The sequence below is a fragment of the Micromys minutus genome (genome assembly GCF_963924665.1).
Source record: "Micromys minutus genome assembly, chromosome: 19".
Classification (NCBI taxonomy): Eukaryota; Metazoa; Chordata; class Mammalia; order Rodentia; family Muridae; genus Micromys; species Micromys minutus.
In genome coordinates, this window is record NC_137954.1 from 18,134,144 (window position 1) to 18,278,322 (window position 144,179).

Consider the following 144,179-nt stretch of genomic DNA (forward strand, 5'->3'; position numbering starts at 1 on the left):
CATGTATATGTGCATGTGTGGTGTGTGTAGTGTGTAGGTATGCATGTGTATATGTGTGTGGCATGTGGTATGCATATGTGTGTATGTGGTGTATATGTATATGTGTGTGTTTACTTTTTCATATGCTTGAATAAGACATCTACCTCCATCACTTAACCTGGATGTGTGACAGTCATGAGGTAAGTCTCGCCTTGACATGGTCTCCAGAGGTTAGATTTTGACCACACAACACAGGGAAGGGTTACCATATGGTAGAGGAGTTCAGCCTTTCTTGCCTTTGGGGTGGAAGAGGGAAACACTTTTCTAGGGAGTAGGTGCCATGAATGACTATTTAGCAGCCAGTATCCATGGTGGCTTGGAGATAAGTTCATTGGCTCAGTAAAGAGATGGAAGTGCTTCTCCTCAGTGTCACTTGTTAAAGGCCTCACTGCTTCCTAACATTGCCCTTCCAAGGACAAGCTCAAAAGATGTCTGGCCTTAGCACCATAATTCACTTATATTTGTTAATACCCATGGGAGATGGGAAAGCATGCCTAAGTGTTTCCCCTGATTATAGTAAAGGTCATTCAACCTACTGATTGAATAAATTAAATGAATGGATTAATGAATGGAAGATGAGAATGAATGAGTCAGACAAACACAATAAGGAATAAAAAATATTTATTGTCACTGATTATTCCTTATCAAGTGCATGAAAGAGTTCAGCATAGATTGTAGGAGTTGAGATGTTGTTGACTTGGTCTTTCTCGGGACAGGTGAAGCACTGACCTCTCATGTGCCAGATGTTATGTTCAATTCTTAAAATACTGGTGTTTCTTTGTTGTTTTCTCCTTAGAGCACAGAGTGTGATAGACATTATCTCCTCAGCAAATGTACAACTGCCATTTTCATGTCATTGATTTGTTCAGCCTTTAGAAAGCTAGGCTCTATGCTGACTAGTTGACTTGGCTAAGAGTAGATTGAAGGTACGAGAGAGTCAGCGGTAGAGCTAAATTCTAGTTTTTGACGAGTAAAATATGTTTGCTTACTTACTATTAGGCAAAAAAAAAAAAAAAAGCATCTATGGACCGACTTTATAGTAGACTTGTGACACCGGTAACTCCCTTCTGAAATGTGCAACCATAGCTGTTCCTTCTTTACAAATTCAGATGTGGTAAGATCACTGTGAGGCCATAGATCTCAGTTTTCTATCTGTCACCTATCGGTCTTCATCACAGTCATCATTATCAATCTATGTTAAACAACTCAAGTTAAATAACTGCAAGGGAATGAATTTCCCCAAAAGCTCAGGTTTAAGATGGACAGTTGTCTTATATAAGTACATGGTTATACTTTTAATGCTCACTTTAAACATTTACTATTAAAAAACTCCCAGCTTTACTGATCCTTAAGACTTAAAGATATCAAAGGAGATGAATAGAAACCAGGATGCCTTGCTTCCTGTAAAAGACACATTTATGCAACATTTTATTTCACTATGTATCTCTTACATTTGTAAGTGTTACTTAAAACAGTTTTAGGACCATAAATTATTTTCGACAGTGTTTAATTAGAATTCTTGTATCAGTGTGAGAATGTAGATATTCCTTAAGGTGAACATTTTTATCAGGTTTGAGATAAAGTTGCATGTTGCAGCATATTTCTGCTGGTGAAATCATCCTGAAACCCAATGTGCAATCCAATCATTGTCCCTTAATAGTGACATTCTGTAAGATAACTGACCACGTTTACTAATTCAAAATGCTAATTTTGGATTTTTAAACAATGAAGTGTTTGGTGTATTCCTTCTTATAGTAATTCTAAGTCAGGTGACCCAACAAGGCCTCTGATACTATTGGCAGTGTTGTATGTTGTCTCCTGGACTTTGAAGCCATTTTCTTTCTCCAGAGGAGATAAAGAAAGGTGTCTTATCTTAGGTCTGGGAGAAACACGAAGTCCAGTATCAATGTAGTGGAGTAGTTATTTTCCTAGACATAGCACAGAGTTTTCAAGTCTGAAGAAAAGATTAGTCTGCTTAAAAAAAAAAAAAAAAAAGGCTGTCCTGTCCTGACTTGGGCCTGACATGGCAGTCTTGTTTCTAGTCGTTCCAAGTCTAAGCTTGAATGGTCAAAACGTTGCTGCTTTGATTTTGATGTGGCCTGTCTTTGCTTAGCTGCACACAATCAAGATTTGGAAAAGAAGAAACAGTGGTGAGCAGAGTATTCATTGAATTCTGATGAGGAGTTCTTGAGAAAAATTGATTGAAAATCCTTATAACTTTAATATAACTTGGTATGAACCTTTCCTTTACTTTCTGTCAATTAGTAATTGTACTGAGGTATATTTGTTGTGTGGGATAAGAGTTAATGATTTGTTGTTTAATGAGTATTTGGGGTTTTAATATAAGATTTGTTGATTTACAAAATAATGTTTTTGACTCATGTTTCTACCATTGACTATTAATGTAAACCCATGCTGAAGTACACTTGAATATGGACGTTTCTTTCATATCTTTTTAGAAAACATGTTTTCAAAAATTACTCGTGTGTTTTCATTTTATAATAATTTAGGTTTTAGTGCTGCATATGCTAAAAGTTTAGTTAATTTGTTCAGTTATAATACTTCAACTTCCAGCCACAATTGTCTGCTTAAAAAAATCTGATTCTTTTTGTTTTCTGACAAGTTGTAGGATCTGAGGGTCTTCCTAGAGTGGGGGTCAGCCCCTTTGGGATATGACATCTGAATGGGGACTTTGTATTTTGTGAAGTGTTCAGACATGCGCTCACACTTCATCGTTGTGTGGCTGCTGGAGAGGAGTATTGATTTGCTCTGTTGGACTTGGGTCTTGGGGTCTTGAACTTAGGTTTAGAGTTCCCTTTGTCTTTCTTTATTGTTTAGTCTTGAGACAAGAAAAGATGTGTTTCTTTCTAAGAATAAACTGTAAAGGCTCTTTGAGAATGAGTTTGGAGAGAGAGAGAGAGAGAGAGAGAGAGAGAGAGAGAGAGAGAGAGAGAGAGAGAGAGAGAGGGAGGGAGGGAGGGAGGGAGAGAGACAGAGAGACAGAGTGTCTTTTGTGCTTTTTTATTTTCAGAACTTTTAGCAGCACCCCTGGGAGGTAAAAAAGTCAGCATTGAAGGAAGGAGGGATTAAAATTACCACTCATGGCTCCTAAGAAGTAATGCTTGCTCCTAATTCCTATTTGTTGATGCTAAACAGAGGCAAGGAAGAGATTAATTTAGGATCATATGGCCAAAATGTGGAAAAAAATGGGAGTAAAGCCTTGGAACTGAAAGCATCTCATTGTTTAGATTTGCACTGTAGTTAGAAAGCAGCATGGAGATTTGAAACAGCTTTATTCAGGACAGGAGCCTTAGTGTAGGAAACAATGTTGCAGTGTGGTGGCTGATCCCAACAAAATGCTTATAAAGAATTATAAAGAATCTGTCTCATCTCAGAAAAAAGAACAGGTTTCTGTAGGAATTCAAAGATTTCCTAGAATATAGGCAGACAGAGAAAGCTCACTGTCATTCAGCTTCCGATGTCTGACATCGGAAAAGGCAAAGCACTGCGTTAATTTATGTTGGCTGAGCGAGTCACGGTCTGCTCTGTTTAATTTTCCTCTGTCAACTCCATTTTGTACAAAGAGGACTTCAGTAAACAAGAGGCGGGTGGTTTTTGACACAGGGAATGCCAAGCCACTGTGAAGAATCAGTTATGTATTTTAGTTGTATTATTTTGCAATCATGTGCTTTTTTTTCTTCAGATTTTACTTTTTCTGCGTTGCCTCTGCTCTGTCACGTACTAAGTATTCTCTCTAATAAAATTTGTATGGCTAGAGGAGAAAAATATCTGGGATTTTGAGTGTTGGAACAGGCTGGAGTCCAGCCAATCACCCTAGTAAGGCAGGTTAAAGAATTGACAGAACCGGACCTTCCCCTCACCTAGCCTCTGCCAGAAATCTGTCTCAACTGTAATGTTGGAGAGCCATTTTGGTCACTCACCATTCCTGCCCACACCTAGAATATGGTCTCAATATTTTACTTACAAACTTTGAGGGCTGAAAAATAAATATGTAAGTGAAGCAATGATGGTAAATTAATATATTTTCTACGTTTGTGTTATAGAAGCATTTACTTCAATGTAAACCTGATTTAGGAAAGCGCTTTCTCTTTACCGCTCTCATGGAACTTTTTCTGATGTCAGAATGAAGTAGCTACAAAGGTAGCTGGTGCACGCAGACAACTCAGAACTTCATTTTGAAACATTAAAACCTCTTATTCCCATATTTGCATTCTTAGTCCTCAGGTCACTATAATATTTTAATTTTCTATTATCAAGATAAGTTGGGCTGTAATTCACAATAAATACATTTATTTCTCCTACCTTGTCTACCAAAAAGGGAACAGAAATGGAAGGTTCTTTTTCCTCCAACATAATGGACAATGATTTTTTTTTTTTCTTTTTTTAATGTTGCTTCTTTATATAGCAAATACAACCAATCCCAGGAAGTTTGAATCTTAAAAATTATCATATAATAACAAAAAATCACTTGATAAATGGTAATTTAGAGCCAGAACAGAGAGATCTAAGGAAGTAAGACAAGGAAGAAACCAGAAGGAATGAGTTCATAGAGGTGAGGACAAACAGATCAAACCCTTGTGCATTGAGGCTAGGTTGATGGACAAGTCTTTTGTGCTGCGTTCAAAGAGCAACCAAGCTGTTGTGATTTGCTTGTGAATAAAAATTACCATCCTGAAAAGTGTCTGGGTGAAGGCTTGGAGCTTTCATTATGGCCAAGTGTTCCAGTCTCATTCTCTGGAGAGGAAAAGAAGAAAATGACAAAGTGCCAACCAAAGTCTTTATTTAAAGTATTTTTGTCTTTTATTTGAAGTTTTGTCTTGTGAATCAATATATTTGTAGGATGTGCAGTTGCAGGTGTTTGAGATTTGGAGATGAGCTGGATCTACTTCTTAGAGAGTCCTCAGTTTCTATGAGAGTATTAACATTTTATACCTGGGACTTTGCATTCTTAGGTCACAAGCCTTTTTTCTAGGAGTCCTTCATTTACCTTTGATTTGAAGATAGATGGACTGTTATGTGTGCTGATGAGTCAATCAGCCGCAAACAAACTGATTAGACAATAGTAGAAAACCACACATGGCCCAGTGACTTTTTTGAGTTAGAATATTTAATAATTTGAAGAATGCATTCACTATTCTTAGCATTATCCACATTTTAAAAAGCCATTCTTTTTTCAAGCAACACATTCATCTACCATCTAGACTAACACAGAACTATGTCATTTTGCCTTCTTGTTAACCATGTGTAATCATTCTTTTTGTCAGACTCTAAACACTACTTCAGACCCAGCTTCTCACCACAGCCGACTGCATTTATTTTTTTGATTTTGAAGTAAGGTTTAATAGCACAGGCTAGCTTTAAATTTCCTATGTACCAGAGAGTGGCCTTGAACTCCCGGCCTTCCCATCTCCCAAGTGCTGAGATTTTGCAGGGCCATCCCTCAATGCCCAGTTAGTCAAGTAGCTTTTAAATTCAACATTTGAAAATCTTTTCACAGCCTTTAACTTAAAAACAATTGATTCCTTTGCTTTTGAATTTCCTGAAGTTTCTAAGAACACCTTTTATTTTCTAACCCAGAATCAATTGATGGGAAGATATATTTTCTTCTTCCTGAGCTATGAATAATCTCAGTGAAGGCAAGAACAAATTAAGGATAAGTGACATCAATAAACAACACCAGAAAAAACCCTCCAATACTCAAAGCTATATCAGGAATTTGAGATCCAAGGAGGTACTTTGACTAATTGTCAGCAGTTAGTAGAGTTCAGAGATCAGTATGCTGCCTTCTCTTTCTTTCTCTTTTTGCTGTCCTCCGTCTATTTCTGTTCTCCTTTTTCCTTTTAGAGTATTGATTTTCAAAAAAAGAAAAGTCTTTATAAACAACAGTAACATCACCGCCACCACCAACTCCACCTCCACTAATACAACCACCTCAACAACAAGAACCACAACAACAGCAACAACAATAGCAACAATACCCATGCCTTGTAATAATGCCATTCTCAACCTACGACATTGGAGGGAGAAATAATTGTGCGTTCCTTTCCTGGCGAGCTGCAATAACATTTTAGGATCATGAAACTTAAAGCTTGTGAAAGCATGATTCCAGTTCCTGAGAATCTGAACCACATCTTCCTACATCAAATTCCCTTGGAAATAGGAGGCCCACAGAACGTGTCAGATTAATTATATCAAACATCCCGTTAAAGGGAGTGGATCAGAAATGTGCGTAGATGGCCTGTTTTAAAAGTCCTCAACGTCATTCTAAAGTAAATGGCTCTCTCTTGCTTCACTCGGTCGGTACCTTCAAGCCCATTACACAACACACTTCAAAACTGTGACCATCACACATGTTTAGTTTAAAAGGGTCCAGTAGTGTTCTGGCACATGACCTGAATTACCACCTCTCTTCATGGCGAAGGTTGCTCTTTAGAGTCTTGCAAAATCATTGGTGTTTACTCTTGACAGGTTGAAAAAACAAGTTCATCAGAGCAGTTTGTTCTGTTCAGCACATTATAAGATGGGAGGTTTTTGGCAATAATAATCGTTGTGCAAAGAAGGTCTACTGATGAATTTGCTGTTTTAAAAAAAAACATTTTCGTAGAAATATTTTACTAGTTAGAATGAGCACATATTTAATGATTTAGTCATTGTACTCTGTGAAATTTACACTGTAAGCAGGTTTTAGTGGAGTCTTAAAAAATGCTTTGACCAGGATTAGCTATGTTTTATCATTTGTGAAGTTATTCCTGTTTAAAATGTGTCAATTATTTGGAACTCAGGTGTTGATTGACTCATTTTTTTTTTTTCTTTTTAACGAAAAACTAAACTAAGAGCTTTTACTAAAGACTATTCAGTTCTGAATAACTCATAAATAAGGAGATGACTATGATTTACTCAGATGCCAGATTTTTATATGCATAAAACAAAGGAACCAGCAATGATTTTAAGGGTTTATTTTTCTAGCTATCTAAAACTATCTATATAATTTATACTATTTTCCGTATAAGAATGTAGATAAAGCACTTACATGTGATCTTTCTTAAAAATCATTTTTAGCTAAATCCAATACTGTTTCCTGATATATATATAGATTGATAGATATGGTCTAGCTATTTCTTAGTAAATACTTCCCGAATTGGTTATTCTATTAGTTATTCTAGATCTTATTTTCAAGCGAATACGAGAACCCAATGACACTATAGTACTTCCATCCTGTGGCTTTGAAATAAAAAATTACAAACAATAGGATATAAGATAGAAAACTGTGGGAGCATGCTTTGCTATTGTGATTAAGTCTGGCCAAGTCTCAGTCCAATTAACCTGATCTGAATTACAGAAGCAAAAGATTGCCAGTGTCGTTCTGTAAATGTAACAGCAAAAGTAACGTCGTAATTACTTCCATCCCTCGTTTTTTGACACTTACTTAAGTTGTATTGTCATTTCACACGACAGCATAAATATGAGCTCTGAAATCTGTTCTTTGCACCCCCACTCTTGGACACGCTTTCTGTCATGCTGGATCTTGCCCAGCCCACTTTCTACCTCACTCTACACCGTCACACCTGCTTTTCCTACGTGTGACTAATCTGCAGGGAGAGGATGGACATTGGCTAAGAGCTGAGTTCTGATCCTGACCTCGACTCTTTCAGTGTGGTGCTAGATGAGCTAGTTACGGTGCTGACACACACTGTCGGCTACACAACAGGAACAGCAGTTGATAACCAGGAAATGCTTCCATTCTTAACGGAGAAGGCAAGCCGGTGCCTAATGATGACAATCAATGGCAAATTGCTTAACATTATTCATGACTAGAACTATTGAAGCACGTTTACATATATTTTAATATAAATATGTAATGTGCTAAAATATTGTATCATAACCTAGTTGTCTTAGCTTCTTAGGTAAGATTTTAAAATTTATTATTGAATATTTTTCATTTTTCATCAGCCCCACATGTCATGAGTTAAAATTTTAATGGTCACTGAAGTAGTTCTTACATCTTTATTCAATATTTAACTTTATAAGAAATTTTTGGTTTATTTTCTTAATTTCTATTCCAGATCCTCTTTTCTAAATATACTTTATGTAAGGATAGTTAGCTATGACTAACTTAGGACCTCTTGCTCTTCAGTATTAACACTACATATGCCTTCTTTCTAAAAAAAAAAAAATCTAGCCCTCCACAACTTCTTTTTTTGGCAGACATTTTCCCTCCAACTTTTGTACTGACTTACATCTGACCCACTAGGGTTTCATTCCACTGTGTTTCTGTTTGGCTGTGTCTTCGTCTTTCCAAGGTCCCTTAAATTCTGAGTCGACTTTCTAAGGAATTGTCTATTTTCTTTTTGTTTCAACTGTCTTCAACATACTAATTCACGTGATACAGACTACTCCTAGCCATCCTCTGGAGATTGTATATACACACAGTGTCAGCCTAGGATACATGTCATTCTCTTGCATTAAGGTAGAGTCGCCTGCTATTTTCATTTCAACTACCAACAGTGTTTAAACACAGCAAAGAGCACAAAAATATGTACTGTTTTTAATTAAAAAACCAAACATGTTACATATACTAGTGAACTTGTTCTCTTTAAGGTGTTTTCAACCACTTGGGAGTTTATAAGTGATTGTTTTTTTACTGCCATAAGTTATAAATCACATGTACCTTGGGGTTTTATTGAGTGAAACCAATTTTACAAGGTCTCTTCTCTCTGTTCATTTTTCAGCTTCTTTTATATCACCTCAACGTTTACGTTATCAAAAGTTAGATTGATAAACACATTAATCACAAAATCATAATTGTTCCCTACTTTCTAGCCTTCAAAATGTCAGTGGGATTCTTAATGCACATGTCTTACTTGATTGAGTTTCTGAAGACACTGGTATCATAAAAACTCCTTTCTCAAACCCCTTTAGTATCTGCCCATTGCCATCATCAACATCTGACTTGTTAGCAAGTGACTAAAACATGTTGAAATCTTTATATTTAAACTTGAAGGAACTTGAAGCTATCATCCTGAGTGCGGTAACCCAGTCACAAAAGAACACTCATGATATGCACTCACTTATAAGCAGATACTAGTCCCCCACCCCCCCAAAAACACCACAAAAGGTCAGAAAACTCAAGAAACCATCCACAGAACTTATGAAGCTCAAAAAGAAGGAAGACCAGAATGTGGATGCCTCAGTCCTTTTAAGAAGGGAGAACAAAACAGGGGAGGAAATACAAGGTTAAATAGAGGAGCAGGGATTGAAGGAAAGATCTACAGAGACTGCCTCACCTGGAGAACCACCGCATATACAGCCACCAAACCCAAGCACTATTACTGATGCCAAGCAGGAACCAGACATGGATGTTTCCTCAGAGGCTCTCCCAGAGTCATATAGATATAGATGAGAATGTTTGCAGCTAAACATCAGAATGAACATGGGGACCCCAATGAAAAAGCTACAGAAAGGACTGAAATAGCTGAAAGATTTGCACCCTCATGGGAAGAACAACACCATCAACAGCCAAGGCACTGAGGTGGAGAGGGTGATTGGGAGAGGGAGCACCTTCATGGAAGCAAGTTGAGGGGGAGGAGGGAGAGGAGTGGGGGGAAGGTATAAAATTTGAAATGTAAATACAGAGAATATCCAATAAAATTGAAAAAACAAACAAACAAAAAAGAATTTTGTCATAAGAGTAAACCATTTTTTTGATGTTTTTGCTTCAAAAACACTATACAAGTGTTTACAGCTATGAAGTTTACATAGACATAGATATAGAAAAAATATACAAAACGGTTGACTGAGGTTATATTTAGGGAAAGGAAACAATTATGTTTCAAATTTATAAAATATAAAAATGAGAATAAATTCATCATACTTAGTATAATACTTAGTATAATAGTGTAATAGAATAGCAAATACCATAGTTGCAAACTTTTAAACTTAAATACATTGGAAGACTGAAAGCTATTATTTTTTTAAAAATAGATGATAAATAATTGTATTATTCAATGATTATGTACATTGTACACATATATTCATATTTATTTGTGTGTATCCCTGTGTATTAATACAGGTATATGTATTCACAGTATATGAATAGAGGACAGAAGATAATCTCATGTGTTGATCCTCATCGTCTGCCTAGTGTGAAACAGAATATCATCCCATTTTTCACCATATATGCCAAGCTAGTGGGTTCCATGAGCTTCCTAAGATTCTTGTGGCTCTGTCTCCCATCACATTATTGGAGCAATGGGCTTGTAGATGCCAGCTGTCCTGTCTACATGTAGATGGATTCTGGGGATCTGAACTTGGGTACTCGTGTGTGCATATCAAACACTTTAGCCACTGAACAATCTCCCCAGAAAGCAGAAAGAGGGCAGGGGAGGGAGGGAGGGAGGGAGGGAGGGAGAGAGAGAGAGAGAGAGAGAGAGAGAGAGAGAGAGAGAGAGAGAGAGAGAGAGGGAGAATAAATTTTCATTTCAATTTATGGAAAAGAATAAAATGATTTTTAAGCATTAAATTTAAAGGTACTAGAATGCTCCTAACTCTTGCAAATGTAACAAGTGACTTTTTAATTTAATTTAATTTTATTTCTCTATGTGGGATTACATACAAGAAAATAAAGAGGCAGCTATGGTAAGTGCATGAGTAACTAAGAGTTTCCATCATCTGTGTCTGTGATATATTCTGGACACCCTCCCTAGTTAATTGTAGGAAGCTTATGTAAGAAAAGAATAATTTAACTGTAGAATTCCAAAAACAGTATAAAGAATGTTTTTCATGAGAGTGTACTATTATTTTAAATTTTTGTTGCTTGACTTTTGTGATCCTGACCCATCACACCCTCAGCCCCGCCCCTTTGACCTGCCCAAATGTAGGCTTCCTCCTTTATGCCATGATGCTCGACAGTTTGGCTGTAGGCTCTAGTCTGTCTGAGCACTTAGTTCCAAAGGCACTCGCCATTTTCTTCATTATTTACCCGTTGTTGGGTTTTCCAATCTTGAGGTCGATTATGGAGTCCCAATGTATGAATTTTCGATCTTGAGTTTAAATTTTTAACTATTTTTTTCAAAATGGTGTGACCCCAGTAAATGTTTCTATACTAATGCATCAAGACAGATGATTTAGACTCTGCTTTGATATTTATTTATTTATAGGTTCACATTCCCCCTTCCAGCATTGATAACATATCAGTAAAATTAGCATATCTTTGTGTCTTTGCCTTCATTATGGACGTTCTAAGGAATAAGTCTCCACTGCTGACATTTCCTGGCCTTCAAGGCTATCTGGTGATGATGCCACGGGGCTTTCTTTTCTTTATACACCTTGGCTTAAGTGAGATACCCTGCAGCCAATGTGACCCTCAGACTACCTGTTTTTACTTGTGGCTAAAGGATGAACTGAGTAATTTTATTTAGCTCAAAACACAAATGCCCACATCTTAGATTATTTTAGGTGACACTTAAATTACTAAATCATTAAGATTAATATTTTTATTAAGTTGTTTCTTATTATTCTATTCACATTTTAAAGGCTTAAGAGATTTAGAGCTACATAGTAAGTCCCTTTGCTCTCTTGTGTTCTGATTGGTTGTTACCAATAGCTTTAGAATCTGGAATGTAGAATAATGTAATAAAATTATGATCTAATACTTCATTAGTGTTCTTCTTCCCAAATAATTCTGATGTTTTGTGTATGTTTATGAAGAAAGTTCCAGTTTATTTACTGGATGTATGTTCTGGCATCTTTTTCCAAGCAGAAAATGTCCAGGTTTGGTTTTTCTTGAAATCCAAATATCTCCTGAAGCAAACGAGGTGTCATTTCCAACACAACCAAGTGTTTGATCTTTTGCATTATTAGAAAGGGGCTGCCCTTTGAGTAAGGAATACACCGGAGACTGTTTACCATGCCTGGGTCATGTTATTCAGCTACACAAGCAACTCCTTTGATGCCTAGCTTGCTTGCTACAGCAGTAACCACAGGAGAAGGTGCCATTTGTTATGTTGCAATTTGTATGACATGTCCATTGGAACATCTCCGGACGTTGGCTTGGGAGGAGGGGCTAAGGAGAGGAGGAGCTCTAGACAGGTTATTTAATGGCAGAATGAATGGGGAGTCAGCCTATAGCCCCAACTGCTCCATCTCCACACAGCTTCCTTTTGCACTGGTTAGAGACAAATTGGACAACAAAAATCTCATGAGATATTTGTGATTTAATTTTAGCCACAAAATATCTACAAAATGACACGGATTTTGACAGCTTGCAAGGTAGTGAAGACACTGAAGAGTGGCTTTGGCTTTGCCAATGTGACCTCGAAGCGACAGTGGGACATCTCCAGACCTGGCATCAGGCTCCTTTCTGTGAAGGTAACATCCCTGTTTCTTGATGATAATGCATAGGACACAGTTCAGCAGTGAAGCCAACGGGGTGCTGACAGAGCAAATACAGTTTCGAACACAATTCCAAAGTGTTACTTATTAAAAAGTGCTTTACCATAGAATCCATTGATATAGCAAATGATTGTGTTTAACCTTCTCTGAGTAAACTTCAAACTGATCTTTAACCAATATGAAGAATGACTCCAGTCCCTATGAACATATAAAATATAAGTGTATGACTGGGAAAAAGAAACACTTAAAAAAGTTATCATAGTTTAGTTTATGCCTTGATCTTATTGCTAATAGTGTGATTCAAAAGAAACAAGCAGGTTCTATGTACGTAACACATGCACCCCCCACAGGGTGTTAAACATTTCTTATATAATGGCTTGACTAAAAGGTATTTTTTTAGACATTTAGGACTGTAAACATTTAGAAGGAAAATATCTATGAATTTTTAATATTGGAGGTCCCTGTACACAGAGAAAGACAGCATTTCCATGCTCTCTTAACCTTCTTATCAGAGGAAAATATTATTATCTTCATTTGTGCAGAGTCAGATTTTGAGGCACACATCAGCTGAAAAATCTGTCTGTCCAGGTTTCTCTGTAGCTGAGGAGACAACTCCACAGTGGAACAGTAAATAGTTTCCCTCCTACCCCCACCTCTGGTTATAAAGTCCATCTCAGAACCTCTATCTTTTCTTGTCACTTTATCAAGATTTTCTTACTGAAGAATTCTAAATCACATCATGGGAACTTGGTCAATGAAGCTCTTCTCCCCCACCCCTGCCTTTTTGTTTTATTATTTATTTACTTTACAAATGTTATCCCCTTTCCAGGTTTTCCCTCCACAAATCCCCTATCACCTCCTCATTTTCCTTCTGCTATGAGGGTGACCCTCCCACCTACCCACCCACTCACACCTCACCTCCCTAGCATTGCCCTACAGTGGGGCATCAAACCTTCACAGGACCAAGAGGAGCTATTCTTCACTGACTACAAAGCCTAAGAAATCATAGTAGCTTCAATATACTGTTTTTTTTTTTTTTTTTAGTGTAGAAAGCTATAAAAAAAAGTAGACAAAAATTCCTCTTCAAATGTTGTGTAAAAGAGTATCATTAGGAATTCTGCTTGTAGTTTGTGTGGGCTGACTAAAAATTGTCCAGTACTCCTTAGATTCTTTTGCTTATGATGCTTGGTCAGGATTTCAGGGGCTTTGGATTCTGGCATATGTGAGAATAGACAATTTCTATAGGCTCTTATAGTTTTCAGGGATAGGACTTGGACAGGAATAAAATAAAATGAAAGAGAAGAGAGACATAAGAAGACAGGTGGGAGAGGAGAAAGAGGGAGAAAAAAGGGAGGGGTTGGGGGAGTGAGAGGAATAGGGAGAGGGGGAGGGGCAAGGGGAGGGGGAGAGGAAGAAGGAGAGAGACATCAATGACATGGTATCAACTTGAGCCTGCCACCCTAAGGAGTTCTTACAAAGCCTAAGAAAGCCACCTTGGATTCATTTTGATTATAAGATGGAAGCCAGAAAGGAGAACGGGTATTGTAAAGCATCAACAAGGACACAGTACTTGGATATAGAGGGAGAATGATTGTGTGGCTTTTGTTAAGTGCTTCCAATGCCTTGAAGACAGCACATGTCATCTTGAAGAGAAGAAACTGTAATGACAACAGTGTCACCTACAGCTTAAGTGCTGTGTCATATTTTTGTATCGGTTCACCTGGATCAGTTTTTTTTTTTTATTCCTACAGAAGTGGTGAGCTAAGGATGAGCATGTCTCTGTTAAATACCAAAACCAGAACAATGAGCTAACTAGTTAAAATAGTAGAAGCCCCAATAATTAGAAGTCAGCTCCCCAGACTCAGCAAGCAATCTACACAGCAATTACCACACAACAACATGAGCTAATTATGTGGATCGACCCCAGGGAGAACAGTTCCAGCTCATAGTGGTAGCTCTGTTTCAAGGGTCTTCCATAGTTCATAGCTAAGAATGACAAATTTTCAGGAGGAATAAGCCATCATTCCAAGGTGTACAAGCCATTACTCACATACAGTCATTACTGGCCAGAACTTTGGAGGAATGCCAGGCATGAAAAATGGAAGTTCTTAAGCTTCATGGTAGTGAATTAAAGTCCCACAGAGTCGAAGGGGGACCTGTGTTCTTATTCGATTATTTTGAAATAGTCCTTTATGTTTGTTTTTTTATTTTTTTGTCTTTTAAAACTCAATTTTCTAAGAAATATGTGTCTAAATTAATTCTTTTTGAGGTGGGCACAGTATTTTAAGGATAGTTAAAAGTCATTAGAGTGTATTTACATAATTGTCATTGAAGGGCATGAGAGTAGATTTTAAAGGTTAGTAACAGTACAGCTAGTTAGAGATAGTAAATGGATTGTGAAAGACACCATGATCCAAAACCATTGCTCTGTAAGCCAGGTTGCAATTCCAATGTCATAAGAGGTCACTTTTTTTTTTTCTCCCTGTGGTGAGAGAGGGAGGGACCAACGGTGACACACTGTGTTTTTCTGCAACACTTCCTAGCATATTTGCTTGTGGCTAATATTTACAGAGTGTGTGTTGCCAGTGGACACAATTGTGTTTCAGTCACGGGGAAGAAGAAAGAACTTCAAGGTGTTCCTTGTTTTAAAAGAAGTTGGTTCCAAGGGTATACATGATCAACAACCAGAACATATGAGACTTCTAGAGACTATAATCTTTTTTCTATTAGTATTGAAAATGCCCAGTGTGCATTGTTATACCCAGCCAGTCGGAACAGCTCTGCTGAAGACACTGAGGCTGAGAAATAAAATAAAATATAGATTCTAGCCTCGGTTATACACTTTATATTATTCTGACCTTGGCAACTCACATAGTCTCTGGACTTAGACTTTGTCATAAGTACTGTAGAGGGAGAATGCACAATCACTACACAATACTGAAGCTTAGAAGACAATTTAAAATGAAAAATGAACACTTAAATAATTACGTTCCATTCACTTCAGTAGAAAGACTTTGTAACAGGGTTAGTTGGGGTCCTTATGTTTTTTATAAAGTACAAATTATTTCAATGACAAGAGACCCGATAAGAACTCTTACACATTTATGATGATTATTCTACTCTGCTTAAATATTTTAATTAAATAAGATGTCTTTTATAACAAATATGACTCAGGAACCAAACTGAATCATACTTGGAATAAGGATTGGGATGGGGGTAAGCTTAATGCACATATTAAAGGTCTCAGTTATTAGTATAAGTAATGCAATAGTAAAAGACAGGTTGTATATCAAAACATTCAATTTTATTCATCAACATATTCAGTTACTCATTACTGGACAGATCAGCACATTGTGAGAGAACATAGAGGAAGAAGGGAAACTAGGTGGTAATGTATGTATAGTCTCTGACTTCGATAAGATTGAAGGTTTATGAATTATGAATTCACAAGTCTTAAAGACAGAAAGACTGAATAGTTTTCCTTGTACTAACAAATTTAAAAATCAAAGGTATCCAACTGAAAAGGTTGGGTTCTCCATGAATTGGAAAAAGGTCCAATAACTACTCCTTCTAATATTAATCTAGAAACCTTTGTTCAATTAAACCAGGCCCCTAACATCCAACTATTCTCTCTGGCAATTTGGATGTGGCCAGATGTGGCAGAGTCCTTTGAAAAGTTTTATTTTGTAAGACTTTCTGATTCCAATAAAGCAGCATCTTTAGCTCAATCTAGAGGAGCAATCATTACTTTAGTAGGAATTGATGGCTACAACAAATTCTATAAAAAGAATTCTTTAGCTGTAGCCTTAGGAAACATTTGTGAAAAATAAACGTTATTAGTGTATTGGAGTCTTTCTGTACACTTCTTGGCGGTAAGAATTGGGATAGGAGTTAACTTATTATACATAGTCAAAGTTTGCTCTTTTGTTAGACTCTTACTACATACATGTTAGGGGTGGATTTCATCCATGGAAGTGCGAATATTTCAATAAATATTATGTTCAAGTCCCAAGTAGTTATTGTCTACTTGGTTCAGAGAAGAGGTACATTTCTGTGGTTCTGATGCAGTTTTCCTGCAGTCGGGAGGTTGGCCTCTCTTTGTATGGCTATGTATGTTATCCATACCTTGTCTCTTTTCTTGAAGCACATATCCTTTAGCTTACCACAAACAGTGCTCTGACCATCTGCACATGGTTTCACTTACACAAAACAAAACTTTATGACTTTAAGTTTCTTTTTTACTATATTATTTACATAATAAATATCTGAAAAAAATTGTCTTTAGCTCTTACTTTCCATAGCTTGGTGCATATATATACTTTAAGAGGCTGAGTACCAAAGTGAACTAATAGCTATGAAACATCAGGTAAGCCAGAAATCAAATATATCACACGGCCTGAGGCTGCGGTGGAAATGGAAATAACACACGGGGCCTCTGCTTCCTCTGATATGCAAATGGCCCACCTAGATAAATGACACTACAGCACTATAGTCCGGTTCCCAGGGTAAATCATTTTCATCTCTCCTACTGGCTTAAAGGGATTGTTCTCTCTGCAATGCTTTATGCCTAAATCTCTGTGAACTGCATTGCTGCTAGCTTAGAGCTTTACATGCAAAGCGTTTTTATTTGCAAATACTAACACGTCTGGTCAAAAGCTTCATTACTCCTCCCATTTCACAGATGTGTAAATATCCAAATTTACAAGAACACTCATTTAGAAACTGAGCGATTTATCAGGAAATGTGGTTAGTACTTTAGGCAGACCTTTATTATCAGCTATTTTTTTTTTTTTTCTCTTTTTGTTATTTCTTTTATTTTGTGGCTTATAATACAATCACACAAATTTCTCCCTTTCCTCACCCCAGATAGATTAAAAAATTATTTTCAATTTATTCTCTTATAGATTATATGCTGACCACCCCCGCCCCTGCCTTCTTTTCTTCTGGACCCACTCCCAATTTTCTCCTCCTCTGTTTCACTTCAGAAAATGGCAAGCCTCCCAGGGACTGCAACCAAACATGGCATGTCATGTTGGAATAAGACTAGCAGCTCCTCTCAGACTAAGGCTGGTTGTAGAAACCTGTAAGAGGAGAAGGATCCTCAGAGCAGCCGTAAGCGTCAGAGGTAGCATCCACACCTATTGTCAGAGTCCCGCAGGAAGACCAGCCTACACAAACTTAACATTGGTTCAGAGGGTCTAGGACAGACCCATGCAGGTTCCTGATGGTTGGTTCAGTCTTTGTGAGCCTCTATGAGCCTAATTTAGTTGATTCTGTGGGATTTCTTGCAGTATCCTTGACCCACCTGGCTCCTCCAATCCTTCCTCCCTTTCTTCTGTAGAATTCCACAGGTTCCACCTAATGTTTGACTGTGGGCCTTTGAACCAGATATTTTATAACCTGACATTTGGTTATGTGCTGGGGCTGCAGCTGCTGCGGTGGCACTACACGGCTGAATCAGTTTTCTTGCTGGGATTTCCTTGTCTGTGCTGGAGCCCCCATCTTCCTGAATTTTGTCTCAATGACTCACACATTGTGCTTTTCTCTCTTTTATTTTGTTGCACTTTCAGAAGAGGCTCAGATTAAAGAGTCAACAAGGATTCCTTCTCTATGTGGGTGAAGGAGAGTATACAGATAAGTGTGAATGCTGTTTAGATACTTTCCTCCCTCTTCAGCGAAATCATTGTTTTGTGGGTGTAACAATGTGTTGCTTTTCAGTTTTTACCCTGTCTGGTGTGCTCCTGTATAAAAAGCCGGAGTCTATTTTCAGATACAAGCAAAGACTCATCTTACCTGTTTCCTGTGTCTTGAAATAAAGCATTAAAAACAGCAACAGACACACAAAATCCCTGATTCAAAGCAAAGGAACAATATCCTCAAAGTCAGTGGGATGACATTGGGAGGCGGAACCTTGAGCGAGCATCAATGGATGATTATAAACAACAGTATAATGAATGCAAAGAAATGCCCAGCAGTAATGAACATGAAGCTGATTTGAAATTTTATAGGCTAATTATAAAATCTGTTTTAATTTTGACTATGCTTCCTAGGACTATGCTTTCTAAGTCAGCTTAGTGTAACCTCAGGGACACTTCTGAAGAACATCTTGAGGGGGAATTTAGCTGTGTGACTTCCATTATTAGCTGTCACATTGTTCTTATTTTGGAAAATTCTTTGAAACATTGACTCTTTTAAATGTGATCTCAAACTGAGAGCCTTAAAAAGTAACAAATTCGAGTTATTTGTAGCCCTCTGAAGATATCCAGCCACTTCATGCAAAAATGAAAAGAAACCTGTACAGGTAGTTTTAAAGTGAATTTAAATTTTCATAACAAATTAAAAGCCTTAAAGAGAGGAGTGGTTTGGAGTGATAATATTTGTATAATCTTACTTTAAGAAATGCCATTAAAAAAATAAAATACTTTGTGATACAATGAAATCACAATGCTGAGATGGCAAACCAGGAAGAATCCCAAAATGTTATTGGAGTTCAAATCAAGTATATAGACAAATCATGTGCACAAAATTGTGTCTCCATAAAAATTACTTCTCATTGGTGAAGGAATTCCAAGTTTCATAACATTAGAAGACACATTATTGGACTTAGTTTAGAATGTTCCTCCTGAAGGCAACGTAAGAATGGGCATTATATGGATTTTGAAGTAATGCAGTTTAATAGAGAGTGGTGTTACACAAAGCAGAGGGTTGAAGTGGTTTAAAGTTTTAAATACTGTGTGTGGTAAAACATCCATAACCTCACAGACATTCCTACAAAAGTTTGTTGTCCAATCTAGCAGTTAATATCATTAGTCCATAGGGAATTTTGTATTTCTTCTTTATAAAGCCTTTAGATCTATACCATGTAATAACAGAATGCAGGTTTACTTCTGTGGATGTCTATTTATGGGCATTCATGTGGCCAGAGATTAACAACTAGTCTCTCTCTACTGCTTTCCACCATATTGTTTGAGACAAGTCTCTTACTCAACCTGGAACATCCTGCCTGTCCAGTGAGCCTCCAGAACTTCTCTGTTTGCACACTTATGTGCTGGAGTTTTGGATGTATACTGTCATACCTAGGAGTTGCTGAACTCCAGCCTTCATGCCTGTGCAGCCTGTGCTTTTCCTGCTGAGCCATCTCCCCAGACCCCTGAATACGCCTTTTGAGAACTTATTGACAACCTCATTGGCTAGCAGATTCATAGTATCTATAATGGTTAGACTAAAAGAGGTTAAATTAGCTTAAACAAAATTTCCCTCAGATCCATATTGGCCAAAATTTTTGTTCTCCTTTTTTCAGGTTCTGTGCATATTTTGCAAACATAATAACTGGGGTAGATTAATATAACTGTGATCTTGAGAAAGGTGAGATAATATTATTAATTAGAGGTATAATTTGAACATTGGTTTAAGGTCAATCAGGAAACTCTCTCTCTCTCTCTCTCTCTCTCTCTCTCTCTCTCTCTCTCTCTCTCTCTCTGTGTGTGTGTGTGTGTGTGTGTAGGAACTTTCCTTCAAGTTGTTACATGCTGTACTTCTGTTTAGTAATAGATGCCTACCTTTCCTCTATTCCTTCCTTTTCTTCTTTTTGTCTTAAAAGATACATCCTGTCTACATAATCCAGGCTCGAATTGAACTCATCCTTGTTATGCATCTGTCTCTCAGCGTCTATGACTTCATGTGTGTGTCACCACATCCAGCTGCACGCAGATTGTATCCAGTTGTGTGTTCACTCTCAAATATAGGCCAGTTTGGGAGTAATATTAGCCTGAGTGGGTGCTTTGGTTAAAATGCCTCTTGTCAGTTAGGTTCATTTGGAAAGGCATTGGGGTAATACCAGGGAGGCTGCTGTTGACTCGGGATTGCTTCAGTGAATATAAGTTTTTGGAAGTAGCATTGTAAGATATACTGGGAGACAAGTTTGACAAAATTGTAGTCAAGCCAATTGGAAGCAGTGATCTATCAGTTTCCCTCACTGAGCTTGTTCCTTGGTCCCTGTTCTAACTCAGTCTTCAGATGTACAAATCTTCAGGAAGGTTATGAGTTTCTGACAGCAGGAAGCAATCCCCTCTTCTGGTTTCTCACAGCAGAGCCACAAGTCCTTCCTGGAAGAAAGGCAGAATGAACAAACATCTGGTCTACCTTGGTATCTGTAGTCTTAGCTGTCTTCAGAACTTAAACATTCAGGATCTGAAATCAGTGTGATTAATTGTCAACTCTTGCTGGATTGCTGAAGATGAAGCCAATGACTAGCCACTTCACTCTGGAAATTTACAATTCATAGACAGGCAATTCTTAATTGACTCTGGTCTCCTGTTGGCTTATCCACAGGAATTTTGAACTAAAGTTTCTTATAAACAGATTATACTTCATGATATAATTACTTTTAATCTCTTCCTAAAAATCTCCTAAAACAGAAAGAAGAAAGGGATAATAAGAAAGATAGTTTGAGAAAAGAGAAAAAAAAAGAAAAAAGAAAAAACAAAACAGAAAAAAAGTCCTGACAACCACCATAAAAGACCGCTCCTCTCATTACTACTGTGAGGATCTCTGTTCCCTAGAGGCTCTGTCAGCCACCAACCTCATTATGTTCCTGTGAGGAATAGATGAGGAAATCCACCAGCTCTAGAGACACCTTGCACACTAGTGTTAACCACTACTATGTTGTCTCAGGAGGGGTCAGGGTAGAGTTTGAGGGACACAAATGATCTCAGACATTATCGTTTCAATAGAGCTTCACCACTCTTTGAATTTGTATACCTTGACCTGAACTAAAGACACCACTTTTTCTCTACTCTATAGACAACTACATTCAGCAGGTTTATGTTATTCTAGTTTTTCATTAAGGTGGTATAAAAGGTAGGCATCTACTAACAGTGATAGATCAGCTACCTTTAAAAAACATTTTTAGGAAATGCTAATCCTTCACTTTCACAGGTGTTAAGAGGCACCTTTCTAAATGGAATCCCACTAGAGATAATTTCAAGTATATGTTTTCTTCAGTAAATATTTTTAAACTTAATTATGCAAATATTTATCAGTGGTAAGGATGTATCAGCATTCTCTGTAAACCTTGACAACAATAAAGATAAAGCCAAACAGCTTCTATTTTAAATGGAATGAGAAAAATGAACCAATTATTTGGTATTTAAAAATTTGGTGTAGAAATACAATATTTCAAGTAGGAGAGCTCTTTAGTGAATTAAGACAAAGAATCATTCTCTATAGTATCTTGTCCAATCTCATGAGCCCCTTTCTTTTTTGTCTTGGCTACTACCAACTCTCCCATTACATACAAATGTTTAATAATTAGAAACTGGCAAGCATTTTATATAAAAAGTAAATAAAAGAGTTTGGGTTATATATATATATATATATATATATCAAATCTAGTTTTATTCCTTTTTGCTAATGATGAAGGATTTGATTTCTAGGTAGCATAGGTAATTATTAATATTTCTAGTGGAATCTAGTCATGGGGAAATATGAAAATAAAATTGAGACGTCTTCTAGAACTTTCTGACAGCTCTACCTACACGACCACAGGATGGTGTGTAAAGCTGGTGCTACTTGTAGCCAAGAGTTGTCACCAGCTTCAGTTTAGTTGATTCCTCTCTTTCTTTCATCCTTTAGTCTTGCCCTAGATAGCATGTGTGTTCTCATTCACGTAAGGTAAAGATGGATAAAAGTGACCAGAATCCAGTGGACATCAAAATCTCTTCACAGCATCACGTGTTAGTACTCAAACATTAAAACATGACACTCCAGCTGCTGTGCATTCCTAAGTTTGGCTGACTGCAACTTTATGTGAACCACAGCCAGCGCTTCCTGAAGGGTTACAGTGTTGGGTTAGGCTTGAGGTTTTCTGCTATAAAGGTCACTAGGAGGTAGAAAGCATACCTTAAAGAACTGTAATGCAACACACACACACACACACACACACACACACACACACACACACCATCATCTTCACCACTACCACCACCATCATATACCCACACTGGGCGAATGCCAGAACAGGATCATAAGGCAACCAGCTTTAATTGTGACTTGTTGAATTGTTGAAGGCCCAGCCTGTACGCTAGGAAAGACAACCAGGATGTAAATAGGACACAAGCAAGGTGTTTACTCACACAGAGTAAGGGCTGAGGTATTGCATATAGAATCTATATGCAAATTGACTAATTTGATAGTATCCTCCAATAAGAAAGCCTTAACTGTACTGCCTAGGATAAGAAGAAGCAGGGAAGACATTGGAGGTAGCTTGTATGATGGAACACAATAGAAAATGGAAAGGTTTTTCTTTTGGGTAGCAGCAGAATTTTATATAATATAGGGTTAAATAAAGAAACAAATAATTGAATATACAGTAGTTTTAGTCATCGTTATTATCAATTCTTGGTGCTGAGACTGAGCTATTTTTAATTGGTGTATTATTTAAGTAACTTTATTATTGAGCCTGTTGGACCAGATGTGATTCAGAAGTGGCTTCTTCTGAGATGTTATGAAAAGATGATGAAGGCAGAGATTGCAACTCTTAGAAGTTTACTATCTTTGAGTTTGAAACACTAGCAACAACAACCACTTCCGGAGAATATATAGCATTAGATTTATTCACCTTTGAAAGAGTTTATTCAAAAATTAGACAAACAAATTAAGAGTGCTAAATGCTAAAAGTGAAGACTAAGTTATCATATGAAAAATATAATATTTTCAGTAATAAAATAGATGAGCTCGGGGCACATTAGGTAATAAAACGGATGTCACACCTTGCTCATATGAAGTTTGCTTCCTAGCAGGATAGGTAAGACAGCAAAGGAGTCACTGCATGCATGAACTTTTGGAAAGTGAGAAACATTATGGCAAACGTCCTGGCCAAGGTCATGCAGGACTGAGAGGCAAGCTGTAGTGTTAAAAACAGAGACCAAAGGAGACCTACAGAAATGTGACAGTTGAGCAAAGACTTGAAGGACTTTTCAAATTTGGGACTTGATATGCAAAATTTGCTAAACATTTCTGTATTGAGATTGGTTTTAATCTTAAGCATGGGGAGAAATACATAAATTCTTTTATAAAAAATCCCTCAAAGAAAAGGATGCTATTTTTTATTAACTTGTTTATTCATTCACATTATATCCCTATCATAGTTCTCCCTTCTTCTAGTCCCACCCTTACAAGTCACTGCCCCAATTCTCCCTCCCCTTCTCCTCAGAGAAAAGGACACCTCCCTTGGGTACCACCCTTCCCTCTGACATCAAGACACAGCAGGACTAGAAAAGAATGCTATTTTAGGCAACTTTTTATTTCCAGGCATCTCAGTCACACTTCAACCCTGTGTTTCTCAAGGTTTTCTTCGTTTTACAATTCAGGAAAGTATCTAGCTCCTTTACTATATGGAGAGTCTAGGGACACTCAATAAGCATCTCTAGTGGTACAAGTACTTAGCATGTGGGAGAGGCTTGGTGAGGTTTGTGCCTAGACTGTCTTTATTGTTCTACCAGCATATGCATTTTTATTAAGCACAAAGGGACCATATCATTAAAAAGGTCCTTGATTTTTCTTAACCTTTCATGACATTCTGCAAGTATACATACTTTCCTTATTATTTTCTCCACATTTTCAGCTTCTAAGGGACTAACAGGCCCTAGCAGTGGACATATAAATTATACTTTAATAATAGAAATCTAATTCCTAGGTTATGTATTTGTTTAACAGGATGGGGGCTCCAAAAATATCTTGTGATGGTGAAAGGTGAATTCTTATGGAGTCTCTGGGAGGAAATGGCATTCGGGAGAGACTGTTATCTAGGAGAGAGGACTCTAAATAATAGCTCCTTGCTCAGAGTTCTTCATCAATTCATAGATAAGTCAATTGGTACTCATCATTTTAGTCATCGGAGGCCAGTATAGTTAAGAGGAATATAAAGTGTACTAAAGGCAATAAACAGAAGTCTTGTAACGATGTAATGAGTAGTGGGAAAGAGAATTGGAAGATCTATAAAAACTGCCAAAAAGCACAAAAAATATAATTAAGGGAGCAAAAGACATATTGAACACATTCTCTGGGACTATTTCAGACAGCAGTAAATGTCTCTTCAGATGTATCTTAGAAAAAAGGAAGCAGGCCAGGAAACTAGTTTCATGAAGAGAAGAGGGAGGAAAAAAAAATACCAAATGGAATTGTAGGAAGAGGTAATAAGAGATGAATTTTCTGATGTAAATTTTTACCTTTCTTTAAAATAGAGTCATCTAACCCAGAGATCAGACAAAAACCAGAAAGCTCTAATTGGGAGTAGGTCAGTGGAGGGAAGAAGGGAACATACACAAAGGTGGCAGTTTAGGCAGACAAGCTCAGGATAATTTATCAAGTCTGATAACTTCGAATATGGATAACAGCTGAATTTGGAGTTCACAGACAAGCTTGCCTAAGTACCATTATTTTAAGTTACATATTATTGAAGACCACACTCTCTTTCTTCTATTTTCTGGAGGCATGTCAGTTACACATGACTTCCTCACCAAGAGAAAATAACATTTCTAGTAGAAAATGTTTTGTGACAGTAAATTTTCATTACTTGGACCAAAGGGGTTCCATCTAGTGAAACATGTCCGAGTTATCTGGGGAGTTTTGCCAATAAACACACCCCTGTTGAGACCCATCTCTGTGGCCGGTCGTTGGAAATACACTGAGCATTAGGACTCAAACTTCCCAAAATCATTAACCTCTGTCTTGAATTGTAATTACACAGAAGTAACTGAAAAATCAAAATGAGTTATGGAACAAAGATGAGGTGCTATTAGATGTGACAAGCAGAGCTGATTTTCTTGTGTACAGAGAGAGATTTAGATGTGTACTGGGCCAATCCCTGACAGAAATCCCATCACCGCTGGTATCAGATGATGCCAACCACTGGGTTTTCTTGTGATGGAAAAATTTTAAATTTTTCTTAACACAGTGTCCAGAAAAACAAAGTCTTACTAATCACAGGGACCATTGAGCTTGTGATCCCCCCACTCCTCTGTAGCACACAGAATTCCACATACCAGCATTTTCCCAATGAGCACTACAGAACTTCTTTTGTCTTTCTCAGGAAACAAACGTGAAATCTGTATGTTATATTTTAAATGTAAAACAAAATAAATAAATTACCCATTTAAAAGAATGTGATTTAAATAGGAAACACTAAAATAGCCCTGTATATAAGTACACTGTATATACACATTCATACATAATTGAGATTTAGGAACATAGTGTTTGAGGAAAGACAACCAAAATACTGTCTTACACATAAGAACAACCATTCCAATGGCAAGCGATTTGAGTACGTTGGATGTAAGGGAAGCATCAGATTTCTGCAGACATTATTACTGAAAAATAACAGTCTTCTGCATTTTAACTCTTGGAAAGTTGAGAGTGCTCCCAAGCTAGAGGAATATAGAGAGCTCACTAGCATCCACTGTTAAACTGGTTTTAATTTGGTGTGTGTGTGTGTGTGTGTGTGTGTGTGTGTGTGTTAGTGGGACAGCAAGATATGGAGAGATTAGACACTATGACTCAGCCCTCAGATGCTTCAGGGACAGAAAGTAGGGAATTTGTGCATTTCTCCCTCCCATGACCTCACATAACCTCACAGAAAAGATAGTCTTTCTCCAACTACTTCAGTGTGTGGCCAAACTAGTCTCATATATAATCGTATCAATTTCTCTGATTTATAATTATTTGGGGAAAATTTCAGATCTACTACGTTATGATTTAGTATCTCAGTATATATTTATTAAAAAGATACAGAACCTTAACTGCATAACCTAATACTGTCGTTAATCTTAACAGATTATATCTCGTATAATCAAGTACCAATTTGTCATTCTGATTTTCTGAGTTGCTATGAAGTATTTTATGACCACATATTACAGTGAACTACAGTGTCTCCTAGAGATTTTTGCCCCCTGAGCTGTGGTTTAACACAATTTTTTCCCTCTCCCTTGACCTCTATGGAAATTGCGATGTAAATTGTCTCAACAATAGAATTACAGTACTTACGAGGAATGGGTAATCTTTGCATGTCTCTTAGATAGGTTTTTTTTTCTAATTGTTCCTTCCTTTAGCCAAGAATTTTATAGAAGCTAGTTCAAAGATTAAGGCGGCAAAGTAATCGAATTCAGGATGCCCACAGTCAAAACCGAGAACCAGACATGGATATAATTAACTCTAATAAAAGGAAAGACACAATACTGCTTTCAGAGTGTTCCACAGTGCTCGCTCTTGCATTAGCATTCAGAGTGGCCCAACTCCAGCTTCTCCATGTCCATAACACAGTGCAGAGAGGGCATTCCTGGGGACAACTCCAGCAAACACCAGAACTCTGTGGGGCATAATTTAATATTCAATCTCGAGGATTCCTTTTAGCTCTAAACCTTGGAGTGAACATGAGTTGCACAGTATAATTCACGATGCCTTTGCAAGCTCACGGACTTCCCCGAAAGGTATACTTGAGCAAGTCTGGGGAATATTAAGAAGGGAAAGTTACCAACGGTAGCTTTGCAGCTACCTTGAAGTATTTCTGGCTTGTCAACAACTCTACAGGTAGTCTGAGAATAGGTAGCACGTTGACTTGCTTCAGTTCCTGTTCCAAGCAAAGCGAGTCAAAACACCTACCAGTGACAGCGCCATCCACTTGGAGAAAAATCGCAGGTAACACAGACTAACTCCATGCCTGGGTGGGATGGTTTCAATAAATCTGCTGGACATTTACTGATGCTTGGGTATTTTTTTATCGTCAGTATTTTCTCTGTGTGTCTGGTGTTTCGTGCTTTGCTAAGATTCTTGCAACTATTTCTCTAGGCACAGACGGCACACATTGTTCTGGAAGATGGAACTAAGATGAGGGGTTACTCTTTTGGCCATCCATCCTCGGTTGCTGGTGAAGTGGTGTTTAACACCGGCTTAGGAGGGTGAGTATGCTCCTGTCCAAATGCTTTATTTTTCCTCTGCATACAAGGATACCTGGGTGATGTCAACTCATGGTAACAGGTTGACCTCATCACATCCTTGTATCGTATACTGTAGTCATGGGGAGCTTTGTGTAGGACCTGCTGCAGCCAGCCTGTATACCAGCCTGGACAGCTGGTGTTGATGCGTGCTTCCTGTTCCTGCAAAAGAAATACAACATGGAGGCTTAGATGGCCCCTTAAACAAAACAAAAGGGAACGAATCCTAGAAATGTATGTTGTGAAGACATCAGTTATGGGAAGTATTGATCTGATGAAGGTCAAACTTGAAGAATGGGAGAGGTGGAGCATCACAGTATAGGGCCGTTCTGTCCATGAAGTTAAGCCCCTGTTCTGCACAGCTAAGGGGAGACACTTGAGTAGTTTGTATAATTTTACCTATGAGTAAAAATATGGGGGCCATAGTACAAACTGACAGCTGGAGGCGTAAGCCTCATGTGTCCTAGAAAAAATATGACCTGATTATCTTAAAAGGTTTCCTTTAGAGAGTCAGTCAACGACCCTTCTATGAGATATTTCATGAACACTTCAGGGGAATTCGCATTAGCCTCGAAAGGAGAAAGGAACGTCAGGTTAACTGATACTGAGTATATTGATAAATCAAGCCTGTCGTGTTATTAATGCGCCTCTTCTCTAAATCCTCACCCTGGTGTGCAAAATGAAGAATCTTAGGTCGTTTAAAAACCAGCCCCAGTGGTGAGGACATTAAATTACAGTGTATAAAACCTGTTTGCAAAGTTTTGCTTTGCCAGGCAATTACTTAAGCTTCTCGACAGCACTAATTACTGGCTGTGTTAATATACCTGCCAACCAACAACTCTTTAATATACATCAGAATGAGGGTGGGCACTCGGGTTTTCTTCTCGGTGATAGATTATGGGTGATAAATCTTGTCACATCACAAAAGTCAAACAGGACCTGATGGGTTGATTTGCTTCCAACTCTGCAGGGACGCTACATTTATGAACTCACTAGAGAGTGCCATAAGCTCATGGTGAAGGGGAAGGTCAGGTCGCTTAAAGACTCAATAAGGTGGTTGATAATTAAGTCGTTTTTCTTCATCTTTGAGAAAAGCATTTATATTGTGTAGAAGCCTTGGTTAAAAAATGAGCGGTTGTTGACAGGTGAGAAGCGTCTGAGAAACAAGCTGGTAAAGGCTGAGTGCCACGTCCCCATGGGGATGGTGGAGCTGGGGGACAATGTATTCTCTTGACAAAGTTAGTTCTGGTAGGACTTAGTTTGGATGGGGCCGAGGAATTTATGCTGACTGCTCTCTGAGCTGTATTGGATTGGTTTCAAGGCCGTTGATTCCATCCTGCTCAGCATCTAAATTCACTTTCAGTCGTTATCCACAAGAAAGATTTGGTTGAACTCTGTCTGCAGGAAGGCAAAATGTAAGAGGCCAGGAAAGAAGGAATCAGTTAGAATGTCTTCAAGTGCGTGGAGTTAAGTGTTTTTAGTTCCTAGTGTTCATGGTAACATGTGCCCCTCCCCCACATCATGTTCTCCCTCTCTCTCCTGCACCCCCCCCCCTCACACACACACACACACACACACACACACAAACACCTATCCAACTTCAAAATTCTGCATTCCTTTCCATTTCTATTTTCAGGACTTCAAAATAGTTATTTGTAACCTTAATTTTTAAGACAATCATGCTGTAGGTGAGCAACACCTTTTTACACTTTATAGTAGCTTAAATGTTGCATGCCTCATTTTGTATGCTCAAACTAAACTAAATAGTTTAAGAATCAGTATCCTTGACTTATTTTTTATGTGTATTAACTATTATTGCACATAATAGTTTAATTATTTTCTGAGTTCTAATATGGATATGTACTTACGCTGTTATGACTTGGTTATTCTTTGGTGTCATAATGCATATTGAAAATTATTTTCACCTTTTTGATCGCTGGTATGTTTGTAAAACTTTCAGCCCTCCACAGTAAGTATATGCTTTAACTCAATATCTAGTATGCTAGAGAAGATTTTAAGATATTCGCAATTGTTGAACTGGTAGCAGTGTACAAAAACTAAAATATTATTTGAGAAATTTAAGTTCTTTTAAATGAAACAACAAAAAAAAAATAGGAATTACCTTTGTATTAGAATCATCTCTACTGTTCATATTAGTTATATTATGGATACAGTTTGGCATTTTCATGAAATTTCTTTAGGATTGCTGAAATCCAGAGATGGTTTCTAGGAGTTTAACCCTATCATCTTTTTATTGAAGGGTTCAGTGGCTTGGCATATATTCATAGATAATAAATCGTGCTTGGATGATAATACACTGGCCTGTCTACCCAGGTACCCAGAAGCAATTACTGATCCTGCCTACAAGGGGCAAATCCTTACCATGGCCAACCCTATCATTGGGAATGGTGGGGCCCCGGACACCACCACGCGAGACGAACTGGGGCTGAATAAGTACATGGAGTCTGATGGAATCAAGGTAGCGGCCGCCATGATGTGCTAAGAGTCTCTCTTCCTAAACATGTAACTGACCGACTTTTAAGGCTACAAGAAAGGCACAGCTTCTCTCATAACACTTTGGATTAAGTCTATGTTTTCAACCTTATTCCTAAGTACCATAGGTCAATCTTTAACATGACAAGTTAAAGTTTATTCATTAGGATAGTTTAGATTTTAATAGCTTGGAGGAAACTTATTTTAATACCCAAAATATTGTTACAAGTCCAAGTGATGAGGCAACAGAAGATGGAGAATCATCTTTTGAGATAAGTTGGATAATTGGCTGTGTGCTATTTATTGCATTTTAAGTGTTAATAAAAGATGATTTATATGATGGGTAAGAAGTAGTATCTTGAAATATGAAGCATATAAACAATTTAAAGCATACATGGCGGCTTCATTCTCTTTTTATTCTGTTTCGGAGGACCTTGAGTCTCAGGTTTAGTCCTCACAACTGAACTATTTACCACAGTTTTCTCACTCTTTTCTGTATTCGTATGAAAAAAAAAAACTTATCTCTTATCTACATCGAATAAGTAATTGTGAACAACATTATGGATAAATCAAATGTTTGAAAAGTTCAGCATGCCCGGAAGAAGCAGTTCCTCCATCTGGGGATTTGCCTGCAAGGTAAACCCACTTTCCAAAAGTAGCAGTAAGGAAACCACGATATACTTACATACAAGCATTGGCAACCTTTTGTATATCATCTTTTCGAAATTTGCATGTCTTATCAGTGGTTAGAAAAAAAAAAAGCCTAAGTGTGCAAAATTAACCTTCAAGATGAGCCGCAAGAAGTGCAGAGTGTTTGGTGAATCACCCTTCAAATGCCTGGCTTTCCTCCTAGGTGGCAGGTCTGCTGGTGCTCAACTACAGCAATGACTATAACCACTGGCTGGCCACCAAGAGTCTGGGTCAATGGCTGCAGGAGGAGAAGGTGAGATGGTGGATAGACCTGTGAGTCTATGGGTACCTGGGAGCGTATGCATTTCCAGATATCACTACCTTAGACAATTTTTTTTAAAGCAACAGCAGCAACATAAATAACAAAACTGCATCCTACTCAGTTTTTTCAGAATTCATTCCAAATACATAGACCTAGATATTTTCAGTTTATCCACTAGGTGGCGCCCACACACGAGTGGCAGCATATCTTATTTAGAAGAGGCAGTAGGGAACATATTAGAAATTTGCCTTCTCTTGAGCAGTATCACTCACCCCCCACCTTTTCATCTCCAGTTTAGCTCCATGTCTGTGTCCTAGTAAATGTCTGCTCTGAGCTCTGTGTGTAGGGCACATAATCATACCATACAATAGGGGTTTTCTCTCATCTTTAATTTTTACAATTACAGTTATATACAATTACAAGTATTTTGTGTCTTAAACACTATGACAAATTACATGGCTATAATTTCATTTGAAGTAATGTGGAAAACAGGGCAAGCCTTGGATTCTTTCCACAGTTTAAATGTCAATTTCTTATCAGAGTGTTCACCTTAAATGTTAGGAATTGCTAACATTACGAGACCTACTACATTTAGCTTCATCTTCACTGTTACTGTAGCTGCTTTTGTTCAACTGTGGCTAAACCTGTAATATAGAATACAGTCAATTACAATACTGTCAAGTGCCCAGAACATTCTGCATTTCCGAGTGTCTACCTCTTGGGTTCGATGTTAGCCCTTTGTGACAAAATACAGCTAAACACAAACTTGGTCACAGAGTCTTAGGTCCCAGTCTTCGTAAAGCACACAGGAGGTAAGAAGGCACTTCATGGTCACCACTGGTTTCTTATCAGCCATTAAAACAAGTTACATTTATCTGACAGATAGCTAGTTCCTATAATGGTTATTTAGCACCTGATGTCCCTCTCTCCGTCTCTCTATCTCTCTTTCTGTCTTTGTTTCTGTCTGTCTCCTCTTTTTTCATCTTTACTTTTTCTCTTTTCCCCATCTCTGTTTCCCTATTTTCCATCTCCCTCTATTGTCTCTCCCACACTGACATTCACACATGCACACACACACACACACACACACACACACACACACACACATACACACACATTGTGTTATTTAGTGTACCTTACTTTTTTATATTCAATAACACAAATGTGTATGTAATCTGTTTTTATTCAACTTAGTAAAAAGGGAAGAAAAGAAAACCAGTGGATGTATTGCCTCACAGATGAGTAAGACGGACGCGTATTAGGAAATCCACAATATAACACAAGCCTTCAGAAAAACATATGGGGAGTACCTACTGTGTGCCAATAATATTTGGCTCAAAGTATTTGCATATTATTTATTATGAGGTTCACTGATTGACTTTTTAGAATGCAGATGAAAAAATATGTTGTACATAATTATGTATATATATATAAAATATACATGCATGTATGCATATCTCATTATTTCAAAATGAATAGTTGTATAGAATGTGACTTAATATCTGAGGATAAGCAGCAAAGTTGGTGCAAGGGTTTCTTGTTCTTTATTCTGAGGGTGCTCTTCGCAGTGGGAGTTTTGAGCTTAAGTAGAGCAGCCGTTTCCCTGGAACTGACAACACTGTCACCCTGGGTCAGGGCAAAGGAGGAGTGTGGGAGTTATTTACTGCTCAAGAAGATAGATGAGGCTAAGCGTACGACTTGAAAACAATATGCTGCTCTAATCTCCTCTTTCTTCTCTGTCACTGCGACTTCTTTCTTACAGGTCCCTGCAATTTATGGAGTGGATACCAGAATGCTGACTAAAATAATTCGGGATAAGGTATGATCATCATGTTCAGCTGAATCCAAGTCTCTTTTCATTTCCCTCCAGAGCATGAAGGACTCACTAACACACTAAGGAAATCTGGCTCTCATTTCTTTGCTTTTCTGATGGAATTTCCAGAACTGCACACTTGATTATGATGTTTGCAACAGGGTGGGCCTGAGGTCATCTTACCTGGCAGGGACATACTAAGTGCCTACTATGTGTTGATCATGGCAACAAGACAAGGTGTTATCTCTGCTCATGTGAGAGAGGGAGATTAAGCTAGTGGAACAAGTAGACGAAGTGTTTACAAAGCATTTAACAAGTTGACCTCACAGGAACTTCTTACCAACAGGTTTTCTTACCAAATTTTAATTTTAATACATTAAAAAAGCCAACAATGCAATTTTGTAGTATAAACTGACACAGATCCTTCTAGAAAACCAGTTGTGAATTTTTTTTTGTTATAAAATAGTTAGTCTCCTATACGTTTTGCACAAACTATTGAAAAGGTGCTTGAAAAAAAAACATTTTGTTTCTCCCCAAATACAAGGCAGTAGCTCTTCACATTGTATTTGTATTATATTAACGATGGTAAGCTATCCAGATATGATTTTAAGTCAGCCATAGATGTAGGTTCGACAGACATATGATAGCATTTTATGTGAGGAATCTGAGAGTCATGGATTCTAGGGTCTTCCTGGAACAAGTATCCCAAGGATATTAGAGGCAACTGCATTGACACAGGCTGTCTGCGTATAGAGAGGAGGAATGGTATTCAACAGGAGACCATGACTGCATCTGGGGCAGGAAGGCAGTGAGATCTCATGCTGCCAGTCTTCTGCTTCCGTTAGTTATCCTGTCTATGATTTTCCTGGGAAGAGACTTTAGTGGACTCTGTTTCCTTAGCAGAGCACAGCAATGTTACACAACGCTGTAGCATCTAGGACCCTAAGGGATACAAGTGGAGAATGCAGTTCAGGCTGCAGAAGCAGCAGAAGGCGGGATAGAATGTAGCCAGGCTCGGGCTTTGCAGGTCTTCACTGCGTCTCTGTATCATGTGTCCGCCTCAGAGGAACTCTGCTTTTGTCATAGGGGCTTAGGTTGTTAAGTAAAAATCTGGCTGAATAGCATAGGCACATAGCAGCATGACCTGTTAGATCTACTTATGGCTGATGCCGGCTCATAAAAAAAATGTGTATTTTAGCTTTTGCTTCAGTTAAAGCTCAAGTCGCATCTCACACAGCATGCCTTAAGAGAAAGGAGAAAGACAAGTTTCAGAATTTGTGAACTCATAAATATAGGAGCATGTAACTTGGATTTAAAGCATAGGTAGAAACCACCACATGCTCCAGCGTGAAGCTGGAAGGTGGGTGTGTTTAATTTGCTCAGGCTTTGTTTCAGCACCCTAGTTTTAACAACTGCACGGCAACCCACCAGGCTTCCATGGTGGGCTGGCCTTTTCAACCCTCATTCACATAGTGGCTTCTCCAAGGAATCAGTTTAAAAGAGAAGTAAACCTTTTGTTTCCTTCAGTACAGTAATACTGTGGGGAAACTCCAGATAACTAGGTTTAGCATGGCAGTTTTTTCAAGACAGTTCAAAGCAGACTTCCCGACAAGCACCAGGGCTAGCTAATAAAAGAAGACAATGTTGCCACATTCAGTCTAGCAAAGCTTATTGTGAAAACTATGCAGAGCATTGAACATTTCTAACGGATCAGGCAGTTTGGGATAGACACCAGCATATTAACATGTCTACCATAGTGAAACACTTTTACTGTGACTTCTTCAAATTTCTGACATAATAAATTTCATTTTATTTACCCTTTTTGAGTCTCAAGTTTACTGTCAAGCTATATAAGTTATTTTTATTTCTTTGCAGTTTTGAGATGTCATATTTTCTTTTCAACAGATAGTTTTGTCTATTTCTTCTGGGCAATAGTTTTAGGTCCAATGAACTAAGGATATAGGTCTCTGGGTCTCTGATTTATCTACACTAGTTTGGAACCTAGTGACCTGAGTTCTGATGGCGTTTAACTTTGCTTACAAAAGACAATGGCCTTTTCTCCAAAATATCCTCCCGTGGGACTGGGGCTATAGCTCAGTTGGTAAAATGGTTTCCTGGTAAATTTGAGGAACTGAGTTTGATTCCCAGCACCCATATAAAGAATCCTAGATGTGAGGATACACACTTGCAATCACAATGCCAGAGAAACGAAGACAGGTAGATCTTATGCCTGAATAACCAGCTAGCCTGTGTTAACCAGGAGGCTCCAGGCCAATGAAAGACCCATTTCCAAGGGAGATAGCACCCAAAGAATGACACCTGAAGGTGACATCTAGCCTCCATTTGCACATGAATACATGCACATACATATGTGAACACACATGTGCCTGTCCACTACCTTCCTCCAGTCACATGATAAAGAACTAACTGTACTTCCTCGAGCATTTCCTGAAATGTAGCTGCCAGCTACTTTGCATTTCTATTTGAGAAGATGAAGACCTGGTGATGCTTATGAGTTGTTATAAAGATGCCCAAATGACAGAACAGCTGTACATAGTCTCTGTGGGTTTATCCTGTCAACAACACAACACCCTTACTTCCCATTTTATACATATCTTCATTCAATAGGGTACCATGCTTGGGAAGATTGAATTTGAAGGCCAGTCTGTGGATTTTGTGGATCCCAATAAGCAGAATTTGATTGCTGAGGTTTCAACCAAGGTGAGAAATTTCTTTCATACTTTATAGTTCTGTGTCATTTGCCCAAAGCCTACCAATTTTATAATATTAAAATCTTTATCTTCACAGAGGTCATGTTCTACCTGCATCAGAGCTAAAGGGTCAAAGTGGTTCTATGGCAGTGAATAGCTGTGCTATAAAGTCTTTGCATGCAATGTCAGTAGCCTTCTCTTCTAGACATTCTTGGAATGCTCACACTACCATTTAGAGACTTTTCCCTATAATTTTAGCTCTCTTCTCTGTTCCTCTTACATAAAAGGCCCACTGTATTACATCTGAGCTAAATAATTAATGTCCACAATGATATTTAAGTAACTTTAAAGTGAATCATGCTTAGCTTTTATGTATCAAAGCTAGAGACCATGTTTTAGATTCATGCCTCTTGGTCTTGCTTGAATGCCTTTTAAACAAAGGTATGAATGAATCTTATCTCTGACCTGAGAGACCGTAGGGGTCTGGTGAGAGAGACAGACAAGCCAGCCAGTATGTACAGAATCCTGTGTTAGAGGCTATCCTTGGAATGCTCACACACAGGTCAAGGCACGACCATGCATGTATGCAGTAGCAAAATGAGACAGGTGTATCACCGAAGCCTCAGTGGAGGTGTTCAGGTTGCCAACAGACACAAATAGCCAGCTCCTATAAATAGATAAACAGAGAAAGAGCTGTTCCTGGCAGAAATAATACCATGTGTTCAGGAGCAGCCAAGTATGTTGGATGAGTTGCACATAATTTGATACGTAGAAGCAAAGGATCCACTTATATGAATAATAAATTTGGCGGGTGTCGAGTGGATACTTATGAGATCTACAGAGTTTCATCTATCAACGTATCATCTGAAGAGTAGTACAAGGAAATATGGGAAATTCATTCAGCAAGTTTGGAGCAGATTGTAGGTGGAAAAAGAAGGAAGTAACTTGGTAATAAAATCATGGCACTTATCCAAATGCCAGAGACACTGGCTTAGAGAAATTCACTGTAAAGAATTCTGTGGTCAGTTGAAAACATTATATGACCTATTCATTTTCAGAATCCTAAGGCAAATCCACACAGCCAGGTACCTGAGATGTTTTGTATAGCGCCTGCCATTTGATATGGGAAGAACATACAAATGATCCTTTCTATACATGTAGGCTCCAGATCTATGCATCTAACTAAATATGGATCAAAATTACTGAAAAAGTTGTGCTATGCTAAACGTGTGCTTCTTTTTCTCCTTGCCATATTCTGAACAATACACTGCCGTTCAAGGACTATTTACATGATCCTTATGTCTTATCGGTTACTGTGCGTAAGCCAGACATCACTGAGAGTGAAAATATCACATGGTCTTAGAAAAGAGGCTCTCAGCATCTATGGGTTTTGGTACTCAGAGGGTCTGATACTATTTCCGGTGAGGAATGTAAGATGATTGTAAAGTCTGTTTAAGTGGACAATATAAATGAACGTTTAATTTAATTAATTCTTCTTCTTACTGTGTGTGTGTGTGTGTGTGTGTGTGTGTGTGTGTGTGATGATTGTGTGTGAAGGAGAGAAGACAGCATTTTAGATTTTGTTGTCTCCTTTCACCTTTATATAGGGTGATATTGAACCCAGATCTTTAGTTTTTTTTACAGCAAAAACTTTACTTACTGAGTCTTTTCACCAGCTCTATATTTTAATCCATGTCAAACCAAGGGGGAAATCATAGTGACAACAGCTGGTTCTGTTAATGCCTTTGTAATTGAATAATATCATTACAGCTGTGATAGAATGTGTCTTTGCACCGGGAAGTTTTATATATTTTGTGAGTTTTGTTTGATTGTATGCCTTGGAAATGTTGATCAATTACTTCATTGTCATGTCATTGCAACAGTGATGTGGTCACAAGTAGATAGTAGCATTGCTTTACTTCATAGCAGGAACCCAAGGTTAAGACTAAATTCGCACTTTTACAAATTGTCCAGTGAGAGACTTTACCTGTGGCGTAAATGGATCAGTTCAGCAATAATTCCCTAGATTCAGTGTTTTCTCTCCAGCACAGCCACAGAAGGGGAGAAGCAAATGGCCAGCATCCTTTATTTTGTCTTTTCCTCAAGCACACTTTAAGGATTATGAATGCGTGGCTTCTAGAGACTTCGTGGAGAGACATTCCAGTTAAAGTCCTTTCAAATATTCAGCTCGCATCTTTCATCTAATACCGTTGGCAAGCCATGGAGTCATTCTAAATTCAGAATATTCTAGTTAACTCTTGAAGCCAGGACTAGTGTGGCTTCAAGAGTTACCAATGCTCCAGGCTTCTTCCTCTCTCTTTTGTTCCTGTTTTCTTTTATGACTGGAGCATTGCTTCTTGGGTAGATGCCTATGAACACGGATCTGCCTCCAAGCGGTACTTAAGATGTAGATGATGATTATGACAGGCTCTGGGTTCTTTTCTTATGAAATATACCATTTAAATGCAAACGACTATGGTAATCTAAAAGGGCCAGTTGGTCTATACTAGCTGGTGAGTTCTTATGACTCTAACTGATTTTACCCATTCATTCTCCTTCCACAAGCCTAATGTACAGTGACTGAGGACTACCCAATCTTCTCAGCACCGCAATTCGATGATCAAGTGGCGTTTAAGGCATGATGTATCTATTACCTCGTCTGCCTCCGAATCAGGCAACACTACTTGAAACTTTCACTGCTAATGAGGCAAAACATAAGGACGGTAGTTAACTATGGAAGCAGCCAACTTCTTAAAGATCTTTCTTATCACTGTAATGAAGAGTTTATATAAAACAGCAAAGTGCTTTTTTTTTTTTCTCATAAAAAGGATACAGTCTGTGGTATTTGCTGTGCTTTTCTTACAAATTGATGTTTAACTGCCAGTCGCACCCTAGCAGTTAACAATCAATCTGTTGCCCATCTAAGTACCAAATACCCTCCGTGAATTTACTGTCCAGGCCTGGTGCTCATTTCTGGAGTCTCCTCTCAGTGTCTGCTTTCTTTAAATGACAGGATGTCAAGGTGTTTGGCAAAGGAAACCCCACGAAAGTGGTAGCTGTGGACTGTGGGATAAAAAACAATGTCATCCGCCTGCTAGTTAAGGTAAGCAATCTGCCCTCTGGAGAAGCTGAAGCTTGTGGTGCTGCTGATGAACTGTTTAATTCCTTTGTTTAGCAGAGAGAAGGCTTACTTGGGAATATTGGGGATCTCTTTTCTTGCTGCCCTTGATCCTCAAGACAACACGTATATATCCCTGTTCAAATAAAGGGTACAGACATGTCTTTAAAAAAAAAAAAAAACCCTAAGAACCCAAACCCCATGGAAAAGAGGAACTTTTTTTTATTAATCATTTATTTGTTATTATTTTAATTTATTTCATCCTTTTAGTTAGCAAACAAAGGACAGAGTTTTCTTAAGGCCTTTTTGTGGGTGCTCAGTTTTCCCTGCTCCCTCTTCCCTGTTCCTCTTTACTAGTTTTCTCCTTTCACTCTTACAACACACATGCTCTAGTCCCTCCGTATCCCCCCTGAAAAGCCTCCTGTTTCTTCCTCATTGGCCTCTCTCTCATTTTCTAACCTCTACTCAATCATATTCCAGAGCAAAATATACATATGCGTATATGTTTATATATACATATGTATACACATAATCCACATCATCTACATCTGCATATGTACATAACCACACACACACACACACATACACACATACACATACATATACACGAAGAGAAGGGAGGAGTTAGGAGCCACACACAATAGAGAGCATAGTCTCTTTTGAGCCTGGATTGACTTTTTTTTTTTTTTATCACTTATTCTGAGGCAGTCCACATTCACCTTCATTGAAGTTTGGAAATGGAAGAAAGCCAGGATTTGTCTGACAGTTCTTCTGTTGGACTACTTTTATTCTGAACTATGTGTGTGAGGATTATGTCCTGATATTGTTTAAGAATTTGTTAGGGCTTTGTGTAAACTCTTAGAAAGCAAAGTAAAATTGAACCTTAAAATCGTTAAGGAGAATTTAACAACATTTTTAGCAGCATTTTATTAAGCATTATTTTGCTAGAGTTTCTGCTTATAACCCCCACTTTCAGTTTCTCTCTCTGGCTCTCGTCTTTGCCTCTCTGCCATGCACACGTGTCCACCACAAACATACAAACTCTTGCCCGTATTTGCATAACATCAGATTAGTGTGGATACAGGGGAATCCTTCAGTTCATCATCTCATTGTCAGTGACTAGACATATTTAAATTCTGATTTTAAATTATCCATTTTATCAGCAAAATCCTTCATGAATCTTTTAGTGGTAGACACATGAAGGGCCCTTTCATGGTAGACTCCTCCTTTTGCTGTTTTAATCTATATGTTTTTAGTCGCAGGAATTATATGTCTCTTTAGTTAAGGGACCCCTCTAGTTGGGTAGAGCATTTTTGATCCTAAGTATTACACAGAGCTTTCCTTAGAACACTCTTCAGCATTGTTCATGGAGCCAATACTAAGTTCCCTCCCCCAGGCCTGGGTCAATAGTCAGTGCTGGTTCCAGGTTCTCCACACATCTCATGATCTGGTTGTCCACTGAAGTCACTGCTGTACCCTGCACTGGAGTGGCTTCGGTGTCATTTGTCAATGTCATTTATGTTCATTGGAAACACCTTCCAAATAAGCCTTCAAATCCTCATCTCAGGGAATGAAGATCTGAACACATTCAAAGAGTTCAAAGGGAGAACTTTCAAAGATACTAAATAATTAATTTTTTATTGGTTTTTCTTTATTCTCCATCTACTCTCCATTTCTCTTTGCCTATGATTTTTTTTAAAGTAAGATTTTCACTCTTGGGAAGCTCTATACATTTATACAATGTATGCTGATAGGATTTCCCCTCCACTACCCCAATTCCAATTTCATCTTCTTTCACCCTTTCTTTTCTGCTTTATCTCCTCTTCTTATTTGACTATGCTTTTGTTATGAATTCAGTTCAGTCAAACTGGTGCTTATGTGCACGCAAGTGTCTTTGTGTGCTTTGGAGCATGGCTACCTTCTGCTAGAGCAAAGGGGAGCTACTCCTTCTCTCTCAATTCTACCCTTTCAATTGCCCAAAGTTTCTCTGATGGAAGTGGGGCTTCAGAGGCCCTCCTTCATCTGTACTGGAACTGTGACTTGTTTGACCTTGTACCAGCTGGTCTCATGTAGGTCGTCACAGCTACTGTGAGTTGATGTGTCCAGCGGCTGTGCTGTGTGCAGAACTCAGCATTCCATGGCTCCCCTTCCATTCCCTGGTTCTTACATTCTTTTCTGCCCCTCTTGCATACATGTTACAGACCTCAGATGGAGGGAGGCTGGTATACATTTAGAGCAGAGCACCTGAGTGTTACTCATACTTGCTGTTTTGAGACCTTCTGAGTCTCTGCACGAACCACTACCCACTGCCAAAGGAAGCTTCTCTGACCAAAGTTTGAGATCCACACAGATCTATGAGAATAAACATACATATTTGAAATAATGATTGTTTAAGAAAACAGTAGCAGTTAATTCCCCGCTAGGCCTTATGATCTCCTGAGGCATGAGATTTTGACCAGGTTTATAATACTAGTCACGAAATCCCTCTTATGCAAAAGGCCCCATATCCAATCAGCAAGCAGTTGTTTATCTCTATAACCTTTATACCGCTATTACCATAGTGAGTACATCTTCCCAACCAGTCAGTCGAAGTCTACAGTGTTGATCGCTGGGTAAGGCCACAGATGACTTTCTTCCCCAACAGCTTGCATAGCAAGTTTTGGCACTTAGCAAAGCTGCCAGAAGAACAAGGGCTTTAGTCTTCAAGGTCACTACTTCTCGTTCCTGCTTACTTTTATGAAAACCGTTGTGAGGTTCTTCTCTCTGAATATGAAGAGTTGACAAAAAACCATAGGAAGGAAAGTCAACTTAAAATTTGTCAGACAAAAAAGGAAAGAGTGAAAAGGTCAGATGTGGTCACACATGTGCAGAGATGGATATTCTCTGCCATTCGGTGCTGCAGCTACTGAGGTAGTAGACAGTCTTGCTGTCCTGTGATGGGGAGTTCGGCCATTGAAGTCATTAATGGGAGTGCGCCCCTTTGCTTTGTCATGGCTTAAACTTCAGTGCCTTTCCCCCTCTGCTTTTTAGGGATATGTATGTCATATAAAGCACAATGAGCCTCTCACATAACATTTTATTCAGTGTTACTTAGTTCAACACTACATTTTAATTTCCCTTAAGGACTGGATCACCCAAAGAAGACCGAGTGAAATCACACATGAGCCAAACGAATGTTTAGCTCCTCTTTCTTGTATTTCTTTTCCAGCGAGGAGCTGAAGTGCATTTAGTTCCCTGGAACCACGATTTCACGCAGATGGAGTATGATGGGCTTTTGATTGCTGGGGGACCAGGGAATCCAGCTCTTGCACAGCCGCTGATTCAGAATGTGAAAAAGGTGTGACGAGCCCGGGGGTTGTGTGTACCGCCGAGGTGGGGGTGGGTGAAGGGCCTCTACTCCGTACTCTGAAGAGGCTGCTTCATTTATTCAGGTATTTTTAGAACTTATATTAGGACTTGGGAGGCAATTTTAGCATAGGTATTTTAGAGAGAAACAGGTGAGGACTCTAGAAGAAGGCCAGAGTAACCTTCACATGGCTTCCTCCACTAAAAGAAGCTGGCTGGAGTCTAAGCTTCACCTATGATGTCCCTCGTAACTGTAAGATGACAAGCCACGTCCTTTATCTCAATGCAGAACCTATCGGACCTTCAGGTTTTTAAAATGTTAAATTACTTTTAGTGTAATCTGAATGGCAAGACCATCTTACTGAGTTCTAATGCTACAGATCCATCAACTGTATCTTTTTTTTTCTTTTATATCCCAACTTGCAAATCCTTTACTGATGAGGGTGGGGGAATGCTTTAGCTTTGGATCTTTCAGAGGCTGCTTCTCACTCTCTGTCTTACTGGGTTGATGATCTTCCCTGATATAGATTTTGGAGAACCGCAAAGAGCCGTTGTTTGGAATCAGCACAGGAAACATAATAACAGGACTGGCTGCTGGTGCCAAATCCTACAAGATGTCCATGGCCAACAGGTAACGTGCTACTGTTTGCTGTCAGACTACCTCTGAAATACCACCGGTAACCAAACACAAAAGGCTTAGAGGATTCCCATAACGTTTCTGCAGAGTAAAGGACAGCGCCCTATTACTTAGTTTACAGTTGTCTGACCACCTGATGCCACTTTTATTACATTTCTGAGAGGCAGCCTTCTCTAACCATAACTTTGCTATCCTTCTCGAGGCATGAATTGAAGTTATAATATTCAATCTGATGGCATTCCAAGGGAAACTGGTCCAATTTTAAGCTTAATTTAATAACATTGATAACACTTTAAGGAGTTGGGATGACTCAAGATCAGAGGGAACATCAGATCTTCTGTTTCACTTCTTTGCCCCACCCCCATGACTTCTTAATAATCTTCCTTCCTCCCTTCCTCCCTCCCTCCCTTCCTCCCTTCCTCTCTCCTTCCCTCCCTCCCTTCCTCCCTCCCTCCCTCCCTCTCTTCCTCTTTCCTTCCTTTCTTCCATCCACACACAGAAGTCTGATCTGAGCAGCTATCTATTGGTTAATTCTGACAGCTCTCCTTGGGCTTTAAAATTACTTCAGCTTCTTTAAAATAAGTTGCTTGTTTGTCTTTCGGTTAAGCCAGCATGTAATTCCTTTTGTTACAAGTACCTTTCTAAAACTAATTGTAGAAGTTTAGTAGACCTGATACTTAAGACTCAGCAAAGTTTCCTGAATTGATTTTTCTTTTTCTTTTTTTTTTTTTTGGAGGCTGAAATTATTGGGATTCACAATCTGTGACTCTTTTCACTAGGTGATTTCCACTAACGCAGCTGAAAGTTCTGAATTTGGCTTTATGAGTAACATTAACATTCTCTTCATTTTTCCTCTCCCCACCCCTATTCTTTCTCGTCATCTCTCTCCAGAGGCCAGAACCAACCTGTTCTGAATGTCACAAACAGACAGGCTTTCATAACTGCTCAGAATCATGGCTATGCTCTGGACAGCGCCCTCCCTGCTGGCTGGAAACCGCTGTTTGTGAATGTCAATGATCAAACAAACGAGGTACATGCTCTCAACAATCCTGTTCAGATGGATGTGAGATTATGGCTTTTCACAGTCTTTTATACTTCTTTCCCGTGTGTGTGTGTGTGTGTGTGTGTGTGTGTGTGTGTGTGTGGTGTGGGTGTACATGTGAATGTACTTGTGTGTATGCATGTGTGGGTCTACTGTGCAGGTGTAGGCACCCATGTGTGCACATTGGAAGCCCCGAGCAGGACACCCAGTTCCTTCCTGGATTGTTCTTCACATTATTGTCTCATGACAGGGCCACTCATTGAACTGGACAGTTTTGGCTTAGGTGGCTGGCCAAGTATATAAACTCTCAGGAAATGTCTCACTCCATTCCTTAATGCTGAGGTTCTAAGCACATGCATTGACACTCTTAGCTTCTTACACCAGTGATAGGAACTTGGACTCAGGTCCTTTTGCTTGTAAGTCAAGTGCTCTAAGTCATGGAATGATCTCCCCAGACGGCCTGTCACTTAAATAAAAAGTAATTGATCTCTTACTTTCTAATTAGTTGACTTGTTAAGAGCCAGCACTTGCAACCTCTTCCAGAATCCACCTTATACATTCATCGTAATTAGGGGTCAGTTGATATATAGTCATTTGGAGCCAGCCTTTGGTGTGTTCTTGACTTTCACTTAGCACTGGAGTACCCTTTAACAAGAACTTTGGGAAACTCATTTAAATGATGGATATGAGAATTTTGTTTTATTTTGAAGAAATCCCAGAAGAGACTCAAAGGTTACATACCACATTCATTGGTTTTTATTACACAATGGAACCCTCATCTAGATGCCTCTTTGTTGGGCTGTTTTGTATTCTTACTTAAATAGATAGGTGAATCTTTAATGTCTCCAATCATGTTACTTAATAGAACTGGGAATTTTCCAGACCTTTATTAAGTGCTTAACTTGGTTTCCTATTTGAACTTTATTATCTCCTGAATAATACATTGCCACACCTGACATTTGTTGTCATCGAAGGAATTTCTCCCTGTTTCTTATTTCTTTAGGGGATTATGCATGAGAGCAAACCCTTCTTTGCTGTGCAGTTCCACCCAGAGGTCAGCCCGGGGCCAACAGACACTGAGGTATGCCAGCCAGATGATGTCTGTTATATACTTGAAAAAAAAAAAAAAAAAAAACCACAATCGGAGATGCTTGTGTTTGAAGACTCAAGAAACCAAAATAATTGGTTCATAATACTCTCAGGGAGTGTGTTTTGGTACCATGCATTTGTATTATATTCCCCCGTAAATATCATGGAGTAAATTTTAATCTTTTCTTAAATTTAAAGTGGGAAAACCCTTAAGAAGCTCAAAGCAATGCTCTGATGCTATTTTTAATGCGTTATCGTTTTAATAGATTTAGTTCTGAAATTTACAATTGTTGTGCTATGCAAATGAGCTCCCTCTTGCTCTTTCCATCTCATAGCAGGAATGAAATTTTAATCCCCCATCTGTGAGTTAAAAAAAATCCCTATGGCAACTGGTTGTGTATCCACAGAGGGAGAATAAACAGAAGCAGGGGCAGGGAAAGGGGCAGCAGGGAGAAGAAAAGGCAGCCTGCTTGGTCACATGATTTACTTGACTTTAAAAATAAGAACCCAAAGGAATGCTTGGAGCAGTGTGTTTCTAACCTAGATATTTTTCTATTCTATTCTATTCTTTTCTTTCTTCTTTTCTTTTCTTTTCTTTTCTTTTCTTCCTTCCTTCTTTTTTTCCTTCCTTCCTTCCTTCCTTCCTTCCTTCTTTCCTTCCTTCCTTCCTTCCTTCCTTCCTTCCTTCCTTCCTGCCTTCCTTCCTCAATGTAAGATCGTGGTTCAGTATTGAAGCACATCTGACCAACCAAAGCTCACTATGATTTCTATCCTGAAAGGTGTGGCATGTCTGAGCAGTGCTGGCCGTCACTGTCAGCAGACACTCCCAAAAAGGCACTCAGGGAACCTGAGAAGGAGAACAGGAGTTTCATTCTGAAATTCATGCTTTTGCATCTTGGGGTGGTTTCTTAGATATTTAGATGCCCTTTTTTATTATTATTGTTCTTTTTCTATTATTTGGAAGTATCAGTTCACAATGGTCAAACCCAGTATGGCTTGAACTACTCACAATGAACCTGAAAAACAACTAAGCAGAAATATGGCTACTGTTTTCATGTGATTTATGCTAAATATTCTGTTTTTAATTTAAAATTTAGCTGTAAGACCATGCTAGCACCCCCAATTAGGAAAGATGCAATTATTTCATATAATTTGAGCACTATGACTGGCAGTTTTAATTTTTGGGTCCTGCCAAGTAATTGCAAAGTGAATAAATACTTTTATTGACATTTGTCATGTCTAGTGAAGCAACAGAAGTAAGCTCACTGGTAAAGTTTAAGAATAATCTTTCAGGGTCATATTTTAGAGCCAACAGAAATTAGAAATATCAATATTTCCAACTTTAAGGTGCATGCACTATAGCTTCAAATTTTGTTCAGCTAGAATTTGATTCACTTGAATTGTATGCAATTAAAGAACCAAACACCTGAAATCTCCAGAAGGCAGTATGGGACTTAAGAAAACGTATCATCTTACAGGACTTGAGGTGACTAGAACCCAGAAGGCCTCCAAAGGTTTATTGTATGTGTATGTGCTCTTTTTTTTTTTTTTTTTTAATGGTCTAATTGAGCCCTCATCTATTGAGACTTTTTCTAGTCTTCCCTGAAGTTTTTATTTTGCCTCATTTGATAAGAGGAGACATTCAATTACTGAACCAAACCCAAAATCCAAACTAAAACCACCAAGTAACAAAACCTTCGATATTCATGGAAGACGTAACAGTAAAACAAACAAACAAACAAACCCCACAAAGCGTCCATTCAACCGAGCATCAGAAGTGTTGTAGTGTTGTTAGAGACCTCTAAAGTTTAGAAGTATGTAACTAGTTGGTTTTGTTTTGCTTTTCTAGTACCTATTTGATTCCTTCTTCTCACTGATAAAGAAGGGCAAAGGCACCACCATCACCTCAGTTCTGCCCAAGCCAGCGTTGGTGGCATCTCGCATTGAGGTCAGTAGATGTAGACTTGGTTTTGGTTTGTGAGTCATATATTCTCTCGCATGTGATGACCTTTTAAAGAAAATGATGTAAATCATACTATTGACTATGAAAAATGAACATCAACACTATATTTATCTATCATCTGTTCTTGGTAAGTCACAGGATTTACATTAAATTTTTAAAAGATTTCCATTAATTCCTTGATCACTTCATGGTGTATTTCGATCACAGAGACATACCTCCCCAACTTCTCCCAGATCCACCCTCATTGTCCACCTGCTCAGCTTTGTGTCTGCATTGTTTGTGAGCCCACTAAATACAATTTGTTTTGCCCACATGTTCTTGTTTGTGTGGCCATTTACTCATTATGACCCCATAAAGAAATTTAACTTTCTTCCCAAAAATTAGTTCCGAATAGCTCCTCAACTAAAGGTGAAACTCCACGTCTACTTTCTCCCTCCCTTCTGGAATTTTGTCTCTCCTGAGCTCACATAGGTTTTTTTGTTTGCTGTCATCATCATGAGTTCATATGTACAACTGTCCTGTTGTATCTGTGAAACCGTTTCTTTGTAGCCACTCACAGCTCTGTCTTCTACAGTCTTTCTGCCCCTCTTGTACAGTGGTCCTAGAGTCTTGGAAGAATGAAGATTATATATATATATATATGTATATATATATATATATATATATATATATATATATACATATACATATATATATATAATCGTGTGTGTGTGTGTGTGTGTGTGTGTGTGTGTGTGTATTCAGCCCTCCACACTTACGGCTGAATATTCCCAGGTCTCTATTTATCTGCACAGAACCTTTGCCTGAACAAATCACACAGCGCCTAGGGGAGACCCTACCATTATAATTCTGCTAAATGGCCATAGTGCTAAACCTTTTCCCAGTGACCTATTTTTATAGCCATAGATTAGTGCTTTTCTCAACCCTCATCACAGAAACATCTTCCTGCAACAGATGGTAATTAACATGCACAGAGACTCACACCTGGTCAAGGTGCAGAGAAAAAGGGATTTTCACCTAAACTACTGTATTCTAAAATCCCTTTCTTCTAGACTAATAATATCAACATACTAAAGAATAGTGTTACCTATATTTTACAATTTGTTACTTTTCCATTACCCATCCCAAATCATACTTCTTTGTAAGCCTGATATATGCTTTAGAATTACTGTAGTTGATAAAATATTTTTAGATGAATCACTATTTAATATAGTAAATAGAATTTTATTAATTACTGATAAAGGCAAGTGGGTAAAGATTAACATGTAAAAGGCCTAAATCATTACATATTTTTATGTATTTATTGGATATTCTCTGTATTTACATTTTAAATATTATCCCCTCCCCCTGCCATCCCTTCCACTTGTTTCCATGAAGGTGCTCCCTCTCCCAACCACCCTCTCCAACTCAGTGCCTTGGCATTCCCCTACAATCATTGCATATTTAAACTTATATGTTAATATAATTAAAGCCTGTATTCCTTTTTAATACTATAAATTTTGGAAGAATGTATTTGTATTTACGTAACATGTACAATATATATGCAAATATATTTATACACTTTTTTTGTGTAGAGTAGATGTATTTGGTATTTGCATATTCTTAAGTCAAATATCAGCTTCTTTCAAAAATTTTTTCACTTAGAAAACTGGTCATAAATGTTGAAAAGGGCATTGAAATTAGAGTATTTTAGTTGTTAATCTTTTTTTCTTGGAAGTCACTATGTAAACTCAGACAGCATAGTTTGGTTCTTTTCCTCCTGCATGTACCTTATTTCTAGTACTGAGAGATGACAGTAATGTTTCTTTCTTATTGTTTACAGGTTTCCAAGGTCCTTATCCTGGGATCAGGAGGTCTGTCCATTGGTCAGGCAGGTGAATTTGATTACTCAGGATCTCAAGCTGTAAAAGCCATGAAGGTGAGAAAGCGTGAACTTCCCTAGGATTAATATGCTCTCCTTAATGAGTCTAATTAGAATCTTGTAATTTAGATTTATGGTACTTCTTTTCAAAGTCACTATAATATTTTTTTTTAGCTATTGGTGGAACTCTGAAATAAAGGTTGGGTCAAAACCAAGCCAAAACTGTTACTCTTTCAAATGTGCACATCTGTCGAGCAAAGTGGTTGGAATTATAAACATTATTCTCTCTTTACAATGAAAACATGAACTTATTTTTACGATTTCTGGAGTTCGTTGTTAAGTTTGTTTGATTTGAAGGAGGCAATTTGGGCCTTAGGCTACCTCACATCCTATTTTAGATACTTTGGGCAATTCTGTGGCTGGGTGAGCAAGGGCAGTAATACATTAGTTCAACATTACAAAATTATCACCTGTCAAACAGGAACTCCTATCCACTCATTGCTGACTTGCAAACTGGATGATACGGCTGGATTTTCAAGGAGGAAGGATTCATTTGATACTTGCTGGGGAAGATAAAACCTGGTTTTTTTCAACTCACCAAGTTCCCCAAGGTCATCCCAACAAAGCCAGCCTAGAGAAATGATCTCCTGTGGTTAAGGCATTCTTCTGCAGAGATGATTCACTCTCTCATTAACCCTGTCTCCAGCAAGCTCTACATCTTGGTGATAACCAGGTCATCCAGAGGTGCTGTATGCAGTGGTTCTGTGGCCCCACCTCAGGCATCCACCAGAGGCCTGGCTGGCACTGAGTGGCACAGAGATGTCAGATGAAGAGCAGTAAACCTTGGAAAACAGCTGCCTAGATTTTAGCTATGGTCCAAGATTTCTTTTGATAAATGTTGTTGAAAAGAGCTAAAATACTGCCCGGGTGCTAAATTCCCCTCCCCTCCCCTCCTCTCATCTCTTCACATTTATTCATGAATGACCTTACATGTACACATATTATTTCCCACACATTTAAACATAGTGATTCATTTAATTGTATTTTGATTCAGAATCTTATTAATTAGAGATTTTCAACAGCTTAGCTTGGCTATGAGATAATGTAACCATAGACACTATTTAGAGTACTTTCAAGTATATATTTTTGTAGTCTTTGGTAATTTTGGAAAGGTTTAGGTTTTCCTAAAATGTGTTTTATTTTTTCCTGTAGCTATGGAATACAAATTATGCAAGGGTATATGATTAACTAGCACATTAAGAGATAAGCTCAACTAAAATGTACTGAAAACAATGATGTGTGACATATAGTATGGAAAAAATCATGAGAAAGTTCATGTAAGACAAATGATGGTTGGTGTGGATTTTTAAATGAATTAAAAATGATTAGCATGTATGTGTGAGATTTTTTTTTCTATAAAATTTATAAAAGTTGTTCTATTTGATACACTTAACATGTTCAGTATTCTGAAGCTTGTTGGCACATTGGGAGTGAGCTTTCCTTCATTCCTTTGTTAGTGATATGTTTGCAGTTCAGATCGATTTCTTTCTATTGTAATCTATATTCAAAATATATTTGCTTACATTTGTGTCTTACTCTGAATAATTTCTTTAAATCTTGACTGAGGACTCATATGGAAGTCAGAGAAAAGCACATTCAGATGGTAATGTTTACATTTCAGTACAATGTCAGTATGTCACCTTTAGTAGCCCGTTTGATCTTATTGAATCTCAGTTTCTTCAACTGAAAGACATCTCTCTCAATGGGTTAGTAAACAAAAATAAATTAATCAGTATTATACTATGCAATTTAAAATAGCACAAGCTGTCTTTATATTTAAGTCAGAGCTTCTTTGAAGGCAACATTTGGCTTTCAAGGATGAGTTTTAGACTTTCATCTAAATATTATATTGATTTTTTTAAAAAAGGAATTTGAATCCACACTATACTTTGTGAAATAATATGGACTATTGGGCCATATCTCATAATTTCCCTAAAGTTCATTCGCATCCTGATTCAGAAAACCATTATTCTCAGTAAGTGAAGTTTAATTTAGAAGTCACTCCAGATGTAAGCAATGAGATAAGATTACAAATACTCTTTCACACGAGCGTGCCCATACACACACAGGTGCACAAGATATAGGTTTGTGTTTCAATGTTTGCCACACGGTCATTTTTATTTAGCGTGACGTATATAAACAGTTGGTATAATGCCCTTTGTTAAATCATTATAGCAGGCTTAAAATTCTAGAAAAAATGGCTATCAGCAAGCAGGTGGATCTTAGTGAGTCTAGCAAGAAGAAGACACGTTATGCTGCATTGTAAATGTGCACTCAAAGCTGTCCTCAGATAAGATGTATAGAGAAAAACATCTAAGTTGCTTCTGATTCCATAGCATGCTTACTCACCTTAGGTATTTGTTTTTGATCGTTTCATGCTTTTAGCAGATCTCTAGACAGTTTCTCTAGGAATGACTTCCCGTTTGACTTGCTACCTGCCCTGCAAAGTATTTGTGGTGATGATCTTGAGGAACCCTCAGCCTTTGTTCTTATTAGCATTATCTTTAAAGCGTTTTCTTCCTTCATTTGGCAATTTAAAAAATTTTATTCACTTCTCCTATTGATCCCTGAAGTTGGTCCAGAGAATAAGAAGAGCTGTTACCCAACAACTCTTCATTTGAGCGTAGTAACCATCATCTCCCTCAGACCGTAAATTCAGACACTTGATTCTTCTTCCAGGAAGAAAATGTCAAGACAGTCCTGATGAACCCAAACATTGCATCTGTGCAGACCAACGAGGTGGGATTGAAGCAGGCAGATGCAGTCTACTTCCTCCCGATCACCCCCCAGTTTGTCACAGAAGTCATCAAGGCCGAACGGCCTGATGGGTTAATTCTGGGCATGGGTGGCCAGACAGCTCTGAACTGTGGTGAGTTCTTTTCTGCTCAGGTGTAGATGATTCTAATCATGCACCAATGCGAAACACATGTTGTTTGTACTCATCTAATTGCTGTGTTCTATGTGCTCACCAAGCCTTTATTCTAATGAATAAGGAAACAGCAAACAAAAGCCTACAATACCACAGTACCATGTGGTAAATTGTAATGTTTATGGCACAAAATAGTAGACAAAAGGCAAAATGTTCACTTTAAGACTCTAACATGGCTACATGGATTTAGTGGGTGTCTTTTTTCACTTTCGAAAATTGTTGTCATTGGAACCTTGAGAACTGTTATGAATGAAAACCGAGAATTAATGTTCATTTTCATAGTCAGTACTGTGGCATTTGCTTGTCACATGACAATGTAGACTTGACAGCTCAATTATTGACTGTGGTGACTCCTTAGATGCAATTTTAAGAGTTTAAAATTGCTTATATATATATATATATATATATATATATATATATATATATATATATATATATATATATATGTATGTATGTATTTTGCCCATATTCATGTATATGTGCCATACTTAGTGGCATCAGATAACTTTAGAACTATAGTTTGGGGCTATTACCTACCATGTGGATGCTGGGAACTGAATGAATCCCCATCCTCTTCAACAGCAGCCAGTACTCTTAACTGCTGAACCATTTTTCTCCAGTCCTAGGGTGTTTATCTATTCATTCATCCATCTACTTATTTTTTTTGTAATTAATGTCTTTAATGTTTGTTAAGAAGGCACAGAGTTTGAGATTAAGAAATCCCATTTTGTTGAATTCTTCTGTAGGAGTGGAGCTCTTCAAGAGGGGTGTGCTCAAGGAATATGGAGTGAAGGTCTTGGGAACGTCAGTTGAGTCTATTATGGCCACAGAAGACAGGCAGCTTTTCTCAGATAAGCTGAATGAGATCAACGAGAAGATTGCTCCTAGCTTTGCAGTGGAATCAGTAAGGCACTTTGTTCTAGGGCGCTGGGCACACATTACTAGTCTTGGACTGCATAGAAGATGGTGTATCAGGCCTGATAATTATCTCTAAAATCTTCATATTTACATATATGTTCTTAACAGTATTTTCGTCTCAAAGAAACACTGTGAATTAATAGCAGCACCTCGTGCTAAAACTTGAGACATAGATGTTGGCATTTTACTCTGCAAAGGAAAATATAAAAACCTACAGGTGAATTCCCTTTTGTTTGAGGCTGAAGCACCCAAGATCTCTTGAACTGAAAATAACAACAATCATGACTTCTGACAGATGATGTAATTTTTGCTTTCTGTTCCTTTCTGTAGTAATTCACACATGTTGAGTATAAGCCCAAATGCCCCGAAAATTGGATTCTTGAAATGAAATAAATATTTAAGAATGAAATGAACTTAGTCAACAAGACTCATCCTGGATGAGCATATTTTTGATATAGATCTGGGTTTCCTATATCTACACTCATTTTACATTATACAGTCTGCCTATTTTTAGGTTATTACCAAACACCCCTTCCCCCCCAAAAACATCAACTAGCTATACACTTCCTTTTGCCCTAATTTTACTTTGATCTCTCTCTCTCTCTCTCTCTCTCTCTCTCTCTCTCTCTCTCACACACACACACACACACACACACACACACACACACATTTGAAGTGGGAAGTGGAAGCTGTAAACACAACCTTCCCATTGAAGAAATAGACAAAACTTTAGGGATGGGTCAGGTAATTCAGTCATGACTAAAACTGGGTGTATCTGCCTCAGAAAAGAACACTACCAAGTACATGCAGACCACAAAACTGTCAATCAGGAACAACCCCATGGGATCTCTCCTGAATGCTTTGGGAATCTCTTGCTGTACATTCATACTTTCATTGCCAGATATAATTATGTCTTTGCTTCCCCATGATAAGAAACCAGCATATGGGGAAGGTGTAATTACATTCCCATTGGTGGTGTAATAATATTCCATGACAGAAAAATATAGCCACCATATGTTGTATTCAGTAAGTTAAAAAATTTCCAGGCTGAAGAGACTGTTCTGAGAATAAATTTAAAAGATGAATATCTTCTTTTACGTAGTGTTCCGAATGGCACATAGTTCTCTTTCCATGTTAGCTTCAGGAACAGAAAACATCTTCTTATTTTTCTTTAAATGATAAATTTTCAAACTAGAGCTTAAAAATACCATTGTCTGCGTATCTTTCATTCTAAAATAAGTGATGATTATTTCTGCTTTTGGTCATGGCTCAGTGTTTAAAAAAACAATTTCAATTTCACTTGATAAAAGTGAAAAAATTACCGCCATGCTTTACTTAACTTTTTAGAGTGACATCTTTTTTTTAGACAGAGATGAGGGGAAGATAAAACAACTTTCTTCTGTGCAAGTCAGTCAATTATCCTGAGTTTCTGGGATCTCGTGGTGGTGTGACTGTGTGTGTGTGTGTGTGTGTGTGTGTGTGTGTGAGAGAGAGAGAGAGAGAGAGAGAGAGAGAGAGAGAGAAAGAGAGAGAGAGAGACAGACAGACAGACAGACAGACAGACAGAGACAGACTGAGACACACAGAGAGACAAAGAGAGAAAAACATAGACACACACACACACACACACAGACAGACAAACACACAGACAGAGGTGTCCAGAGGTTGAATTTTTCAGATTCAATATCCTCATTTTGTTCACAGATGGAAGATGCTTTAAAGGCAGCAGACACCATTGGCTACCCTGTGATGATTCGCTCTGCATATGCGCTGGGTGGATTAGGCTCCGGCATCTGTCCCAATAAGGAGACCTTAATAGACCTTGGCACAAAGGTAAGTATTTCCTTAGCAATGTTCTATCCTCAAATGGATATTGAGAGGGGGAAAAGCACAAATCTACAACCCATATGGCTTTAGGCAAACCAGCAATCCCTCTACCTGTCTGTCCATTTTCATTTTGCTACTGACCCCATCTGCCTGTCTTTCACAATCTAGTCCAGCAAGTCACATTGTTAAAATATGCTTTACTGGCTAAGAGAGGAGCAGAATAGAAATGCCTTGTTTTTTCACATGACTTTTGGGAAGAATACGAATGGATTTTGCCGACACACAAATAAAAATGCAAGGGAAGGTTGAATACCTAAAGATTGTTTTCTATCAAAAGCACATTCATTCATCACTAAATGCATTCCGAGAGATCTACCGCAACTCTCTGCAGTAAGAAAAGGTGCTCAACACAAAACAGAGAGAAACACACAAAACCTCGCTCCAGAGTTGTTTGTCCATAGTCTGCTTCTAGAGAACAATGGCCGGCAATACTGAGACTCAGTGGCGACTCTCAGTGAGGAAAGAAAAGTGTAGCTAGGACAACCACGCAGCATGCGGATGAGTTTGACATCATTATGCTGATGCCATTTGTGTGGGCATCTCAGCCTCACACAGTTTATGGCTTTCATGTTTTTTTTTTAAGTTTGAATTAAAATAAAGTAAGATTTTAAATTGTCGATATTGAAAAATGGAGACCACATAAATACAATTAAATAGACTCAGGCACTTGTAAGTAGCATCTTTACAAGCCAACAACTTAGATTTAGTTTTCCTGAAGCTGCCTGTATTATAAACACAAGAGGCAACACATCTCATAGGAAAGTTTCCTTTCCACATGCAGGACTTGGGAGTTACTTGCTTAAAGCAAAATATGTGTATGTAGTTATAAGATATAGTTGCTATAGCATGTTACATGTTAGGAATTCCTAAAATCAGCAATGTACTTAGAGACAGTAAGCATACTCTTCTCTGTATTAAATATATTTTCTCCATAAAATAAAGCATGCTGGATTTCTAATGTTTTATATAGAACATTTACAATATGAAGACAGTTTGGGGCAAAATATTTTTCAATTATTTCTACTCTGCTAAAATAACTGTGGCTGTTGAATATTTTCCTTCTTGAAAATCTTTATTTTTTTCTCCTTGAGATTAACTAGTCATATCATTACCTCCCAATCTCTCCCTTTATTCATTTGATGTTATAATTAGAGCCACTAGATGCTATGCTAAGTCACTTAGGTGCTAAAGTTAACTTTGGAGTAAAATCAGAGACTTGAAAGAATTTAAAAGCAAGGCCAGGAGGTTGGCAGAAATGATGCCAGTTTTTCCTGGGTCTAAATTACTATCCTAGTTTACTAAAATACAGAATTTATTCCCTTTGTCTTCAAGTCTTCTTCTTTCTGCAAACAACCCAAATGACAAATTAAATCATTACTTGTTAGCAGCAACCCTGCAATGTCCTAACTGCTTTGAAAACCTTATTATGGGCAGATGCGGGGACAAAGGAGTCACACTTTCAGTTGCATGTGTTAAAGCCTACAGTGATGACTGTGGTTGCAAAACACCCAGTGTTGAGATCCACTGTAGAAAATTTAAATTGAGTTGTCACTGCACCATGCAGCCTACTAATAATTTGAAATAAAATGAAAATTCTTTTCATCTTTCTGTCATCCAAAATCAAATCTGTTGTGAGATAAAAGGATATTTTTGCCTTCAGTTGTCATTCACTGCATGTCCTAAGGTCAGAGGTCATCTCTTTCGTATATTGAGTTCATCATTCTGCCATACTGTGGGTACGCAGTAAATATGAAATGGTAATTACACTAATTCATATCTGTCTAATCAGCCATGTATGATATACGACTCAGAGTATTTAAGCACTTAGGCAGTGATTAACCATAATAATAGCTGCATATGATTCTTCTAATTCCCAAGTTGCATATGCCATCTTGGCTAACTGTTTACAAGCATCATCATCTTCCTTCTCTTCCTCATCAGCACCAGTGAACTTGTATTGTGTGTGTCACTGTACAAAGCACCCTCAGCTATTTTGGAGAAAAGCCCAAATCTCTAGACTTATTTTTTTTCACATTTATTTGTACTTATCATATTTTCTGGTTTCACAGAAGCTGAGCTACTGAAATAATTTCATTTCCCTCTGCCTGATTGCTCAATTATTTTCTCTTTTTCCCAAATTAGTTTGATTTAATGTCATATCAGCACTTTGAATGGCAAGCCTCAATAACCCAAATCAAGCACATTCACTGCGGGATGCTATTCCTGGTCCCACTGATTTTTCAGACCCCCCACCATGCTTTCTGGAAAGTGGGGGAGAACGGAGATGAGGTTTAAGACTTTAGAGCTGACCAGGATGTAGGTCAGAGCACTTTCCTTAATGTCCTCGTTTGAACCAGAGCCTTCCCTTAAATCTTTGGTATCTCTGCCATCGATCTCCAGGCATTTGCTATGACCAACCAGATCCTGGTGGAGCGGTCAGTGACAGGGTGGAAAGAAATAGAATATGAAGTTGTCCGAGATGCCGATGATAACTGTGTCACAGTCTGTAACATGGAAAATGTTGACGCCATGGGTGTTCACACAGGTAGGCAAAGAATCTTCCAGAATTACAGTCATGCCTTTGGCTCCAGGCCTGGACTGCCATAGCAGCCTATATAAGGTACTTTATCAGTCTCAGCTGGTGGACTGATTATAACAGTTAATGTTCATGCACAGTATTTTATAGCACTGAAAATATTCTCACTTTTCGTTTGGACTTCACAGCATGATAGATGTTGTAATCCTGATTTCAATGGAGGAAGATCAGATAAAGCATGAATCTGAGCCATGACAGTGTTGAGAAGTAAAGATGGGGCTTGCAAAGCCTTAAAGCACACTGAAGCATTAGTGGCTGGGAGCACAGTCTCCACTGTATTGAAAATAGGTTTTTAGCAAGTTAAACTGGTTGGTTCCACAGGACAGAGGCGATGACTTATATTCCAGAAATGTTAAATTGAAGATGAGAGGCATTTGGAGGAAGGAGTTGGAACTCTAGAGTGGGATCAAGGGAAATACAGAAATGAAAGCGATACAGATTCATTGGAAATCATTTAGTGCAGAAGAAATAATAGCAACTAGAGGCATACATACCCTTTAAAGGATATAGGCATAGAGAGAGTTGGGAAGAGGGTTAAATGTTGGATGATGGAAAACAATTCAATTTCTAGGGAAGGACAAAGAGAATCAGTGTTGAAGCAAAGGAGATAGTGGGTTGTGAGGAAAATTAGGTGGAGAAAGTATCAAACAGGTCAATGCAAGAACGTATTTCACAAAAGATCTTTCTTCGTAGCAATATTAGTTCTTATGCTAGGTCAAGAATGAAGATTTCATTTGGGTTTTTTGGCTATTCACAAGAAAAAAAATTAGATACTCCAGTTTAGTGATGGGACCCACATGGAACGGCATTGTACAGTAAGGAGGAATGAGGAATGTGGCGAACTTTCAACGTGTTTAGAGATGAAGAGATTGAGAGTTTTGTGTGTCTGACAATGTTGGAGACAGGTTTCTCAAGGAAAGGGGAGCTGATTCTGTCTACAGGAAGAAGGTAGGGTAACAAGGATCCTGGGATTAAAACTTCAAAGAGGGAGAGAGGAGAGGGTTGAAGTCCTCTAGCAGAGGGAGAGAGTATTCTTTGGGAGGAAGAACTTGAGAGACATTTGAGATGAAGGACGAGAAGCTGAGGGTCTGATGTGAATCTAGTAAGCTGACAATTAAGCTTTAATACTAGACAAATGGGGCTAAAGTTAGGGGGCTGATTCTATAAGTGAGTTATCAGAATCATGTGGACAAAATAAAAGTCATGGGGAATACCTGTCATTTCACTCATACGAATGTGAATAGTGATTTTAGTCCTTTCCTCAGATCTTGAGCCTACTTTATGCCTTGAATCCTTTTTAGTAGATTAGGACATTCAAGCTGGCTATTGGAAATGTAACAACGAATAATGAACGTTTTTGTCAACAGGTGACTCAGTCGTCGTGGCCCCGGCCCAGACACTGTCCAATGCAGAGTTCCAGATGTTGAGACGTACTTCAGTTAATGTTGTTCGCCACTTGGGCATTGTGGGCGAATGCAACATTCAGTTTGCTCTTCACCCCACTTCTATGGAGTACTGTATCATTGAAGTGAATGCCAGGCTATCCCGAAGTTCTGCCCTGGCCTCCAAGGCCACTGGGTAAGATCAGAAGGGCTGGGCACATGTTTGCGATTTCTTTGTAGGTAGAAATGGTTGGAATTGGCTGCTGGTCAACACAGAAGGCCATTTTGTATTTATAAAATTTGACTCCATTTCCTGTGTTTTAGCTCCAGAAGATTTGGAAAACCCCAAAGACATGGTTATTAAGGAGCTTGATGGCAGGTTGAGACAAATGGTATTGTTAGGTTTGCTGACTAACTGTAAACCAATCAAAATCTGGGTGCCCAAACCGGCTTTGAAAAATATGCTTCTTAATTGGATATAGCAGATGTTGTTAAAGAGTGAGCATTAGTCTTTAATTTTGGTTCCCAACTGCCTATGCAAGCAGCTGATAAGGATTTAACTCAACATTTCAGCACAGGTTATTTTGATTTCAGAAATAGACACAATAAAATGTACACAATTATTTATCAGCTTATAACTAACAAATGAGCTTTAAAAACGTCCACAAGAATTCACAACATAGGCTCTATCCAGGGGTAAATGTTAGAACAAAATAAGTAAATCCAATGTCCATTTAACAGCTGCTAGCAAGCAGAATTGGAAAGAAAGTGAACAAAACCTTTTGTTTCTATTGATATTTTTAGCATCTGGCATTTAAGTTGTATGGCATTTAAATGAGGAAAATATTTACTTCGTTGGTATTTTTATGTAGCTACGGAGAAGTGCAAGGTTGTAGCCCTCTACACAGACTTCAGAAGACCGGATTCTCCCTTGGTTCATCCATAGACTTAGTGAATTCGGGCATAGCACTTTTACCAAATAACTCATATCTAATTCTATAGTTCTATGAATTATCTTACTAAATAAAATTATCTGAACTGACATTCCAGAAGATGGCCAGAGTGTTAGTTTATATATATATACAAGATCCCAAAGTTCAAATATTTGGAGACAGAACAAGGACTCAAGGACTCAGACCTGCAAAGCCCATATTTTCTGGTCATGTACAATACACTGAGCTCCCGCTGTCTCTTTAGATACAAATATGAACCCGTTTTCTCAGAGATTATTTTGCAGATTTTCATCTAAGTGGACATTAAACACAGGCACCAGAGGTAAAATCTTATTTATCACAAAACCTATTGATTTTTGTGTTGAAAGGATGAAGCCTGGAGATTGTAGCAATTCAAGCTAGGGCATGAAAGCAGATTCTCCACTGCAGCAGGCTTTATCTTGAATCACATTATTTTGGACATGGCCAGTAAATATTCATGTGGAGGAGGTATCAGGTGTCTTATACCTTGAAGTGGACTGATACCAGAGTTGTAAAGAAAGATTCATTCAAGTTTGGAGTTGTTTTCAGTACTTATTGCTTGAATTTAAAAACCAACCAACCAATGAAGGTAGGCTAACTCTACCTCCTGAATTGTTACATTGTTACATTGTTACAGCTACCCATTGGCATTCATCGCAGCCAAGATCGCTCTGGGAATCCCACTTCCGGAAATCAAGAATGTCGTATCTGGGAAGACATCAGCCTGCTTCGAACCGAGCTTAGATTACATGGTGACCAAGATTCCTCGCTGGGATCTTGACCGTTTTCACGGAACATCCAGCCGAATTGGTAGCTCGATGAAAAGTGTAGGCGAGGTGAGTCTTGGAGTTAGAACTCCATTCACACTATATTTTGTTTTAGGATTTTTGTCAACTCCTTCATAGCATTGAAAGGCAAATGGCTGTCTGGATACTGTTTTCCTGACTGCTAGAAGCTTCGTTTCCTCCTTGGTGTTTCAACAGTGCTTATTTTGAGGGTTAGTCTATGTTATTTGTTACATGATATTTTTATGGATTCAAAGTTCCACATATATTTATGTATATATCACGTATACATATCTATCTATCATCTATATATGTATATATGATATATATCTCATATTATGTTTGAGATGAAATTTGTTTTATAATCAAATATAGAAAATAAACCAATATAAAAGTTATCAGACAAGTGCTGCGAAGATAGTTGGTAAAATGTTCGTTGCATGTGCATGAGGATTTGATTTAGGTGGCCAGGGGTGATGGTGTGTGTCTTGCAGTCCCAGCACTAGGTGGGGACAGGTTTGGGAGGAAGGTGGGGGTGTGGAGAGTGTTGATTGGCTGTCCACTGGCCGTCTAATTTAGTTAAACGGCAAGCTCCAGGTTCAGTAATAGACCTAGTCATAAAAACTAATACGGAGAAGCAGTTTATAAAGCCATCCCCAAATCAAGCTTTGGTCGCCACAGCACATGGACCAGTAAGTGCATGCCACACATCTACATGCTTACTCATGAGTATACCACGCATGTACAAATGCCACACCCAAATATAATATAATGAACAAAACCAGACAACTGCTTAGAAGTATTTTAGTCCATTTAGATTTTAGTTCATTCATGTGAATTGTGTCTTCATTTTCTTTTCTTTTTTTTTTTAAAAATCTCTTACAACTTTATTTTAAAAAGAAGAGGGATACATGTACAGATTTTTAAAGGCATTTTGGCATAACACTATACGAATATATTTTTTGTATTCCACATTATCACATCTCTATAGAAGACAGGCAGATGACATGAGCTCTCACAAACCTTCAAGTACAACTGTTCCAAAAGGAGAAATTATAATGGGATATTTATCTCCCTTTCGCTAAGCTGAAAGGTCCTGGTATTTTGTTTATCCCTGCTTCCTGGGAATTCCCTGTACTTCTAATTACATTTGGGACAGTGTAAAAAGGTTAATCTGCTTGAAATTGGTGGTATTTGAATATGTATCTTTCACATACTTGACACACAGTTTTATAATCTGTCATTAACATGGACTTGAGTCTTTCTGAGGAATCATGAAAATTTACTGAAGGCAGTGTTGTAACCATTGGTATTTTAAACTGGAGCCAAAAACTGTACAGTAACACACTGTTCTGTGGAGAGATTCAAAGGCAGTGTTCATCCACTAAAATAACTGGGTAGGCTGTAAGGCCAGATTAAATTTAGTTTTGAGCGACAACTGGTTCAGACTAAATTGTCCTTTTTTAAAATCAGATACACTTAGCTGTAAATATTGTAAGGAGATATATAAAATTTGTCATGGTGAAATTTAACCTCCACGTAGATTAAAAATCATTACCTATGTGTATTTGTTGTGATTCTTAGGAGTCTACTAATATTAATACTTAGCTGTAGAAAAGCCAAGGTGTCATGGATCCCGACTGGTATTCTTCAACTAGTCCATTTTCTCCTTCTTTGTTTTGTATCTAAAGGACATTGGTATGTGTCTTTGAAAGGGGGATCCCCATGCGCTAGGCATTTGTGCCTCATTTTATCACTATTATGCTTTAGAACAGGTGCATGCAATGTCTCCCTTCCTCTCAGGAAATATAGCTCCATTCACTAGCTGGTAAAAATCCAATAAAATGTTAAAGACTCATTGCATTAAAAACCATGGAGAAAGGAGAAGAGCAACCAGGGAAGAGAAGTTGAAAATCTGTGGATACTCTCAGAATCCTTTTGTAGCTGTCAAGTTTTGGAAAGTATTCACACAGCTAATTCTGTGAGAAACTAACAATATAGAGACTGGTCTTTCAAGAGAAGCTCCGTGTCTATATCCTAGGTCATGGCCATCGGTCGCACCTTTGAGGAAAGTTTCCAGAAGGCTCTGAGGATGTGCCATCCCTCTGTGGATGGGTTTACTCCCAGGCTCCCCATGAATAAGGAATGGCCAGCAAACCTGGATCTGAAGAAAGAGCTGTCTGAACCCTCCAGCACCCGCATCTATGCCATTGCTAAGGTAATATGGGCTTAACTGGAATGGCCTCAGGATTTAGTTAGCTTTGCAAACAGCCCAGTATTTGTAAAGTGCCTTCTGACCTCTTCTGGGAGCCAGCACACACACACACATGCAAGCACTTCCTGTCTCTCTCTCACACACATAAACATTCCTCTTTCCTATCCCTTTCTAACATATGACATCTCTCTGAATTTCATCAGACATTCTTTTAATTGAGTAATAAAAAGTATTCTTTTTAAAAATTTAACTTGAAGCTTGGACCCATGGGCACATTGCGCTGTTAAGACACCCACAGAGCCAAAATGGGCCCTCTTTTTAGTATGCACAGCCCCAGTACTGTTTATAGTTCTGAATTGTTCTTTCTTGTCACCCTTTATCAAATGCTCCCTGAAAATGATGGGATAGTATTTAGAGAGGAGATACACTGGTGTCCTATAGTACATCTCACCAAAGAACCTGACATAATCCCTTTGCTCTTTTCTGTATTTAAACATCAGACTACCTAGACTGTGACAGTAGGCTTTGCCATGTAACTATCTTATTGGAGGGGTTATTTGTAGAACAAAATGCCCCGCCTTTCTCATGCCTGCCCCCTAGTTCCTTCTCATGCAAACGAAGTGTCATTTTAATCTCTCTTTATATTTACTGTGCTTAGAGTTTTGAAGTTTCAGACTCATCTGATTTTATGAAAGGTGGCTCGGGCAGCTGGAATTTGTCTGGTCAGAAATCCCTAAATGGCTTTTTGACATTTAAGAAAGCAGCAGCATTAATCTCCCAACAGTCAAACCACCCTGGGTTCACAAATCTCCCTTGGCCCTTTTCTGTGTGTGCATGTTGGATGTGCTAGTGAAAATATGAATTGTACCTTTAAAGAAACATGACTTATATAATGCCTTTGGAGCAACAGAAACATGCACCCAGTGATTCGAACTCATGACAACTCTTACTGGCATTTGATCATAGGCCTGCAGAAAGCTGACAAAGAACAGGGGTGTTTCCTTCAGAGTGTCTGATATACACTCTTCTCATTCTTATGGGTTTTATGTCGAAAATAGTTAAGTCCTATTGAAATTTTGGGAGAGACTATTATCTCTGATGAACATTTTCTAATCTTTCATCTTAAGACTGATGTTTTTCGGGAGTGGTGGGGTGCAGCAACAAAGTGAGATGTTTCTAGAAGGCCATTTCACTGCGTATTCTGTTTCTCTCTTAGTCTTTAAGAAGTAGCCGAGGACATTCATATGTGTGGATGTGTAAATATATAGAAACATATATAGATATAATTTTCTCCCTCAGGGAAAGGGCAGTAAATGGATTTTTTCCTTGAATCTAGCAATCTTGTTTTTGCCACTTGAAGCAGATGAAAAAGGATAGCATTTCCTAGTTCCCAGCCAGGCTGTAAAACTCAGGCAAATCTCTCATTCTTTTCTAACAGACTGACAAAAGATGGGGATGCAGGGCAAACGTGTGGAGGCTCATCCTGCACAGAGCGTGCTGTGTATAAGCAAGAAGTGCAGGCTCGGGGATATAAATTATTGTCTGCCCGAGTGCTGGGACAGGGAACTGATTCCTGTTTGTCAGAGGTCATCATTACTGTCCATTTCCACAGCAACCAGGGACTTGGCAATTTTGATAAAGAATATAAGGACAGTGCAGGGCTGAAAGGAAAAAAGAATGGGGGGAGGGTGGGACTCTCCACCTGCTTTCATGATTCTCAGAGGAGGGCAAGGTACTCTGAGGTCTGGCTTTTGCAGATTTCATATTTCAGGACGACTGGGTCATCACCTCTTTTGACTTTGGGAGAATGCAGGCATTAGCTTTTATTTGGAGAACATTTCACGAGTCTCCAATGTATTTGGGGTCATAATGGACTTTGTTCCAGTGGGGGAGGGTGGTATAGATGCTGAGTGGGAATATGGTGTTTCAGGGCTGGCAGGCTTGCTTCATGATGAAAGCAGGCCTGGCTGAAGGTTTTTCTTCCTCTCAGGGAAATGGCTACCCGATTCTGGGCCATTACATACTCAGATGTAATCATTATTTAACCTGCAAAAAGCATGGATACCTTACTTCCTATGTACCTTCTATTGCTAATGTCTGGCAGCTTTTAGGGACAAAGACCAATGTAGATTTCAGCCATATGACTGTGATTTTGTGAAGAATTATGTAAGAGTAATATAGGCAAAGTTAAAAAAATGGTTTTGAGTGTTTTCATTAAGTGTTATTCTAGTCAAGTGAACTGTGAACCATGCTATACAGCTCAAAGCTTACAATTATGGGCTCTCTTAAAGCAGAAATAAATGAAGATTTAAGAAAACTCAACTTCGTGAGTTGAGTATAACATCAGAGTTACTAGGTATTCGCATTTCTCTTCTGAGTTCAAAAAATATAAAATACCATTCTAAAATAGTTTTGAAATAGACCTTATATTTCTCTTATTTTTTCACTGGGATTATGTATATTTGTATAAATATGATTAATAGCAATGTGCACGTTTTGAGTTTGGAAGGTTTGTTTTGGGGAGTTATGGAGTTTTGCTAGTGCATTCAGCTCAGTGAGTAGTGAGCACATTGCTTTTGAATGTTAAATTAAGCGTAAAAAAGTGAGGGGAACTGCCAGTAGAGTAGGTTTATAATGTGATCAGATCCTTCTTATAACCAAATATGTCAGTTAGGAAATAGTAGCCCATTCGAATAAGGAGGAGGAGACAGGACCTGTTAGGACTGCTGTGAGCACACATTACTGTTGTACTTTCTCTGACGTTTGTGGGTGCAGTTAACAGCACCCTACGTTTATTTCAAGGTACACCAATGACTCAGTTTCGTATCTCAGGGGTGTAGCCTGGCCCCGGTCCCTAAATAACGCAGAAAGGAATGGCTGTTATGTTTTCACTTAAACAGGACATTTAGAAAATGGGGGCCATAGAAAGTGTTTGTTCTTCTTCTGGCAGGCCTTGGAAAACAACATGCCCCTTGATGAGATTGTGAAGCTCACATCCATTGACAAGTGGTTTTTGTATAAGATGCGCGACATTTTAAACATGGATAAGACACTGAAAGGGCTTAACAGGTAAGAGGATTGCTCTGAACCACTCTATATATCTTCAGTGTTTCAGCTGTGCTTTTCTACAGTTGACCAAGAGTCTGCCGCAGTAAGTGAATGGTGCCAATATTAGGAAAAGGTAGCCGTAGCCAAGAGACAACTATCAGTTTCTCAAATATTATGTTTTGAAAGGCATCTATTAATATTTTGAATCATTTTATACTTTCATTAGTTACGTCAAATATTGTGATTGTTTAAACTAAGTCTTTAGAGCTCAGAGTAACTAGAGTACATTTATAAATATTTATTGTTTCACATAATGTTAATAAGACAGTCAACAAATAATATTCCGATTTTATGTACATGTTCTTTTCAGTTTTGAAGCCTAGTTCTGATTTTAATATTAACCTACAAATTACTATCTATTGATAGAGAAGTTATTCTCCTTGTATTCTACTGATATTATCAATATGTGGACTTTTAGTTCAGCATATAAGTGAGCCATACTCATGTTTCTGTTAATAACATCTTTACCTCTGATTAATTTACATTTTATTTTTTTATGGCCAATTATTTATAGGTTTCATTTTATGTTTAGAATATTCTGACAATGTCTGATATTTAAAATGCATCTTTTTAATTTTTGTTTGAAGGCTACCTATTGGGTTGTCTCTGGCTTAGACAGGTTTTACACATTCATCTTTGAGAGGAAGAGCACCTATTACCAAATTAAGATGTAAGAGCCTCTTTGGTTTCTCTCCCTCATACTGAAACTCACTTATGTTGGAAAGAAATCTCATCGCTAAGCCTAGGGATATATTTGGGGAGAGATTTGATAGTATATGTTATTTTAAAATGGCTTAGGGATATGCAGACAATTTAATTACATAAAATGTTGAGGACAATGAGAGATCTGGAAGAGGGTTGCTCCTGGGTTTTACCCATGTTAAGTTCTTGATTTTGTACACAAGGATTTTTGCCAAACAAGGATGAGACTGGGCACCATTGCCTGTAGCTATCCTTTTAAGAGCTTGTGTAAATTGAACAGTCGTCAGCAAATAAGAGAGAAGGAACCTATACATTTGTCTAAGGGTTTTGCTGACTTAGGGCTTCTTTCCTTGGTTTATGACACCAGCAAAACTTCCATGTTGAATTATATATAGTCCGTTCCACTGCTCAGTTTTAGGCAAAAGATTTCCAAGGCTTATGTAAGCGCTCTAGTGAAACCACACGGGGGCGCAAGAAACTCGCAGTGCACCAAACAGTCTTAGAGTGCAGACTAGCAGATGCTATTGTGATCGAAGTGTGCCTTTGATATAAGGTCTAATTTGTGGGCACGGGGGTTGGGGGTCAACTTTATGTTCTATTTGAATAGTTCTTGCTACATCTAGCAGTCATGTTAAGACTACAACTAATCAGGAAAAAGTGCATTTTGATAGAAAAAAGGGAAAGGTCTTTGGAGAGTAGGAGCAACCCATTGCTATAGGCAACCTAAAAGTGTCTCCACTAATTCTGTTGCATGCACTTGACGATAGTTTGACACTTTTAGCTTCTATTTTCTGATATAAGCATATTCATAATCAAATAATATTCTTTCATTTGTTCACAAGGATCTGTATAAAGCTAACTCAGAGCTTGTAATAATGTTAAAGGTTCAAAACCATGATCTAGGCCGTATAAATAGTTTTGATGGTTATTATGGCATAAAACCCAAACACACGCAGTGAGACTCAAATGGCACTAACTGTAAATTTTGTATTATTATCTGGTAGATACTGTGTGTACAGTTCACTATCTTCCTGGGGTTCATTGATTTAAGCATATAGCAATGTGATGTTTGTTATAAATGTTATACAAGCAAGGAGAGTGCTTGACCACTGAACTTAGCTGTTTCCACTCTTTTATAGCATATAAATGCCCGAGGTCAAAAGGATATTAGAGTTGTCTGATTCCAAGTACTTGAGACTCAAGTTTCCTGGCTCAGTTTTGCTTGTTCCTACTAGTTTCCTGGGCCACAAAATCTTTTATTTCCTCAGAAACTTCTAAATGTCCCGAAAGATTAAGTTATCGAATTATGCATAATTCCCCAAGTAGTAGAAACCCCTTATCGTCAGTTGACATCAAGGAGTAGACTTTGTTGCCAGTTTGGATAAGGATTGAAAAGACCGGTGGTTCTTTTTACATTCACGTTTGTTTATGGTTTACCTTGCTCTAAATCCTTGACTGCGTCTGTGTTGGAAAATCTGACTTTGGATGTGGGCCCAGGAGGTAATTATTTATTTGATGTATGTTGAGAGGACTCCAAATGTTTCCTGCCACTGCATAACTATGGAGCCCATGTCCTTAAATCCTTCTGCAACATTTGCACGTTTCTAGGGGAAAATTACAGCAAGGGATCCCAGCCATCATCAGTGTGATCATTTGAGGTGATGTGTTGTGATCATCAGATTAGTGTCTTAACACTGCGTGTGTCCCTTCCAGAACTCAGTTCTGATCACTGTTTCACCACACCAAACCACAAGCACAGAGATGGTGACATATATGATGCTTCCATGACAATATCCATTTTTACTAATTTAGGGGATGCCTGTTACTTAGGCAGCCTCAGACAAACTTTCCCCCTTTCTCTTGTGTTCACTGACTTTCATGTGGTCTTTATTAGTGCTGATGAAGAACATGCTAGGCAGTTCATCAGATTTATAAATGGTACACAGACATTAATCAGCACAAGGTAACACCACTGATGTGAATTATCTGTTTAGGCTCCGAGAAAGTTTCTTGTTACTGAATTTGATGTGTTGTTCTATAGGATGTTTATGTGTGTGTGTGTGTGTGTGTGTGTGTGTGTGTGTGTTGGAATTTAGAGGTCTAGTACTTACCAAATTTCCTATCAACTGCACAACAGCAACAGATCATTACACATTGATAGATTATTTGCAAGGAGTCTGAGAAGTTAAGACTAAAGTTCTAGAAGAATTAAATGTGCACACATACACAGACATGCATGTTTATAGTTTACAGGTGTGTTAGGTACCATCTAGAATAACTCAGACTACATATAACAAATGCCTTCCTTAGCATTAAGTTTGCCAATAGAGGCACAGTAGCTTTATCTGCATATAGCCGGGGCTATGACAATCATTTAAATTGTATTAGCAGTGCCCAGACAAAAAAGAGAAGATCCTTTAGCTAGGATGCTATTGCTGTAATTAAATATAAGTAGGCTCATTTGTGAGCAAGAAATACTTTAGGACCTTATGTTCCAAACATTTTATTTATAGCATCAAATTGAACTGAACATTTTTCAACTGAAAGGCAACCATAATATTTAAAGGGATATGAACAGGTCAGAAAACTATGAGCCTGTTGGCTGCTCAGAGGTTGCATGTCGCTATTTCTAATAACCCACTTCAGGTGTAAACCTGCAAAATTTAGGGAAGTTTACATTAAAAACCTGGCCACAATAAAGCTGCATGAAGCTTCACAGTTTTCCTTCAAGCGAGTGATTTAAAGAAGAAACAGCTTGTCTGTGTTACGATAGCAGATGGAAGGTTTCCCACCATTTATGGCGACTGTGATTTTCCTGGAACAACCTATCCTGCCTTCTGGCTTTCACCTCACACGATGCCTCTTACATTAGTCAGATTGGAGATAACAGTTTAAAGGAATTTGTTACCCATCATTTTAGATGCTCAACAGTAGTGTATGTATCTAGTGAGATATAGTTTAGACTTTAGAAGCGAAGGTTTGGATTTATTTCTCTATGAATGATTGATGAAATTTGCTATTGGTTTATGAAAATACAGAAATTACTCTTATCCAATATTCTATGGGCTTCTATGTTTTTTTTATGCTACATCAATTCCAATAATATGAATATTTGCTTCTCTTCCCCCATCTCCCCTTAATGCTATAATGAATGGCGTGAAGAAGGGGAGAGTACAGTTTTAAAGGGTCCGGTTTCCATCTGAACTTCACCATGTTTGTGTGATAAACTATGCACATTGGTGGGTGCTGAAAAATCACAGGCATGCCTATTGCTTAGGGAAACAATCTCAGGAAAGCCTAGTGAGTTCTGCTTGGGCATTCAAGTGGTAAATTGAGCTCAGTAAAGTCGGCCATTTCCCTGCAGCCAGAAACTCCTGGCTGATGTAATAATGCAGGTGTCACCTTAGCTGGAACAGTCCCTTTGAATGCCCTCTCCTCCACATGCTAGTTTCTATTGACTTTTTATTTAACTTGCTCACAAGGCATGGCAAAATCAGACAAGAACACTTTGTGCTTACATTTGATTGAAGTTTCCAAGGGAAAGTGTCACCCAAGAGTTGTTAGAGCTTACACATAAGAGTGAGACTGTCTGTGCTTTGGTTTCTGGTGTTAATTTGTAATTTCTGGTTTAAACCATTAAATAGAGAAGTAACTCGAGGAAACTTATATGAATATAGCATACTTGCTTGTTAGAATTTGTTTATTTTGAAATAACATACTTGTGATGCTATTTATTCCTTCGGATGTAGAAACAAGATGCTTTTGGTAGGGTAATTTAGAGCAGTCCTGATTCTATTCTCAGGAAATGGTACTTTACAGCAGTACCAACTTACTGTATTTCTTAGTTTAATCCTAATTATAACACACGCCCCCTTCTTATTTTACTAGGCAGATACACAAGGTACTGAATGTGATGTGTGAAGTGTTAAACATGACAGGACATCCACTTTTCCGGTCCCGACATATTCCTGTTCTGTGTCTTTAGTCTTCATGTTCCTAGCCATCTATACAGTGAATTTTCTTTGTCTGTTTTTCTTTTGTTCCTTTGATTTTCTGAGACAGTATTTCAGGAAGACACTGTTTGCCTTGAACTCACTCACTAGGTAGCAGAGCTCGGCCTTGAATTCCTGATGTTCTGGTCTCTACCTCCTGGGTGCTAGGATTAGAGGCATGTGCCATCTTGCCTGGCTGTGAAGTTCTTTGAGAGTATTAAAATTGAAGAGTACTTAAACAAGAATATTTTTTTTTCTTAAAAACAGAAGTATTGCTATGGGAAATTTTATGTCCCAGAACTAATACAAAAGTGCATTATATTTTAATTTGATTTTATTTTTTTATGTGATGAGATAGGTTATTTTAAGTAATCTTATGGGTGTAATATGACTCAATTAATTTTAATAACCTATTTAATTATACATGATACAAAAATTTACACAAAACATTTAATGTCCTGAGAAAACCCTCACCTATTAGTTAAATAAGAATGTCATAGTTTAACAATAATTGTGACTTTTTCAAGTATAGAAGCATTCTTATGATTCTGGTATGAACAAGATATTTTACTCAAAAGCTTGGCAGAATGCTATTCTGATAATTCATATTATGCTTTATATATTTCTCAATATTAATTTTACATCTGAAAAAATTAAAAGCATTAAATTGATTAAAAAGCACATATACTCCAAGTGTGTAAATCTAAATCTATTAATCATCAATAATTTCTTGCTTATTTATATTTTCTAGTTGCAGCATGATGGAATAGTCATTTACTTGATGTCATTATTTTTTATTAATAACCATGTTCATCTACTAGCAATTACTAATGAATATTTATTTGCTACCTATTGTGTACAAGGTCTTGTACTAGGTCCAGTATCATTTGTTGAAGAATAATTTTTAGTTATTAACCTGTCTTCAATGTGCTTATAATCTATATAAATAGCTGCACGTGGATTGGCTTCATTGATGAACATGGTAAACACGAAAATGTTAATTCAGGGAAATTGAATGAAGACTAAAGCTCATAGGACTAATACTCTTGCATATATATCTTATATCTCAACATGAGTGACCTGAGATCATCTTCTTGTATATTTCATTCTATAAATGAGGGTCCTGAATACTTAAGTTAATTCTCCAAGGTTTCACATGGTCCATGCTGGAGTCAAGTCTTAGTTCAAGGCAACTATGCTTGCTTTGCTTTAAAACATCCCATTGCTACAACAGCAGCAGCTTGAAGAGAAAATTTCCTATAAAATAAATCAATGGGAGGACACTTTCAACAGCCTGGAATAATGTAGTAGGGGTTGTTGGAATGGAAGAGAGTTGAATGAGCCCAGTGAAGTTAATTATAGGGAGATAGGAGGAAAGCCATATAGGTAGGTATGCTATGAGAAACATGTAGTAGAAGAGGAGATGAATTCTATGTAGGAAGTGAGAAGTATAGTTGCTGGTATTTCTTATGCTAATCTTGTTATTTGTTTTAAGTTAAAATTTACTATTCATGTGTGCATGTGTGTGATGTTTATGTGTGAATAAAAGTACATGCTATGGGGTATGTAGTTAGAGTAGTAGAGTTGTTTCCTCCTTCCATTGTGGATGCTGGGATTGAACTCAGGTTTTCAGGCTTTGGTGGCAAGCCCCTTTACCCTCTGAGCCACCGCACTTGCTTACTATGCATTTGCACTAGTTGTTTTAGAGTAAGAACTTTCCTTGATTTGTAAGAGTATCAAATAGAGTTCACAATTCTAAGGAAGAGCATAAATCCTGGAATGTATACAAATGATTTAGAGTTGTCTATTTATCTTATATTTTCTTGGGAATCAGCATGAATTGAGCAATCAGTAAAATTTATATGATAATATACCAATTAAACACAGAAATACTATTGGTCTTAATGAAAATAAAAAAAATTCTCAGTTGTAGCAAAGAAGGGAGAAGGTAATTGAACACACAATTCTCAGTTGCTTAAAAAGGAAAAACCAAATTACTAACTGCAAGATGGATAGTCCAAGAAATAAGCTGATCTGGTGTTAGGTGTTTTTCTAATTATTTAGGAAGGTTCTAGATGAGCCATTTGCTAATAAAGTAAGATTTATCTAATTGTTTTGTATCATTAAATACAGATCATATATATGTAAGCACCAAGGACTATAATACTTTCAGGAAGAAGTTTTTATTATTTTTTGAGAATAGGCAACATTTATATATATTTTTTTCTGGAAAAAATATACATCTTCAAAAATGTACATTTTGGGCCATTTTTTTTTTGTTTGTTTTGTTTTTGAGACAAAGGTTTCTCTGTGTAGCCCTGGCTGTCCTGGAACTCAAACTGAAATCAGGCTGGTCTCAAACTCAGGGGTCTGGTTCTCTCTACCTTCCACATGTTGGAATTAAAGACATGGCCCCATTTTGAAGTCTTGATGAGAAATCTCTATGAATTCTTTTAATTATGCTAACAGAGCTGGTTTACTTGGTAAAAAAGGTTGAGGCGAAATTCAGAGATTGTTTTTAATGACGATATCTGTATTTCTCTTGAGACCTTAAAGCATGTCGTATTATTGATGGAGCCGGGAAATAGTATGCTCCTACTTACTGTCGATGGTGAAACTAAGTCACACCAGAGTGTTTGCCATGCTTTATGTCATGTGAGAGAGGAAAAGTCAAGGACTCCAGCTCAGTACCCCTGCCTTCATTTCTAGTCAACAACTCCTTTTCAAAGCTCTTTAGAGACATAGCTTTTAAACAGACAGTTGGAGATCAGCTCTCTTCAGCTGTCATGTCGTGAGCTGTACATTTTCCTGCATGAATAGTTGACCTCACTTAGAGCAGGAGTATCGTAATGAACATGCCCTTTTCTAGAGCTCTTCTGGGGGACCATTCAGGCAGCCTGACAGGAAGAAACCTCAAAGGCCATCTTTAGAAGATGTAAACAGAATTTTTAAAGGAATGAAGATCTCTGAGGATGTCCTTTAAAACATTTGCTTTATTAATAGTAACTTCTAACATACTTACTAATATGCATATATTTAAATTAGTGCACGAACCTCCTCTTGCACATCGAGGAAAAACAAAATAACAGAGAATAAAAATCATGCTGGCAAAATTATAGAGAATGTTGCTCCCCTAGGGTATCCTTACTTGTTAAGACCCGAGATGCCACAGAGATGGAGTGTAGGAACGACCATGCCTCCTGTTGGTACCCAAAACACCTGGGAGCATTCCCTTCAGAATTTCATTGTTCATTTTCAAGGACTGAAAACAAAGATGTCCATCACTACCTCAAGGGCTGTATACAAGGATGCAATCTAGGATGGGAAGAGACAAAGGGGGAGAGGTATATGGGCATACTGAGACAGTGTCTCTCTATAATGTGGCTCTGACAATTCTGGAAGTCATTGTGTAGACCAGGTTAGCCTCAAGCTCACAGAGATCTGCCTGCTTCTACCTCCTTAGAACTAAAGGCATCTACCACCACACCTGGAAATAATTAGTACTTTGGTATTCATAGTCACAGGAAAATTACATTATTAAATTTGACAGAGTGTGAGTAGCCTTAACAGGTTGAAACTAATACCATTGTATTTCTGAATCACCAAGGATTCTAAAATTTATTTAAAGATGAAGATATGGCTGAGGATGTAAACTAGTGATAATGTGTTTATTTGCATGCCCAGGGCATTGGACACAAAAATAAGCAGAAAATTATAAAATGGAAGAGAGGTAATCATGTAGCATACAGACATTAAAAATAGACTATTTAAAATAGCTACGGTATCATTTTCTTGCGAAGTTTTATAGCTGATAGTATGGTTTCCATCTTTCAAGCTAAAGTACAGTTTTACACAATGCTGTCTGTTGAGAACCAGTACTTCAGATACTACGAAACTATGAATGCCAGCTTGACTCAGGTCATGTTAAACCACTTCCAAGATGCCATGCTTTCTCACAGACACTGGTATGGCTCATGTCTGCCCTGTGTGTCATGTGCAGATATGAAGGTCTGACATTCCTTCAAAGACCCCCATTGCTACAGAGGAACATGCCATGATCCTATCAGAAATGAAGAGATGCTAATAACACATAGCTTGTGGTTTCCCTGTTGTCTTCTGCTTTTCTGAACACCACTCACGATTTTGCAGAGTTTCTTCTGTAGTTCTCTTAAGGATATAGGCTTGGCCTCTTTCCCCAAAGGAAAAAAGATGACATGGGAAATCATCCTCCCACCAGTGGCGATAGCATGATTGCAGCACAGTACTAATATTTGGAAATGCCAAAAATTATTAGCAATGTTGTTCAAACCCCGGGGCAGAAGTAGGCAAGGGTTTGCAGGATGAGAGCAGGCCGCTGTTTCTCTGCTCTTATTAGACCTGGGGTCATTTCCTGAGCACCAGGACCAGCGCTCCCAGCTTTTGCCTTCTGTTTTTCCTAAGAGAAAGGACAATGATAAAATTGCAGGTCCATCTCATAATTGCAGGCTCCGTAAAGTGCTTATTTTCACATTAGAGCTCGTGCAATATGGAGGAAAATTTGTTTAGCATGGCTTGTGAGTTGGTGGATCAGAGGAAGGCAGTCAAGTGGCAGAGAGGACCCCGTGAGTGCAAAGCTCCCCTGGTAAATGTGATGCTGCAGGCGCTATTCCAATCCCTTAATAGATTTCCCCAGCTCCTCGAGCCAGGTGAAAATTTCCTCATTAAGGAGAACTTATTCCATTTCCTTTCATCATTTATTATTGAAGACCAAGTGTGAGTGGAGGGAGTCTCGGATATTACAGGGTAGAATTTTAAACAACAACAAGATCCACCTTGGGAGTCTGAGAAAGAGAGAGGAAAGCTTGTGTTGTTTAAACCCAGAGAACACACAAGGGGCTTCCCCTGCTGGAGAAGCAGAGCCAAGATGTCTAACCAGTAAGAGAAGACAGCAGAGTGAGCAATACTCCCATTGTCTCGATTGAAGACGTTTTATCTCCTACATTTTTACTCCTTTATTCTGCGCTGCTATGTAGAGAGAAGCCAGGGATTCTGAGAGCCCTATGTCCCAGGCATGAGCTGTGACATTGTCTGTCATGTAGATTTTGCTAGGACCCCATGAAAGTCCACTCTTTGAAGAGTTTACCTTTGAACTCTGAGAAGAAAAGCAGGCTGGGCAAATAAAAGTTGTATCTACAGCATATTTTAGAAGATGTAGCTCTGTAATGTAGATTTGATGTACATATGCTTAAAAGTGTGAAAAGAAACCAGATCCCAGCACACACACAATTATCCAATAATAGAAGGATCATTTATTGCATGCGTTTTCAAACCCCGTGCTTTAGTGTGCCATGTTCCCTTCAACTGATCACTCTCCTCGCTGGGTATAATGCTCCCTTGATTTATAATATAACACAAATGGAGCGTTCCCCGCTGAGGATTCAAAATACAGTTTTGTATACAAATCGAGCATTTATATTTATTTCAGTGATTACTGTGCTTTGCGTTTGTTCCAAATGAAGATTTTTAGTTCCCTTTGGAAAAATAAAATTGTTACTTTCCCTTGCCCTAAAATACAGTTCTAACTAGTTTGAAAAAGAAAGAAAACGAAAAGGCAAGAGTAAAATCATGGTTTTGGAATGAAGATGGAAGTGCTGTTTAGCAAACTGTAGGTGTGGGCAGGAAAGGAGGAGGTGCATCTGAGGCTGTTAAAAGAGGTTCTTGGTCATTTAGGATGGTGATTCTCAATCTTCTCAATGCTGTGACCCTTTAGTAAAGTTCCTCATGTTGTGGTGACTCCAACCATAAAGTTATTTTGTTGCTACTTCATAACTGTAGTTTTGCTACTGTTATGATTCATAATTGAAATCTCTGTGTTTTCTGATGGTCTTAGGTGACCCCGTGAAAGAAACCCTTGACCCAAAAAGGTTGTAGCCCACAGGTTGAGAACCACCTACTTAGGTACGGTTACGTGAACTCTGAGGAAGTTTAACCTTATCTGATTCACTGGCCTTAAGCTAATAAGTCATGTCTTTAAACCTTTTCCTCTCCTTATTGTAATGGGGTTACAGAATGAAGGTTTGTATCAGAAGAGGCTGGAATCAAGTCAGTTTCCTTCCGAGTATAAAGGCATGTCAGTCAATTTTGTTTGCACAGAAGTGACAACACCAGGAGACAGAGATGCTGCGCTCTCTGCTTTAGGGTTTGGTCTACTTGCAATCACACAGCTTCTAGCTTGGGCAGAAAAGCTTGGTCTGTTTTTGCAATTGCCACGGTGGGTCAGCATTAGCCCCCATTTCTCACGGAAGATGACTGAACATTGCTATATAATGTGTCATGTCTCAAAGCAGAAATTAATAGCAGAGAATGGACTCTTAGAACAATCTTTCGTGAACTTCGCACAAAATCCCAGATGTCCAGCATTTGCTTTCATTCATACTCTGAACATTGATATAATAATCAGTCTGGTTCAGCGAGCTCTCGTTTTCAAGATATGCCAAAACATCATGGCGGTTGTTGGTCTAGTTACAGAAGAGTCGGTGTTAAAATAGTTCATTTGTTTGCTGTGAAACTCTTCTAAGAATCAGCTCCCAATCCTGAAATTTGCACTGCACACCTAGCTTGATACCTTGGTTGTAAAATTCTCACCTGGTATTGTATGCAGGGGTGCCTTTGAGAAGAGCTCTGGTCTAGGACTGACAGACTAATGGCTGTTTGTCCATCTCTAACACACTAAGGCCTCTTTGTATGCAAACATTTTGGATTTTATCTCCCATTGCTCACTCCTGAGACACACACAGATTCACCAAGCATCTGTGCACATAAGTGACTTGCCTGCTCTGCTGTGCCCGGCCACGTTCCATTGCATGTTCTAGCTACAGGCTCTCAGTGTATTTCCGTATCCTTCTTGAGCATGACTGCTCTAGGTTACTTGGCATACGGTTGCCCTTACTTATAGAATACCCATCACCACCCTTCACCTTTATAGAGCTGAACTGTCTTTACATTTATTTTCTCAGCCCGCTGTTGCTGGAATATTTCTCAAATGCAGCCTCCTGCACTTTATCTCTTTTCTTTGACCTCACGTTACACCATGCAGCTTACCCCCATGTGAGTTATTTCAGATCCACATCTTTCCTCTGTGTCAAATATTCCCCCATATCACCTTGGGCATCAGTTTTCAGTAGAAATTGCCAGGAGGAATATTCTGTATGTTGCATTGTTGGATAGAGTGACTTTGTGTGGTTATCAAGCAAATTGGAAGGTGAGTGACTACCGATGAAAGTTTATGAAGAAACCTTTATTATTTAAATAGCCGGCTGACTAGTGGCTTGTGTTGTGGACAGCACAGTTCTTGAGCATGTAGCAAAGGGCTTGACATATCTCAGTCTGGAACAATAGAAATATCAGCAATCCAATAATTTTCTCAGCAAATGCATTGCTATGAGGAAATACATACATATCAAAACCTACTTATGTTAAAACTCTAAATAGCAATTAAACAACAAATTCAAGGCATTGGGAGGAATGACAGAGGAGTCTTTAGGTCCAATAAGAAAAAAATGGACTTGGGAAAGTCAAAGCAGAAATAATCTACAGTAAAACCAATACTAAAGCCTAAGGAAATAGCGCACATAAACATATGCATGCACACGCGCGCACACACACACACACAACACACACACACACACACACTCACTCATCTCTTTTTTTTAAAACTTAGAACATAAATTAATTAAAAGTTGATGATTAAAACATGTGAAGTGCTAATGATTCAATTCATTTATATTTTTTTATTTGAAAGAATAATTTTATTTCTGATACAGTTATGATTGAGTTTTTTTTTTTTTTTTTTTTTTGTAGATAGTCTCTAGTATGTTCAGGGGGTGGTCTCTAAGATATAATGAAGCAGACTTATTTGATACAAATTGTTTATACATGGCTGTCTTTTGAACTTAATGCATTTACTTATGGAAGAGGATTAAATATGTGTTGATAAATACCTACCTTCTTTGGAACAGTGAGCACAGAAGACAGGACACAGAAGGGAGATATGTGTAATGGCCTCAAAAGCTTCTATGTGTCCTGGGGACATAGAGCATATATTTCATGTTAAAATTTACATACAGGATATGCACAAAATGTGCAAAATGCTCAGTGTGCCTATTTTAACACTTTATTTGTGGCATGTACTATAGTTGTTTAATAATAACACCTTTATGTTGCCCAAGGTTTTAAATGATGTACTGAAATTTTGTTTGTATTGTTCCTGTGCCATTTGAAATGATTTACTTTAAAAAAAAACACTTAAAATTTTTATTCTTTGACAATTTCAAATGTGTCCATAGTTCATTTTAATGACTTTTTATCATCCCCACAACCCTCTCTTATCCTCTCCCACTCTTGTTGACATACTTCTTTCTTCACAAAGTTTCTCATGTTTATTTCTAAGAATTATTTTCTTTGATTCTATGTGTATGAATATTTTAGCTACTTGTATGTATGTACATCATGTATGTACCTCCTTGGATTCCTGCAAGAGTCAGAACATAGCATTGGATGTCCTATAATAGGAGTTATACACTGTTATATGTTATGAGTCTCTATGTGTGTGCTGGAACTGAACTCAGGTCCTCTGCCAGGGCAAGAGATGTTAGCTTCTGAGCCATCTCTCCAGCTCCATGCCAACTTTCTTTTTTTTGCTTCTTTTTCTTTGCTTCTTCCTTTGTTTCTTCGTTCATTCCTTCCTCCCTCCCTCCCTCCCTCCCTCCCTCCCTCCCTCCCTCCCTCCCTTCCTCCTTTCTTTCTTTCTTTCTTTCTTTCTTTCTTTCTCTCTCTCTCTCTCTCTCTCTCTCTCTCTCTCTCTCTCTCTCTCTCTCTCTCTCTTTCTCTCTCTTTATTCCTTTCTTTCTTTCTTTCTTATTTTCATCCCACATTTTCTCTAAACTCCATGATTTTTTAATTATGGATGCTTGCCTACATTTGAGCTGAGATTATTTACTGAAACATGGGTAATTTACCAGTTATCCTACTGAATCAAATGACTTGTCCTCCTCCTCAACTATATACTATTTAAGTTTTGTGAAAAGTGTTTTATTTGCTATGAGTTAGATCTTCTGATACCACAGCTGCATATTTCAGTTTTATTGTATTAAATACTAAACCATTGTAATTTAATTTTATTGTGTCAGCTATTGCTGGAAGGAGCCCTCAGGTATCAGGCAATCGATGGTTTATAGTAGCATTTTATTTTTATGAACCTTGGTTCTTTACCAATTATTTTCGTATTGGTTTTGAAATTTAGGTTAAAGGGTGGCTTTAATCACTTTTGTGCCTTTTCTGTTACATTGAAAATTAGACTAATAATTTTCATGAATTAATAAATGTTTGTCTGTGGACCAGGTAATGTGCTAGGTTTTGGGAATAATCTGATAAGTGAGCTATTTGTGGAGAGAATGTGCAGTCTTATGTAATGTTGGAAACCCAGTTCAAATAGATTCCTGTTTCACACATATAAAGACCTAGAGTAAAAGTTCAACTTTAAAAAAGAAGCCACGCATTTATAGATCATTATGTCGATAGGTTAATGGATCCCATGACAATGGCTGAATATACACACAGAGAGAAGATGGTCTGAGTGGGACATGTGTCACAGGCTGAGCTTTGACAAGAGTTGCACCAGCTGCAATGGATATAAGACAGAGTGAGAAGGGTGGAATGACCAATGGGGCAACACTGGCTTATATAGTCACTTCTCACTGTATAAAAGGAAGTCCCTAGTTATTAGTGAAGAGTAAAATTTATTAAAACCATAAACATAAGATTTTAAAGAGAAGAGGGACAGAGATAAAGAGACAGAGACAAAGAGAGACACAGAGAGAAACAGAGAGACAGAGAAAGAGAGAAACAGTGAGGCAGAGAGGGACAGAGACAGAGATACAGAGAGGCAGAGAAACACAGAGAGACAAAGACAGTGAGAGGGAGAGAGACAGAGAGAGAAGTTTATAGAAGTGTCAGCATTGCCAATGCCAGAGGCATCCCAATGGCTTAAAGAAAATATATGTGTGAGTTTTTGAAATAAAAGAGACATGAATATGCTTAGAGATGGAATGTAAGAGCATATTTTGTGCATATGAAATGGAACAGTTCACTTTTATTTGGTGCTTGTGTTTGGTTTAAACTTAAATCTTTCTTTTCCATTAAATCCCAGTGAGTCTGTTACAGAAGAAACTCTGAGGAAGGCCAAAGAGATTGGCTTCTCAGACAAGCAGATTTCAAAATGTTTGGGACTGACTGAAGCCCAGACAAGAGAGCTGAGATTAAAGAAAAACATCCACCCTTGGGTTAAACAGGTAATTCAATATCTCTTTCTATTAAGGATTTTTGTTTTGACATGTAGGTATCTTCTCAAAATTACTACTAACAAACAGTGCTTAGAAGACAACTCTAATCTGACTGATGCCCATGATGTTGTTGGGTTTATGCAGCACAGGGGTGACTTGTGCATGAATGGATAAAGACAAAGGGGCCGTGGGATGTAAAGAAAATATGATTTCTATGCTTTAAATACAGTAACCAAGATGATCTCTGTCTTTGACCTATGTCTAAACATATACGTAGTGACAGAAATCTTGGTGGAATAATATATGGGTCAGCACAGGGGCTGAGCCTCTGGGAAAAAAATCATTATCTCTTTGGGCACTAACTTTTTAAAGGTCAATACTTTATTTTAAGTGCCCCATCATTATGGTTCATTCATATTCATGGTGGTGGGGCTGGAAGTAATGATCTCATCCAGCATTCATGACAATCACACATGAACTTTCATAGGTACGCCATTTGGTTGGCTCTTTTTTTTTTTTTTTTTTTTTTTTTTTCTTTTAATGGAAGGAGTGTTTTGGCTTAAAGTACCACCAGCTGCTTTTTGTCCTTTAGAATCATTGACTTTTATCTGTGGGTTTAAGGAGCACATGTAAGCCTTTAGGTCACAAACTGGATTCTAAATATTTTCTGCTCAGCGATTATTACCTTTCTTTTTCTCTTACGAGCTTCACACCGGCTTGCCCTGTCAGCCCCAAATTCTTGCTCACTAAGCTGTGCCAGTGACCCCTGAGAGTAGAATTGATTTACTTTTTTTCCAATTATGTCCAATGAGATCTGGGCTCCCCACTGCCTGTTTGTGCTTTCTGGTATCCGTGTTACACATTAGTACTAACACTAACTTAAATCCTATACATTAATTTGCAAACCAGAAACATCCTTCCATGCATGGCATTTTGCCTCACATAGACTTCATCCATCGCTGCTTTAGGTGCCTGGTTGAGTCAGTGGTCCTTGTGATGTATGGTCATTTTATGTGGACACTACTACTGAGGGTTCCAAGGAAGCACCGAGCAATGCCTAGTTATTTACTGCTCAAGTGGCCACTAGATTATATTGCTATTTCTTTTGACTCCTTGGCTATCATAATTAACCTTAGTTTTTCCTGGCTTTATATTTGACAGTACTAGACATTAAAGAAATGTGGGAATAGCACAGAATTTCTAGTCTTTAAAAACTGTGAAAAGTAAAAAAAAAAATCTCACCACGTGACGAATTTTCTTTTGCAGATTGATACATTGGCCGCAGAATACCCATCAGTAACAAATTACTTATATATTACCTACAATGGCCAGGTAGGAACTACAAAGATCATCACATGTGGATTGCTCTGGGTTCAGCGGTTAGCCTAACTTAGGGAATGTATAGCTTTCACCTCTGATTATCTACTGATATTGATAATAGAAGTGGCATTGTGTGGGAAAGATGCCATGAGGAATGCCTGCACTCACTCTGTTAGGAATTGCCTCAACAGTGGAACCAAGCAAGTGAGAGAATATGAGGATCTGCTGTATTCTCGTGATTAAGTTGCAAATATTGAGCCACATCAACTTAAAAAATAGAGCTTCTGTGAGACTCTAACACTTAGGAATTTCCTAAGACTAATAGAAGTGCACATGTGAAAGACACACTTAGAGATGGGGCAAGTAGTTTAATTAGATGGAAGAATGACATTATAATTTCAATATTTTTCTTTTCCCCTTCAGGAGCATGACATCAAATTTGATGAGCATGGAATAATGGTGCTGGGCTGTGGTCCATACCACATTGGTAATGTGATAATGTGTTTATATAAGGCTTTATAGTTTTCTAGTACCCTTTATAAACATTGATTCCATTATTCTAAGAGCTCACTGCTCACCAAACAAATGTTGTTATGATAAATGTTTTATTATTTAGATCTAGAGAAATAGTATTTAAACCCACGAAGCGATTTAGTGGCAAAAGAGTGGGATTCAAGCACAAATCTCGACTATAAATTTTATCTCCTTTTGTATCATTATATTACATCATAATTTTCACTCTTGTTCATAAAGAAGGGAATCAAATTAAACTCTCTCCCCAGGCTGATCCTAAAGCATGACTCTAATTCTAAAGGTGTTCCTTTTCAAAGGCCTCACCTCCAAAAACTGTGGATAATGATTGTGTTTCCAACACATTGATGTGAATTAACCTATTCGTGTTTGGTTTATGACCATACAACCTAAAACTTTCATGGCCATCTAAGCTCTTCTCTTTGGAAAGTGTCAATTTCCGATCTCATGTGATTCCTTTATTACTGTCATGTTCCATTGTGGTTCAGAGAATAGCCGAGCAGATGATCAGGTATATACATACTTGACAATGAGGAGCATGCTGCTACAAGTACATAAACATAAGACTCTTTAGAAGATAATGTCCTAATGCAAAGGCGTTAGTGCATGTACTTTTGTTTCCATGGTATCTCAGAAGAGTGGTATTTTGAGTCATTCAGGCCTTTATTATGCTTAGATTAGCTTATAGAAGCTCACTCACTCTTATAAAGGATGGGACTCTACAGTCAGTGAAAATATGTCAGAGCTGAGAGTCACCTTAGGGACTGTTGGGTTAGCCCTCTAAGAGGGAAAGCATTAAAGCAAGATCTCAAGTGTTCTAATTGCTGGCTTAGCTGTTTAGCACATTGAAGTCAGAGTGTTCACTCTGATTTCCTTCATTAAAGGAAGGTTATCTTTTTACAGTCCCATTGACATTGATGCTCTGAATTCTTCAAACATGAAGATACCTACTCCTTAGCTTAAGTATAATTCAAGCCAATATTTTATTATTATCTAACCAGTCCCCACTTTTCTTACTCTTAAGAGAATTTGTAAATAGGTTTAAAGTTCTATTTTAAGAATTTAATAGAAAGCATTGACTTCCTTCACCTGCATTGGCCGAAGAAATATTTCTTCTCTCACTCCTTTTTCTAATATCCTTGTCTCTGCAGGCAGCAGTGTGGAATTTGATTGGTGTGCTGTCTCTAGTATCCGCACACTGCGCCAACTTGGCAAGAAGACGGTGGTGGTGAATTGTAACCCAGAGACTGTGAGCACTGACTTTGATGAGTGTGACAAACTCTACTTTGAAGAGCTATCTTTGGAGAGAATCCTAGACATCTACCACCAGGAGGTAAAGAGTAGAGGAAAGAAAAACAAATCAAAAAGGAGAGAGATTTAGTTCATACCCTGTATATAATTATATTCATGTGTTCAGATTTATAGTGTAACTCTTCTTAGGACTTATCTTCAGTCTCTCCCACTGTCTGATTTTGTACAGAAATGCAACAAAATGATTGCCATGGCCTTTTACTTCTCACATCTTGGCAGAGAATGATCATTTCATGCTATTTTCCGTTTTGTTTGTATGCATCCCAACTATAGTGAAAATTCAGTAACACATACCAGTTACATATTGACTAGCATAAAGGTGTCTCCATACATACCTCTTGAAATGATTTAAGAGGTCATCTCTTCATGCAATAAATGATGTAGTTTAATGATGAACAGTTCTCAGGGCCGGGGGTGTAGGTCAGTTGTTTGCCAATGACCAGTTCATTCCTTATTCAATCAGATGAAACCATTACCATTGGTCTTCAGGTTGAGATTAGTGAGTCTATTACAAATGATTCTGGTTCCTATGAGGCTTTATAACAGTTGAACTTGACCTATCCTCATAACAATATTATTGAATATATATTTTTTATGGATTAGTGATTTAAGGTTACTCTAAATCTTAAAAACAGGTTATTTTATTTTACATAAATAACTGTTAGAAAATTCCATGGTGATATCCAATAGTTCGTCATTATGTAACTTTTGTTAATTCCTTACCACAAAAAGGTCTCATATGTGAGAAAAATACACTGAATTAAAGCCATAGGGTTGAATGAATTCTTGTTTTGAATGAGAAACAGTCTTGTGTGAGTTTCTTGAAATCTCTGTGATCTATCCTTTTGGTAATGAGTAATGTAAAGATGTAGGCACAGCATATGCAGGCACTGTGAAGGTGAGGTGGAATTATGGGTAATTGTGTATAGAGCTGAAGCAATGTGATGACTTCATGTTTACAAAGAGAAATAGATAAATTTAGCACCATTGTATACTTACAAGTGTCTGCTGAAGTCTGACCTTTTGATCTAAACACAGCATAATGACATTCATCGTACCATTTTATATAATCCATAATGTAGAAGAGGATTTAGCACTGTCACTGATAAGCGTTCTCTAGGTGACTCTTTTATATTCTCAGATAGATAGTTGAACAGCAAAAGCAAGACATTCTACAAATATTTCTTTAGCACTTTGTAAATGCCACACTTAGCAGGAAGGATATGTTGTGTCACTTTATTGCTGCGATCAAACACTATAACTAAAAATAGCATGTGGAGGAGAGGGTTCTATTCCATCTTGTACTCTGAGGTAACAGTTATTACTGAGGGAAGTCAAAAAAGACACTCAAGGCAGAAACCTGGAGGCAGGAGCTGATGCAGAGGCCATGGAGGGCTGCCACTTACTGCTTGCTTCTCATGGCTTCCTCAGCTCTCTTATAGAACCTAGGACCACCCACCTGAGGATGGCATCACTGTAGGATGGACTCACCACAAAAATTATCAATCAAGAAAACAGATAGCAGGATTTTCTATGTGCCAATCTGGAGGCTTCCTCTTCTAAAATGACTCTAGCCTGTGTCAGGTTGATATAAAAACTTGCCAGCTCAGATATTATACCTTCCAGGCATTAATATTAAACCTGGCATCCATGATGTATCATGAAAAATTAAACAGGTTTTGAAAAAATTATTAAGAAGTATCATATGTGATGGTGTCATGTAGTTTCTTGTGTGATGATTGCAGGAATATTTAGAGACTTCTGTATGGTTTTGAGATGTTCTCATAGAGAACTTTAAATGAAACTCTGAACATAATTGAAGGATTTTAAAGTAAATAATATATTGACCCTTCACTGAAACTTATTGACACCTAAAATAAACAATAACACATCAGAATGTAATATTATGCTGGAGAACATATAAGCAACATTCCATCTATACATCGACAACTATAGACATAATATTGATGTCTTTCCTTTCAGCAACCTCCATGATGCTACTTTATCACATCTGATAATGGGTGTAACTCTAATGCAGGAGATTGCCATTGTCCTCCCTTTAGATATTGAGTCCTCTAGCATGTTATATAGCTTTTATTTTATTTAATTTTTAGAAAATTGAAAATGTGAGTAACCATTTTCAAAAACATATTTAAGTCATTTTGAAAGGAAATGTCTTTCTTTCTCTGGAATGCATAATTACTTGGGGGTAACAGCAAGTATGATAGGTCTCTCAGTCTAGTTATGGACTATGATTAAACTTATAAAACAAACCATTAAGACATGACCTGTCCAGTGAGTAAAGCAGGCATCCACTGAGGAGGGTTTTGGTACAGGTTCTTGTGAAAGAGTGGACATCTACTTCCCACTTGTCTTTACTTTTCTTCTTTTCTTTCTTCCTTTGTTTATGTTTTGCTAGAAACTATTCTAGAAAAGGAATATTCATTCTACAGAGTTACCAAAAGCATCAGTTAGATTTTTCTTCTGATTGTGTGTCAAGGTTCTGCTGGAGGAGAGATCTGAATTTTGATAATGTATCTGATTGCTTGCTAACAACAGTGTAAGTGCTAAGGCTGAAGGAAAGAAGATGCTGGTGTCCACCGGTGACACAGCATGGCTGCATGCTATCTTGCCTAGGGTACAGCTTTGCTTAGCACATTTCCTATAAGGGGAAAACTGTTCTCAAGGTCATTTGAAGTAAATGACTTGGGGTTGTTATTTTTATAAATCATAACACCCACCATGCTTTTCATTACTAGATCTATGTGCATGGCACAGATTATTGTTTGAAATCTTCATAGGCTACAATGGATAAGAGCCACAGACATCTAGGTTTGAATTCATATATCTCTTTATTCTATACAAGATTATTGTTTGAAAAGTTATATAAATAAAAAACAGTAAGTTTAGTTACTTAGCCCCATTTAAGATGTTCCTCAATACTTTTATATTTATTCATTTAATAACATGTTTTTTTAATGTCTGACATGGTAGTATGCACTTTTGATCCCAGATACTTAGAGAAATGAAATAAAAAGGCAATTTTAGTCCACTATGTTAAGATTAGCCTGGTCAACATATAAAGACTTGATCTGAACACACACGCACATACACATGCATGCACACACACACACACACGTACACATGTGCACTCACCTCATATTCCATCTGAAAAAGAGCAAGACAATACCTTTGATGTTTTTGACTGAGTCTTCTTTTCTTTTTGCATACTTTGCTGGACTGTACTTTGTAAAAATGTATTCTGCATAAATTGTGTTAGTTTTAACACTATAGATCTAGTTGGACAATGGTACTTCTGTAACATAAAGAGCTAAATGAATGACTTACAAACATTAACCAGTAATGAACTAGTGCTCATTAGGGAATGAAAGACTTTAAATAGAAATCATTTTTAGCATTTGTTTTAGTTGGATTTACATATGATGCCAAGGTTCTCCATAAAGTATAATGAAATGTACCAAAATATAAGGCATAATCTTTCTCAGTAGTATATACAGTATAATTTTGTAAACTTGAGATAACTCACAAAATTTCAGAAATCAAAGCTATTTTTAATTAGGCAAAAACTATTTTTATTAATAAAATAATTTTTTACTTTTATTATGTTGCATTATGTCTCAATTGCAGCATTTAATCAGTACTGTCCAATATGAGTATAGAAAAAATTAAAATGGTCTCAAATAAATTTGAAGCATTTTCTTTTAATTCATTAGGGTTTTAAATAAATCTTGGTGTGATTGTAGCTTGGATAACGTTTAGAAATATCCTCATGTTACTTTAACTTAGGGATATCAGGTTTTAAAGTAGGAAGTGAAGCAAAGTAAACATGAGTAACCAGACATGTAGCTCAGTGTAATATGTTCGCCCCACATGCTTCATGTTCTATGCTCAGTCTTCAGTACAGTGGAACCTGGAGAACCTGTTGAATTGCTTTGGGACTAAATAATTTAGAAATATCTGTAGTACATTCTTAACTTCAAGGTATTATATTTCATAATATTACTGGTAATTGACTATAATGATGAGAAGTGTCCAGTGGGGAAATGCTAGGATCCTTTTTCCATGGATACACTTCCAATTCCTGTACTGAGAACTAGGAACAACCCATGTCAATGGTTGATCTCCACTTTTCCCATTGTGAGACCCTTTAATACAGTGCCTGATGTTGTGGTGACCCTCAATCTAAAATTATTTTTGTTGCTACCTCATGATTGTAATTTTGCTACTGGTATGCATTTTAATGTATATATTTGATGTGTAGTCCCTGTGAAAGGGTTGCTCTACATCAAACGGGGGTTGACACTCATTGATCTAATTGTGATTAGAATCTTCTGTGCAATGGTTCCATATCATTCTTCCCCAGCAAACATGCCCCCATGCCAAGTTCCTCTTGGTTCATGGACTAACCCTTCACAAGCTCCACATTTTGTCTCTGTAGCTCTCCCGTGGATACAAGTCAACTTCCCAGTGATGAATGATGAGTCTTTGGTTTGGAAAAGAAAGATTTGTGTTGTCTACTATCTCCCAAAAGTCTTACAGATAGTTTTCTTATCCTCTAACATCAACCATGTTTGAAAACAGCTAGTCGAGTGGGTCCAGCATTCAAATATTTTTATATATTACACAAGTGTAGCTTCACTCTCTACAGAGTTGAATTCATATGTCAGCTCTGAGTTAGCTGCATAAAAGGCTTGTGGCCTTCAGTGAGCCACAGTTTCTTTAGCTACATAATGGAGTTAGTAATATCTGCCTCATGAGGATTTTTTTTCAATTTTATTAGATATTCTCTGGATTTACATTTCAAATGTTATATCCTCCCTCCCACTCCCCTTCCTCCTCTACCTCAATTTTTTAAGGATCAAAGAGATATTTCAGAATATACAGTTAAGGACTAAGTAATGAGTAGTAGCTTCTATATTATTCTATATTTGTTATTAATTATTAAGCTGTTAATTTTTTAGAAAAAGAGAAATAAGTTTAATGGAAAAATTAAAAATATGGGTATATTCATTCAAACCCTTTTGTTCAACTTCAAGCTCTAATTTAGTGAAAATGGATGCTAATTTTAATTTATTTGAAGTCTTTTACATGGAAGTTTTATGTATAGGCTTAGTGGGAAATTTGTTTTTTAATCCTTGAAATCTTAATGATACTTATACCAAACTCAAAATAGTCAGAAAGAAGGATTGTGATAGTAAAGAGAATAACTGTTCTTAAGGGCTTTGCAAAGATCTATGTCGAATGCACTTTTAAAAGGTGTGAAAAATATGACCATTTATAAATATGCAGAATGGTTGGTTTATATGTTCAATACCATTTACAATGGTTTTAAAAACTCACTTGCAGTATGTTTAGGTGACACTGTAATTATTGTCTCTGAGAAGATGTTAGCTTCATTCCTTATAAGTGTAATCCAAAAGCAATTTAAAATTATGATAAAATTATTTGACATAGATAAATAACTTCAATAATTTTATCAATTTTCATTAATTAGGTCATTAGGACAAATATCTATTGGCTGTCATATTTTTGATATTAATATCTTATTTATAAACACAATGGATATAAGGTATTGAGGCTTGACCATCTTATTTAATCCACATATCAGCTGTGTGAGTCAGGGTGATGCTTCAGTACAATGTTATAGACAAATGATAGAACCTTAGGGTGAGTGATCATTACACAGTATGAAATGATAGGGTAAAAGATTGTTAACTGTGTGTCTAGTTCCCTGTTATCAAACCTCAGCTCTTCCTCACTGGTCCAGCTACAGTATTGGGAAGACTTAACAACACACACACACACACACACACACACACACACATGTTAACATATATGTGATACATAAAAGATCATACATATATCTGCTTATAAGGAATAAATATATATTCATGAATATATGCATATATAAACCAGGGGGAAGGAAGTAGGAAGTAAATGCTTTGCTGAGTACAGGGAACAGATACCAAAGTGTCAGCCAAAGGAAGCAGTTGGTATTTAGGAGGTCAGGGTAGGGATAGATGGATTTGAACTTATGGTTGATCAAATGCTAAGTAAATTAGGGTGTAGAAGGAATAGAACAATATATGGGTGTTATAAAGGATTTGTTAGTGTTGACATACATAGGTTGTAGATAATGAATAGTTTCACTGATATTCAGTGAGTTTCTATGGGCTGATAAGAGCAATGATGGATAGGAAAGGCTTAAATGCCAGGAATGGCAGGGGAGTGATCTTATTCTTTAGGCACTGAGTATTTTGAATTTTCAGATTCCCCTCTGCAAGCCCCCTATCCTATTTCCTCTTCCCTTGCTTCTATCAGGGTGCTCCCCACTGACCCACCCACTCCTACCTCACCACCCTAGCATTTCTCTATGCTTCAGGATTGAGCCTCCACAGGACCAAAAGTCCCTCCTCTCAGATAAGGCAATCCTTTGCTACATATATAGCCAGAGCCACGGAACTATCTATGTATAGTTTTGGTTGGTGGTTTAGTCCCTTGGAGCTCTGAGGGTTTAAAATCCAATACTCTTTTGCTTTGGTAAACAGTATGGAAATCTCATCATCATAATAAATATTTTGTTGTGGTAAATATTAAAAGGTAGAAACCTTTTATCTCACATTAGTGCTGGCTCTCTCAAGGTCATATGTCACTGTGGAGATCTCTATCTTGGTAGCTCCATGCTGCTTCTAAGAACTCAGGCACAGTTCACTCTACTGCCCCTGCATCTCATTTCACTCACTTTCCTCCACTGCCTGGTAAAAACATGACTCCATGATCATTAAATTATGAAACAAGTTTATATGTTAAATTTTCAATCCACAAACCCTCTACACAATAAGCGTACAACCATTGGACTGAAATATAAACAGCCCATCTATATGAGATAAATAGACCCATAGAAACTCTTTGAAATATTCATAACCACCTTATTCATGAAGACATGCGCCGAGGGAAACATTTACATCTGCTTCCATGTTGCCTCCTCAATCTCCACCCCCTCCCCTCTCTTCCATTCCTCCAGACTTTTCCCCACCTACCTCTCCACTGTCCAATCATGTATCGCCTTCACATCAACCCACAGGAAATGCTGCCAATATTATTAGCACGACCATCCATTCCTGTTTAGGTTACTCAAGTGACTGATATGTGGCTTGTTTGTTCCAGGCATGTAATGGCTGCATCATATCAGTCGGGGGCCAGATTCCAAACAACTTGGCTGTCCCCTTATACAAGAATGGGGTCAAGATCATGGGTACCAGCCCTCTGCAGATCGATAGAGCTGAGGATCGCTCCATCTTCTCAGCTGTCTTAGACGAGCTAAAGGTGGCCCAGGCTCCATGGAAAGCTGTAAACACATTGGTAAGGAGAGGAACAAGTGTTTCATTCTAATGCTCTCTTTTGAAGAGTCCTAACCTGAATGTTAACTACTGGAGAAGCTAACTAGAGGGCAGGTGGAATGTGGCACATGCTTAGTAAATTTACTGTAAAGTAGCTGTGTTTGATGATTGCACTTAAATGTTGATTATAAATAGACAGCAGCATTCTCATTAAGATTCAGACAATGAAAAGAAGTTCAAACTATTTTTGAACTAGATTTGATATGGAGAATGAGAAACCAGGAATTTTATGTATCTTGGTGTCCAATTTACATTTTAATGGAGTCTTTTGAGAGGAGGAATAAAAAGAGTTAGGTTATCCCTTTTAGATACCAGTCTGAATTTTTATTGCATATTTTAAACTATTCATACACTTTGTGTTGTTCTTTTTTCCCCTATTAATTAGAATGAAGCACTGGAATTTGCAAACTCTGTGGGCTATCCCTGCTTACTGAGACCTTCCTATGTTTTGAGGTAATATGTTGTTTTCTAGAACAATGTTTCAAAAACTGGGAGAGACAGAAACATGGGCTGCATGCTAAGAACACAAGGCTCTGGTGGGAAGGAATTTGTTAATCTAGACACAATCTCTGAACCAACAGAGGAAGCTTGAGTACAAATGTTCCCTCTTCCAGCTTAATTTTTGTCCCAGGAGTGGTAACATCTAGAAGAATTTCAGCTAAAGGCATTTCTTGGCCAAACTAAAGAGGGATAGTTTTACACAGAAAACATTAAAACACAACCTGGTGCATCTCTTGGCATCATCTATTTTTTTTTTTTTTTTTTGATAGTCAGAAATAACAGCCTCTTCTTGACTTTCATCAGTACCTTTTGATATTGTCTTTGTTTTGAATTTTGGGGGTTTTAAGATCAGTTATTTTTTTATTTATTTATTGTAATTGATGAAGTATGATGGTGAGGAACATGGGCACTGAGGAGCCTTTATAGTAAACGTTGAAAATAATTTATATCATCAAAGGAGTAGTTGTGAATTATAGTCCCTTCAGATGTTACCACATGTAAGAAACCACTTCACTGAACAAGGGATAATAGGAGAAACACAATTTACTCTGCACAATTTGGAAGTGTGAATGGGATTTGAGATGGGATCCTTTAAAATAATGAACAAATTTCAAAAGAAGAGGAAATGTGCCCTTTCATTGAAATGACATTTTGTGTAAACCAGTCTAATAATACTACTTTGAAGAATTAATGTAAATCAATTTAAGCAATAGGCATGTGTTTAAAGAGGGTTGGAAGAAAAAAAAAAGTCTTTGAATAGTAAGTTATATTCCCATTCCCTGAATCCTCAGGGTTATTGCTATAGTCACTGCCTCGCAAGCCAATAAAGTAATGGCTTTGTGCAGAACTTTATAGTAATTAGAAAAGGTAAAGAAAGTGTTATTTTTAAAAGAAGAGGGAAGTAACTTTTTTGCTTATTTGAGTGTTCCTCATTTCCAACATTCCCATTGCATTTCCAAAGTGTCAAAATTCAGAGTGATTCTACTTGAGAGCATTTTTTTACTTAGGAATTTAGAAGAAAGTGTACAGTTGAATATGTCTTAGTCACATATTGCATATCCCATTGGCACATATGAGAATCAGTTTTATTATTATAGAGATCGAGAAATGGAGACCTGTTTTGCATAGTGCTTGGGGATAAGATTATCTGTTGATAATGAATACTGAAGAAACATGGTGAGGGAAATTATAGTCTGGGCTGAATCCTGTTAACCATTAAGATTTACCTAGAACCCAGAACATATTGATGCTGTGAATCAAACATTATAATCCTGGAGCTATAGCAATTTCTGGGAGCAGCAGGGATTTATGGGGCCCCGCCCTTAAGTTCTTAGATGTCTTGCTTTGATTTACTGATGTTGTGATTACAAGAAATTAAAACGAAGCATAGACAAAAAAGGATACCGTTGTTCTGTGTTGGAACTAGAGATTGCCTGGCATTGTTCAATCTCTTACTTCTGAATTGGTAAAGGACACTCACCTGCTTTTCTCTTCATCATTCCCAGTGGGTCTGCCATGAACGTGGTGTTCTCTGAGGACGAGATGAAAAGGTTTCTTGAGGAAGCCACCCGAGTCTCTCAGGTAGTATCCCGTTTCTTCGCAATGACTTGGAGCGATCTTGTTTTGTATCCTGTATCTTGTTTTCTATGTGGGTTTTGCTTTCACATGAGGTTGTTGAGGTAGAGGTCACCTCCTTTTTCTTCTGTGTACTAGTTTCTTACCTGTGACAATGGAAACCTGAAAGGAAAAAAATGTCTTTATGTGATGACTGGATTCTTAGTGTTGGTGGGAGACCTGTGTATCTTTCATCATTAGATTAATTTGTTTGGAGACTCTGGGAATGTGAATGGATAAGCACCCATGCTGGATGCTTAATAAGTATCTTGTCCTTTTCGTGAGCTCCATGCTGGTCAAGTTATTCCAGGGGCTCTATCTCCAGGAAGATCCAACCATGTTTATCATTATCAGATGAAAGCTTTCTTTGCTTTTAATCCTCACACTTGGGCACTTGGGGATTGGCCTTAATCAACCACACAACTTTATTAGTTAGTCGCCTTGTTCACCTATTGATTTCTTTTTCCATTCTCACACATTGCATTTGCGAGTTAATAAAAATGTTTATAATTTTGTAGTGACTTAAGGCACCCTTCTTAACTGCCCCAAGCTTTCACTTCCTCCTTTGGTGTTACCTTGGTGTGATCCATTTAAGATTTACCCAGCAGGGTTATTGATTTGCAGACCTCTCACTGTGGAGGATGAAAGTAATGTTTTCCTTTAAAAAGCTTTCAAAAGCTAGTTTTTTTTTTTTTTTTTTTTTTTAAAAGAACAATTCGGAGGAGAGTTTGATGTTAGGCAAGTGGAGTTTGAAGGGAGCTGAAGAATGGAGTCAGAGCTACTTCAGAGCAGGAAAACAAGCATGGACTGCTCTGGACACATGAACCCAGGCTCCTTTTCTCCATGACAGCTCTTCTTCAAGGATGTTTAGTCATGAAGAAAGTGGAGAGGGAGGATGAGTGAGAAGAGAATGATAATGCTAAAGAAAGAAAATTAGTGGGGTTAGAACTCGAATTGGTAGGAAAGTCAGTTACTGAAGGACATCTTCTTAATGGGGCAGTGAACTAGTTTTTATATTATAATCTCTGCCCAAGATTCTGTTGTGTTCCTCTTTTGAGAGGTCAGTAACTATACCCTACATTTGAGGGATGGGATAAGGTTATTTTTATTTCAGCCTCAGAGGACTTCACTCAGTAAAGACTTACATTTACCTTTCTGATAGGGTGTCAGCTGATACAACAGCACAGTTTTGTAAGAGAGATGTCCTGACGGAATATCTTCTAGCTCAAGACTTTCCATCATGCTACAGTAGAACCCATGGCTCTCACCTTACATTTAAAGTAAAATCAGCGCTGCTAATCGTTTCTTTTCCTGCTCATTCACATGCATTAGCCAACAGTTATTGTTCTGTTCTCACTACCAAAGGAAAGTGAAACATGTGAATACATGTGAAAAGCTAATCTATACATTTACCTTGTGTGTGTGTGTGTGTGTGTGTGTGTGTGTGTGTGTGTGTGTATCGTATTGGTGTTTATGCACTCACACACATATACTGTTCTTGCATATTTTCTTTGCTAGTAACACCAAAGCATAGAAAAATTATAATTACATCTAAGCTTTGCAATAGAGAAAAGGTAGGCTGCTGAGGGATACCATTAAAAAACAAAACAAAACAAAAAAACCTTGATGTTCAGTTCTTGAGGAGAGATTTTAAAGGTAAGTGCAACTCAGATCTATTTCTTTATTAATCTTAACATGTGAGGAATGATTAATTCAGCATTAATTAGGTGGACGTCTGTTGGGTGAGCAGCAGAGATAGCATATATAAAAGGCTGAAGGTGAGAAAGACCATCGGGTTACTAGAAACTGACAAAGCATTCATTACATAGCGTGGACACAAAATAGGTCACTGACTGTACGACTGTAGTGCAGAAAAGGTGAACTGCATAGCAAAAGCAAATTCATGGAAAAGGTTTAGTGGCTACTCTGGCAGGTCAGAGGGGGTGATGGCACTGCTTTGGAATGACGTAGAGAAGGATATTGAAAATATTCATTGAGGGGAATTGGAAAATGGAAAGAGGGTGAGGCGGAAAGGTGTTGTGACTGAATCCAGAGTTTCTGAGCAGACAGCAGGGCTAGAAAGCAGGGACACAACAGAGATCAGGCTTGCTAGGGAAGCAGAGAGTGTATAGTAAAAGGAATGTGTTTTATGTTAGACCATTTGAATGGGGCAGCCCATGAAGAATCTAAACAGGGATGGTATGAAGGCAGAGGGCTGTATTCTGAGGACCAGAAGGATTAATGGGGCTGGAGAGATGGCTTAGTGATTAAGAGTATACACTGCTCTTTTAGAAGACTTGAGTTTGGTTTCTGGTTACAAAGCTGCAGAATTATCCATCTCCTCCGGCCTCTACAGGCATGACCATGAAATGTAGATATCCACAAACAGACCCACATACATATACACATGGTTAAAATAAAGTAAATTTTAAAGGAAAGGGGATGGGTGAACATAGAGACATGAATACTGATTTTGAAATTAATAGCTTATCCTTTAAAGTAAAACTTTGGAAATGAAGGCAATCACTGATGAGTAAGGACAGAAGACAGGAGCAGGTAAGATGAACACCCAGCGGATACCAGTAATCTAGGGCTCAGTGGAAGATACAGAATGATGAGGAGCCTTGTGAAAGAAGCATGAAAACATATCTGTACATTTAAATTCTATTTATAATGTTCAAGGATATAAGTTAGATCTCACACATGCCCAAGAGGATGAATTATAACATGGTAGCTGGAAGGGCTTAGAGAAATCATTTAAAAGTTAGCTCCTGGCCTAGGCTTTGAAAGAGAGAGCTGCAATATAAAATACTGCATTGAGAGAAAAGATGAAGGTCACACAGGAAGTAGTTATAAAGGCCAAGTAAATGTAACAAGTGGCCCAGATTGCAGGATCCCATACCATAGGGGAGGAGGCTTCCAGCGACTGGCCAAATCACTAGGTATCCTCTTCACTTAGTGCAGAGGAAGTTAGTCTGGGTCTGCAGGGGGACCTCAACATTGTCCTATGACAGCTGAGTACAGGAAGCAATTCAAGACTGGCAAGCAGTCCAGGACACTGCCAAAAGATGTGCATGTTAAGGTTAACTGAGAAATAGATTTGATTTCCAGTTGTCAGCTGCATACTCTAAAAGCAGGACAAGGCTTATAAACTTCAGAGGAGGATTTTGTCCTAAAAGAAAAGGAAAACAACAACAACATCTCACAACTCACCATCATTACTCTCTTTTAAGCTTATTCAGATTTCTTATACAGTTCCTTCACGTTTCTGAGCTGGAAGCTGTGGCATTTGCAGAAACCAATGAGAAGAGAGTCAGATGCAACAGTCACCTATAGGTACAAAATACGCAGAGGCTTATTGATGATTCTGGTGGAAGGGAAGGAAGTGCTATTTGTTTCATCCTTAGTCTTCTCTTTTCTCAAACTGGATCACAAACCAATATTTGTCATTTCAGAACTCATTTGCTGTTTGCTGAGCCTCCAGAGTTGCAGGAAACACACTTACTTTTACTGTAAAAAGAACATCATCTTATTCTTACAAAACAGACTGGCTAGTGAGCTCCTGTTGTATGTTCAGCCTTATGTTTTCTGCAGTCGCTGCCTTGTTATTTATCCAAGCTACACGGCTACCTGCTATTACGCGTGGAATTTCTGCTCAAGTTCTTGCTTCTGTTGATTCTGTCGGCAGGAACACCCAGTGGTGCTGACCAAGTTTGTTGAGGGGGCCCGGGAAGTGGAGATGGACGCTGTTGGCAAAGAAGGAAGGGTATGTGTTAATGCTGTCTCTCATTTCTCCCACCAGCTTTTAATTTGTCGCAACCCTGAAATGGCCACAGGTTAGAATTCACAGTCTCTAAAAATCATGTCTGACCATAGCGGGGAAGCTGTTTTATCAAAAGTACAGACACTATCACAAACATCACTCTCCCTCCCCCCATACTTCCTTAATAACAACCCACAAAACAAACAACCAAACCCACAAAACCCTGAAGGCCAGCTCTCAAAGTTGCTGAAGATTGAGTTGACTTCTCATGGGTATCATATTCCTTGGCTTTCAGACTGTCAGCCTTTCTCTTTGATAATGTTCAGTATCCGTTACAGGACCCCACTCCTCATTCTTGAATAGATCTTTCCTTCTCGCTTTCTTTTGTCTGTGGCTTTTCTTTTATGTCCCAGCCAGTGTTGTAAAAACACCCAAACACTTTGCTTTCTAGAATTTCTAATTGAGTCTCTGATTTTTCTTCTCTTATTTCCCCGCACTCTCTCCTCTCCTTTTCATTGGATTAATAAAGGCAACCAAATATAATTGTGTAGGCAGAGTAACAATGTAAAATTAGCTTTACTATATCACATCTGAAATGGCTATAACCTCGAAAGCCTCTGACTTCAAGGAGAGCGGATGTGGAAGCAAGCGTGTTTAACTCAAATTTGCTGGTTGTCTTAATAAAGCAGAGGGCATGCTATTTTACTCGCCTCAAGGATGGAGTTAACCATTGGCCTTCATCTTTTGTTTTGAAAATGTTTCAGAACACTAACAGATATGTCAAATCTATTTTTTCCCAAACAGATTAGCTGTGTAGAGTAGAGTTTTCCATTTTCTTTAAAAATTATGATTGTTTCTTCTAGCCTCAGATTCTCATAATACTGATTTGAAACATTCAGAGATAATGTGTCCAGTCTTCTGTCTTCAAGGACAGGAATTTTTGCTGATACATCTTCAGAGGGGGACTCATCTGAGTCTTTTAAGTTGCTGACAAACAGCACAAATCACTTTAAGATTACACATGGTTTTTTGCCTTTATTTTTATTCATGTCTGGGATGGATCTGAGGACGTGGAAGATTTTAAGCAAGTGTTCTACCCTGGAGCTACACTCTCTTACCTCTTAGGTTATATAGTACAGTCTTCTTTCTGGTTGGGAAAGAACCTCTCACATGCTATCTATCTTAGAACAATCTTTTCCTTTCTAGGAATCTCATTTTCAATCTCCCGTTTTAGATAATAAATTCGCCTTTCTACCTTTAATATTTGAAGCAGGGATAGAGAGGAGGGATGTGACTGTCCATCTGTGGAAATAGAGAGAGGGGACTCTGGGACAGTGTGCTTGTTTGCCTATTGTGGTTTGGCTGGAGCCTATGCTGGCTCATCAGCCTGGTTTTGGTCTGGGTTTCTGGAATGTGGACTTTTCTTTGTTTTTACTCACACTCCCTTGCACATTGTTCTATAATCTGTCTTTTGGAATTATTTTATGTTACTCTAACAATTTTTAAGTTCATCCCCAGAAATGGGCATATCAGATTTATTTATCTTAATGCTTCTGAGTTCAGTGGGATGACTGCTCCTGCTTTTCCTACACACTCATAACTGTTAGGTTATATATTAGAGTCTTCTTTCTGGTTGGAAAAAATATCACAGACACATAGACACACACACACATACACACACAGGCACACACACACACGTGCACCCATGCATTCACCCACCTATGGTCCTACACATAAACATATGCTGTCAGACTTACATGCACAAGCATGCACACATGTGAATTTATTTCATATGAAATCTGCCTTTAACAAATCTTCCATGAATATAAGCATCAATGTTATTCCCCTCTCATTAGAAACCAATGGCATGTAGCCTTTTCTAGGTCTCAGAGCTCAAAATCGACATCAGAAGAATGGAAACTCAGTAACACTACAATTTAAGTCATTTATACAATTGATGAAGAACTAAGCCTCATAAGTTTCTGAGCAACATATTTTATTAACACAGGGACTAAAGTTATTGAGGTTATAGGCTTCAGAATCTGACAGGCAAGAGTTCAAGTTTCTTTCAGTCTCATGAACTTGACACACACTTGGCTATTCCTTCTAAAGAAGGCCTTTGCTTACTTCAAACAAGAACAAGAGTACTTTCTTGTCTCTCAAACTTCACTTTAAAGATAATCTGCACCACATCTTCAGTCTTTCTCTCTTCAACAAACTTTGTGTCTGTGTGATGCCACTCACATCGTTAGGTAGTCACCTCTCTTGTCTTCTTCCCTGTGGACTAAAAGATAAAGCTGTTCTCGCTGTAATTTCTTGTCCTAACCTCATTAGTCAGTATGGCTTGACTCAGTCTTCTACTGTTTACATGCTTAGTAATTGGAGGCAATTGGTAAATAGTTTTCTAGTCCCTCTTTTCCCCATCGAGGCTATTTGTCACTGCACGTTGAGGCCGGGACAGTAACACAGCTCTCTCCTGCTCTGAACAGGGTCTGCTCACTAATGGTGCCAGAACATCAAAGGGGAGGTGATGGAGTAGTGCCCGGAAGTAGGTGTCTCATAACTTTTTAAAACTCGTCTCTTGACAGGTCATCTCCCATGCCATCTCTGAACACGTTGAAGATGCAGGTGTCCACTCAGGGGATGCCACATTGATGCTACCTACGCAGACCATCAGCCAAGGAGCCATCGAAAAGGTCATCATTTAGAAATGAGGGTAGAAAGGGAGCAGTGAAGGAGAGAAATCACCACCAAAACAACAGAAGAATCCTTTAGTTTTAAAAACACTAAGCATTGAGGCAAGGCATGCCTTATGCTAAATTTAATGAGGGACTTTCTTGCCCTTAACCAGCTGAGTGTTTTAGAGATGGTCTCTTTCACTGTGGTTAGAGCCTGTTTGGTTGTAGCGGACATCTAGATATCTTTAGTGGACATTCAGATGACCCAGGTAACTTGCTTAAATACCTGCATCCACTCTGAATTTCTGAGGCCATTAATCTGGAAACTTCTCCGAGTTTTCCTATTCACCAAGTCTCCTAAAGTTATAATTACCACTGACCTAGGGATCCATTCTAGAGACTGGATACCACAGGTAATTCTGATATCTGAGACTGACTTAGGGGAAACTTTGCAACCGGAGCTCTCATTCTTTACTCTGAGCCCCACTTAAAGCCAGCACATTGTGATATTACTCTTGGCCACTTTTTGAGAGCAGTTCCTTTAAAGATATGACTGCATCAGCATCCAGTATGCCTGGCAAGTTATGGGCATGTGGACCCCGTCATCCTAAGTCAGAGAACATAAGAGAGGTCAAGTTGACCTGACCTTTATAGAGAGCTTCTTTTATTTTTATCCTACTGCAAGAATTTGTGCTGGCCATTGGATATATTCTGAAGGCCTTTGCTCTAGGATATGAAGGTAATTGAATGCTTTGTAATAACAATAGTGTAGGAGTTTTCAAAAGCCTTTAGATTTAACTGTGATTCAGTCTTTCATGTTACGGTGAATAAGCACAAACCACAGATTTTTCCAAGTCTTTCCGAGCGGACATGCCATAAACTGGGCTTCCTTCCATATCCACTTAAATTGCTGACACACTCCTGTATCTGTCATAAGTGGAGGCTTTTTGCTTCCTGTCATCATTGCCAATCTTGGCATGGGAAGCTTTAATTTCTTGCTGGGTATAAGGTCTCCTACCTGTGACATAGAGACATGGAAGGCCTCCCTGCAAACACTATTTCCTTCTAAACAGAATATCTTATAGAGTTTAGTGTACCAGAAAAGCAACAGAAAAGAAATCTCCCTGGCTGCTTTGCATGTATTTTGAGAGTCTGCCCCTCTCAGCAGATAGGTCATTAGAATGATGTATGGTTTAAGTTACAGTTCCCGGTGTTGAAGGAAGTAGAAAGGAAAGAATTAATTTAGCTTTTTGTGGAAAGAAAAGAGTATATAATTCAAGAGATAGCTCTACAGAGGACAGATGTTCTTGTAAAATATTTGTTTCTTGACCCTTACTATTACCCATTATTGCTATTAACTATCATCATTAATGGGGACATAGATCACTACAAAGAGACACAAAGGGTGGCTAGACAGAGTTCTGCATCTCTTTAAGTCTCCACCACTATGTTCTCAATCACATGTCATTGTCTTTTCCCACAGGTGAAGGATGCCACACGAAAGATTGCAAAGGCTTTTGCCATCTCTGGACCATTCAATGTTCAGTTTCTTGTCAAAGGAAATGATGTCTTGGTAAGAAATATTAATGTTCTTGTAGGACTTTGCCATCTTGTTAGTTTATGTTGGCCAAGTTGTACTGAGCTCCACCCTGCTGATCTCTGTGACTCTTACAGTGTCTCCTCTCTGAGAGGGATGTTGCATAGTGAGTAATGTCTCTCCTGTTTGAAGGCAATGGCCTTTGGTGGTACTAAGATGTAAGTAACACTCACAGATTTGTAAAGTACTTGATGTGGTGCAAAATCACCATATCCCACCTGCAATGAAGTACATGTGGACGTATGCATATCTTACAGTGAACAGCACATGTATTTATAAGTTTCTTCACTGAAGTCTGACTTGCTCCTTACCCAGAGAACAAAGTTGTTTTAGAAACCATTTTAAAGACAAAATACAAAATGTAATTTAGACCAATTGGATGGTTTCCAATTATTTTATTTTATTCAAATGATTAGCAACCTATCTGTTCACTATTTACCATGGAGTCAAGGGGTAATTACAGTTGAATTAATGAGGCATATTATCCACATTCAAATACTTTGTAATTTAATGAGGACTGGGAGAAGTGTACTAAGAGCTTTAGTAGCTGCTGGAGAAGACTGTAAATGTCTTTGAAGTTGAAAAGGAAGATCACATTTCAAAATATAATTCTCTCTATATATGTCACATATTTGCATATCTGAATATCATATCTTATATGGAGAAAATAATAAAGGGCTTCAAGAAAAATTTAATGTTATGAATGAAAGTTTATAGACTAACTCAAATTTTGGTAAGTCGAAGGTAGAGAGAGTGTTACCCATGGTGTAAGATCATCTACAACAGTGACTAACTAGCACTTTTGGGAGATATTCATTGATCTTCATACTTAGAGAAAGTGTTTTTCTACACTGGGATTTGAATAAAATCTTGGAAAGTAGGACTTGGGCCATTAAAGTGGTTTAAGAGAAGAGAGATACACGTTGAGGCAAGAAGTTTCAGTTCTTTGACCAGCTGAGCTTTTATATGAAGCCACCAGGATTCCAGTGGCGGTATTTCAGTTAGGAATGTCACATCATCCAAACTCTGCATTAAATGAAATGCATCAGAAATACACAGAGATTGAGCCAGGAAATAGGATGGAAAAGAGCCACAGTTCAAAGATCTTGACAACAAGGAGGTAATTAGTTAGAAAAAAATGTAAGCACTGGAGATAAAGGAGATGAGGTTACAGGAGTGTTAGAAACAGAAGGAAACCAAGGGACAAAATCAATATTGAGATGGTTGTTACTAGCTTTCATCATCCTCTTCCTTTTGAACTTATCTCCTTAGGTGATTGAATGCAACCTGAGAGCATCTCGATCCTTCCCCTTTGTCTCCAAGACTCTTGGGGTGGATTTCATTGATGTAGCTACAAAGGTGATGATCGGAGAGAGCATTGATGAGAAGCGTCTTCCCACACTGGAGCAGCCCATCATCCCCTCTGACTATGTTGCCATTAAGGTAACATTTTGCAGTGTGTATCATTTTATAAGAAGAATGAAATTTTATAAGCAGAAACTGCCTGTGGATTATTTGCACTTAGAGAAACATTGACAACCATCATGATAGTGTAACCTCGAAATTAGCTAGCCAGGTGGATTTTATCCCATGTTTCTGCAGCTGACACATTTTGGTGCTGGTTTAGTTAGCAAATCAAAATTTTAGGCAATCTTGTTTAGGACAAGACTGAATTGTGAACAGTCTCCAGGAATTTGTGAGTCTCGTAAAAGTGGTTACCCTGAGGGGCTGGTTAAATTCTTACCACCTTGGCTGCCTTTCTTAGTTTGTACTTTCTTCAGTGGTACAGATTTTTCCCTTTGGAAAATTGAAATGACAGTTTATAGTGGTGCTGTGAAGGTGACAGAATTAAGATTACATTTTAATAATACTTTGATCATAAAGCCATCATACCCCTCTAGCTGCCTCAGTATATACATAATTATGTAGTCATAATTATGTACTTATAAGTATGTACTCATAATTATAAATGCTTTGATGGACAGAACTAAGCATTTATAAAATAGACAAATACATTTGAATCTCTTAGAAAAAAACCACAATATAAAATTGAGTAATATTGTGAAATATAGTTAATTTATGTGACATTGATTGTTTTGAATGTGCTTCTCAACTTGGGGGTTGTGACCTCCTTGGGGGCATCAAATAACCTATTCACAGGGGTCTCAAATCAGATATCCAGAAAATGAGGTATTTACATTGTGATTCATAGCCATAGCAAAATTATACTCATGAAGTAGCAATAAAGATAACTTTATGGCTAGGGGTCACTACAACCCGAGGAACCTTATTAAAGGGTAGTAGGAAGGTTGAGAACCGCCATTTAAAAAGATTCTGTTCCTATATGTACTGGTATCTCCATCCGTGATTCTGCTTCTGATGAGGCTCCAACTTCTGACTTAAGTTGTATGTGTTTATGTTGTTTCTAGAAACCAAAACTGTAAAGCTAATGCGTTAGGATTCCGTTTTTATAAACTGATGAACATATATGGCACTATGTCATAATTTCAACTAAGTAACTTTTCAAAATGTCCGGAGTTTTACATCTTTTCTTCATAGATTTCAGTGCACATAATCATTGTTTTTCATGGTCCTTATTTGTTGTCAGTTTTAAAAGTCCTAGTGTGGCTGATGGAAAAGAGCCAATAGCAGAACAAAAAAGGTGGGAAGATAGGCGCCTATAATAACTTTATTAAGGTCCTACAGTAAAATCACCCCAAGCTCATTTTCTCACAGAAAGTGTGGCTATCAATGGAAGGATCGTCTGGACCAGATAAACAGTCAAATGTTAGGAAATAAGAACTCAGTCTTTGGGAGCCACACTGATAAAATAATTGAATAGGAAGTACTTCAGTGTTCTTGCTTGTATGGAAAAAAAGATAGAAAAAAAAAATGTTTCCAAGCAGAATGTTTTTCAAAGCTTTTAAGAGGTATCAACAACACTTCAATATCTCAGAAGTCAGCTCACAGACAGCCACGTCTGGCAAGGTGGCTTGGTGCAAGTTCAAATGAACGAAATAAAGGAGAGGAATGTTCCAAGAGCCTATCAAGGAAAATGTGTTTGAACTCTGCCTTTGGGAGAGTCATGCCCAGTAGATGTTGTTTGAAAGAGCTCCAATAAGAATATGCAGGCCAGATTAGCAATACTGGTCTAGACTAGTCACAGGGGGATATGTTTCCAAAAACCATTTGTGATTACTTCACCCAACTTTTGGGCAAGGAATACAAACATCTTCTTGGAACAGGATTTTAAAGCTATTTTTCAAGTCAGATTTTTTTTTTTTTTTTTTTTTTTTGGGCCAGAGAGACTCTATTTTTTTTTCTGCCCAACACACCCTGCCTAATGAATCCTGTGGGAGATTATTCCTTTCATCCCTTTATCTCACATTTTCCTTCCCTATCGCCTCTGACAGGCTCCAATGTTCTCCTGGCCCCGACTGAGGGATGCTGACCCTATTCTGAGATGTGAGATGGCTTCCACGGGAGAGGTAAATGGGTAATAATTCATGAGTGCTCTTGTTAAGCCGCCCTGGAAATCTGTTCTATGATCTGACTATGGCACTGTAGGGAAAGTCATCACTGGCAAAAGAAACGTAAACGTCACAAGCTTCTCCCAAAGGTGTAGGAAGTTTTAGTTAAAAGCAAGTCAGTCTTCTATCTTTTGTAACAAGTTGACATTTCTACATGCAAACCTGGGAATCGAGGAGACCTGTGCGCTTAACTCATTTCCACATAACCCACTGTGAACAACAGTCGTGTATTTCTCTAGACATCTGAGTATATTCTGTGTCTTCATAAAGTTCTCACATACTTCTGTAATAATGAAACCTCTGCCTCGCTATGACTGAAGCAGAGAAGCACATCTTTATTGGAGATGTGTAGAATGACACCATTACAAAGATCATAGATGTGAATTGTGGAAATTGTGAATACATGAAAAATCCCAGCCCACCTTTAAGGTGAATCCCAGCGTCAACCTCTTGTGGATGGTCTAAAAACTATAATGGGGCTGGCCACTGGATGTCCCTCTTCTCTTGTGTTGGAATTGTGTCGAGTGAAGGTTTCTTTAAGAATGTGAAATGTGTTTTCTCATAGAGAGCTGTCAGATTCTAGAAAGTTCTCTACATGTCAGTGTCAGGACATTTTATGAATCACCTAGCCCTTGACAGACATACCCGTTCCCACCTTCAGATCCTCATCTGTGCTCACTGGAGTGGCAACACCAGGCTGTGAAGCATCATTGTCTCTCTTGGTATTAAGGAAAGAATCTAAATAGGAGAATATTTAATTGCAATGGATGCGTGATGTTTTATATGGTTGCTTGGTTACAAGCACGAGCTTTGATGAGAAGCCAAGTGGGACCAGGAGACAGGAAGGGAGGGATGAGAGACTGCGGTGATGCAGTCACATTCTTAGAAAGTGGCTCTTGATCCTTTTTCCATGTTTCTTGATGCAGTTAGAAAACAGGCCTCACTGTGAACTATGGGTATACATTATTCCCAGACAAAGGATGCTGTTTCAGGTCCATTCTGATCCTATGATTCCGCAGTGAATGCAGAGCAAGAACAGAGAGAGGTCTGTTTCTCTTCTCCTGCTTCTCTAGTGTGGCATGACTGTTTTCAGGGTTTATGTCCTCTTTGTTTCATACAAGGAGGATGATATGAGCCACTTAGAAGCCGTCCCTATTTGTCGTCTCCTTTCTAAACCATAAAAAGAATTCTTCTAATATTAAAGCTGTATTTCCAAGTGTCATCAAGTATGATGTTTCAAATTGTTTCATAACTGAATAGGGAATAATAAATCCAGATTAGAAATCTCAGCTATGCTTCCAAGACACTTTTATAGTGTTTAAGTGGCTTGCGGTAGAGTGCATAAACACCCCACTTCTTATCTCTAATTAAGGGGCATTTTATTTTACAGGCTAAAGTGAGGATACAATCCAGATATTTATAGGACTATTTGACTTTGCTGGGCTACCTGTTTTGGATACTTGCACTTCTGATCAGACTTCAGGGTTCCTCTCAGTGGCAGTGAGACTCATTAACTTCTGCTGACATTGCTCCAGTTGATTGGCCAGTATATGACTGATTAAAATGTTCACTGTGGAGTGAAAAGCAGGCACGTACTTGTGGTCAGCTGAAGGTTATACTCATGAGAATTTTCCTCGCCCCGCACGAGAGAGTCATTTGCTTAAAGAATGAGTCCGGCTGTCAGCATTATTTACCATAATGGTGACTCTGAATGTGTGCCAGATGATATGTGCAGAGTTGACTCCCATCATGTTAAAATACACCACTCGTCCTTCGACTTGTAATTACAGTGTACAGAAGTCACCCTAGGGAAATCTCTATAGGTCCTACTAATGTGTGTTAGCTTGGTGTCTTTTCCTTTCCCTTCTTTACGTGTGGCTTGGGTATCCAGAATGAGTTGCAAGATATTTTGGTTCACATTTATAAAAGCGATAAAAAAAGAATAAACTCTTTTGAGATTTTCATTTACTTATGGTATTTCTTAGGCAGCTCTCCCCTAAGATGTCTGAGATGATTTTACACCAGTGGGTCAGTTGTATTTTATTTCTATCATTCCTCATCCTGAATTCATACACTGCTGCATGGTACACAGGACATATACAGTTATTTAAACACTAACTCACATTAATATTTGGAGTTTCATCACATTACACACCAGAAGCTGTGATTTGTATCCAAATAACTTGCAGTACAATCCGGCATGTTGTTCCACTGAGTGTTGTTGAATAGGAACGAGTCGCTTATTCATTCATTATGCTTAATTAAAATCATAAGATACATCTGTCCCGGCCAGCCATTTAACCCTTCCACGAATATTACTTGGTTTTTGGGAAATACTAATAAAATCTAGAGAAAGAGTTTATCAGTATATTGCTTTTCATTTGTTTTTTATTTTTCATTTTTCTTTCTCCTTTCTTTGCAAGTGGATAAGGCTGTTCTTCCCTTATCTTGTTTTTTTTTTTTTTTTTTTTTACTTTAATCCTAAACAGGTGGCGTGCTTTGGCGAGGGTATTCATACAGCCTTCCTAAAGGCAATGCTGTCTACAGGGTTTAAGATACCTCAGAAGGGCATTCTGATTGGAATCCAGGTGAGTGGGGTGTGTCTGCACTCATTCTCAGAGCACACACTGAGAGCAGCTGGGGTGTTAATTATGACGCGGAAGAGACAGGAATTGGTTGCATTCCTTGGGAAGCTGTGACTTATAGCATGATCACTGGTCCTTATTTTTGCTCCTGTGGTATTCTTCTGCTGTGGCAGCAAATGCAGAGGTAAACTAAGAAACTGAAAGAAAAAGGTCTCCAGTGAAGGAGTGTGTATTTTGGAAGGGACTACATTAGAAAAGCAATGGCCTCTTATTCCTTGATTATAGGCCTTTTCTCTGTATTTTTTTCTCATTTTTATTAATTTATTTAGAATGTTCTACAAAATACGTTAATCAAACCTATCATTTGCCCTCTGTCCATCCAGGTCCACTCCTCCTTTTCCTACCTCCCCAGCTTTGTGTACCTTATCTTTTTAAACCTCCTAATTATAGTTTGTGCTGTCCATATTCTCTTAAATGCTGGGTTTTCAATGAGGGTGCCCAACCCAACAGGGACTACCTTCTTCAAGCAAATTAGTGTTCCCTATTCCAACCAACAGTTACTAATAATTCCTTAGGTAGGTATGGGACTTCATGAAGCAGGGAAATCTTCATGTTGAAATTTTGTCTGGCCTGAACTTGCACAGGTCTGTGCCTCCTTTTTATGTAAACAGGCCAAAGCAAGCTGAGATGACTATATGTGAATATTTTAACATAATAAAAAAGCAAAATTGGTTTATTGTTGCAAGTCAGATGTCAACATATCACAGAGTAAAATTCTGAATATAAAATGTCTGGCACTTTAAAAATGAATTATTTTAACAGTATACACATGCTTTTTTATTTCCTAAAATAATAATTGTATATGCTTCTCCAATGGTCATTCATTATGACTTGAGATTAGTAATTCCTATATCCTTTACAGACAATGACTGGTCATATATACCTCCCCTGCTGTGACTTTAATAAGCTCAAACCCTGCGTGGCTTCTCAAAAAATCAATAAAAACATAATTAGAACAGAATCAGGTATTCTCAAGCCGGTGGGTGATTATTATAAATGCTGCTTCACTAGGGCATCTTAATATTAGCACAGTAGACTCTGTAGGCTGGACAGGTAGTTACTTTAGAGAACTTCCTGGAGAAGAAGCTGAGGTTTTGCTTTGAAGGTGGCAGAAGGGCAATGAGGAGGACTTAGAACAGCGGCTAACAAGATGACTTGTTACATGAGGCTTAATGGCAGTTTAGAGACAAATCACATCATAAGGGTGGCTCATCACTTTATAAATGGGTACTAAGTATTATTAAGTCCCAACTAGGAGAATATTGGCCCAACTTCCAGTGATGGCTTAAAGTTTAATGTGAAACTTGGGGACATTCAGAGGAGACCATGCCCTTAGCCCTCGTCTTCCCAACTAATCAAAAACACTGCTAACATTTTCAAATAGCAGTTTAAGGAGGCAGTGATGTATAAAATTGTGGCTTGTTTGGTTCCAGTACTGCAGGGAAATGTGGTGCAAAATTAATTTGTTCCTATGAAATATTTGTGGGATTTGGGCATCAGCGAACAGGATTTTGCTTTGTAGGAAAAAGGGGGACTGTATGCGGGTGGAGAAGAATATTTTTAAAGCAACAAGATTTTGTTAATTGAAATTCTGCCTTTGCACACATTATTTTTCAAACAATCTTTCATCAGCTACAAGAGTTATAACAAAGAACATTCTGTGTATGAGTGACAATCATTATTAGGGTTTTAAGGTATGTTTTTGGTACAAGGTTAAATCTAGCTTAAAAATGAATTAATGAAATTATATTTACTGAAATATCTACAACAGGGGAAATTGATCAGTACAACGGCAAGCCTCTAGAAATAGAAAGAATATAATTTTTTGACTTATTTTGTGAGAAGCTAAGAACACCTACCATTCCCAACATTTAGTGTTTACATAGTCTCTGTATTTTACTCATAGTAATATTTAAAAGTGCTTTATCTGATGCCTCACACTGAAGACACGACAGAATAAACCAGGCAGAGAGCCAACAGTTTTAAGTCTTAGAGACACTATCTCAGCTAGAAAAGGATCATATTTTTACCCAGACTTCACAGCTGGATCCAGTAACCTCAGATTTGTATTTCAGGATACACTTTGAAAAAGCATTTTAACCCGTTATCACTGTGCCACAAGCTTTCCTCATAATTCTTTCAAATATGAGATCACACCCGAAAAGGAGTTAAACTAAAATCAATATAGAAATGAAGACCAGGGCTAGAAAGTGTGCCCGGTGGGTTTGGGGGAGTTGCTTAATTAAGTTTTGATGGAGTTCACATCTGCATCTCAGCTTCTTGGAGGGTTCACTCACATCGCAGGATGCTGCCATAGGCTTCACAGAACACCGAGAGCCACATCATTGCTGAGAAGGTCCTTTATTTTTCCTTCTCGAAGCAGTGGAAAGGATGGTCAGCATCCATCCCATTTATAGTGAAGGTCTCTTTGGTACAGCAGGTTCCAAGAGAAAACCGAGGGAATAGAGAGCCTCGAAGTAACTCTAAGCTGGATAATGTCTTTACTTAGTGTTATAGGATGAAATCGTTTTAAAAACAAGCACTCATTACTAGCAGATTTTGAAATATGTTGAAGTGTGCACGTACACTTGCCTGTGTGTGGCATTTTGTTCAATCTGTATTTCTCTCTCCCATTGTGATCTTTTGCTCAGGCACCCTCTTTGGACCCTTCTTTCGTCAGAATCCAGGGTCAAATCATTCAGGAAGTCTGAAATATTTTTGCCACCAATGGAGTGTATCTAGGATTTAGGAGAGAGGAAGAGTCAGGATGCAGATTTTCACAGAGCATCTTTGTCAGCTTGACCGCCATGTGCACTCGGTCTTTACTATGAAGCCTTCTGCAGCCTGTAACTTTTGTAACCTAAGAAGGACGGGTTAGGAGGCAGTAGAATCAGCCTTGATTTCTCTGCAGCTATGCCAGCCACCTTTCATCCTGTCACGGTGTATTTTTAGTTGCTGTGAGGAGGCAATCTGCCTTGTTTTGAGGGTTTCTAGAGCACCCCTTAACAATGAGTGATTTACTCTAGAGGGGACGGAGAGCGCTCTCTGTGTTTCTCCCTCTGATTGGCCTATTCAGAGACGCTGGTGAAGCCGGCAAGCACTGGCCTGCAGGCCTGACATCTGGGCTTCAGTACTGCTTCGAAACACAAAGCAAGCGCTTATTCGAAAAGATGACTCCAAGTGACATGAATAACCTTTTATCTTCAAAGAGGCATCATTAGAAACAACCACACAGTTGTCAATCCAGGAAATCCCGTAGCATCCACAGACATCACTTGGCGCTAACTTGGCTTTCCCTTTGGCGGCCGGAAGTTGGATTAGTGTGAACAGGCTCGCTAAAGGAAATAGCTATGTATTACACATTCAAAAGGACCTTTTTCCTTTTGAATGTGTAATACATAGCTATTTCCTTTAAATATCTCCAAGAACATAAACTACCTTTGTACTTCTCACCTCTACCAAAGAGTGGGTTCTTAGGCAGATATTGTCAATCTGCTTTTAAATTTGAGGCTACTCAGATGCAAACTGACAGCGGTAATTGCTTTTTGTAGTGAGGCTGTTTTATGTGTCACAAGTGGTCAATACATGTTTGAGAAAAGTTTTTTAATGTGACTATGAAAGCCAACACCCCACACCAGAAGGCAGATTGGTTCCCTGGCTGGGAACTGCCAATACTGTCATGTTGGATATTTATCTTTCTCACTTGGGGGACGGCACTGAAACAGCTCCATAATGAAGTTCTGCCTGGTATCTGCAGGTCTTAGAGGACTTGCTGACTTATTTTAGTTTAAAGTGGCAGAGGGAAAAAAATTGTGGTAAGGTATTCCTTCCTCAACGTTTTTCATTGTGACTTTGGGCAAGGTTAATGCATTTTGACCTCGAATGAGTCAAGGATAACACCCACAGCCTCATTTGATTCCACTTCTAAACTGAAGTCTACCTCAGGATGACCCGGAGAGTTTAGGACCTATATACACGACCCGGGTACCCACGTGATGCGATCCAAATGGGTGGAGCCTAAAGATTTAATAAATTGAGACAACGCTGCTGCTTTGGGACTTCAGGGAACCACCTTACTTGTAGCAGTTTATCTTAGGGACCTGAAGAAAGATGGATTATCATGCTATTATCACCCTCCTGTCCTCGGTGGCTTTTTGCTAAGCGAATGTTTAAGAGATTGCAGGTCATTAGTTAAATGCCTGATGAAGGCACTAATTACCCAGGTACCGAGACTTCTCGTTTATTACAAACCTGAGTCTGTTCTGTGTCTACCAGACAGTACAAATTTAATGTTACCTACAGGGGAGGTTTAATAAAAGAATGAGATCCATTTAGCATGTTTCATGCATGTTTCAGATCAAGAAACCATAAACCAGAAGGCTATTGAAAAGGATCATCTCCTTTATCCCCTTGTCTTCCTAGCCAGACCACAGGAGCCTATGTCCTGATCTGACTAGTATGTATTCGAAGACATTGCTGCACGTGGCATTAGATTGTTCTATTGTCAGTCAGTAGGAATTATTCTCTGTTCTCTGTATTATATTTTATAATTCTATTTTATTTTTATGTAGACCCATGAACTGACGGTATCTAAATGCATTTATTCCTGAGTGAAAATATGAAGCTACTCTTTGGGGGCACGGTTACAATTCATGCTCTAGAAGGCTGTCACAAATAACCCCTGTGCCTGACTTAGCTCAGGTCATCCCACTGCATTTATCTTTTCTATTTGCCAATAGTTTCTTCTCATAAAACTGCAGTTCTGGGATTGAGAGGGCCAGAATCTACAAAAAGATTTTATGTTTGAACACAGTCTTTGGAGTCATTTCCTGGGATTTAGATCTGTTCTCAGAGAACCTTTGCCTGTAAATATTAGGGGATTTTTTTATGGGTAGAGAGCATCATCAAAATTGTACAGGGATTCATATATGTTTTTAGTTATAATTCTTAGATTTGGCACTAAAAATATGATCATATCCATGTTTTTTTTCCTAAAACATCACCAATGTGATTTCCAAATCGATCATAAGACATTTACAGGAACAACCACATTATATCATCAGTTAAACAAAATCTTTTAAAGTAAAATCAGAGAAATGATCTCATTGAAAGAAGAACAAATATGCTTTAAGGGTATGAAATTGTAAAGTGCTCAGGTACAAAGGAACTCAAGATAATAAGGTCAATTTAATCTATGGATAGGTGACTTTTCTTTGCTTATGTCATCCTGAACGTTGCCTTGAGAACACAGACTCTCAAACACTGGGGGTTTTTATATGTGGGCAACACCTGATAGCAATGGGCAGTTATTCAGGGAAATGATCGTACATGGTGGGAAAGTTGGCTTGGGCTATAGTAAAGTATCCAGGGAAATGATTGTACATGGTGGGAAAGTTGGCTTGGGCTATAGTAAAGTGAAGAAGAACCTACGACTGGATAGTAGGATGCAGGGACAGGACTCTAATCTCTGTGAAGCTGGAAAAGAACAACTACCTTAATGTTAATATTAGTCAATATTTTGTGAGAACTGCTCTTAGCCCAGAAAAGGCTGATCTTGAGTGTCAACGTGCTGGAATAATTGCTAATAAATTTTCCTACTGGTCAATGACGAATATCCAATACCACAAGTATTATTACCACTGTACCGAAAGGATGAGGAGACTTTCTTAGAGAAAAGCTAAACTTGGAAATATAAATTAGTGAGTTGTGGAGCCTCAAAAGATAGAAACTTCATCATCATTCTTTTAGAAGAAGTGAGGCCAAGAGTATTAACTTTTCTGAGCATAGAGTTCTAGTGAATGGCGAAGCCTGGGTTTGAAAGGAACTTAATATTTCAGGGGTTCTTAGCACATGCACTTCCAGGATGATGAGTCAGTTTTTTTTAAAGCAGTTCAAAAGTAGAACTCAGCAACGAGAGCAGGTTGTTTGGAAGGGCATAACAACCAGGTGCTAGCAGGGCTGACTCGATGTTGAGATCTCAGTACAGTGTCTCCTTAGCAAGGTAAACCAAGCCAAACCAAACCAAACTAAACCAAACCAGACAGACAGACAAACAAACAAACAGACAGAAAACAATAGCAATGGAACACGTACAAAGAGACTGTGTGGCTCTAGACAAAGACGGTGAAGACTCGTGAATGAAAGGGCTTAAAGATAGGTGGGAGGCAGACAGAAAGATAACAGAAATGAAATTTCACCTTATCTGGAGAATAAATGTCTTATACTAAGGAAAAAGCAACATGTATGCCTTAATGTTTATTGTGGTGGGAGGGAGACCATGTTGAATATTGTCTAACAAAGACCATGTTCATCTAGAAAGTGAATTCTGTGAATTTCTTTTCCAGCAATCTTTCCGTCCAAGATTTCTTGGTGTTGCTGAGCAGTTGCACAATGAAGGTTTCAAGGTACGCTCTCTTAGCTCTGAAAAAGAAGACAGCAAAACAAAACACAGCTTTCTTTCAGCATTGAAAATTGTCCATACAACAAAATACTGAACAAACAGGAACCTGACTTCTCAATTTGGAAAGTTTGATTAACTTGGTAATTTCAAAACTTCCACTGAGGATTATTGGTAGTTAGTGATTGTTGGACAAGGAGAGTGTCATTCCCTTCTGTGTTGTAGTTGTTGGAAATTTGTCCTGTCTATTGTAAATAACATTCCACTTACCTTGCAGTGAGAAAGTCTGATTAAATTCAGCGAGTTACACACAGACGAAGACACGAGAATAGAAGAGAACTCCTTGAGAAGAAGGGCCCTTGAGAGAAAGAGGAAGATCAGAGAAAGGAATAGGGGTAGAAACAACTACAATTGGTTATATAAACACATGGAATTATCAAACAATAAAAGTTAAAAAATAAACTTTACATAGATTAGAATAACTAGAAAGATTAGGTTTAACAAAATGACTAAAAACTCAATAGCCATTACCAGCTTAAAGTCTCAGTAGCTTTAGATGAAACATAATTAGGACACTTACACCGGTGTATTTCCAGATCTTTTCCTGTTCTTGATTCTGTGTGAGGTCATAGTTTCCAGCTGTTACAGTTACAGGCAAAGTGTCTTTGTAGCAATGTGCTCTGCACACAGCCTATTTCAGAAAAGGCAGGTTATTCCCACAGCTCAGATTGGGCCTATCATCATGGATTTTGTGACCTCCTGAAAATAATTTTGAAGGAATGACTAATTATTTTACAAATGCAGTTTCAACGGAGACCCTTACATGTTTCCTCACTAAAAATATTTACACATATTTAAAGAGTCTGTACCCCAAACTTTGAGTTCAAGTGACTACTGTTATCTCCATAGTTTTTTTCATGATTCTTTCTCTTCTTCCCAGTGTAAGGGATCCTCTGTCCCTTCATTAAGAAAGGCTCCTTCTTTATAGTAACCGCGTTTTCAATTTTTCAATGCAGCTTTTTGCCACAGAAGCCACGTCAGACTGGCTCAATGCCAACAATGTTCCTGCCACCCCGGTGGCTTGGCCATCTCAGGAAGGAAAGAATCCCAGCCTTTCTTCCATCAGAAAGTAAGAACTGAATAGTCTGTTTTCTGAGTTGAAAAAACAAAAGCCAAAAAAAAAAAAAACCCAAAACAAAACAAACAAACAAACAAACAAACAAAAAAACCCCAAAAGCTAAAGGGAAAGGTTAATTAAAAGAAGATTAATGGGGGAGCTACTACAGTCTCATCTCACTTGCTCTCAAATATTTTTTAAAGTGTGTGTAGTTAACAAAGTTACAAAAGAACACACTATGGGTGACACTTTTATTCTTATAAAAGTATTACTCTGTGTGTGCACCTGTGCACCTGTGTTAGAAAGCACCTCTCAGGACCTTCTGCTAAGATACCTTGACAGATACAAGTAAAACTTTGAAGTATTTCATGTAGTGTTTTCTATATCTATACAAAGAATGTATATATATATATATATATATATATATATATATATATATATATATATATATGTATATATGTGATTGATCATCAAAATTTGCTGAAGTTGTGCATTAAAAGAATCAGTCAATTTATTGAGCACTTTCTGAGTGGAGAAAACTGGAGTAAAGATTTTGATAATATTATTAACAAATGGTTGTTCCCTAGGCCACATTGTCTCCTGATTTTTATAAGGCTTACTGTGCGAGGCATCAGGAACAGTGTGGTGCATATATTTTATACAAAGCTACACAGGATGAGACACAATAGATCCTTCTAGGTTACTCCCAGACTTTACAGTTTACCCAGTAACTACAACATACCAAGTTCTATGCACTATGGTATTTATTGAAAGCCAAGAAACCATTTTGCAATGAAAGAAACTATGGCAACCTGAACAGTTGACCTTAGAAGCTGTCCACTCATGCTATGAGCCCGTTGCTTAGAGTTTTGTAAAATGAATTCAGTTCTGCTTCATGCTTTTGACATTTGAATGTCTCATCAGTCCAACAACAGAATGGGACACAGGTTAATCACAACTAGATATTCTCATGCTTTCTCCAGCCAGGTAGTGGGGATCATGCAGAGGGCTAGATGCTGGGTTTGGACGGGTGCCTGGAGGGATCACCTCTTTCTAAAGGCAAAGTGATTGTCTATCAGGTTGTCAATTCTTGCTATATTGGACGGTGTTTTCAAGAGAAAACAGATTTTGAATCCTCTTGGATTTTTACCAGAGTTCTTTCAAAAACAAAATATAAATTATAATTCCCTACTGAGTGCAAGTTGAACATCTGTGTAGAAGTGGGAAAGAGCAGGCAGTGGTCAGCTCAGTGTGGCAGTGGTTTAAATGACAGTGAGAGAGATATAGATAGATAGATGGATAGATAGACAGAGAGAGAGAGAGAGAGAGAGAGAGAGAGAGAGAGAGAGAGAGAGAGAGAGAGATATTGAGATTTGTGTTAACACTTTTGAAGCTAACTATAATAGGTGTTGTCAACTGTAGGTATATATATATATATTTTCTTTTAGGTTAATAAGAGATGGAAGCATTGACCTAGTGATTAACCTCCCCAACAACAACACCAAATTTGTCCACGATAATTATGTGATTCGGAGGACAGCTGTGGACAGTGGAATTGCTCTCCTCACCAATTTCCAGGTGTGTTTCTTCTTTTATATACGAGTAATATGTAAATGTTACTTCTGGGTCTCCCTTCAAGAGTGTTAAATATTCCCTGAATCAGTCAAAATCTCTCTCTCTGTCTCTCTGTTTCTCTGTCTCTGTCTCCCCCCCCCCCTTACATCATTCAGAGCAGAGAGGGATTTTAACAGACTCTAAAACAATGGTGTTAGTATGATAGATCATGGCTTCACTGAAAAAGTTAGAGATCATCAAAAGCCAGGAGTAGGGGTGGTTCTTTTATCACCCATTCAATTATCCTGTGAACACAAAGCTACAGTGTAACACAGAGTGAAGACTGGAGTTGCTGTCTCCCTGTCTCCCAAGTGAAAGCCACTGCAGGAAAGCAATAGCTTAATGATCAAAGGTGCATCTGTAATGCACGTGCTTTCCCACATCACACCCCACACAAAAGACTCTATGAAGCTCACTCAGTTTTACTTGGCTGTGAGCTACCAGTGTTATCACAGAGAGCGCCACAAATCTGAGATTCACTAATGATCTGTGTATCATATTTCTCACCTGTTAGTTTTAATCCTCATTGGGGATAGGGGTAAGTTTATTCATGCTGAAGTCTGACCTCTGAAAAGAAGCAGCATCACATCTTTCATTCCATACCCCTTTGAAAACTGGGAGCAGAACTTGTGACTTCTTACTCCTGACTCATCCCGCATTCACTTTCATCTCTTGTAGGTTGCTAACATTCTTGACATTTTCTTTCAGGTGACCAAACTTTTTGCTGAAGCTGTGCAGAAATCTCGCACTGTGGACTCCAAGAGTCTGTTCCACTACAGGCAGTACAGTGCTGGAAAGGCAGCATAGAGCAGTATGCTGGCCTCCTGAATTCATCCTTGAGTCAGCATGAGCCACGCTGCACCTAAGGGACTGGTCCCAGCCTATTGCCAGAAATGGATGTTGTTGCCAAACTTTATTTTGGGTCCCTCTGTTCTTAGTAGTCTGTATCTTTAACCATTGAATTGTTGTCTGTCGCTGTTTCAAACCATCAGATTCTTTCCAAGTCACTTGTCCTTCAGAAGGAATTCAACCATACACACTTTATCTTTTGTGAACTGACTTGTATCATTTCATGGTGCTGGTTAGTAACGATCAAAGTAGAAGTTGCTGCCCTATCTCCTGAATTCTATTCTAAAACATACACTTGTTTTTAAAGTGAACTCTGTCTCAACCAGAGCCCACTAACAGGACAGATTACCATGAAATTTTGTTAAAATAAAATATGGATTTAATTTATGAATGGCATCATGATGTTTTTAGTGTTATTTTTAGCAATGATTCTCACTTATATAGCTAATCTAGAAGTAGCATTTCTTCTTTCTATGATACACAATGTGAGGTTGGATTTCTTTGATAGACCTTGCTTTAGGTTTTGGAGGATATCAGCAGATGATAGAGAACACAGACATGGTTCTATTTTTGATATTCTTTTTGGATTTTAATATAAGCCAAGCAAAATGTATGGACTCATGACATTTACTTTCTGCTCAAACTTTGGAACACTCTAGAAGTTTCTGTTCCTTTTGTATTGCATTCTGGTATTAGCTCGATTTTCACCTTGCATTCTGTGTCCCACACATATTGCACACAGGACTCCCATTCCTTTACATGCAAGATTTTTTTCCTTTCAAGGTAGCCTTTTGTTGCTTTTAAGTGTTTGGTTATTACAGTGCTTTAATTGTCAACTTTTGAATAAAGTATGAGTAAGTGAATATACAACTGAGTTCTTTTTATTTAACAAAATAAAATATAGTAAGTTTATACAAAGACCATCACTTTGAAGTTGGACAAGGTGAATTAACAGGAGGAAAAGAGTCCAAGAGAAGGCACAAGAATCAGAGACCCCCTTGGGTCACACACCCAGGAGTTCAATGAAAATACTAAGCTAAAAGCCATAATATGTGGAGAGGACCATAATAGGTGCAGACCCGTGTCTGTCCTGTGCACACTGCTTTAGTCTCTGTGAGGTTGTATGAGCTTTGCCCAGTTAATTTAGAGAGCTTTATCCTCCTGGTATCCTCCATCCGCTCTGGCTCTTGCATTTTTTCCTACGTCCTCTTCTGTGAGGATCCCTAAGCTTTGAGCAGGGAGATTTGAAGATGTCTCATTTAGAGCTGTGTCTAGAGATGTCTCATCCCAAGGCTTCTCTCTGGCTTTGTCTGGCTGTGGTTCTTTATTTTGGCTCCCACCTGCTGCAGGAGACAGTTTCTATGACGATGTCTGAGAAAGGGACTGATCCATAAGTAAAACAGAATATCATTAGAAGTCATTTTATTGTTATTTTTTTTAGACAAATAATATTTGGATTTACCCTAGGTCTCAGTCTCAGGATTATGCAGTTTCTGGTTCTTTTTTCCTTCCTTCCTTCCTTCCTTCTTTCCTTCCTTCTTTCCTTCCTTCTTTCCTTCCTTCCTTCCTTCCTTTCTTCCTTCCTTTCTTCCTTCTTTCCTTCCTTCCTTCCTTCCTTCCTTCCTTCCTTCCTTCCTTCCTTCCTTTCTTCCTTCTTTCCTTTCTTTTATGTGTATGAGTACACTGTTGCTCTCTTCAGACATACCAGAAGAAGGCATAAGATCCCCTTACAGATGGTTGTGAGCCACCATGTGGTTGCTGGGAATTGAACTCACGACCTCTGAAAGAGTAGCCAGTGCCCTTAACCACTGAGCTACCTCTCCAGCCCCAGTTTCTGGTTATTGATCCTCTAAGAAGTATAGAGTATTGGTACCATTTCATGGAGTGGACCTTAAGTCAAATCAGACATTGGTTACTCTCACAAGTGTTATACCACAATTGCCCTAGTGTATTCCTCAGGTAGGGCAGCATATTAATCTAGGTTTTGTGTCTGGGTTGATGTCTATGCTTCTCTTCTCTTATCTTCTTTTTTTTCTTGTAGCCTGAAGAGTACTTTCCCTCATCAAAGACACTTAAACATAGGGATAAATGTTCAATATAGGTAACAGCTCAACCTCTCTTTGTTCAATGAGTTATGAGGGTGTTGCTCAGCAATGAAGGTTTGCTTTCAGTTTGTAGAGAGTAATCAATTGTTTTTGACATCAGCCTGGTTTGTTTGTAGATTTCTAAGGGACCCATTTGGCCAACAACTCAATTGGTTGTAACCCAGTCCTAGTATTGGAAGCTTAATTTGTGACAGGAGATGATTAGTTTGGGCTTGGTCATTATTTGGAGACTTCCTTAGGATTGCCTCTATATATTTTAGTAAGTTTCTATACCACTCCTCAAATTCTCCTTTATTTTAGTCTCTCCTTACCTTATCCTTCCATTCCACACCCCATCACACAGTTTATCCTAAAACATATATTCCATTTCCCTCTCCAGAAAGATCTATATGTCCCTGCCTAGTCCCTTTCTCTATAGCTAACCACTCTGGGTCTTTAGCTTGTAGCTTGATTATCATTTACTTAATAGATAATATCCACATATAAGAGAATACATACCATATTTATCTTAATGTGTCTTTGTTACCTCACTCAGAATCATATTTTTCAAGTTCGTTACCCTTGCCTGCAAATTTATTTTTTGAACAGCTAAGTAATGCTCTGTTGTGTGAATGAAAGCACATTTTTTAATCCATTCCTCCATTGAGAGGAATCTAGGTTGCTTTGAATTCCCAGCTATTGTGAGCAGAGCAGTCATGAACATAGAAACAAGTGTTGTTATTGTAGAGTGAAACTTCTTTGGGCATATCCCCCAGAGTGTTATAGCTGGATCTTAAGGTAGTTGCATTTTTGTCTTTATGAGGAACCACTGTATTGATTTCTATAGTGGCTATACAAGTTCACACTCCCATCAGCAATGTACAAGTTTTCCCTTTACTCCACATTCTCTCCAGCATGAAATTTTGCCTGTGTTATTGATTTTAGCATTCTGACTTGTACAAGATGAAATCTCAAAGTAGTTGTAATTTACATTTTTCTAATGGCTAAGGATGTTGAACATTTTCTTAAAATATTTCTCAACTATTTGGATTTCCTCTACTGTTTAGATCTGTATTCATTCTAAAAATTGGATTATTTGTTTTTTTTTTTTGACATCTAGTTTTTCATGTTCTTTATATATTTTGGGTATTAGTCCTTTATCAGATGTGAATAAGCAATTTAAACATGCCTATAATCCAAAGTGAAATAGAAATATTCATTGAAAATCTCCCAGCCAAACAAAGCCTCAGGTCATATGCATTTTAGCAGAGAATTCTATGAGATTTTTTTTCAAAGGAATGTTAACGCCAACATTACTCAAAATGTTCTATATGATAAAGACAAAAGGGACATTGCTCAACTTTTTTTATGAGGCCACATTTATCCTAATACTCAAACTGCATAAAGACTCAAAAAAGAGAATTACAGATCAATTTCCTTATGAACACAGATGCAAAAATGCCCAATAAAGTATTTGAAAACTGAATTCAAGGATATATATATATATATATATATATATATATATATATATATATATATATATATATATATATATATATATATAAAAGATCAGCTACTGTGACCAAGGAGGATTCATCTCAGAGATTCAGTGATGTTTCAATATACGAAAGTCAATAAATGCAACTACCATATAAGCAAATTGAAAGAAAACCCGCATGACCATATCATTAGATGCATGAAAAGCCTTTGCAAAAATTCAACAACCCTTCATGATAAAGTTCCCAGAGAGCTTAAGGATGAAAAGGGTCATCCTAAACATACCTAAACATAATAAAATTAGTGTACAAAAGGTAGTTGAATGTTTATATTTATTTATTAACCTCTACATATAAAAATCTATGATTTCTATGGTAGAAAGGAGTTGGAGCCAGGATACCCTTGCTTAGTTTTTGAAACAACTTCATACAGGTTACAAACATAGCTATGAAAATATAATCTCTAGTTATAACCATCACCCTTCAACATCTTGCTCTAAGTATCAATATGAAATTGATAGCATGCTTATGTGGTTATATGTACATTTGATTTCAATCTTTCCAAATGTATGTCTATGACACATTACTAAATGCTGCCACAAATACATAATGAGGCCCTGCAGTGTTTGGTAGAGCACAGACGCTAATGCCAAGTCTGATGCTCTACCAGTTGACAGATACCCATGATAAACTTTAAAAATGTCTTGAATAACACAGAGAACAGTAGCTGAATTCAGAGGCTCACCAACATCTGATGAAGACAGTACCAATGGGTTCAGTGAGGTTCAAAGTCAGTCTGAGAACATAAAATAATGCATCATGACAACTCTCAGATGATAGTTACATGACTAATTTGTATGTTTTCTTTTGTCTTAGAGTCAATTGGTAATGTTTTGTACAGATCTTCAGGAAAGTGTTTCAGATTCACCATCTCTTGTCTCAGTAACTGTGAATGAGATTGTCATACTTTATTTTTCTTTTCTTTTATTTTTTTTGTTTGCCTGAAAATATTTAATATTCCTGGACCCACATAACCTAATGTTTTCTTATTAGCAAAATACTTGTTACTAGTTTCAAAGCTAGAAATCTAATATAAAGTTTATGGAGTCCTTATTTTTTAAGGTACTTCTAAATACTTGCCATGAATAAACTAATCCATTCTCACAATATCCCTGTGAGTAATCCCTATAGATACTAGACATACAGAAAGCAAGTGACACCTAAACAATCATATTGTGATAACAAATTATCTATCTATCTATCTATCTATCTATCTATCTATCTATCTTTCTTTCTTTCTATCTATCTAATCATTTGTAAAATACAGTAAAATTCGAAAAATAGTAGTAAATAATTGTAGGGGTGAACCACACAGGACTTCTCCTTGGTGCTGAAAACGACATTACATTATCATTTTATTGTCATCTTTCTGTTTTCAGATGTCTTGTTTTTAAATAAGACTTAAATGCAAATAAATGTTGATTTACAATATTTAGTTGGAAGAGAGAAATGAAAGCAAGTAGAGACTCTTGTGTTCAGATTTAGCAAGGATTTTCTTGTACAGATTGATTCTTTCATATAAACAAGTTAACACATTTTCAGATCTCTCAGTTTGCTGTACATCACAAGTGCAGTCAGCACAGTGACAGCAGTCATATTGCTGAGCAGTAAACTGAAGTGCTATTTCCATATTAAGAATATAATAGCTTTTGAAAAGGGTGGACCCTCTGAGTGGGGAGGAAGGGAGTACAGCCGGCTTGTGAGAAGAAGAGGAATAACAAATGGTCCATTTATAGATTTGGAATTCTAAAGCTTTGGAAAGGAAAGAGGAATATTTTAAAAGTACTTTTGTGAAATTTTCCTGGTAGGCAGAATTCCTGATGGAAACTTTTAAAAACAGCTCCAACAGTCATTTGTCTCAACAGCTGCAGGTACTTGAACCTCAGCTTCTACAGTGTCCATGGCCTCTCGAACAATGAAAGTGGAAATTATCAGAGAAACAAACCATGTCTGAATGCAGTTAAGTGGTCTGTAATTACACAGCAGTGTTACCATTTGGCTGCTGGTGCGGCCCCCTGCAGGCACACGTGCCGAACATGCTCTCGCACACCCAATCAAATCCACAAAGACCATTCATTACAGATTGTTCGAGAGATACTCTTAACTTGAAAAAGACCAGCTCGACTTTATTTCTCTCTTCTTTCTATCACTGTTTCTTTCCTCTTTGTTCTTATATAGAGAATTTCCATGTTCCTATATAAATATCACTTTGCTGTTTTGTCAGACATGAGGTGATTGGTGAGTGTAAAGTTAATGTAGCAGGAGGGAGAATGTCTGTGCCCTTCTAAGTGGCTCCCTGGGTTCCATGAAAAATTGGTAATAATTGTCTCTCAGTCTTCTCTCTTGCATAATGGAGGGTGCAAAGGCTGCAGAAAGAACTTAAGTACCTGCAGCTGGTGAGATCAAGAAAGCTATAGGAAAATAAAAACCCTTAGTGAGTCAAAATTAGTACCATTTGTGCTTTCTTTTTATTGCTTAAAGACCATATTTAGTTCTTCACAACTTTTGTTTTGTAAAGGATTTATAGCCACATGGAAAATGATCAATCCCTCTCCAAAATAAAACAAACAAATCAGGCTTTTCCAGAAATAATAAAGGCCCATTTCTTTTCTAGAAACTTCCAGCTTACCAAATTATTTCCTCTTAAGGTTTTGCTTAGAAGAGACCCATAAACCACCAGAAGCGTTTGCTTATAAAACTGTACACATCCTTCTGGAACAGTAGGCAAAGGTGCAACGATTCCTTCCAAAGATACCTCCCCACAGGATTTTATCAACTTGTAGTAATGGGGAGAGAGAATCCAAGTACAGAAAAAGCTATTGAAGGGGAGGAATAACTTGAAAATTTTATTAGATTCATTTATTAAAGAATATATATCCTAATATCTAGTACTCAGTAACTTTTTTGTTTTGACATTTAAAGACAGAAATCTATTTTAATTTTCTTAAGGACAGTGGTGTGTGTGTGTGTGTGTGTGTGTGTGTGTGTGTGTGTGTGTGTGGTATGACTTCAGTTGCCCACAAAGGCCAGAAGAAGGTGTTGGAGCCACTGGAGTTGGAGTTATAGGTGGCTGTGAACTAGTTCATGTAGGTGCTGGGAGCTGACAGTGAGGCCTATGGAAGAGAAACAAGTGTGCTTAATCACTAATCCCTAGCTTGCCTGCTCCCAGAAATCCCACTAGCAAAATTTCCCCACTTTCTATATATATTTTGAAAGCCAAAGGATTGTCATGCTTTTAAGTTTAACAGGATAATCCTAGTTAAGCATTTTCTATATGTCTTTGCAAATTTTTAATAGAATATTGAAAAAGAAATGCATATGAATTAATTTGAATTGTAAGATTTACTAAATCTCTTTTCCAGAGGATTTGCATGTGGATTCCATCAAAAACTGATCTCTAACACTATGGATTTGTAGTACCATATTGTCATATTATTCTCTTGTTTGGTACAGTTTTTTTTTTATTCTCAAATTAAAATATTGAGGAAGCTTCAGGGCAATGGTATTTCTCTGGGTAAAATGTGAGCGTGTAGGAGTTAACAGAGAAGTAAAAAAAAAAAAGTCGTGAGGTTTAAGTGTTTCATATAAAGTAAGCTCAAATTTTATTTACTGGATCAGAATGAAATAAACAGCACTAACTTGAGTCTCTCAGCATCAGGGAAGCCTTCCAGAGCAAGCAATCATCTTGTGCTCAATCTTTTATTACCTGCCCCAGGCCTTCTGTAAAGTACTGTTAGTTTCAGAGGTCCCTCACTAATCCTAATGCCTAGATCTGTTGAAATCTGGATTTGCTAAGGCCCTGGGGACTTAATGAAAACAGAATGCTTTCTCTGGAATGGTCCCTGGCTTACCATATTCTGCTTTGGTGTATTAAGCACTCGGAAGCTTAATATGAAATATTCTGAGACATATATGAGAACTTAAATCCTTTGATTACTCATCTTGGTACTATTGTTAATGTTAAAGTTTTAGTTTTAATTAGTGCTAATTTTTTTGATCCAGTAAGGTTACTCTCACAGAGTTTTTAACAACCCCTTTCTTCAACCTTCAGCCCAGAAAACAATCATGAAATCTGGTAGTTGTTGAAGTCTATAAAATGTATAGGCATATTATTTTATTGACTTCAGCCTTTACAGAATTTACAGTTGTTACTCAAAATTATTGATCCACAAAATTTTCATGATAAGAATATCTGTGTTGAGATGTATTTGATCATTAAAGTTAAATTTATCTTTGTCTTCTAGTTGCTAGATCTTGTCATCTCTCTCTCTCTCTCTCTCTCTCTCTCTCTCTGATAGGAATATGAGCCATGATTTCTTTTGTGCCTGGGCCCCCAACCTTATTTTTCATGCATTCAAGAGGTTAGAACCATTCCTGGGCTCTTGCCAAAAAACAGTCCCAACTTGGAGATAGGTTTGAGGAAGGGGTGTCTGGGAGTGGCGAAACAAATGACCCAAAATCATGGGTTACAAACTGATGGTCTATGTTCTGTTCAAGGTAGCTTTCCAGATTGCTCTCTCTATGTTGTGCTTTCTCTTGGTGTTCTAAAAGATCCTCTCTGGATAGCTCATCTCTTGCAGAAGAAAAAGCCCAGTCTTTTATTTACATATCAGTTCAGTCATTATGCCAGCTTCCTTTTTGGTGTTCCATGAATCAGCATCCTATGACCCCACCTCCTGATTCTTAGAAAGAGACAGCCAGAGAACTTTTTCTTTCTTTCTTTCTTTCTCTCTCTCTCTCTCTCTCTCTCTCTCTCTCTCTCTCTCTCTCTCTCTCTCTCTACTTTGCAAATGAATTCAGAGATTTGCTTACCTTTGTTAAACACAGACAATAAGCTAGCTGGGAGGTACCCTGCCCTGAAATTACCATTCCTACTACTACTTGGGCTTGGACTTAAACTTCCAATGTTCCAGGATGATCTTGAACTCAGGAATCTGCTTGTCTTTGCAAGCAAAAACCAAACCTTAGCTGGATGGGATCTTGCCCTGTGATCACCACTCCCCAAATCTCCTTATCTCCTTCCTTAGTATCTTTCTGACAAGCTGGTTTATAGTACATCTCCCTCTGTCCTGTTCGATCTGTGGAGCTCCTTATATAATTCATATTGTGTTCTTATATTTTGCATAGCTGAGAAATTATATATTTTTAAACTCATGGTTTCAGGGATTTTTCCCACAGCCTTACGGGCTGTTCTGAATGTCTCAGGGTTTACCATTTTGCTGAGACATAGACACACCCTTATTCCTGAACTCATGTTGTTTGTAATTATCATGGAATTATTAACATTTACAAGGAGATTATTCACTGAAGGAGGTACATGAGAATATGTACATTATTATACAAACAAGCCTTATGTCTATAGCAACCATCAACTCTCCTAGAAGACCATACCCTGCTAGCTCTGTTCCAGAGGTGGTAACCAAGTCATGCCATTCTTACCATGGCTAGACTACACATGGCAGGCCCCTTTAAAAACAACAACAACAACAAACCCGTTGATATGGCTATTTCAAATTTTCAACCTCTTATTGTAAGAAAATATGTTGATCAACATGGTATCTTATATTCTAGCTACTGTTCCTGTAAATTAATGAATGCTGTTGTCTGTCTCAGTGCCAACAGTGTTAATCAGTTTGCTGACAAATCACTGAAAACACATCCATGCTTTCTCGTCATCTTTCTTCATTGTTATTTGCCCATAGTCACTTTCCTTTTTAATTTTCATAGGCTTTCCATGACATATATTTTCATAACATTTTTGGGGGGCTTGATATAGGACTATCTTTTGACCTAAACTAATATCATCTTTAGAAATCTAGCTTAGCTTTTTTTTTTTTTTTTGCCAAATGTCATTATAACTGGGTATATTGCTGTTTCCTCTGACAAAAAGGGGAAGGGATACTTTCCTGAGTATCCAGCTTACCATCCCAGTCAGCTGTATGCAATTCTTCTGTAATTGTACATGGCCTTAGAATTTCTTTCAAAAGCTAGAGGATGTAGTTTGGAAAGTATCAAGGGAGAAGAGTCAGTGTACACAACAATGGAAGAGTATCTTGGTTACATTCTATTGCTGTGATAAAACACCATGACCAAAGTGGATTGCAAAGGAAAGCATTAAATTTGAATTTATGCCTTCAGATAGAGTTCATGGTTTCAGAGCAAGAGAACAGCTGAGAGCTCACCTATTAATCTACTAACAGACAAACACATATACACATATAGAGAGGGAGAGAGAGGGAGGGAGGGGGGAGGGATGGAGGAAGGGGGGAGGGAGGGAAGGAGAGAGAGAGAGAGAGAGAGAGAGAGAGAGAGAGAGAGAGAGAGAGAGAGAGAGAGAGAGAGGAGTTACTGAGGTTGTTGACACAGTGATGGCCATGTCAAGGACTCAATAGCCTCAGACTCATAGGAAAACTTCAAACCATTCTATTCTGGTCTTTGTGTGTGCAAAATATAGCTTTTTTCCCAGATATTTACAGTCTGTGATTGCTCTCCCACAGAGAACGCTCCTACCAAGATTAGCTAAAGCTGTCTCCTTGATCCAGCTCTATACAATAAACCCTACCACCTTGTTTATATTTATGTAATAATCCTGTCCCCTTGTTCAGCTATATGCAGTCATGCTTCCTTTCTGCTCAACTCTTTATAGTAAATCAAACAAGCTTCAAGAATACTGCTGTTTCTTTAAAACAGAGGCCTAAATCTTTCAAACCTAGCATATCTGTGACATTCTGTCAGTCTGTCTTTTTTTTTTTTTTTTCATTCTGTCACCGCCCCATTCAGGTCCTAGTCTCTGAGGCCAAAAAGGGACTTAGCAGAGAACAATGGGCATAAAGACTCATGCTATGTTTGAAGAACTAAAGAGGGCTGAGAATAACTAGAGCATTGAGCTCAGAGAGTGCATGGGGAGACTAAGAAAATAGAGCGAACTCACAAGAGCCCTGTAAGCTATGCTGAGGATTTAATGTTTGCTAAGGGCAATAAGAAGCTGTTGAGGTATTGAAGTTAGAAGGTGTTAGACTGGCTTTTTGTGTCAACTTGAAACAAGTTAGAGTCATCAGAGAGGATGGACTTTCCTTTGAGAAAATGCCTCCATGAGATACAGCTGTAAGGCATTTTCTCATTAGTGATTAATGAGGGGAGGGTCCATCCCATTATGGATGGGGCCATTCCTGGATTGGTGGTCCTGGGTTCAATAAGGAAGTAGGCATATCAAGCTATGAAAAGTAAACCATAAGCAGCACCTCTCCATGGTTTATGCATCAGATCCTGCCTCCAGGTTCCTGCACTGATTGAGTTCTTGTCCTGATTTCCTTTGGCATGAATAGCAATGTGTAAGTATAACCAGAATAAACCCTTTCCACCTTGACATGCTTTTTGTTCATTGTGTTTTGTTGCAGCTATAGAAACCTTGACTAAGACTAATTTTGTACCAATATAGTAGGGTATTGCAGTGGTATCCCTGATCATGGGTTTGGGAGAATTGTGGTAGGACTTTGAAACTTTGGGCTAGAGAAACCATTGAGTTATGAGAACTTTTGAGTTTTGAGAATTTGTGGGGAGTTCTGTAGGACCTTAAAAGATAATGTTGAGAGTAGTGTAGAAGATGAAATTTGTGAAATTTCAGAAAGGAAAATTAAAGACTCCGTCAGGGTTATTTTGATTTAGGATTCTGTGGTTTGGGTTAACTGCACTTTAAGAATCAGGGGTGATTAATAAGATACCAGAAAACTACTAAAGTGAAACTTTTACATTATTGGGACAATTGATGCTGGTTAGCTGAAACTAAGAATGTAGTGGTGATTAGGAAGACACCAACATCACTAAAGTGTTAAGTGGAATAAATTCTTTGCTTTTTAACTTGCTTTTTGGTCATGATATTTCATTCAAGCAATAGAAACCATAACAAAGACATAAGGCAACATAGTTTATACCTGAACTTTTGGAAAACGTATTTTCATTATTGAAAAGAAAATGAATCACAACAGGAGACAGAGCGATGGGATTGGGGTATTTGTAGATTTCTGGAAATACTGTAGGAATGAGAAACACATTTTACCATGATGTTTGGGAGAAAGAAATGGCCTATAGTGTTTGGGTGAGAGGGTGCTTGAGAGACCACACTTTTTTTTCAATCTTTTGGGAGTTAGAATGAGCTGAAAGTGATGTTATGCTTTTGGTGTGTAATTAATTAAAAGCTAGATGTAGATATTGTTTTCATGGTTGTGAATCTAGGTACTGATGCTTTGCAGGTGCATGGTCTTCAGCAGGTTGCTTATATTTGTATCTTAGCTTCTCTTATAGCATGGGAGCAATGGCCCCTAATCATAGGTTTATTTTGATGGTAGACTGAGATAATACTAGTTATAAGCTTGGAATCACACAGTACATAAAAGTCTGTGGTACACGGTAGCTATTATGATTGTTATTGTTGTTCTGCAGAGCATCTAGACCCGTGGTTCTCAATCTTCCCAATGCTGTGACCCTTTAATACTGTTACTCATTTTGTGACCCCCAACCACAAATTTGTTGCATTTCATAACTGTAATTTTGTTACCATTATTAATAATCATGTAGATATCTGATTTTCAGGATTTATGATATGGGATTTAATAAATGAAAGGATTGTTCAACCCCCACAGATGTTGAGAATGGCTGATCTAAATGAAGATGACTAGTTGACATCTGCATAAAGTAGGAAAAGTTGGGTTATCAATCAATGAATATCAGTCAAATGCCTATGTTATATCAGAGGCAAATTATTGCCAAAATGGGGGACTCCTTATATTTATCACTGACATTTTATAATAAATGTAAAAATAATGCTATGTTAAAATATTTAAAGATAAGTGAATAGAAAGGTAGTTTAGGACATAAAATGTAAATTATGACTTTATCAAGTGTTTAAGGAAACATATCTCAGTAATATATTAGACTAGTTGGAGATTTGATAATCTACAGGGTCAGGTTAAATAATATGGGGCATTCATTAGAAATAATATAGTTTTATTGAACAGAGTTCAGTTGGTACAGAGTTTAGTTTACTTGCCTTAAGTGTGGCTTTCTTACCTGTCAGCTTGGTAAGAAATCTTCTGTGCTGGTGGACCTAGCCATTGTTATTTTTCATGGGGTAGGATGCTATGAATTTTATGTGTATTGCAGTTATTTTCATTGGAAATTTTCAATGAGGTAGAGGTGATCCCAGAGAGAAATGCAGAGTCCTCTTATAGGAACGTGTGGTAGGTCATTGTAATTGGTAGTTAAGCACTTCGGATGTGACTTGGCTGTTGTAGATTGAAGGATAAGAGATAGTAACTGTGAATATAGTTTAAATAGTTTATCCTGTGCAGTGTAAACATTTTGGATATGAATCTTATTTGAATACCCCCAGCATTTCTAGCCTGTACAGATATAAGTCAAGGCTCAGGGAATTGAAGTCGCTCAGAGCCACACAGAACTTAGGGGAGGAATGTAGAGAAGTGGAAAATTCTTGAGTGGGTGGGCAGGTGGAAGCTGAAGCACCAAAGGAAAGAGTAAAGCCAGAGCAATAGATAGATCAAAGCCATGGGGAAAGGTTGTGGATAAAGAAACATAGGAAGAGATGGCTGAATACTCAGCTCTTTGTCATAGTACATATATACTGCTTACTTGTGAAGATGTTGAAAACGGGAGGGACACAAAGAAACTGTGCTTAGTGTCTTTCATTGGACACATTATAGAACATATTCTGAGGGTCCAAGTATGGCACACAGCCACAATGGTTTCAATGGATTCCAGGGAAGTGATTATTTGGCTGGGAGTGTGAGAGACTCATTTCTTTATGGCCTGGAAACTTGGGATTGTGTAAAGATAGGATCAGAATGTAAGGTCTGATTTCCTTGTACCTATGAATGTCACATGATGAACTTTGTTACTGTTTCCATCAGTACAGAACACTCATGTTAGTGCCTTAGAATATCATATTATTAAACTGTATAACCATAAAGTTTAGAATTTTCCAACAGACTTCCCCACATGGTTCTTTCCTGTGGTACTGGCAGAGGTCATTTTGTGGTACAAAAATGATCAATTGACTGGTCTTGAAGATTCAAATGTTAAGCTGACAATGTAGATCATTGGTAAGATGCTGCCTTAGCACATAGAAAGTTCTGAATTTGATAATCAACATGCTGTAAGCAGGGCTTGGTGGCACACTTCTGTAATTCTAGGACTAAGGAGCTAGATGGAGAAGGATTAGAAGTTCAAAGGTCATCCTTAGTTACAAAGTAAGTTCAAAGCCAGCAGAACTATAATGTTACCCTCTCAAAAAACTACACAAAGTAAACAACATCAACCAAAATTGTTTTCAAAATAAAACAAACTTTATTTTAGTTATGGTTTTACTAATGTGAATATTACCAAGGCAAATTTTTTAAGAACAACATTTAATTGGGACTGGCTTACAGGTTTTGAAGTTCAGTTCATTATCATCAAGGCGGAAGCATGAAAGCATCCACGAAGGTGTGGTGTAGAAATTGCTGGGAGTTCTACATCTTGTTCCAAAGGTAAACAGAAGACTGGCTTCCAGGAAGCTAGGGCAAGGGTTTTAAAGCCTATGCTCACAATGACACACTTTCTCCAGCAAGGCCACATCTACTCCAACAAGGCCACACCTCCTAATAGTGTCACTCTCGGGGCAAAGTATATTTATTCCATCACAAACCCTAAAACAGAACAACCCCCTCTTCCAAAGATCCAAGATAGCTTCATTAATAGGTATAACTTGAAAGCCAAACTATGGTTTTGGCCAGAGTGTCTTCAGTTGAAGTCTCTAAAAAGTCAGGTTCTGGGACAAGATATGACAATTGGCTCTTTTTAGAGTGAGCATTTTAAGAGACCTTACTGGAAGCAGGCCTCTTAGTATCTGTCCTAGAACTCTTAGGACATCCTTTCTTTGTATTCCACCAGATAAATACTTAAAGTTCTAAGGGCAATTCAGATTTAAGGATAAAGGAGTGAAGTTCTTCCTTTCAAGGTGAGCCTCAACCAAAAATTTACATACATCTTTAATTAATCACAATGCCTAACCCCAGTTAGATAACTCACAGACAATTTACATTGCTTTCTTGCAGAATTTCTCCTTTAGTTATTATTTGGGCTATAATCATCATTTGTAGTACAAATATCACCCATCAGTAATCAAGAAGCATCCTCCCTTTTTCAGGACACACCCAGCTTCTCTATGTCACAAAGTTATATTTTGATATCAAAGGCTACATAATAGTTTCAAGTCAATTGAAGTCAGGGGCTATGGTGATAGTAATTTTGACTGACTTGAAATCAAAACAGAATTATTTCAGGAAACATATCTGGATAAATCCTCAAGGAGACAGGAAGAGAATTCTGACTATATTTCTAGAACAATGACCACAACCATGTCTCTAACAAACATTTTGACATTCTCTTTCTAAGAGGCAACTACACATTATGTGCACATCTAATAATTTTCCATTTGTCACATTGTTCTCCAATAGTGAACACATGAGATATTTTGAAGAAATGGGAGCCTGTGTTATAAGTACATATTCTTTTACTTATTACTTGATTGAGAGATATAATGGGTAAAATGCAGGATCCTTGAGGTTGAAGTTTGTTGTCAAGAGTGATTTGCTAAATAATGTTCATCAAGGTATATAAAATCCTTGAGTTTCCACAGAAGTCAGCCAGTGAAGAAAGACAGATCATTTAGAGAAGTGTACTTCAGGTAAGTAAGATAATTCATGGAGACTCCTACAGACATGTACCTGAATGTAACAAAAGCTTGATAAACATTCTTGAATGGCTCCTTTATTATTTTTTTTAAACAACTTTATTTTACAAAACAAAGATAAATGTACAGATTTTAAACATTTTTTGCTTAAAATTATACATTTTTTGTCAGTACTTTTTTTCAGATTTTAACATAATTTTTATATAAAACTATATGAATATATTTTTTAGTCAGTACTTGATTTTTTTCAAGGTTTAGTTGTATGCCTTGAAAACTTAATAGTTACAATGAGCTAAAGTACATGTAAAACAAAATGTAACATGGAAATAGTTAAAGTTTTCTTGTTTTGTAAATATTTTTTTGTTTTGTTTTGTTTTCTTTATTTCTTGGACTTCATACAGTCTGTGAGTTGTTTCTGGGGGAGCGCAAGCTTCTGGGGTTAGAATCCCACTATCAGTGATTGCATATTATGTCTGTTCTTTTGTGACTGGGTTATCTCACTCAGGATGATATTCTCTAGATGCAGCCATTTTCTTAAGAATTTGGTTAAGTCATTGTTTCTGGTGGCTGAGTAGTATTCCATTGTGTATATGTACCACAATTTTTGTATCCATTCATCTTCTGAAGGACATCTGGGTTCCTTCCAGCTTCTGGCTATTATAAATAGAGCTGCTATGAACATTGTGGTGCATATATCTTTGTTGTGTATTAAAGTGTCTCTGGGGTATATGCCCAGAAGTGGAATAGCTGGGTCTTCAGGTAGTACTATATCCAATTTTCTGAGGTATCGGAATGGCCCCTTTAAAGATGCTGATTTCTAGGGACAGCTTTGCCCTTTGTGAATGCAATGATCATTAGATCCATAACCCCCTTGTTAATATACATTAAAGAGATTGAACCACAATTGAATTACCATAGGATCTGATAAGATCTGTATGAACTTTGAAAAACTTTGCCAGGCTTGTATTCCCAGACACGGTAATACATAAAATCAATGGAGGAGGAGATATCGAAGTGCCCCAAGATGAGAGAGGAAGTACTTATGACAGATAACAGGGCTAGATGTTCTTTGAACGCTGGTAATGCTAATTACATTAAAAAATCCAGAAATTGAGACCTTAAATTGTTTTCCAAACACAGGGGCTAAGCTGAGGTCAGTAGAGCATTTTGTCTGCTACCACAAAGCAATTCTGTATTAAATCAATTTAGCTAAAGATAGAATGATTTTTAAGAAATTAACTGTTGGAAAAATAGCTTCAACAGATTTAACTCACTAGCTATGATCAAGGCAAAGCCTATTAACAATAATTGGCAAGTTCTTAGAAACTAAGAACCCATAATTAAATTTTATTGTCTTGTGAGTGATTTGGATTAATTATATCCATAATAGACACATAGGCACCCCCTCCCTGGCTTGGAGTTGGGGATGGCTGCTTCATAGCATCTAGGCATTCACTTCAAACCTTGAGCATCCTGTGTGCTGCCAAGGCAAAGCTGCTATAAAGCCCATTTCCTCTTAGGATTTACTGAAAAGTGACAGGTGTTGATTTGCTGGTATCTTTCTCAACAGATCCGAATAAGCTAAACAAAATGACTTCTTTACCCATTTAGGCAGAAAAATAAATGGGGACACCAGCTAATGAGTGAATGTAGAGTTACCTGGCCTCAAAGCTTCCCAAGCTGTTGGCAGCTGGAATCAAAAGAGGAATCATGCAGACAGTCACTCATGTTTATTGCCGAACATGAAATTAGAAAGATGCTTCATCTTCTCCACAGGTGCATGAGCATATAGTTATTAATTGCAGCAAAACACGCCTATTGACAACCCCAAGCCTACAAAATCCCACACTCAGCAAATGGCTTTCAAAGTTCATCCAAAAAACACTTTAGAATCAATACAAAAGCATCACGCAGTTGATGAATCTGTGCCCAGAAGAATTGTACATCCTAGAAGCATGGCACAAGCTGTCTCTTGATATTTATGTAGTCGAGTATCATTGATGCTTTCTTTGTTCTTGTAAGAAGGGGTACCTGTTATATAAAGTGTTCTGCAGCTTCGACTGTGGACAGGTATAACTCCAAACTAGTGAGAGGATTGGATCAATCTTGTTTCTGTCTACAGCCTCTAACAACTGCTTTACTCTTTCATTGAGTCTTAAGCCATGCAAGGTCTTGTGCTCATCCTGTGAATTTAGCAAAGGTCTATTAGACAGAAATATTTAGGCAAATTTATTGTTGGATAAGTCCATTTCTAGTCTGAATATTATGGAAAAGGTATATAAACACAGATAGAGGGCTTAAAATCTTGTTGGATTGATGCTATGAACTAATTATAATATGCCATAATAGTGTTTCATTAAAATTTGATTTATAGCCAAAGGAATTTAAAAGTCACCTTAGTTTGAAGGGAAGAAACCCTTCAAAGAATCGCAAAGATGAACACCTTAGCTGTGCTGCCCACTGTTAAGTGAACATACATAGTTAACCAGTTGTTGATCTTACTGACTTATTTTAGACAGGTTTTGCAATAGTATTCATAGAGAATATAAATAAGAACATTAAAACTATTAGATATGTAAATGAATGTCACATGCAACTCAGGGATGATTATAACACTCCAAATGTTCACCATACATTTCTCTCATTTGAAACTAGGTGTTTAATTTGAGCCTAAGTTTCTTGATAGCCAGGAACAAAAATACAATTTAGTACAAAAGATGCATAATTCCAGATGAATCCCATGAGTCTTAGTCATGCATGTGTATAAATACCAGGGGAACTGGGGGATAGCCACTAAAATGTCTCAGATGCTAGGGAAACAAGAGATTAATGGGGATGACATTAGTCAAAATATCCAACTAAGAGGAAAGAGAACCTGTAGAGACTGTATTTAGTGGATAGACATTGCTTCTGGTTGAGGAATGGGGCTACCCACCCATCTCAAAAAATTTTAACTTAAAATTGTTTCTGTCTCGAGGAAATGCAGGCACAAAGAGTGGAGCAGAGACTGAAGGAAAGGCCATCCAGAGACTGCAGCACCTAGGGATCCTTCCCATCTGCAGACACCAAACCCAGACACTATTGCTGATGCTAAGAAGCACTTGCAGGCAGAAGCTGAGAATTAGGCAAAGATTGGCTTATCTAACATCAATGGGAGGAGAGACTCTTGGTCCTGTCGAGGGAGGCTCCATAACCCAGTGTAGGGGATGATAGTGTGGTGAGGCAGGAGTGGATGGGTGGGGGAGCACATTCATGGAGGCAGAGGGAGGGGGAATGGAATGGGGGGTTGTGGAGGGGAAACTAGGAAGCAGGACAACATTTGAAATGTAAATAAAATAACTAATACAAAAATCTTAAATAAAACAGCAAAAATCCAAACAACAACAACAAACAGAAACAAACAAACAAACCCTCTAGGTCTTCGACTTGAGCCTAAGTTTCTTGGTAGCCAGGAACTGAAATACAATTTAGCATAAAAGATGTATGATTCCAGATGAATCACATGAGTCCTAGTCATGCTTGTATGTAAATACAAAAGATGAACATTTCCAATAAATACTTTAGAGATGAAAAAATCTTTTAAATGTGATAGGACACAGCCCAATAAATTTTGAAAGCATTTATGTAATATTTAATATTATATAGACTCGCGGTTGCTTGTCTTGCAATTCTGATATCTTAGCTGTGTTTACTTATGCATTCCAGTGATATTTAAAATGTTTATTAAGAATTTGCCATATGCCTAGGAGATAAACTGATGAACAAGACAGATAATGTGGTAGAGATGACATAATGTTTAGACATCATGTAATAAATCAATAAACTCATCTCAAAGAATGGAGTGTTATGGAGATGATACAAACAGATTATATTGTGGGGAATAACTGGGTAGATGGATGATATCTGACCTGAGACATAGTGTCCTGACAAGATGAAGAAGGATTTCTAAGCATGGAGGAGGGCTATTTTACCAGGTCTCAGGGAAGAAAATAGTGTGTGAGAGTTGAAAAATAAACACTGGAGTCTGCTGCTATTTCTGGGGCACAGGAGAGGGAATGAAGAATTGAAATGGCAGAGGTGGATAGAGTTGTGCTGAAGAGATGGTCATTTGTTACAAGCATGTACTATTATTGATAGGATCCCTGTTTGATTCTCAGCTTACAACTATGTACAACTACAGCTTTATGTGGAGCTGATGACTCCGGCATCATTGGGTACCTGTATTCCATGAACATCTCTCTCACACATTAAAAATTAAAAACAGGCAGAGTAATCTATAGCAACACATTTGCATGGTACAGGAAATGAGAAATGGGTTTATGATTTAGAATAAGATTGTCTGAATCATTCTCTGTATCTGATTTTGTTTCTCTCTCTCTCTCTCTCTCTCTCTCTCTCTCTCTCTCTCTCTATTCTTCTCTCATACATTACATCCCAGCCAACCACAGTTTCCCCTCCCTACACTCCTACTTCCTCTGCCTCATCCTTTCTTTCCTAGATCCCCTTCTCTGCTTCTCCATAAAACAGCAGGCCTCCTAAGGATATCAATTGGATATGTTATAAAAAGATACAGTAAGTCAAAGGGAACCATTAGGAGGTGAATGATCTTAAAATCAGGCAAAAGAGTCAGAGTTACCTACTGCTCTCATTGTTAGGAGCCCCATAAGAACACCAAGCTACACAACCACAATATTTAAGCAGAGGACCTACCTAGACCAATGTAGGATTCATGTTTGTTGATCAAGTCTTTTTGAGCCCCTATGAGCCCTGCTGAGTTGATTATATGTTTGTGTGGAATTCTTGAACACCTTGGCTCCTACAATCTGTCCTCCCTCCTTAAGCTCCATCTAATGTTTATCTGTGGGTCTCTGCATTGGCACCCTTCAGTTACTGGAGTAAATCTCTCTGATAATTACTGAGGCTAAGTACTGATCTAAATGTATAATACATGATCTAAATAAATAGCAGATTATTACTAGGAATAATTTCTTTGACTTATTTTTGTGAGTTATATTTGGTTCTATCCTAGGTCTTTTGGCTATCCAGCTAAACAATGATGAAATATCGAATATTGTATAACTTAAAAATGTTCTCTTGAAAAAAATATTCTATCAATGATAAAAATCTATCAAAGTCAAAGTTGTTATTTGCCTCTTATCGTTATCTATATCTGGGTAGAAGGGCTGTAATGATGGTCCAGTGGTTAAGAGCACTATTGTTCTTCCAAGGACCAGATTTGAAACTCAGCTCCAATAATGGTGTCTTACAGCCATCTGTAACTCCAATTCCTAGGGCTTTGATGCTCTCTTCTGACTTTTCCGGACAGTAGGTAAGCACATGGTAACACAGGTACACACACACACACACACACAGGAAAACATTCATACACATAAAAACACTAGGTAGACTATCTAATAGTCATGTGATACTAAAGTGCATTTAGAGTCATGTCTTTCACAACAAATTTATAAAAGGGCACTATAGCATCCAAAATGACATGCCAAAGATTAGAACTTGGCAGAAAATTTATATTATAGGATCTTTATTATTTTACCATAGAAAAGGGTAAAACTGGGATTTCTAAATATTTATGGAAGCATGAAAATATTAGCACCTGCTCCTAAAGGACTTACAGGTGTGGCAACCACATCACATGTGCATCAGTGGATGGCAGAGAAGAGAGGCTATGTCTCTCCATCCACTGTTCTGTCCTATGAACATCTGAATGATTAGTAGCCTAACACTCTCAAGTGGAAACTTAAGGGTTCTTAGGAAAGTCAGTTGTGTTGTATGGAATTTTGCTGGGGCAAACATGGGAAGGAGTGTTTTCCTGAAGTGGATACAGGTGTAAGGTTAAGACAGACTCCCGAAGAAGCATTTACTTGAAGCAGACACAAGAGAAGAGCTCTGCCAAAGCAAGCACATGAAAGAACTTTTTTGCTAACAACACACATGCATTGTTGGCCTGCTTTACATTTCATAGTTGAGCTGCATTTGTCAGGACTCCATAGACAGAGAGAGAGAAATAGAAACAAACAAACAAAAACAAAGAAAACAAACAAACAAAAACAAAGAAAACAAACAAACAAAAACAAAAAAGAAGAAAATAGCCAACTTCTCATGGCATGCTGCAATTTCTTGCTGCATCTGTGGACTTGGGCTGATGGGCAGAGTGATGCCAGCTGAGCCAGACTCACATGCAAGACCCATAGAGGACAAGTGATGTTCAGTGGGATATAAAGTCTACAGACAGTGACAGAGATTGAGCAAGGCTTGATCATAGAGCTAGCTGTGCAATGCTTGCTGGTTTCACATCTTCTATTCGCTGAGCGAGGTACAGCTGAGAGCTTCTGCTAGCATCCCCTCTTGGTTCTTCCTGCTGACTTGTGCCAAGGCTGAGGGCTGAGGCCTGGTTGACTCTAGTAGATAGTAGTACTATTGCTGATTTGTGTTTGCTATCCTGACTGTACAAAATTGGGCCCCCGATGTATCCATGAAGTGTTTTTGGGGGGGACTGAGCTGCCACTGCTAAACTGTGAACTAAACTCCTAGATTTCCAGACAGCATAGATGGGGGTTGCTCCAAAGAACCTTTCCTAAACAGGTCTCTTTTCTACGATCTCTGGTGGGCGGTGGAACAAAAGGGAGTTAAAATGTTTAAGAACCATCATTGAAAATTCAGACTGAACATGGGGACCCCAATGAAAGAGCTAGAGAAAAGACTGAAGAAGATGAAAGGATATGCAACACTTTCATGGGAAGAACAACATTATCAACCAACCAATGAACTCTCAGGGACTAACATCAACCACTGAGCACGCACGGAGAGACCCATGACTCCAGTTGCATATGCAGCAGAGCATAGCATTCTCTGGCATCAATGGGAGGAGAAACCTTTGGTTCAGTGAAGGCTTGTTTTCCCAGTGTAGGGGAATGCCAAGGCACTGAGGTGGAGAGGGTGATGGGGAGAGAGGGAGCACCTTCATGGAAACAAGTGAAAGGGGAGAGGGGATGAGAGTGGAGGGAAAAGGGGATAACACCTGAAATGTAAATACAGAGAATATCCAATAAAAAGTCAATATAAAAATTTGGTTTTGAAAAGTGAGTTACAACACTGCCTGTAAAATAAAGCAAGCCTAAAATGATCACCAGTCCAGTGCCACACAGGCCTGGACAGTGGTGGTAGACCATGCCCAAAATGAATACTGCCTAGTGCCATAATCCAAGAATTGGGCATAACACTCCTGAGACCACTCCTGAGACAACCTCAGATACTCAAGTAACCATGTGAACCACTAAGAGGAACAAGTGAGTGGTGGAAAATGGAAAAGGAAGGGAAACAGGGGGATGTGGGCACAGTGAAGAGAGGCAGAACTGCAGACTGGAGGGTAACAAGGAACAATCTGATGTAACAGTTGATGTCACTGAGCACCATGGTGGCCTCCTGGCCTGTACTACCACTAGGGGTCATGCCTGTGAGTATGGCCCTGCAGCAGAAGGGCTATTACAACCAAAGTCCAGGCAGACGTCCCTGGTCTAAGCAGCTACCAAGAAACATGTTGATGTCTGAGGGCCATGAAGAACTGGCCAGGAGAGCTGAACCTGGGGACTTGAAAACTGGAGAGACGAACTCACCACTATTCAGCTCCAATATATGGAAAAGTGGGCACTGCATGTTGAGCGAGTTGCAGGTGAACCAGCCTAGTCCTGAGTATGGGAGAATTGGCCCTGCCACTCACTTTTTGTACAATGGCATGGGACAGATATGTCCTCTCCCCTCCAACTTACAGTAGGTGAGAGACCTGGACCTGGGATCATGAGACCAGCCCTGCCCCTCATTAGCTGCTGCACTTGTCTGAGCAGTACAGTAGAGCTGGCAATGGAGGTGAGGGTCGCAGGTGAGCTGGTCCAAGGGCATGAGCACAGCACAGGAAAGCCAGCCCTGCTTCTTGTCTGCTGTCCAGTGGTACAGATGAAGGAGAGATGCCCTCCTCCCCTCACTCCTTCCTCAACACCTACGTCAGTGGGAGAACTGGCCCTGTCCCTCTCTTGATGCAGCACTTGAAAAAAGCAGGCTTGTATCTTTCCTGGAAAGCAGGATAGAGATTGCCCTGGTTGCAGGTGAACCAGCCCTGGTGGTAGGAACAAAGGAAGAGCTGGTTGACTGACCAGATCAAATACCTTTCAGGCCCGGATCTAGGCTTTTGAATTGGCCCGCCCCAACATCTATCCCAAGTTGGAGTGCATGAAGGAGCTGATCGTACAAATCTAAAACCACAGGATCTCCATGACACAGGGTAACATCGGAATATTTGAGAGGAGTCCTGGTGATGTTCCAGTAGCAGAAGTAGAGACACTGTGGCACACTACAGCTTCCATAATGAGATTTTTTCTCAGTTGTGGGGAATGTTGCAAGGGTGGAGGGTAAGTATACAGGGATGAGTGGGATTGGAGCACATGATGTGAAATTCATGAAGAACCAGTAAGTTAAAAAAGAGAAAATATAATCAAGGCAACTGGTACATCTCCAAGGTAAACCAGTTATGAATCTATACCCTTGGTAACCAAATGAATTGGCCTATGATATATGCTATTGTTAAATATAAGCCAATTAAGCATTGGAGGACTGCCAAAATTGTTATTAAGACTTTACAGTGGGTGTTATGAAGCCATACTTTCTGACAGTAATTAGGTGACAGGGTCAGTTATCAACTGAGGACACTCTTAGTTGATGACAACAAAACATAGGATCAGTTTACCAGCCGTGCCCTCAGATAATAAGACACGGAATCAGAATACCATCAGACAGTTAAACACAGCAACAGTATACTCAGACAACTTGTTTCTGTGGGCTTAGTGTAGGAAGAGGAAATTCACTTTTCTTACCAGTTGAAGTCACATGGTTTTCTTGGGTCTTCTCGATGAAAACCATTTTTTAGGTTAAAAATTTGATAACTAATCCACTCTAAGGTTTTTAAATAAAGGACTTAAGGTGCTTAACCATCTTATCAACAGGGTGAAACATATTAACTACATATACCCCAGGAGGTAATCTAAGATGCTCCAAGTTTGGTTCTCGCACTTGTTTGGCAAGCATCCAGCCATGTTTCTAAGAAATTATGATGCTATAATGCACCATACCCCTGGTTTGGATTCAGGTCCTGGTTTCTATCTGGCAAGACAAGGCAAAACACTGAGATTCAGTATTTTCTACATTGAGATTTGGAACAAGGAACAGGTTCCTTGAAGATGTTTCTTGAAATTATATTTTAGAGCTGGGAAAGCAGACTTGGTTATAGAATTCTAGAACTTCCGGAAGACGTGTTATATGTTTCCCACATTTTTCCTGTACAATTCTGAATCTCCTTACCTGTTCTGATAATCCGATTTTGTATTCTTGAGATCTGCATTTCCATTTTTGTTGAGCTTAGGTATCAGTCAAGGCTCAGAAGGGAGATAGATGGTACACTGAAAAAGTTGTCTGAGGAGAACTGGAAGTGGTGTGAACACACAGCAGGAGAGAGATAAGGGATTCAGCAAGCAACAATGAAGCACACAAACAGTAGTGACTCTGAGGAGACTTTAAGCCACAACCCTAAGAAGAGAAGAGAGGGACCACTCCTGCCTAAACCAGTAACATCAGCAGCTACTGGAGAGCTGAACTAAAGACTTGTGGTCATAGAACTCAACCACTTCCCAAATGACAGCCCTGACACAGAAGAGCTTGAGTAAAGGGCACCATACCTGCCAGCTTTCTCACCCCCTTTTCTAGTCTCTTGCTGGTGCCCATATTGTTAATGCTTGCCTTGAGGACTCATTTCTGAGCCTTTTCCAAGATAGAGAAAGAGCAGGTGAAGAATCTGCATGTTAAGCAGTGAACAGTTTGAGCTGCTACATTAGAGTAAATCAAACATGATTTAATCAACAGTTCCTTCTTCCTCCTTCCACATTTATAATCTCCAACTTAACTCTTCTCTTTTGAGACAGTCTCATGATGGAGCTCCAAATGGCTCGGAACCCACAGGTCTTGCAGCTCCTGTGGTATGAATGTATCAGCATGCCTAGCATTTTCCAGTTAATTTTTAATACTATCTGATGGTTTTGTTCCAAATGTTTGCTTTTAAAAAAGCTTTGTTTTCAAAGTATAGCTTTATACCAGGAAGCACACAAACCTTAAGTATGTAGATCAATGAATCTTCACAAGTATGAACATACTATGAGATTCTTCCCCAGACCAAGAAGCAAAATAACAGGCTTTGCTCCTCTCAGGGGACTGTCATTCTACTTCTGGCCAAAAGATGAGTTGTGATGTTTTTAACTTTATTCATAAGTATTCTTCATATATTCACCCCCATCTCTCAATTCCCCTAATGATGCTTGTAAATCTCATCATATTGTCCTGCAGAACTATATTATATTATTATTTATAAATCATTATTATACTACCCTATATTTACCCAACATTCTAATAGACAGTATATTGTTGCTATTTTTGGCATTTCTATTAAAGTTACTTCTTTGGTGTGTGTGTGTGTGTGTGTGTGTGTATGTGTGTGTGTGTGTGTTTCTGACTAGGGATTGAACCCAGGACTTCATTCTTGCTAGATAATCACTTCACAACCCAGCTGCACTCCCAGCCTCTTCTAGATAAGATTACTGTAAATATTCTTTTTTTATTTGTATTTACTTCTTTATCTTTCTCTTTTTAATTGGTTATTTTATTGATTTAGATTTTAAATGTTATCCCCCTTCCTAGTTTTCTCACTACAAACCTCCTATCTCCTGCCCTGTCCCCTGGTCTCCAATAGGGTGATCCCCCTCCCACCCACCCACTCCTGCCTCAGTGCCCTAGCAATCCCCTATCCTGGGTCATACAGCCTACATAAGAATGAGAGGCCCCCCCCCCCCAGTGATGCCCAACAAGGCCATCCTCTGCTACATATGCAGCTAGAGCCATGAGTCCCTCCATGTGTACTCTCTAATTGGTGGTTTAGTCCTTGGGAACATTGGGAAGTCTGGTTGGTTAATATTGTTGTTCTTCCTATAGGGTTGAAAACCCCTTTAGCTCCTTATACTTGGCCCTTGGTGAATATATGTGCTTCTTTATGAAGGACATTGATCTGGAAGAATTACTGAGACATAGAGTATGCATATGTGGTCAGGTTTACTATAGGCTGCCAAATTTTTTAAGTTGTTTTTGAGGAATGCTTATTCCCATTGTAATGGGTAAACTTCATCTCCCAAAGGGAACTTGGGCTTTTCAGTGGTGAGTAATGATATGAATATTTTTGGTGTATCTGTTGGCCATTTGGATATCAACTATGAGCTGCTTGTTCCACTCTTAATTCTATTTCAGGTAGTCTTCCAATTTTGTAGCAACAGCAACATGTATTCTGGGTTCGAGTCTTTCATTGAGTATGGCTATGTCTTTGGGTGTGGTAGGCGTGTGCACCACAACGTTATTCCGTGCTATTTCTTTTCAGAAATCTAATAGTGTATTGTGATAAATTCTAAATTTAAATAATGAAATTGAATAGTGTTGTACATTTTGGCTTACATAGTTTATATACATTTCAGG

The 144,179-nt window shown here is 38.1% G+C and overlaps 1 protein-coding gene across 1 annotated transcript; it reads left to right on the forward strand.

The window, feature by feature from the left end:
- Positions 1-12,300: 12,300 nt before the first annotated feature.
- On the forward strand, positions 12,301-117,174 carry CPS1 (carbamoyl-phosphate synthase 1; the record flags this gene model as incomplete). The annotated part of the gene is made up of 38 exons (XM_080932798.1): positions 12,301-12,426; positions 27,292-27,401; positions 29,772-29,916; positions 30,784-30,873; positions 32,645-32,701; positions 35,324-35,416; positions 38,420-38,509; positions 41,733-41,861; positions 42,397-42,500; positions 43,398-43,536; positions 44,552-44,629; positions 46,487-46,585; positions 48,423-48,518; positions 51,201-51,390; positions 52,197-52,354; positions 54,073-54,201; positions 56,656-56,800; positions 58,219-58,429; positions 59,845-60,043; positions 62,034-62,210; positions 65,158-65,276; positions 80,196-80,337; positions 81,595-81,660; positions 82,072-82,135; positions 83,331-83,512; positions 90,679-90,873; positions 91,297-91,364; positions 92,918-92,993; positions 96,715-96,792; positions 99,378-99,485; positions 100,951-101,040; positions 102,337-102,507; positions 104,478-104,552; positions 107,084-107,182; positions 113,584-113,643; positions 114,653-114,765; positions 116,202-116,331; positions 117,076-117,174. The coding sequence occupies 38 exons, from the start codon at positions 12,301-12,303 to the stop codon at positions 117,172-117,174; spliced, it is 4,500 nt and encodes a 1,499-aa protein (XP_080788924.1).
- Positions 117,175-144,179: the final 27,005 nt, after the last annotated feature.